The sequence below is a fragment of the Scyliorhinus torazame genome, chromosome 10 (genome assembly GCF_047496885.1).
Source record: "Scyliorhinus torazame isolate Kashiwa2021f chromosome 10, sScyTor2.1, whole genome shotgun sequence".
In the NCBI taxonomy this organism is placed as follows: domain Eukaryota; kingdom Metazoa; phylum Chordata; class Chondrichthyes; order Carcharhiniformes; family Scyliorhinidae; genus Scyliorhinus; species Scyliorhinus torazame.
The window spans coordinates 193,557,167-193,701,345 of NC_092716.1; the positions used below are offsets into that span (position 1 = coordinate 193,557,167).

At 48.7% G+C, this 144,179-nt stretch overlaps 1 protein-coding gene across 1 annotated transcript; it reads right to left on the reverse strand.

The window, feature by feature from the left end:
- Positions 1-26,475: 26,475 nt before the first annotated feature.
- On the reverse strand, positions 26,476-90,185 carry olfml1 (olfactomedin-like 1). Its single transcript, XM_072466220.1, has 5 exons — positions 90,032-90,185; positions 71,463-71,518; positions 70,317-70,541; positions 66,273-66,558; positions 26,476-29,820 (listed from the first exon to the last, which is right to left on the reverse strand). The coding sequence occupies exons 3-5, from the start codon at positions 70,446-70,448 to the stop codon at positions 29,018-29,020; spliced, it is 1,221 nt and encodes a 406-aa protein (XP_072322321.1). The 5' UTR covers positions 70,449-70,541; positions 71,463-71,518; positions 90,032-90,185; the 3' UTR covers positions 26,476-29,017.
- Positions 90,186-144,179: the final 53,994 nt, after the last annotated feature.

A 144,179-nucleotide genomic window follows, 5' to 3' on the forward strand; every position in this document is an offset into this window, starting at 1 on the left:
TGTGCAAGGACTGCTTCAGTATCTGAGAATTTGCAAATGTTTCTGTATATTGTGCAATCATCTGCAAACACCCCCACTTCTGACATTATGATGGAAGGATGGTCATTGATGAAGCAGCTGAAAATGGTTGGGCCTAGGACATACTCCGAGGAACTCTGTAGCAATGCCCTGGACTGAGAGGATTGAGCTCCAACAACCACAACCATTTTCCTTTGTGCTCGGTATGACTCCAACCAGCAGAGAGTTTCCCCCCTGATTCCCATTGACTCCAGTTTAGCTAGGGCTCTTTGATGCCACACTCGGTCAAATGGTGCCTTCATATCAAGGGCAGTCACTCTCATCTCACCTCTGGCATTCAGCTCTTTTGTCCATGTTTGGACCAAGGTTGCAATGAGGTCAGAGGCTGAGTGGCCCTGTCTAAAAGTGCAGAAATTTCCAATGTAAAATCAGATCATTCTGACTGTCCAGGTGAGCATTTTTGCTCCACACAAGCCTCCTCCCAACCTACTTCATCTCAGTATTCCTTTCTTCCTCACCTTACCTTTCTTCCCCATCAATGCATTTTTGAGGCTATTTGCCTGAACTACTCCCTGTGGTAATAAATTGCATATTCTCATCACTCCCAGGCAAAGGGGTTTCTCCTGATGTAATGTAGGAAATTTGTTATGGGAGAGGCATTTTCAGAACCCCAAAATGTATCATGGAGTTCAACCAACCTCTCCCTTTAATGCTATTGTTGCTTTTCTGAGCACACGGCTTGTTCCCGAGGTGTGGGATTACAATTATGGACACGTGGGTTTTTAAACACAAAACAATGTTTATTCCATGAACTCAACTTAACCTCTTAAATAAACATTGGATCGCTTAACACCCCTTACTTCAAATATAACCCCAAAAATATTGCAACACTAAATAATCCTTCAGTTATTCCTTTCAACATCCATGAGACTTAACACATTCAAACAGAAACACATCAGGTTAAAGGCTTTACTATTATAAGTTTAAATCACCCAAATGATCCAGAGATAGTCTTTCAAGGTAGAGATCACAGCAGATCCAGCTCACTGCAAACACAGACACACCCCAAGCTCTTTTCAAACTGAAACTAAACTGCAAAATGGCGGATCTATAGCCCAGCTCCACCCACACTCTGACATCACTGCATTTCTTAAAGGTACACTGCTTAAACATCCATTTCTTAAAGGCACTCTCACCTGACACCTCCCCCCAAGAAAAAAAATAAACCATCAGCTTCAAGATGGTTTAATTTTTCACTTTTGCACCATCCACTAAGAAATATACACAGTAAATATACCTTTTTGTTTTAACAAAAAAAACAACACACGCAAACAGGTATAATAATATAGTCCATTTTTCTTTGTTCTTCTTCCTCCAACCGAAATCCTTCTCGATTGACAGTCTCTTTGAACAAAGTCTCTGCACGATCCATCCATTCCTCTACTCCTCGGCATTTCTCTTTAGAATCAGATACTTTAGTTCAATCTGACCACAGAGCCCCTTGCAATTCTCCAATACAGGAGCATTGGTGATCACAGCTTTCAGGCAGTCAAACTCCTATTGAAAGTCCGCTGTCCATTGCATTTTTTAACGTTTCTTCAGCAATTCCATCAGTGGAGTAATCATGCCACAAAACATTTGCACAACTGTTCGATCAAATCCACTCATGCTAAGAAATCACATTATTGCCCTTTGTCTTGAAGGTATCGGAAACTCCGCAAGGAAAATTAATCGGACTTCTCCAAATTCACTTTCGGCTAGGTTCAGCACCAAACCCGCCATCTGAAGTCGATCGAAGAACTCCATATGATGTATTAAATGTTCTTTCCATGTCTGGAAGTTGGAAATGCTGATTGTCCCAATTTCTCAATGCAATCCTTCAAACGTGGGATAGGGTAAGAGTCCGTTCTTGTAACTGCGTTCACCTTTCAATAGTCTACACACAACCGTTGGGTACCATCTTGTTTAGGTACCATCACTATGGGTGAGCTCCATTGGCTGCAACCCACTTCAATTATGCCATTTTCAAGCATACTCTCAATCTCTTTGTTCACCTGTGCCAATTTTAAAGGGTTAAGTCTGTATGGATGTTGTTTGATCGGAACAGCATTTCCCACATCTACATCATGTATAGCCATTTTAGTACTTCCCAATTTATCTCTACAAACCTGCCAATGTGATATCAATAACTCTTTAAGGTCAGTTAGTTTTTCCTCTGGGAGTTAACTTAACAATTCATCCCAATTTTTAAGAACATCCTCATTTTCCAATTTAATTTGAGGTATATCAAATTCACAGTCATCTGGATTTGGTTCGTCACTTTGAGTTAGAATCATTAAAACCTCCTTTTTCTCTCCTTCCCTTTCAAAGTACCTTTTAAGCATATTCACATGGCACATTTGGTGAGTCTTCCTTCTATCTGGTGTTTTTACCACATAATTCACCTCACTTAATTTCCTTTCAATCTTATACTGTCCACAAAACCTAGCTTTTAAAGGCTCCCCTACCACTGGTAACAACACTAAAACTTTATCCCCACTGGCAAAACTATGAACTTTGGATTTCTTGTCCGCTACCCGTTTCATCATATTTTGTGCAACTTTCAAATGTTGTCTAGCCAATACACCTGCTCTATTTAATCGTGCCCTAAAATTTGACACGTAATCCAATCGTGTAATTTCCGATTTCTCACCCACCAATTTTCCTTAATCAATTTAAGTTGTCCTCTTACCTCATGACCAAAGATTAGTTCAAAAGGACTAAATTTGGTAGATTCATTAGGTGCATCCCTAATTGCAAACAATATGAATAGGATTCCTTTATCCCAATCCTCTGGATAATCTTGACAATACGCCCTCAACGTTGTCTTTAATGTCTGACGCCACCTGACACTCCCTGCGATTTTGGATGGTACGCAGTTGATTTAAATTGTTTTATTCCTAAGCTATGAATAACTTCTTTGAATAACTTTGAAGTAAAATTTGATCCTTGATCCGATTGAATTTCTGTGGGTAGTCCATATTTAGTAAAGAATTTAAGTAACTCGTCCACAATCCTTTTAGCTGTAATATTACGTACTGGAATGGCCTCTGTAAACCTAGTAGACACACCCATTATAGTCAAAAGATATTGATTCCCACTTTTTGTTTTAGGAAGCAGTCCTACACAATCAATTAGGACCCTCGTAAAAGGTTCCTGAAATGGAATGGGTATTAAGGGTGCTGGTTTTATCACTGCTTGAGGTTTCCCTATCACTTGACATGTGTGACATGATTGACAAAATTTAATTACATCTTTATGTCGTCCAGGCCAATAAAAATGTTTCTGGATTTTAGCTTGAGTTTTCCTTATTCCCAAATGACCTTCCACTGGTACCTCATGTGCAACTCGCAACACCTCCTTTCTATACCTTACCAGCAATACTACTTGATGAACTTCTGCCCACTTTTCATCCGCCTGCATATGTACAGGTGTCCATTTTCTCATCAAGACATCACTTTTACGGTACTCTGGTATACTCTCAGATTTCTCTTCCGTATATGCTTTCTGATATATCCGTTTTATTTCTACATCTTTCTGTTGTAACTCCGCCAATTTTCCTGAACTAAAAGTATCCGCCTCATCCTCCACCTGTTCTTGTTCTTTTTCAACCATCTGATCAAAAATCGTTTCTGATAATTGCACTTCAACTTCATCTTCACTCTTTGATTTCTCCTTTTGTCTTAACCTGTGACTTTGTGACCTTGTTACTACACAATCCGGAAAAATCCCAGGATATTCGTCCTTCAACACTTCAGTTGTCTGATTTTCCACTGGCTTATCAACGACGTAGGCATCATTCCCACCTGCGATCCAACTATATCATTCCCCAAGATAAACTGTATTCCTGGACAAGATAGTTTATTTATTACTCCTACTACCACTTCACCACTCTTCACTGGACTTTCCAACCTTACCTTATATAATGGAACACTACTCTCACCCTGAATTCCACATATCAACACATCTTCTGGCAACATTCTTCCCAAACTACATAATTCCTCATCTCTTATCACTAAAGATTGACTAGCCCCTGTATCTCATAAAATTGTGAATTTTTTCCTGCTCCTCCTGATACACATGAGTAAATTTTACCCACACAAGTAAATTCTTTAAAGACATCTGGCACCTTCTTAACAATTACTTCTTGAACAGGCTGTACAATCGTTTGCACCTCTTTCGCTTCCTTTGGGCTTTCCTTTACCACTCTAACAAATCCCGCTGTCTTATCCTGTTTTCACATCAGCCTTCCCAGTGCTTTTCTTCAACCACCAACACTGTGACTTTACATGGCCTAGTTTATTACAGAGAAAACATTTGAAACGTTTCATCTCTTTTCCACCCTCCTGGATTTCTTTTTTAATCTGAGGTACACTCTCTTTATTGTCTCCCATCAGATTACCTTTACCTTTACCACTTGAGTATTTCTCATGTCCCCAGTTTCTATCCCTCACTGGCTGAAACTGATGTCGGAAACCAATCTCTGATTTATGAACTAATTCATAATCATCTGCCATTTCTGCTGCTAATCTCACAGTTTTAACCCTCTGTTCTTCCACATGAGTTCTCACTACATCAGGAATTGAATTTTTAAACTCCTCCAAAAGTGTAATTTCTCTGAGAGCTTCATACGTTTGGTCTATTTTCAAAGCCCTTATCCACCCATCAAAATTACTCTGTTTGGGCCTTTCAAACTCCATGTATGTTTGACCAAATTCTTTCCTTAAATTTCTAAACCTTTGTCTGTAAGCTTCAGGCACTAGTTCATATGCACTTAAGATGGATTTCTTCACCTCCTCATACGTTCCAGATACCTCCTCCGGTAGTGATGCAATCACTTCACTAGCTCTACCACCAGCTTTGTTTGAGTCAGTAATACCCACATGTCCTGTGGCCATTTCATTTGTTTAGCTACCTTCTCAAATGAAATGAAAAATGCTTCCACTTCCTTCTCGTCAAACCTTGGCAATGCTTGGACATATTTAAATAGATTCCCACCAAGCCTTTGACTATGATGCTCTTTCTCACTATCATCATCATTATCCTCCAACTGTACGTTTCCCTTTACGTCTGCCAATTTTAATTGACTGTCATGTTTCACGGCCATTTTCTGAAGTTCAAACTCCCTCTCTTTCTCTTTATCCGCGATCTGTATCTCCCTTTCTTTTTCTTTTTGTTCTGCTAGGGCTATTCTTTCTTTTCTCCTTTCTTCTCTCGCCTTTTCTTTTTCCTCTCTCTCTCATTTTCCTCTCTCTCTCTCTCGTATTCAAGCCACTTTAATTCTTTCTTATGTTCCATTTGTTTAATTTGCAACTGAATTTTTGCCATTTCCAATGAGTCAAAAGGTATCTAAGGCAACTTTAAATGCTTAACCACTGCCATAATTACCTCATCTTTTCGCATTTTGTCAGGTAATGTTAACTGCAATGTTTTTGCCAGACCCAACAGTCTGCTTTTAGTCTCTGTCCATAACGTACTGCGTGTGACAGTCTCCACCCCCAAAAACTTCTGAGCCTCTGAACGAGCCATTGTCCACAACACACTTAAACTGAAGTACCACACCGGAAAAGCAACAATCCTTCACTGTCTTTAAGTTCACAAAAGACAATCCAATGGATAGACTTGTATCCCCCTCGAGCCCCCAATTGTTATGGGAGGGGTGTTTTCAGAACCCCAAAATGTATCATGGAGTTCAACCAACCTCCCCCTTTAATGCTATTGTTGCTTTTCCGAGCACACGACTTGTTCCCTAAGTGTCTGATTACAATTATTGACACGTGGGTTTCTAAACACAAAACAATGTATATTCCATGAACTCAACTTAACCTCTTAAATAAATATTGAATCTCTTAACACCTCTTACTTCAAAGGTAACCGCAAAAATATTACAACACTAAATAATCCTTCAGTTATTCCTTTCAACATCCATGAGACTTAACACATTTAAACAGAAACACATCAGGTTAAAGGCTTTACTATTATGAGTTTAAATCATCCAAATGATCCAGAGATAGTCTTTCATGACAGAGATCACAGCAGATCCAGCTCACTGCAAACACTGACACCCCCAAACTCTTTTCAAACTGAAATTAAACTGCAAAATGGCTGATCTAAAGCCCAGCTCCATCCACACTCTGACATCACTGCATTTCTTAAAGGTACATTGCTTAAACATCCATTTTTTAAAGGCACTCTCACCTGACAAATGCGATGGTCAATCTCCACACAGCAAGGTCCCTCAAACATAAATGTGGTAAAGATCAGATAATCTGATTGTGGGGTAAATGTTAATCAGGTCACCAGGGTGAACAAACTCCCCAACTCTTCTTTAAATAGCACGATGGAGAGTGTGATCTTATGCCCGCGATGGCCCAATGTGTACAGGCATTGCTGGTCCCTTGAAGAGATATCAGACAGCTTGTGCCACAGGCGGCTCCATCTCAACAAGGGGACAATGCAGCACCATGTCCTTGTGGACCTAGGATCATGTGGAGGAGGAAGATATGTGCTCCCGTCAAGGTCACTGCAGCCCTGAACTTTTAGGCTTTGGGTTCAGTCCAGGGCTCGAGCGGGGACTTGTGCGACATTTCCCAGGCAACAGCTCACAAGTGCATCCGTGATGGCACGGATGTCGTATTTGCTAGGGCAGCCAACTACATAATCTTTGACCAGGACCAAGCCCAACAGAATGCCTGAGCAGGAGGATTCTCCGCCATCGCCGATGCCCCAGGTCCTGGGGATAATAGATGGCACGCATGTCACCTTGCGCTCACTGGGCGGTCTGGGAGTGCCCTTCATTAACAGGAAGGGGTTCCACTCCCTGAACATCCAATTCATATGCGACCACCACGTCAAGATCATATGCGTGTGTGCACATTTCCCAGGGAGCGTGTATGACAGCTACATCCTGGGGCAGTCGGAGATCCCTGGCATTTTTGAGGGATAACCTAGGATGACAGGTTGGCTCCTGGGGGATAAGGGGTACCTGCTGATGACCTGGCTAATGGCGTCAGTATAGAGGCCGAAGACCGAGGCGGAGACCCGGTATAACGAGGCCCATGTGGCCACCTGGTCTGTCATTGAGCGGTGGATCAGACTGCTGAAAACGCGCTTCCAATGTCTTGACCGCTCTGTTGGTGCACTGCAGTACACCCCCCGGAGGGCCGCCCACTGTGTGATGGTCTGCTCTGCCCCCCCACAACCTGGCACAGCAGTGAGGCGAAATACTGGGGGTGGAGGAGGAGGGATATGCGGCCTCGGCTGAGGAGGAGGACGAAGAGGAGCTGGACCAGGAGGAGCTGGAGGACAAGCCCGGGGAGGACCCACGGAAGCAGCCAGAGGATGGAGGACAGGCTCACTTCTGGTTGCGGCCATGAGCTGAGCTGTCGCACAAAAGGCGGCTCCGATCGAGGAACTTTGGTGGAAGGCCCTTTAACCCCAATAAACGAGCACCAAAAGGACAGAAAATCCCCCAAACCAACCTTCCATCAACCGCAGTATCATTAACAATGCTGAGGAACCTGCAACCTAGCCGTAAGAGCGGCAAAGGTGAGGAGTGGCAACCCTAGCCTCGGAGCAGGGAAGCCTGCGTAGTGGCACGGAACCAGCGACAGCCTCCCCCATAGAATTTCCAGCGCAGACCCAGGCGCTGATGGAAAAAATGATGTGTTTCATTACCTCTGAGCTCCAAAAACACAGGGAGGCAATGAAGGAGGATTCATGGGGGCCCTGGGGGTGACAGTCGACACCACGACGGCCCCCATGGAGGAGGCTGTGGGCAAAATGGAATGGAGGCTTAAGGCCCAAGAGGCAATGATGCGAGACCTCGAAAAAGCCACCACAGACCAGGGTGACTGGATCGTGGCACTCAGAGCCAAGGTGAGGAGGCTGGCCAGGACTCAGAAAAGGCCACAAGAAATGGTCAGTAACCAAGAGAACAGATCGCGCTGGCAAAACCTGCAGATTGTGGTGCTGCTGGAGGGCAGGGAGGAGAGTGTAGGAGCGTTTCCAAGGCCTGAGTATTGAGCCAGCTTTTATGTGGGGTTCCTCCATCATAGTTATGGCTCAGTTTAATACACAGCTCAGCAGACACACATCGACCTGGTTACGACGGCTTTATTATTCCAAACTTGGTTTCATGTACATGGAGAGAGATCTGGATAAATGCCACGATCAATCTGGCTAACACTGATAAAAATACACCAATTATAAGATTTTCCAAAAATCAATAGCCCACCCCAGTTGGACTTGATTCAATCCTTGGAGCTGTCACTTCTATATTATCCAGGAAAATTTACTTTAAGCAAAATGGTGACTTGTGATCAGCTCATGATTTAACCCCATCCTGTCACCTGTTGTTTACGAGATTTTGTGTCCATTCTAAAGCTGTTTTACTGACATTCCCATCCCATGTATCGCAGTCAGTTCCTGCCCACCTTATTGTTCATCCAGGGGCAGGATGCCTAAGCTGGTTTCCTCTTTACACCATGGATTGTTTGAAACAGGATATTGGGGGCACCGATAAGAACTGTTTACTGAGTTGACTGTGTAATTTGCTGACCAAACAATCCTGATGTCTCAAAAACATGGGCAAGTTAGCTAGCTTAAATCCCATCATGCATTGTGGCCACTGCTTGTAGCAAGAGTTTAAATGCTTATCATTGCTATGCCCTAAAAATACAGATATAATGATTAATAATTCCTTCAGGGAGGAACTCCATGGAGTATGTAGCAGCGATGCTCAGGAAGCTGGTCAGTGAGGAGGGATTCACCAAGCCCCCAGCGGTGGATCTCGCACACAGGTCGCTCTGGCAGCCTATCCGGTTGCGGCAATTGTGTTCCGTGACCCCCTCTCCCCCGACCCTTCACCCACCTCCTAGCCACCCCCCCCCCCCCCCCACCCCCAGCCCTGGCAGAAGCTCGGCCTGCGACACAACTGTCAGCAAACTATGGGATGTTGGAAACTCTCTGTACCCCCTCTCTCTCTCAGCAGCCACGATGCCGGTTTCACGATTTTGAAAAGCATTAATGAACCTCTGTGAAAAGTACAGTGAGATTGTCCCCACTGGTAGAAAGCTCGAGAACCAGAGGGCACAGGTTTTAGGTACTTGGCAAAAGGTGCGATGGCGACATGAAGCAAAGCTCTTTCACGCAGCGAGTGGTTAGGATCTGCAACGTGTTGCCTGAGGGGGTGGTTGAGGCCGATTCAAATGCGACATTCGAGAGGGAATTGGATTGTTATCTGAATTGGAAGAATGTGCAGCGTTACAGGTGGGGGGAATGGTATGAGGAGTATTGTCCCTTCAGAGAGCGAGTGCAGACATGATGGACTGAAAGGCCTCCTCCTGTAGGGAAATCACTCTATGATTCTCTAAGAGCAGGCCCACCTAGTGTCCTGGCCAATGTTTAACCCTCAACCAACCTCACTGAAAAAAAAGATGATGTGGTTATTAGTACGTTGCTGTGCGTGGGAACTTGCTGTGTACAACTTGTTTCCCGTATTGTAACAGTGACTGCACTTTCAAAAAATACTTCATTGGCTGTAAAGTGCTTTGAAAGCATCATATAAAGTCTTCTTTGACTATATCCCAGCAACACACAGGTGTAAGCTCTTCGGCCCCTGGCTCTGGGATTCTAAGATATTCTTGAGGAGTGAATTGGTGAACATTTCAGACGAACTGGCTTTCATGATCATGCATTACCACTACATATCCTCTTGGGGGCAGTGTTTGCTTTGTTAGAGTTTTCCAAACGGGGCATGCAGCAGACAAGCTGCAAACTATTGTCCCCAGCAGCTGCTCCTTATCCAATGTCTGCTTTGGATTTGATGGGAAAGCTAAGGAGTGGGTGCAATAGTTTCACTCACCTCCACCAGGGGGGAAACGGACAGTACTGGATACTGTTCCAGGTTTTGTAAAAATCAAGCAGGGTATAAAACTCAGAAAAACCACTGGCATTGAAGTTCTTTGAGACGTCCTGAGGTTATGAAAGATGCTATAGAAATGTAAGTATAGGGGCAGCACGGTGGCAAAGTGAGTAGCACCGCTGCCTCACGGCGCCGAGGTCCCAGGTTCGATCCCGGCTCCACCCCAGCCCGACCAGTAAATGATGGTGATTGTGAAATGTTTTGTCAGCTTCTGATGAGGGTGGACAAACTCTTAAAAGATTCCCATGGCATTCATCTGCCATCCATTGCAATGGAGGTGGAACACAACAGTTCATTTGTGCGTAGCAAGGCTCCACAAAGAACATTGTCGACAGCTGTGGCTCAGTGGGAAGCACTCTCAGACCCAAGTCAGAACGTTGTGGGTTCAAAGCTTTCAGGTTCCACCTGAGAGGCCAGGCGAGAACCTCGGTTTAACATCTCACCTGAAGGACGGTACATCTGACAGTGCAGCACTCCTTCAGTACTTTTCGGTGGCATTTCGATCACTGGACTGGAAGCCTGATGTTGTAGTCACTTCCGAATGATGACTGATCCCACACTGCGGGGGCAATGCACGTGCATCGCAATTTCAATAATGAAAAAAGGCCGCGAGTCACGTGCTGGGAATGTCCCAAAAAGGGGTTAGGATTATAATCCACCAGAGGGTCACTTGGTGAGTCTCCTGTAACTAATGTCACACTGCAAGTCAATGAAGGTCAACTGTGGACAGTTGTGGCTGCTGTCCCCAAGTCCAGGGCTGGAGACCCTGAACTCTGCTGGAAAAATATAATTAAAATTGCTTCCCTCTTTGCTTTATCTCTCCTTTCAAAGAGGAAATGCCAGTGTGGAAGACAAGCTAGAGACACAGGACAGATTAAGACCAAAACAGAAAAGGGGCACAAGGGATGGTGAAGAACCATCCATATCCACTAGGGTCAGGGAAGAGGTCACAACCAGAACCTTGCAAAACCACCTTTTCTCCAGTGCGGGTAAGGCTCTGAAAGGAGAGTTGGAGGTGACAGTGGATATGAACACCAATTTCCCCCTCATGCTGAAATGGGAAATGTTTAAAATCTCACACCCTGGGTTAGAGAATGATGACTATTAAACAGATCCACCTGGCTGTTTGTTCCCTCAAGTTAAAGCGAGAGATGGACTAGGACACAATGACCAAACGTTCACTCAAGGAGGCAGAGGCTGACCTTCAAAGGGCCCTCAGGGAAGGGAAGGTTGATTTTCATGAGGTTCTAGTTAGCGCTCCTTGAGATCCCGAACATATTTACAGAAAGGCTCCATGAGATTTAGCGGTGCACAGGATTGCGCGGCGGTTACCATTTTAACATCCTGAGCTTCAAGAGCCTCTTTCTGAGAGGGCTCCAGGCATTAGTCTGAGGCACAGTAAGAGTGGGGGAGATTCCAGGTCATCCATTCTTGATGTGGAATGGTACTCCCCAAGTTACACGCCTCTGGCGACAGACTCGTGACCTGTTCCAGGAATAATAAGTAAAGTAAAGCCGCCATAGTCCCAGATGACTATAGGCTGCTTTCCCCTTTGAGGGGGGAGCTGACTGGTGGTGATTTAACCTGAGAATCACCACATCTCAGACACGGTGCAAGGTTGAGAAGGTGGGGCCTTCATGAATAACCTCAGCCGGTACAGGAACTGAACCCGTGCTACTGGCCTCACTCAGTATTACGCACCAGCTGTCCAGCCAACTGAGCTAAATCAACCCAGGAATAATTAGCTATGGAGACAGATGAACATCTGCCTTCGAGCACCCCAAGGTGTAGGATGAGAAAGAAGGAATACTTCAGACTACCAGTGACTCCAGCATGGAGAAGTGATTTCTCCTCTCCAATGTGATGATGGTAGGAGACAGTAGGCTGCCCTGTTGATAGTAGAGGCCGCCACCAATCAATGTTAGTCCACTCTAACCCCTTCACCACCATCATCCAAGGTCTTTTCCCTGACCCCCATGAAGCAGTACTCTTACCCAGCTGAGAGAATACCATACATTCTGTTATGGGTCAGGGTTTAGAGAATCCCAAAGTGTATCATGGAGTTCACCTAACCCACAACTTTTAATAGATTGTGGTATGGGGAGCACACGACTCACTCTACAGGTGTGTTACAGCAGAAAATGAACCAGTGGTTTTTAAAAACAAAACAATGTTTCTTCTATGAACTCAAGTTAACCTTTCTAATACAAACAGTGACCATCTTAGCAACCAGTAAATCAAATACACCCCCCAAAGAATACAACACTCAGTAATCTATATGCTGTTCTTTTAACATCCAAAAGAATTAACAAACCTCCAAACAGGAGCACATCAGGGTTTACATTCAAGAGTGAAAACATTTATACTTCTTCTGAATTCACCAAATGATCCATAAATAGATTTTGGATAGCAGAGATCAACAGCCGTGCAGCTCACAGACACACCCAAGCTTTCTCAAACTGAAACTAAAAAGCAGAAGTGGAGCTCAGCTCCACCCACACCCGGACATCACTCCAGTAACATGAGCAGCTCAATTTCTTAAAGGTACATTTCTTAAACACTTATTTCTTAAAGGGTACTCTCACATGACACCTCCCCGCCAAGAAACCCCCCCCCCCATCAACTTCAAGATGGTTTCATTTTTCACCTTTGTACTACCCTTTAAGAAATGCACACAGTAAATATACTTGTTCGTTTAAAAAAACAACACACGCAAACAGGTATAATAATAAAGTCCATTTTTTCCGTTCTTCTTCCTTCAACTGAAATCCTTCATGATTGACAGTCTCGTTGAACAGGAAGGTCTCTGTACGATCCATCCAATTCTCTACGACTCAGCATTTCCCTTTAAAGTCAGATAATTTAGTTCAACCTGATCACAGAGTCCCTTGTAATTCTCCAACACAGGAGCATTGGTTATCACAGCTTTCAGGCTGTCAAATGCCTGTTGAAACTCCGCTGTCCATTGAAATTTTCGATGTTTCTTCAGCAAGTCCATCAGTGGAGCAATCACGCTACAAAACTTTTGCACAATTGTTCGATCAAATCCACTCATGCCAAGAAATCGCATTATTTCCCTTTGTCTTGAGGGTATCGGAAACTCCTCAAGGAAAGTGATTTGGGCTTTTCCAAATTCACTTTTGGTTAGGGTTATGACCAAACCCGCCTTCAGAAGTTGATCGAATAACTCCATCAGATGTTTCAAATGTTCTGTCCATGTCTGGCTGAAAATCACCAGACCGTCGATGTATATCGCACAATTGGGTAATCCTGAAACGACTTTGTTAGTTAACCGTTGAAATGTGGCTGGTGCGTTTTCCATGCCAAATGGCATAACTTTGAATTGGTATATACCATCTGGAGTCACAAAAGCTGAAAGCTCCTTTGCCCTTTCAGATAAAGGTACCTGCCAGTAACCGTTAAGTAAATCCAATTTGGAAATAAAAGCTGATTGTCCCACTTTCTCAATGCAATCCTCCAAACGTGGGATAGGATAAGAGTCCATTCTTGTAACTGCATTAACCTTTCTATAGTCTACACACAACCGTTGGGTACCGCCTGGTTTAGGTACCATCACTATGGGTGAGTTCCATTGGCTGTAACCCACTTCAATTATGCCATTTTTAAGCATACTCTCAATCTCTTTGTTAACCTGTGCCAATTTTAAAGCGTTAAATCTGTATGGATGTTGTTTGATTGGAACAGCACTTCCCACATCTACATCATGTATAGCCATTTTAGTATTTCCCAATTTATCTCCATAAACTTGCCAATGTGATATCAATAATGTGAGGGATGACGAGGGAAGGGAGGGTGTGAGATTGAGGAGGGGGGTGTGCTGACTGAGGATAGATGATGTGGGGTTGAGGAGAAAGGGTATGGAGGATCAGGAAGGGAAGGTGTGGATGATGAGGATACATGATGTGGGGAATGAGGAGTTTATGTAAGGTTTATTGAGTAACAGAACTTAACAACTGGGTGAATTCTTACTTTAAGAACTATACTAGTAGAAAGGTTACAACTTTTACATACAACAACTGGGCCTGACCACACTAGCAGTCCTGAGCAAAATCTCTGCTTCTGCTCTCCTCACAGTCTAATCAGCCCAAAGAGACCGGAGGGCTGCTTGCCCCCCCAGTGCTGCCCCCTTGTGATCTTTCCATTTCGCATCAATCCCTTCTGTACATACCCATGTAAAGATCACTACATCCCCCTTTTTCCCTCTTTTTTTTACATAGTTGCAGTGTTGTAACTAAATGGAACAAACACAGTTGATGTCATGCACAAACACATTACAGAAATCAATGACTGCATCAGTTCAATGTTCACAAGTTCAGACGGTTGGGCACTCGTCTGATTCGGGTCGATCTCCTAAGTGGGCTCGGAGGCCCTGAGGTTTTAATTTTCATCTGGTCACTGGCTGATGGTGTCATGGGATGTCGAATGTCGAATGATAGAGTCCTGCAGATCTAACGTTGGAAAGACAGATGATGAGGTGGGACTTTCAGCAGGTCTCGTCAATTGCGTCTGAACGGCACACCCTCGTCGGACTTTACAATGTACGATCGTGGCGAGACTCGTCATAGCACCATTGCCGTGTTGGACCATCCTCCACCAGGGTGTCGCAGGCGAACCATGTCATTGATCGCTAACGGATGCAGAAATTTTGCATGTCGGTCATAGTGCTGCATTTGTGTGTGACGTTGGTGCCGCATGTTGCCTAGCACTTACGAGTGATCCGGATTGCTGAAGCATAATGCTGCTAGCATTGTCCTCGCATCTCGATTGAAGAGGATTTGAGCCGGTGATAGCCTTAAGCACAACGGTGATGACCGAAATGATAATAGAGCCAGGTGTATGTCGGAATTCGAGTCAGTGGCCTTGCTTATGAATTGCATCATAATGTGTACACCTTTCTCTATCCTGCCATTGGATTGGGGAAGGTGTGAACTCGATGTCACGTGCTTAAAGTTGTATTTCTTGGAGAAATCCGTGCACTCCCAGCTTGCAAAGCAAGGACCATTGTCGGACATGGCTGTTTGTGGGATGCCATGCCTCGAGAAGGTTTCCTTGCAGGCTTTGATAACTGTTGCAGATGTGAGATCCGGGAGTTTCATTACTTCCGGAAAGTTGGAGTAATAATCAATGGTAAGATTGAAACAAGTCTATGCCAACTTTGTCCCATGGTGACGTAGCCATCTCATGCTGCTGGAGTGGCTCCCTGCCTTGTACCGGTTGATGTTTTTGACACGTGTCACATGTGAGGACCATGTTTGTTATGTCCTCATTTATCCCAGGCCAGTACACGGATTGCCGTGCTCTTCTTTTATACTTCTCGATTCCAAGATGTCCCTCATGAATCCTGCGGAGCATGTCTGATCGGAGTACCAGTGGAATGACGATTCTGTCATTTCGCAGTATTACGCCATCCACCACGGACAGTTCAGTTTTGACGTTTTGGAATTGTGGGCACCGCCCTCTTGGCCAGCCATGCTGAAGGTTGTGCATGGCCTGGAGCAAGGTCGCATCTTCTCGTGTAGCCAGACAAATTTGCTGCAGCCTCTCGTCTGATGCCAAGAGTGTCTCTGCACAACTGTGCGTGAGCTTCTACATCGGTAATGGATGCCAGAGGGGAACTGTCAGCGTCAATGGCTTGGGACAGGGTGTCAGCTATGATTAGGTCCTTCCCAGGAGTGTGGACCAGTGTGAAGGCATACCTCCTCAACTTCATCATCATGCGCTGTAGGCGCGGCGTCATGTCATTGAGATTCTTGTCAATTATATTGATCAATCTCCACTAGGAACGTGGGAAGGCCGTACACATGGTGGTGGAATTTTGTTATGCCTGTGATCAGTCCCAGGCACTCCTTCTCTATCTGTGCATACCTGCACTCTGTGGCGGTCATCGCTCTAGATCCGTATGCCACTGCGACCCAGTCCTATTGGTCATTCTGCTGAAGGAGTACTGCACCAATTCCATGTTGACTGGCATTGGTGGAGATCTTTGTGGGTTTTGTTGGGTCGAAGAATGCCAGCGTTGGAGCTGCCATCAATTTAGACCCACCCACTCGTCTTGGTGGCGTGGAGTCTAGCCAAACTCCGTGTCCTTCCTTATCACATTTCGTAATGCTGCCGTCCGTGCTGAAAAGTTTGGTATGAACTTGCCTGGGAAGTTGATGAATCCAAGAAACCTGAGCACCGTTTTCTTGTCACGTGGCCGCTGCATGTTCTGGATTGCCGCAATCTTTTCAGTATCCAGCTTCAACCCGTGCTCTGATATCATGTCACCCAGGAAGGTCAGAGATGAGCATGCGAAGGTGCACTTGGATCGGTTGAGTTTCAACCCAAATTGGTGAATTCTTTTGAAGACTTGTCTTAATCGAGCAAAGTGGTCTTCTTCTGCCGTTGACCATATGATGATGTCATCGACATATACTCTGACACCTTCAATGCCCTCTGTCATCTGCTCCATAATTCTGTGAAATATTTTGGATGCGGAGATGATCCCAAAAGGCATGCGATTATAGCAGTATCGTCCAAATGGTGTGCTAAACATACACAACAGTCGGCTGGAAGCATCGAGCTGCATCTGCCAGAAGCCTTGTGAGGCATCAAGTTTGGTGACGATGCGAGCGTTTGCCATTTCACTTGTTATCTCCTCTCGCTTGGGGATGGGGTAGTGTTCCCTGCGAATGTTTTTGTTCAGATCTTTGGGATCTAAACAGATTTTGAGGTCACCTGATGGCTTCTCGCCACACACCAACGAGCTGACCCAGTCAGTCGGCTGTGTGACCTTTGATATGATACCTTGAGATTGTAGGTGTCGGAGTTCTGATTTTAGCCTGTCCCGCAAGGGAGCTGGTACCCTCCTTGGTGGATGAATGAGAGGTTTTGCATCTTCTTTGAGCAGTATTTTGTATGTGTAGGGCAACGTACCCATGTCACGAAAGATGTCAGGATACTCGCTGAGCAGCAGCTGGATGGCATCATCCAGTCAGGATGAGTCATTCGTGTGCATGAAAATTCTCTGTACCAGCCGCAAATCCTTGCAGGCTTGAGCACCTAACAGCGACGTTTTTTCGTCGTCCACGATCTCAAAGCGTAGTCTTTTCGTGACCTTCTTATTGACTACTTGTAGGTGGCATGAGCCCCATTGAGGTGATCTGGTTGCCATTGTAGTCTTTTAACTTGCATGCAGCAGGTATCATCCCGTGTGTCCCTGGGATGGATGCGAGATCTTTACTTGTCATCAAGTTCGCGGACATCCCGTGTCGAACTTGAACGTAATTGGGGAGCTGTTCACTTGCACCATGGCACTCCATTTCCTTGCGGAGCCAATGGCATTCACGTATTGAGGAGTCGTGTTCGGCTCATGCGGTTCCTCCTCCGAATGTATTATTCCGACGCAGTATGTGTCCTCCCAGGAGTGGAAATCTTTGTGATCGGAATTTTTTTTTTCCAGTTGTTTGGTTGCCCATTGCATCCACTGTGCGAACCTTGAAGTTTCCATGTCTTTTTGTTGGAGAGTGATATTTTGCTGTTGACTGACACTGGGAGGCGAAAGGATTCATTTTGGAGCAATTTAAACATCTTTTCCCTTGTGCAGGACATTTCCCTTTTAAGTGGGCATTGCCACAGTGGTAAGACGTCATGACGTTCGTGACATCATGGGTAGGCAGCGACCACGTATGAGCGAATCGTTCCTCTGGCTGGCTTCGGTACTTTGCATACTGCGCATGCGCAGCTTCTTACACAGCTTCTTAATGGGCAGCACGGTAGCATTGTGGATAGCACAATTGCATCACAGCTCCAGGGTCCTAGGTTCGATTCCGGCTTGGGTCACTGTCTGTGCGGAGTCTGCACATCCTCCCCGTGTGTGCGTGGGTTTCCTCCGGGTGCTCCGGTTTCCTCCCACAGTCCAAAGATGTGCAGGTTAGGTGGATTGGCCATGATAAATTGCCCTTAGTATTAGGTGGGGTTACTGGGTTATGGGGATAGGGTGGAGTTGTTGACCTTGGGTGGGGTGCTCTTTCCAAGAGCCGGTGCAGACTCGATGGGCCGAATGGCCTCTTCCTGCACTGTAAATTTTATGATAAAATTCTATGACATGCGCATACCGGGATCTCGCCGGGTCGTGTCTCGCTTGACTGTGCGCATGCGCGTACATGTTTCAATGGGAGCCGGTGACCGGAAGAGAATGCCTGTGAGGAGAAGCCACCATTTTAACGTCTTCCACCTTGTGGAGGATTTTCTCCACGTTTCTTTTCTCTAGAAACTCTAGGTACTGCTATTTATTTTGTTCTTGCTGTGTGCACTTTGCAATGGTGGTTTTTAGAGTTAGATCATTTTGCTGCATTAGTGATTCCCTTAACTTTTCATCAGAGAGGCCATAGATTAATTGGTCTCTGATGATGGAATCTGTTACATCAGCATAGTTACAGCCTTGTGCTAGTAATTGGAGATCTGTGATAAAATTAGAGATTATCTCCCTGTTTTGTTGGAACCTGTTATGTAGGTTAAATCTTTCCATGATTTCATTGGACTGTGTTTTACAGTGTTCGTCAAATTTTGCAATTATCATTTGAAAGGTAGTTTTGTCTTCATTGTCACCGTAATTGAAAGAGTTATAATGAAATGTCTACAGCTTGCTGGCCTGCCGTTGCTAGTAACAACCCAATCTTTCTCCCATCGGAGGCTGTGTTTAAGTCATTAGCTGCCATGTATATTTGAAGCTGCTGTTTAAATATTTTCCTGTTACTATTTAAATTACCTGTAGTTTTCAGTGGCCGTGGAAGTGGCGTGTGTTCCATCGCGTTGGTTGGTTGTCTGGGATCCAAATGCTGCAAAGTCTTCCACAGTCGAGCGGTCGGCCCTGTACTTTTGGTTTCCTTTCTTGTCTCTAACCTGATCTATCTAGTACTGTTCGATTAAAGCCAACCTGGTACCATGTTTTGTTACCTGTGTGGTAGGTAACATGTGCTACTCAAACCAGTTACAGCAGAGGCTTCCAGAAGAAGGCTCGAAGTCGTCCAGAAGTTTATGTAAGGTTTATTGAGTAATAGAACTTAACAACTGCGTGAGTTCTTACTTTAAGAACTATACCAGTAGAAAGGTTACAACTTTTACATACAATAACTAGGCCTGACCACACTAGCAGCCCTGAGCTAAATCTCTGCTTCTGCTCTCCTCACAGTCTAATCAGCCCAAAGACACCGGAGGGCTGCTTGCTTCTCCTTTTATACCACCCAGTGCTGCCCCCTAGTGATCTTTCCATTTACCATCAACCACTTCTGTACATATCCATGTAAAGATCACGACACATTCTTTCTTAAGTAAGGAGACCAAAGACCAAAACTGTACACAGTACTGGAGGATGTGGGGAATGAGGAGGGGAGGATGCGGGGGGAATGAAGAACGGAGGGTGTGGGGGATGAGGCAGGGAGAGTATGTGGAATGAGGTGCAGAGGGTATGGGGGTTGAGGAGGGGATGTTTTGCTGGTTGAGGTAGGGAGAGTGTGGGGATGAGGAGGGGAGGTTGTGGGGGATGAGGAGTGGAGAGTGTGGGGATGTGGAGGAAAGCTTGTGGGGGTGAGGAGGGGAGGGTATAGGGGGTGAGTAGGGGAGGTTGTGGGGGATGAGGAGGGGAGTGTGGGGATGAGGAGAAAAGCTTGTGGGGGTGAGGAGGGGAGGGTATGGGGGTGAGTAGGGAAGGTTGTGGGGGATGAGGAGGGGAGGGTATGGGGGTGAGTAGGGGAGCTTGTGGGGGGTGAGGAGGGGAGGGTATGGGGGGTGAGTAGGGGAGGTTGTGGGGGATGAGGAGGGGAGTGTGGAGATGAGGAGGCAAGCTTATGGGAGGTGAGGAGGGAGGGTATGGTGGTGTGTGTAGGTGAGGTTGTGGGGGAGGAGGGGAGAGTGTGGGGATGAGGAGGCAAGCTTGTGGGGGGTGAGGAGGGGAGGGTATGGAGGGTGAGTAGGGGAGCTTGTGGGGAATGAGGAGGGGAAGGTGTGGAGATGTAGAGGGAATGAAGAGGGGTGGGTATGGGTGATGAGGGAGGCTGTGGGGGATGAGGAGCGGAGTGTGAGGAGGATGAGGAAGGGATAGTGTGGGGGATGAGGGAGGCTGTGGGGGATGAGGAGCGGAGTGTGAGGAGGATGAGGAAGGGAGAGTGTGGGGGATGAGGGAAGCTGTAGGGGATGAGGAGCGGAGTGTGAGGAGGATGAGGAAGGGAGAGTGTGGGGGATGAGGGAAGCTGTAGGGGATGAGGAGCGGAGTGTGAGGAGGATGAGGAAGGGAGAGTGTGGGGAATGAGGGAAGCTGTGGAGGATGAGGAGTGGAGTGTGAGGAGGATGAGGAAGGGAGAGTGTGGGGGATGAGGAGCGGAGTGTGAGGAGGATGAGGAAGGGAGAGTGTGGGGGATGAGGAGCGGAGTGTGAGGAGGATGAGGAAGGGAGAGTGTGGGGGATGAGGAGCGGAGTGTGAGGAGGATGAGGAAGGGAGAGTGTGGGGGATGAGGGAGGCTGTGGGGGATGAGGAGCGGAGTGTGAGGAGGATGAGGAAGGGAGAGTGTGGGGGATGTGGAGAGGAGGGTGTCGGGGATGAGGATGGAGGATGTGAAGAATAAATATTGTCAGGGAGGAGGAAAATGGTTGCAGAAACATATCTGGATGAAATGAGAGCAAAATTTTCTTTCATCCCTTTTGTTTTTGAGTTTAGTCCAGTTTAATTAAACTAGTCAATTCAATCCTGCAACTAGGAAGATGCGACAATTGAGGATTTTATATTCAGTGACTGAGGAGATAGACACATTCATAGTATCCAGTGATTAAAATATGGTCGACCTGATCAGCTCCAGACGAAAAGGTTCTCGTGACGCTCAAACTTCCTGATCAGGCGTCTACCATCCCTCCTTGCTGAACTTCCATTACAGCGTTATGCTCGCTGGAGCTATGAAGTAGTTAGGAGACACCTGGGCCATAATAGATGCAGATCATGCCATAAGAATTCAAAGTGAAATTTTATTTTAAGAACTAATTAAAATTTACAAGGGTTTCTTAATTTTCCACATGTAGACAGACTGATATAGTGAGTGGAAAAATCTACAAAAGAATTTTTCTATATTTAATTGACAATAAAATGTCTACTGTGTTTTTGTCACCTGGAGTGAGAACTGATGAAATCCATATTTGAGACTCTCACTCTAGGTATCGTTATATATATATATATCTAATTAAGCGACTAAATAAAACAAAGAGCTTGAAGTGATGATGTCAGGAGTTACATTCAGTTAAATGAGCTAGTCAGAGCTCCAGTTTCATCCATATGGGTGCCACACCTCAAGAAGGATATTTATTGTTCTTGGAACTGATGAAACACAGAATCACCAGAATGAATCAGGGGCTACATTAATTAGAATCCCTACAGTGCAGAATGAGGCCTTTCAGCCCATCGAGTCTGCAACAACCCTCTGAAAGAACACCCTATGTAATTGATAGATTTTTATCAATAAATCCGGGAAGCAGGCGCCATGGCTGCTGAGGGAGAGGGAGGAGGAAGGACATGTTCCCAAAGATGCAGCCATGGGCCGAGTATTCAACTAGAAGTGTGTCGCATCTGCCTAGCCACAGCCCTGGCGGATGCCATGAGGCTCTACGAGCTGCTAGTGCGGGCCCTGCAGCAGCTGAACGTACCCCAGAGGAACAGGGGCCACTCGGTGAGGATTGAGAGCCGTCTGCACAACAGCTGAGGAGGAGATGGGGAGGTGGAGCAGTATCAGACCCCGTGTGTACCTTCGAGAACCTGACGGACTGAGCATATCGCTGAAGATTCTGGCTAACCAGGGAGACCGTATGGCATAACTGCCACATCATGGACCTGGAACCGCAGGGGTATGGGGCCACCTTCTCCTGTTGGCCATCAAGGTGATGGTCTTCCTGAACTGTTATACCATCAGTCCTTTCAGGTGCCGAGTTGGGGATCTCCCAGACCTCGGTGCACAGGTGCATCCGTGCTGTCAGGAAGACCCTGTATGCCCGGGTGGCGCAATATAGCAGCCTGAATATGGACCAAGCCCACCAGGTTTCTGGGGCAATGGGGTTTGCTGCCGTCGCTGGGATGTCCCAGCTCCAGGGGATGATTGATGGGACGCATGTCCCAAAACGGGCACTGTTGCATGAAGGGGTGCACTTCACAAATCACAAGGGTTACCACTCCTTGAATGTGCATTGAGTGGAATCCCTTTTGGTTGGTGTAGAGCGGCCTGTCATCTGCAGGTGCTCATAGGGAGACATGCATCCTGTCAATCACACCCAGGACCCGGGGCATGTCGGCGATGGTGGCGAACCCCGCTGCCTGGGCATCTTGGTGGGCTCGGTCCATATTGAAATGGTTGTATTGAGCCCACTGGACATATAGGTCCTCAGTGACGGCGCAGATGCACTTGAGATCATGGACAGGTCCCCACTCGGCGCCTGGAAGGATCCTGTCGTGTAAACGTTCAGGGCAACCATCACCTTGACGGCCACCGGAAGCGAGTCCCTTCCCATACCCATCGCGTTGCCAGGTGTGCCATCATCTGGCAGATATGTCGCACTGTATCTCTGCTCAGCCGGAGTCGTTAACGGCATGCCTGATCTGGCAGGTCCTCGAATGACAGGGGCAGCACGGTGGCACAGTGATTAGCACTGCCGCCTCGCAGCTCCAGGGTCCCAGGTTCAATTCCGGCCTCGGGTGACTTTCTGTGTGGAGTTTGCACTTTCTACCCCTGTGTGCATGGGTTGCCTCCGGGTGCTCCGGTTTCCTCCCACAGTCCAAAGATGCGCACGTTAGGTGGTTTGGCCATGCTAAATTTTGGCTGGTAGTGCAAAGCAAAATGAGACTCTTTTCATAGGAAAGAAAAAATTGATCACATATCCACTGAACCTGTTAGATCTGGCAACACTAGCTTTAGAATCCATTCTGCTTTCCATATTCAGTTTTTAGGAGTTGGCAGCAGATCTAAAGTGTCAAAAATAGTGTATTGTAAAGTATTGTAAAGTAGGATTCAATAAATTTATGATTTGTTGTTTGATAGCAGGAAAGAAAAGTGAGCATAAAAGTCCCTGGATTTTTAAAGCCACAAATGGCTCACATATATCCCTCAGGGAGGGGAATCTGCGACTCCTACTGAATCAGCCTTACATGTCACTCCAATCCCAGGCTACACAAGGTTGCCTTTTAGTGCTCGCAGGGCAATGAGGAATGGGCAATAAAATATTGGCTTGCCAATGTTTGGCGTGCCACATTCTCAGAGAAAATCAATAAAATACATAATGATGTTGATATTTGACTCTTGTGGAATTTATTTGTCCTTGTTCACTAATTCTAGTGGGAAAGCAAAGTGTAAAACAGTACAATGGGAGGAACATAGTAAAGTGGGTCAGAGGTGGATATTAGAGGAAAAATGTTAACATCGTTTCACATAGTTAATGGATGAGGTGTTGTACAGAGGGGAGATGGGTATCGGGCACTTGTCTGAGAGTTTGGAGCTGTGGCAGGGGACAGGTCAAAGAGATGTCAGCTTTTAATGGCACATGAGAAAGGCAGAAAGGACCTTGGAAGAGTGGGGCCAAGGTATGGGCAGCACGGTAGCACACGTGATTAGCACTGTGGCTTCACAGTGCCAGGGCCCGAGGTCCGATTCCCTGCTGGGTCACTGACTGTACGGAGTCTGCACGTTCTCCCCGTGTGTGCGTGGGTTTCCTCCGGGTGCTTCGGTTTCCTCCCACAGTCCAAAGACGTGCAGGTTAGGTGAATTGACCGTGATAAATTGCCCTTAGTGGCCAAAAAAGGTTAGGAGGAGTTATTGGGTTACGGGGATAGGGTGGAAGGAAGGGCTTAAGTGGGTCGGTGCAGACTTGATGGGCCGAATGGCCTCCTTCTGCACTGTATGTTCTATGTAAGGTGCAGCAGTGTTCGCCATTGATGGCGGAAAACAGAATTTGGAAAGGGAAATATATACAGGAGATTGGAAATGGAAGAGTCTCAACTGGGCTTAACTCACTTCCATGCAGAAAAGATTCTGCCTGAATAAAATTCAGATCGTTGTGTGTGGGCAGTGTGCTTTGTGGTTCAATGTGTGGTACAGCTGTCATCATTACTAGTGTTGGTGCCAACTCAATTGACACACACAGCATCAAATAAAGGCGGGCTGTGGGGTGGTGAAGTGGGGTAATTGAACTCATTCAACATTAAGATTGGTGCCAAGATTAATAGCTTTGAAGTAGGCAAATGTAATTTTGAACATTCACAGCATTAACAGAATAGTTATTAGAGCCCTTCCTCAGCACGATGGTGGAGAAAAGTAACAATCACAAATTTAATACCTTCACAGGATGGGTAAGCAAAAGTGAGAAGCACATCGGTGAGATAAAAGGGACAACTGCAGCCTCTATAATCCTGCTTATTAGGACTTTATCGTGTAAGTGTGGTAACCAAAAGATATGTGACACAGCCTTTGTATAGGGGATTCACCCTGTAGGAACAGGTTGTGTCCCCCAAGCATGCTTGTGAATAAAACTGCAACTTCCAGACTTGAGTGATTTCAATCTTTTACCACAAGAGGGGTGAGATTGGAATTGGGTGGAGGCACTAACCGAATGAGCTTTGCATTGGTGAACCGCTATGCCAATGTATACCCTATTACGGGTGACCAATGCTGTACTTCAGTTTGGCACCCTTTACCGGTGTCCAATTTCAGCCCATCCCATCCACTCCCCCCCTGAAGTGTCAGGAGCCAATTTAGCTTCCAGCTTTACCTTGGTCATGTCGGAAGAAATGACACCCTAAGGTGGAGAAAGACATAAAACGTTCCCAGAAAGATGGGGAAGACGACGGCAAGAGATATGATCCTGACACTCACCTATATTTCATATTGCGATACTGTGCACTGAGGCACTTGACTCCTGAGGTGAATACTTGACAGTTCAAACTGAAAGATACTTAATACTAGGATCCTCTGCTGACTCCTGGGGCTCCAAGAAAAGGTTTCAAGGAGTTGGCCAAAAACAGAAAAGACTGGTGTGATAATAGACCAATCAAAATTGAAATCAGGACAAACGTCAGCCAAGACGCCATGTCAATAAATGAATTCTGTCCAATGAGAGTGAATCAGAGCTGGTGTCTCACTGTGTTCGCACAGACTTTGGTTGACGTGTGAAAAGAGAGAGAAAATATCAAGCTGGCCCATAAGTGAGGCAGGGGATGGTGATTGGTGTTTGTACACAACACGTGGAGGGAAAGCATTATTGTTTATTGTAAAATTCCTTATTGTAAAATTTTTATTTTTACACTATTTGTAAATCAACATCTGCTCAGTATCGCAGCATTGCTTCAATTTCAACCATGTAGAACCATAGAATTCCTATTTGGCCGGCAGCAGCTGGTAAGGGCTGGGCCTACAGTGGATGGTTACAGCCATGAAGTGGAGAGATTACACTTATCCAGCACCTTAAATGACCACAGGGTGTGTCAAAGCACTTCATTGTGAAGTGTAGTTACTGTAGTAATGTAGAAAACATAGCACGCAATTTACACATTGCACGCTCGCACAAATAGCATTGAGTTAGTGACAAGGTGATCTGTCAGGGTGATTTTGATTGAAAAAGTGCCACAAAATTGTTTAGGTCCACCTCAGAGGGCAATGAGGGCCTTGGTTTAACATACAAAAGACTGCGGGCAAGATTTTCCGTAGCGCAAATCAAGAAGTGATTCCCAATGCTTAGCCATGCAAATTTATGCATAGCGATGACTAGGAGGGATTTCCCGAGGGAATCCCACTATTGGCCGCCATTTCGAGCAGGTGGCCCAATACCGAGTTCCCAAAGCTGGCTACCCTCCGCGTCTCAATTAACCCCCGCCCCAAATTTTCTGCCCCCCCCGCTGCCCAAGTACGGGTGTGACCTGACCACCCCCCCCCCCCCCCCCAACAGAGGCTTCCTAAATAACGAGACCCCCTAAATAGACCCAGAGAATCATACGGGCTTGAGTCTTAATGATCCATTTGCATCCTCCTGCTGGTGCGGGGCGTGAACCTCGATCCCGATGCCAGCGGGGCGGGGCGGGGAGGGGGGGGGGGGGGGGGAGAGAGCGGAGTATCGGAAATGGATTGGCGCTGCTTCCTCCCCGCCGCTGGATTTCCTGCCTCATTAGTAACTCTGCTATCGGTGGCGTGAGGCAAAGAATTCAGCCCAGCATCTCCAACAACGCAGCACTCCCTCAGAATTGCACTTGATTTTTGTGCTTAAGTCCTGAAGCCGGGCTTGAACCCATAACATTCAGACTGACATGGCAAGAGTATTACTCACTGAACCACAGCTACGTGGCTGGTGCTGCACAAAAAAACAAGATTTGGAAAGTATTTACACATCTCTGGAGTCAGTGAATGCATGTGCCATTCTCTGGTCATGGCAGGACTTGTTACAATGACTGCACAATAAATTGTATCAAACAAAATCAGTAATGCAGATATTGTCACTGTATATTTTGAATTTGTAATTCCATAAGTAAATTTACAAGAGTTAGAAAGTTGCAGATGTGTTACAGTCTGCTGAACCATTGGAAATTGGAATTCAGTTTGTCCCTTTATTTATACAATATAAGCATGATATAAAAATACTTGATTAAGCCACAAACCAACTCGCAAATTGGGAGAAAGATTATTGTGAGATGACTGACTGCAAGCATCTGGAGTGTGGAGGAAAAAGAGAATGTCAACTCAAGAAAGGGAAATACTGGCATCAAGATGTAAGTCTAACACAATTAACAATAAATATATTTGTTTAATTGCATTACTAATTTTTATACAGAAAAAATACTTGTGTTGCAGTGTGTCCCTGAAATTGTATAACACGGGAGGAGGCCTTCAAAGCAAAATTGTTGAGAATCCCAGACATAATGAATGCTTCAATTGGATGAGCTTTTAAAATGGGGAGCGGTGAAGATTAAGCAATGGAATTAGTCACACTTTAATGAGATACAAAAAGTTTATTGAACTGCCGAAAAAGCCAACGTGCTCAATTTGTTTAAAGCAGCATCTTTGTCATTTAATCCTTTGGCAACGGAAAATAGTTATGGTTAATCACCTGGAATAGGTAGTTACCTATTTTAAACATGGTGGAGGTTTCATCATCTTTATAAATGAGAAACAACTTCACAAGTTTTTTAAGGAGGGAATTGTAAGGACTGAAAGAAAAACTAGCCTCTGGAAAATGGAATTGCAAAAATAGAGGAAAAGAGGGATTAATTATTTAGGGTGTTGTGCTATCCTCAGGACCAGGAACCAGAAGATCAGCAAGTCCCTTAATAGGACATGATTGAGTTTGGGAGGAGGTGATGTGGTGTGCAGAGGGAAGAGTCAAAACAAGAATCTATTCTTTTAGTTCCCTTTCATTGCCTCATTGACATGACCTTGTACAATACCCAATCCTTATCACCACTTTCCAGCCTTTCAAGCAAAAAAATCCAAACCGGCTCGCTGACCATTTAACCCAATAGCTGCCCTCTTCAACAGAAGGCAGCTGTCCTGCTCTTGACTGTGGAGCAGAAAATGTGCAACAGACCAACAAAACATGCTCCAGGATGACCTTTGCTGTATCTCCTGATGACAGTTCCTCCCTGGAGTGGTGAGGACAATGTAGTTCGAAGTTACAACAGGAGATTAGGACAATCTGCTGTAGAAATGTAAGTGATATACAACAGTAATATACAACAAGGACACTGTTCTCTTTACCTGAACAGTATCCTAATTGCACCTGGCAATAACATCCTTTTTTTCTCTACAGATATGGTCAGTCGTGCTCTGTATTCTTAGCATTTTCAGTTTTTTTACCTGTCCCTTTTTTCATTCATTCATGGGATGTGGGTGTCACTGGCTAGGCCAACATTTATTGCCCACCCCTAATTTCCCATGTGAAGGTGGAGGTGAGCTCCCTTCTTAAAACATTGCAGTCCATGTGTGTAGGTACATCCACAGGGAGGCAGTTCCAGAACAGTGAAGGAACACCAATACAATTTCAAATGGCTTGGAGGGAACTTCTGGGTGATGGTGTTCCTATGTATCTGCTTTGTCGTTCTAGATGGCAGTGGTCATGGGTTTGGAAGGTGCTGTTTCATCAGAACTAATTAGCAACATACTGGAGAAGTGAACATCTCTGGCAAGGCCCAGCATTAATTGCTATTCCTCAGTTGCCCTTTAGGCGTTGGTGCAGAGATGCAGTCCCTGTGGTGTAGGTACACCCACAGTGTTGTTAGGGAAATATAGAATTCCTACAGTGCAGAAGGAGACCTTTTGGCCCAACGAGTTGACAACCCTCCGAAAGAGCACCCCACCCAGGCCCACTCCCCGTCCTATCCCTGTAACCCCACCTAACACGAAGGAGCAATTTAGCATGTTCAGTCCACCTAACCTACATATCTTTGGACTGAGTGAGGAAACCAGAGAACCCAGAGGAAACCCTCGGAGACATGGGGAGAAAGTGACAGTCACCGAAGGCTGGAATTGAACTCAGGACTCTGGTGTTGTGAGGCAGCAGTGCTAACCACTGTGCCACCGTGCCGCCCCTAAGGATAGCAAAGGGACAGCAATGTAGTTACAAGTCAGGATGGTAGATAGTTCTGGGTGGGATTGGAAAGTGCGCATATGATGCCTTGGTGAGTTGCTGCAGTGCACCCAGTAGATGGTATACATTGCTGCTACTGTGCATCGGTGAATGTCTAAGGTGGTGGATGGGATGCCAAACAAGAGGGCTACTTTGTCCTGGATGGTGTTGAGCTTTTTGTTGTCGGAGTTGCACTCATCAAGGCAAATGGAGAACACCCCACCACACTCCTGATTTGTGCTGTGTCAGTGAGGGAGACGCTTTGTATGATTTGAAATAAAAAGACAGTCATTCAGTTTGGGGGTTAGAGGAACTATATTAGTCGAGCTGCTGATACCATGACCATTGGTTGGCAATTTAAGCCACTTTATAATAATGTGCATAATGATAAAAAGGTGGAAATTATTGGAAAGCAGGTTGACTTTCCAGTTTCTTTTTTGTGATGAGTTTGTAGATTGTCTGATAGCCGTCATCCCAGGCGTAGAGTTGATGTTCCCGGGGGTTATAGTGGATCATGGAGTGTTTACCATAGCGCTTGGGGAAGTACAGGACTGGAAAATCGGTGCTGGTGACTATGTCAGTGACATCGTAGAGGCATTGGACATGAGAGCGACTGCCGTGATGGGTGTTGTAGACAACGTAAAGGGTGCCGCAGATCATGAAAGCCGCCTCAGCCCCCTTGCTGGAGCAGGAGGTGTCCCAGGTGTGCTCCACCGCTAGACTGCCATGGTCAATCTTGGTGACCACAATGGTGCCGCCACCATCATCCGGCTCGGCATGGATGGCCCAGAGGCCTTGTTCATCCACGGCCATGTCGATGAAAGTGTACGGTGAGAGTTGGTAGACGGGCACATGGCCTGCCCCCTGCAGGAGCATGCGGTCTTTGACTGTTCCATTCCGGATGTCAAACTTGATGATCTGGTTGAGGGTGCCGTTACGGTGGAAGTACAGGAATCCATTGTATGCCACATGGCCCGTCCCCTGCCAAGCGAAAGGGAGGACCACTTTTTTAGCCACTTGTCCACCTGCTCTCTCTGTGAAAGACTTGATGCCTCCGAATTCGGTGAGAACATTGCCGCTGGTTCCACTCAAGAAATAAATCTTCTGAAAATCTCGGGCTGGGTCCTTTATCCAAGAACCTTGGGCGTCACCCGCTTTCTTCACAATTTTCAGTGATTTGATGCCAGCAAGCAAGAGGTCACAATCTGCAAGAGAGACGGGTGGGGGAAAAGGAAATAAAAAAACGTAGAGATAACTCTTTTATTAGAACAAGATTAAAAATCTTAAGAATTTATTTTGCGGAGATCACTGATGCAAACATTTTTTAATTAGAACATATAGGAACAGAGGAACAGGAGGAGGCCATTTAACCTCATTAAGCATGTTTTGCCATTCAATAAGATCATGCCTGAGATGTGACCTTTCACCATATGCCCACCATTGCCCCGTTTTCCTCAATATCATTTGTTTCCTTAGTAAATGACGTGGAATTGGATATTTCAAATGTTGCTGATGATACTAAACTAGTATGTGTGGCTGACGGAGAAGATGGTGCTATTTGCTGCAGCAGGACATAAATAGGTGAGCAGACTGTGGCAGATGGAATTTAATGCAGGGAACTGTGAGGAGATGCATTTAGGCAGAAGACAGAGAGAGATGCGTTATATACTAATGGTACAGCTCTAAAGAATATTCAGGGACAGAGAGACCTGTCATGATATACACCAGTATATCATGGTGCAGATACACACACACTGATGGACACACAGCAAGACCACAACACACACAACACCGCAGCCAATCACCAGTTAGAGCACACACACTATAAAGACAGGGAGAATCAGAGTTCCCGTTCATTCGGGATACAGCCTCCTACAAGGACAGAGCTTACAGCTTACAGCACAGGTCCTCACCATGTGCTGAGTGCATAGACTGGTTCGGACAGGCATAGGTCTTTAGTTTAATCTAACATCGTGTTAATCCACAGTGAAAGTATGTTCAACAGTTTCTAACTTAATAAAATAGTGTTGCACTATTTTAACTGTTGGTGGCCTGCATGTGTTTCACGGATCCAGAACACCCAACACACCATGATACCAGGCGTTGAGGGATATTAGAACTTCTTAGACCTACCTGCAAGTGATCTGCCTTCCACCAGCATACAGTCATCCTGCAAAATGGACAGCGTCCGCCTGCCGCCGCCGCTCCGCATCACCGGTAACCTGGGGGCCAACTGGAAGATATTCAAACAACGCTTCCAGCTCTACCTGGAAGCCACAGACCGGGAAGATGCCTCGGACACCAGGAAGATCGCTCTCTTCCTATCCACGGCTGAGGAACATGCCATCCACATTTTGAATTCTCTCACCTTTGCTGATGATGAAGATAAATCAAAATTCAAGACGGTCCTCCTCAAGTTTGACACTCACGGCAACATAGAGGTGAATGAAAGTTTCGAGTGCTATGTATTCCAACAGCGTTTACTGGGTAAGGATGAACCTTTCCAGTCCTTTATCACCCACCTCCGCCATCTTGCGCAGTCCTGTAATTACGGGCCCACCTCCGACTCCATGATACGCGACCAGATCATTTTTTGTGTTCAGTCGGACCCCCTACGCCAGCAGCTCCTCAAGGTACAGCAGCTCACCCTAGCGACCGCCATCGAGACCTGCATGCTACACTAACATGCCACTAGTCGGTATTCCCACATCCAAGCGGCTGAAACGGCGCGGCAACGTCCCCACGAGGCAGAAGGGTCCAAGCAATCGAGCAACTCCAGGGCCTCGGCCTGGATGAAGGCGGCCATTTTGCACCCTTTTCGCGGACTCCCGTGCTTGTGCGCACCGAACGAGGGGACGTCGACGAACGTACTGCGCAGGCACGCACCACGTACAGCCACACCGCGCATGCGCAGGGGGCAGCAATGTACTGACGCTACAACGTGCGGCAACTGTGGCTCTCCCCCTGTGGCAATGCCCTGCCAAATCCCGACAATGCTTGAGATGTGGCAAACTTGGACACTATGCTGCTTTATGCAGATCAGCTCGGCCTGCCAATTCGTAATGCTCCGGCCAGACTCGCAGGAATGCCTGGGCCATTCAACCCACGGTCACTGAATCGGATTCGGACCTGCTACCCGATATTGACACCGAGGACCCGAAGGCGCCTTTTCGAATTGGTATCGTTACAAAAAACAGGGTGTCCCCGAAGCAAAGAATCCAGCCTCTATCGGTATACAGCATCGATCCAGACGATGAGTGGTGTGCCACCCTTACGGTCAATCGGTCCCAAATACGATTCCGCCTGGCCACTGGTGCCTCCGCCAATCTCATTGCGCGGTCTGACCTCCAAAGCCTTTGTGTCAAAACAGCCATCCTCCCATCAGCCTGCCAGCTATTAGATTATAATGGCAATGCCATTGCTGCCAGCGGCTCGTGTCAGCTCGAAGTGACGCACAAGTCACGCAAAGCCACCCTTCCCTTTGAAATCGTGGGCTCCTCGAAAGCCTCCCTGCTTGGCACGCAGGCATGCAAGCTGTTGAACCTAGTTCAGAGAGTTCACTCTCTCTCCTGCTGACGCGTCTGCCTTTCAGGACACCGACTTCAGGGCACAGCTCGACGCCATTATCAACCAGTACCACAACGTCTTCGAGGGCATGGGCACGCTCCCGTACACCTACAAGATTTTATTAAAACCGAATGCCACGCCTGTGGTGCACGCACCTCGCAGGGTCCCAGCACCCCTTAAGGACCGCCTCAAGCAGCAGCTGCAGGACCTCCAGAACCAAGGAGTGATTTCCAAAGTCACGGAATCGACCGACTGGGTCAGCTTCACAGTATGTGTAAAAAAGCCTTCTGGCGAATTGAGAATTTGCATTGATCACAAGGATCTAAATCGCAATATCATGAGGGAGCATTATCCAATTCCCAAGCGCGAAGAGCTCACATGTGAGATGGCTCGCGCCAAGCTCGTCACCAAACCCGACGCCTCAAAAGGATTCTGGCAAATCCAGCTCGATAACTCCAGCAGGAAACTTTGCACATTTAATACCCCCTTTGGCAGATATTGTTACAACAGGATGCCGTTCGGGATCATATCTACATCAGAAGTGTTCCATAGGATTATGGAACAAATGATGGAAGGCATTGAAGGTGTTCGTGTCTATGTTGATGACATAATCATTTGGTCCACCACCCCGCAGGAGCATGTTAGTCGCCTCCAGCGCGTATTCAGATGTATACATGAGCATGGCCTCCGCCTCAACAGGGCCAAATGCTCTTTTGGTCAGATGGAACTCAAGTTCCTCGGGGACCACATCTCCCAATTGGATGTGCAGCCGGATGCAGACAAGGTAGCTGCCATCACAGCTATGAAAACACCAGAGGACAAGAAGGCGGTCCTCCGATTTCTGGGCATGGTCAATTTTTTAGGGAACTTTATCTCTAACCTCGCCTCTCATACCACGGCTCTCAGGAACCTGGTCAGGAAGACGACAGACTTCCAATGGCTCCATGCCCACGAGCGCGAATGGAGAGAACTCAAAGCAAAACTGACCACGGCCCCGGTCTTAGCTTTCTTTGATCCAGCAAAGGAGACCAACATTTTGACCAATGTCAGTCAATCCGGCATTGGGGCAGTGCTCCTTCTACGTGATGAGGCCTCATCATTGGCCCCCATTGCATATGCGTCACGTGCGATGACCCCCACGGAGCAGCGCTACGTGCAGATAGAAAAGGAGTGCCTGGGCCTTCTGACCGGTGTGGTTAAGTTTCACGATTATGTCTACGGACTTCCTCAATTCACCATCGAGACCGACAATCACCCGCTGGTCAATATAATACAGAAAGACTTGAACGATATGACGCCTTGCCTCCAGCAAGGTATGACTTCCAGCTGGTATACACCCCAGGCAAAGACCTCATCATTGCTGACGCTCTCTCCAGGGCAGTCAACACTCCATGTGACCCAGCGGGATTTGTCTGCCAGGTTGACGCCCATGTGGCATTTGCAGCCTCCAATCTACCTGCCACGGATGAACGTCTCGTCCAAATTTGCCGCGAGACGGCGGCTGACCCCTTGCTACAGCGTGTCATGCGGCACCTAACGGACGGGTGACTCAAAGGCCAATGCCCTCAGTTATATAATGTCAGAGATGATCTGGCGGTAGTAGACGGAGTTCTTCTAAAACTGGACTGCATTGTCATCCCGCATAGCATGCGCCAACTTGTCCTGGAACAACTCCACGAGGGCCACCTTGGCGTGGAAAAGTGCCGCAAACGGACCCGAGAGGCAGTGTACTGGCCTGGCATTAATGAGGACATAGCCAACACAGTGCTCAACTGCCCCACTTGTCAGCGCTTCCAGCCGGCCCAACCACGTGAGACCCTGCAGCCCCATAAGTTGGTCACGTCACCATGGACCAAGGTGGGCATCGACCTGTTTCACGCGCTGGGTAGAGACTATCTCCTGATCGTGGACTACTTTTCGAATTACCCGGAGGTGATACGGTTGCACGACATCACCTCGTCAGCCGCCATTCGTGCATATAAAGAAACCTTTGCTCGACACGGCATCCCGCTCATGGTTATGTCGGACAATGGCCCCTGCTTTGCCAGCCAGGAATGGTCCAACTTTGCCAGGCAGTACAATTTTGCCCATGTGACATCCAGTCCCCTGTACCCCCAATCCAACGGCAAAGCGGAGAAGGGCGTCCACATAGTCAAACAGCTCCTATGCAAGGCTGCCGATGCTGGGTCCGATTTCCACTTTGCCTTGCTGACCAATCGCTCCGCCCCGCTATCCACTGGCCTGTCGCCAGCCCAGTTACTCATGGGTCGTACCCTGACGATGACGGCGCCGTCCATCCATGTCCCAGACCTCGACCACGTTCCGGTCCTTCGCCGGATGCAGTTGTCTCATGCACAGCACAAGGCGGCTAATGACTCCCGTGCAGCTGATCTCCCTGCTCTGGCTCCAGATGACAACATCCGCGTCCATCTTTCGGATGGGGGCTGGTCTGCGACCGCTGTTGTCCTTCGGCAGGTGGCCCCCCCGCTCGTTCCTGGTTCATCTATCGGATGGCTCTATTCTGCCCCGCAATCGACGCGCCCTTCGTCTCGTTCCACGCTCGCCACGTGATCCTCCACTGTTGCCTCGCCCTCCTGCTGACCCTGCCACGGACTATGCAGAGCTCCCTGTCACTCTGCCTCCCCCTGACTCTGACGCAGTCCAGCCCGCTCCTGAACCGGCGGCTCTCGACCCACCCTTGAGGCGGTCAACCAGAATTCGTCGCCCACCTCAGAGACTTAATTTATGAACTTTGCAGACTTATAGACTCTCTGAATTGTTTTGTTGTTTTGTTTGATCGTTTCCCTGGTTTGTATGTAGTGTTGATCTCGTTATTCTTGTTGCATACTGCTTCTCTGCACCAGGCACCTTCCCATGTAAATAGCTTAGTTCTCATGTACGTAGTTCTCTAAATATGTCTTCGCACCCCACACGTAGTTAGGAACATTCTCACCATACATTATTTATTGCCACACACATACATTCTTTTATAAAAGGGGGGATGTCATAATATACACCAGTATATCATGGTGCAGACACACATACTGATGGACACACAGCAAGACCAATCAACACACAACACCGCAGTCAATCACCAGTTAGAGCACACTCACTATAAAGACAGGGAGAATCAGAGTTCCCGTTCATTTGGGATACAGCCTCCTACAAGGACAGAGCTTACAGCTTACAGCACAGGTCCTCACCATGTGCTGAGTGCATAGACTGGTTAGGACAGGCATAGGTCTTTAGTTTAATCTAACATCGTGTTAACCCACAGTGAAAGTATGTTCAACAGTTTCTAACTTAATAAAATAGTGGCCTGTATGTGTTCCACGGATCCAGAACACCCAACACATCAAGACCTGGGCGTTCATGTACATAAATCTTGGAAAATGACAGGGAACATGTGAGAATGGTTGGCAAAGTATATGAAATCCTGAGCTTCATTACGAGTACAAAATCAGGGATGTTATTTTGAACTGTTATAAAGCCCAGGTTAAGGAGCAACTAGAGAACTGTGCCCGGTTCTGGTCACTGCACTTCAGGAAGGCTTCCTTGGGAGGCTGTGAAAGAGACTCTCTAGAATTACTCTAATAATGAGGGAATTTAGCTCAAAGGTTAGGTTCGAGTCCTGGGACTGTTCTCCTTGGGCCAAATGAGATTAAGGGGAGGTCTCACAGAATCATAGAGTTTTACAGCACAAAAAGAGGCCCTTCAGCCCATTGTGTCTGCACCAGCCATCAATCACCTATTTATTCTAATCCCATTTTCCAGCACTTGGTCCGAAGCCTTGTATTCTATGACATTTCGAATACTCATCTAAATGCTTCTGAAATGTTGAGGGTTCCCGCCTCCACCACCCTTTCAGGCAGTGAGTTTTAGATTCCCACCACCCTATGGATTAAAAATGCTGGAAACACTCAACAGGCGTGGCAGTATCTGTGGAAGGAAAAACAGAGTTAATGGGCTGGATTCTCCATCGGTGGGATCTTCCGTTTCGCCAGCAGTGCACTCACGCTCGTGGATATCCCGACGGTGTGGGGGTGCTCACAATGGGAATCCCAATTGGCCGGCTGCCAGGACGGAGAATCCCGCTGACAGCGGGGGCACGCTGCACCAGAAAATGGGTGCGGCGGGACGGAGAATCCCACTCGTTATTTCACATCAAGGATTTTTATTCAATTCTGAAACGACCTTAACCTGAAATATTAACTCTGTTCCTCTCTCCACAGCTCATGCCCAATCTAGCTGAATATTTCCAGAATGTTCTATTTTTATTTCACTACTGAAAGGCCTATGTTCTAATATTTAGACCATGCCCCACAAGCCCTAGACTTGTCAACTAGAGGAACTAGTTTCTCTCTCTCTCTACCCTATCAATTCCCCTTAAAAGCTTAAAGACTTTGACTCATTTGTCACCAGTATGGATCACTGAAAAAAGAGACACACTGTTTAAGTATTTGTCTTGTACTCATAGGATGACAGATTCAAGAATGTCAAGTTTCAAATGGAACAACAATTTATACTGCATATGGAAAGGGGTGCTGATCCATAGAATCCATAAAACCCCTACAGTGCAGAAGGAGATAATTTGCCCCATCAAATTTGCCCTGCCCCTCCGAAAGAGCACTCCACCTAGGCCCTCTCCGCTGCCCTATCACTGTAAGCCCGCACATTGATCATGGCCAATCCACATAACTGGCACATCTTTGGATTGGTTGGCAAGTCAACTCTGATTAGTTGAGATATTGCACTATAGAGCTAATGGCCCCCATGCATTTGTTTATTCAAAAGAGGTGCAATGTCTGCACATATCTCTTTTGCCTGCAAAGGACTGGTCCCTGCATATGAATATATGTAGCTTCAAGCAAACATCGTGAGCCTGACTGATAATCTTAAATTGGTTATTAGTTTAATTCTTAGCACACTCAAGACTGTTTAGCAAATGCTGCTCAATCTCGGAATCGCACCTGACATTTGACACAATGTTCTAATTTTTGGCATTCTTGCGTCTGCCCTGATGAGTTCAAGGCAAAAAGCTTTGACAACATGTCTCCATTTTCAGCAATATTCAAGTTGTGACAGCAGTATATCTTCCTTGCAGTCCCCTATCCAGTTTAAAAATATTAGAGCATAATGATGTAAGAGGAGGCATAGACATTTCTATCATTTGATCCTGGTCCACCATTCAAAACGTTTATGGTGGATCTTCTATCTCAACTGCACTATCCACACATCCCTTAATCCACTAAGTGCACAACAATCTATCAATCTCTGCCTTGAATCTATTCAATGCCTGAGGAACCACGACTCTCTGAGATTCAGAATTCCAAACATTCTCAGCTCTCTTTCTGAGAAATTTCTCTTTATTGTCTTAAATGACCGACCCCTTATCCTGAGACTATGGCTGCGAACTCCCAAAAGGGAACAAAGTCCCCGAGCGAGTGTGTTTAGTTGTGTGTTTCCCGGCACTCGCAGTGCCAAGAAACACATGACTATTCAATGCAACTCACTTTGAATAAGGGGCCTGAACGGGGAACGCATGGCGTCTCGATCTCCAAGGCCCACAAAAGAATCCCAGACCTCCCCCTCCCCCCCCGAGTCCGAATGCAATAAGGGAGGGTCTTCCCCGGCCCCTAGCGCACCAGGAAATCGCAGCCCGATTGCGAGTGCACAAAAAATGCCACCATGGCGCCTCCTTGGCACTGCCAACCTGGCACCTTGGAAGTGCCCTTGCCAACTGGCAATGTCATCTGGGCTGTGCCAGGTGGCACCAGCAGTACCAGGGAACCACCCTGCCCAAAGGGCATGCAGCTGGGGGCCTCCAATGCCCTTGGAGATCCCCACAAGTGCCATTCCATCTGGTCCCGGTTGTAGGGGCCAGTAGCAGACAGCACTTGCCCGAGGTCCCCGAGGTGAACGGATTGAATCCCAAAGCCTCAGGTACCTCAGGAATCTGCACATTAGAGTAACGCTTACTGCCTCGCTCTAATATGCAGATTTGCTAAAACATGATCCCGCCCATTGTGGGCTTTCAACGGCCATGCTGCACTGCGGTGAGCTGCTTTTCCCCGCCCAATGCCCCACAGTGGTTAGCACTGTTGCTTCATAGCGCCAGGATCCCAGATTCGATTCCCGGTTTGGGTCACTGTGTGCAGAGTCTGCATGTTCTCCCCGTGTCTGCGTGGGTTTCCTCCGGGTGCTCCGGTTTCCTCCCACAAGTCCCGAAAGATGTGCTGTTAGATGAGTTGGACATTCTGAATTCTCTCTCCGTGGTCCTGAACAGGCGCCGAAATGTGGCGACTAAGAGTAATGTAAGCCTACTTGTGACAATAAAGACTATTATTATTATTATTATTAATCCTAAATTCTCCAGCCAGGCAAAGCAGCTGTTCAGCATCTGCTCTGCCAATTCTACATTTCAATAGAATCATCTCTCATTCTTCAGGTGTATTGATCTGGACTCCCCATCACCTTCCAATATGCAATTTTTTCATCCCAGGAATCAATCTCGTGAACCTTCATTGCACATCCTCTAAGACAAGTAAATCAAGTGGAAGACAAGTTTACAACCTTTAGGATGGCTAGTAATGACTGAAGAAGTTGTGAATACACTGCCTCCCACTGGGAGTAAAGGCACTGAGCAAATTATCTCTACGAACAGCGGGAGGCTTTTATTGTAGTGAAGTTTGAAAATAAAACAATACTTATATTTCAAGGTTTTACTGCAGAACTGATACAAGTAAAATAGTCGAGTTTTTGTCAATTAGTTGTATGTTAACTGGGAGAAAAGAAATACTTTTATTTATATGGAAAAGAAAAGGTTCAAGGGTGACTTGATGGATGTATTGAAGATTATGAAAAATTATCAAAAGGCTTTTGAAACTGTGGGGTCGAATTCCTCTCGGAATCCAGAGAGAATCGGGGAAATATGCTTCTCTCAGGATACATCGCGTTTCCTTAAATTCCATGCCACTGAACATTCAAACCTCGGCGAAGGGACGTCATGTCGGTGAGGTTCACAACAGCTTTTTAAAAATGAGCTTCAGACGAGGGGATCCCTTCGGAGCCACAAAGGTAAGTATAGCCCCCGGTGAAGAGAGACGTGTCTGGCAGTGCCATGGCACTACACCCTGGCACTGCCCCCTGGCACAGCATGACACTGTCAGGCTGGCAGTGTGCGGCCCCGGCAGTGTAGACCTGTACCGGGGGCAGTGCTAGGTGTTGGTCCCCTGGGGAAACACATTGCAGGGGAGGGTGGGGATGGGGGGCCATGGTGTTCCTGTTATGTGTGGAGGACGAGAGAGCAACAAGCACATTGTGTGGGGGGGGGGGGGGGGGGGGGGGGCGTGCAGGCACAGGGGGAGGGGCATTGTGTGAGTGATTGTGATGCCGCCGGGAAAGTAATTGAGGTGAATAGCAAAGGTCCATTTAAGAGGAAGTTGGATAAAGCACTAGAAAGAATTAGAAAGGTAAATGGTGATAAAATGAGATGAGGAGCGATGGACATGGGTTCCTGTGGAGCAGAAACATTGGTGCATCAGTTGGGCTGAATGATGTGTCTCTTGTGCTGTAACTTCTACGCACACAGCACATTTTCTGACCTCAGGACATCCCAAAGTGCTTTCCAGCAAATGGAATATCATTGAGGTATAATCACTGTTGTAATGTAGGAAACAAAGCAGATAACTTGTGCACAGCAAACTCCTATAAATAACAATGAAGTCATAAATTATCTGTTTAAATTTTGCTTGTTGGGGGATGGTTACTTTGTTCAAGGCACTGTTCAGAATTCCCCAGCTCTTCTTTGAAGTAGTGTGCATGGGGTTTTACACATCTACCTGAGAGCCTTTATTTTAACATCTTATTCGAAAGATGGCATTACAGCATTGCACCAAGGCTGTCATTGTGTGTTCAATTCTCGGGATTGAATCCTGTACCCAGGACGTACTGATTCATAAGTGAGAGATCTACCCACCGAGCTACAGCTGATGCATCAGCAAGACATTAAATGCTGCCTCCCTAACAAAGTCGCTGAAATAAATAGGCCATGAAATGATTCGAAATAGGTTAATCTGTCTGCTAAAATAAGGCAGAGAGAGAATTTGGCTGAATGCATTTAATGGCCCTACATCAGTGTTACACAATATACCTGTAGAGAATGGTGCCTCATACCTGTTACAGGCTGGAGGAAGTTGCAAACATAGGGAGGGAACGACGCCATGAGGAATTTGAAAACAAGGATGGGAATTTTAAAATCAAGGCATTCGCTGAGACTCTCCGGCCCTCACGTTGTGGGTTTCACTGCAGCAGATGCAGCGATCCATTTAAATCCCCATTTCCTCCTCGGTGGGACTGGAAGATCCCGCCAACGTGAGGGGTTGGAAAGTCTCACCCATAGTTTAACTGGAAGCCAAGTCAGGCAGACCAAGGGCATCAACGGACTAGCTGAGGTGAGCCCCCTGCTAACCTTCTCCAGCGACTGGCTTTCAGTTACTCAGGTGCAAAGCTTTCCCTATAGCTCCTCGATCTATTATGTTTTTCCTATGGAGATATAGTTTCCTTCTGGATACCATGGATCTGAAGCTACGACATATTTTAAGTAGCCTCTGCCCAATTCACACTTGGCAGACTGGGTAACAATTCTGCTATCTGTATTGAGATTATTCCAGCTATTGATTACAACCTATGTCATAATATGAGTTCTTTGTCTTTGTAAAGCAGCAGAATAACACCACTCATTGTCTCCAACTTTAACAGCCAAACACAGTTAGTAAAAAACAACAGAACACAAGTGAATAATATTATGACCACATGTATTTTTATAGTCATCATTAAAACTTCCTCATGTGATAAAAATAAATAATGGCTTGCAAGTGCTGTGATAAACTATAAATAAAATCCTTACATAATAGTTCTTTCCCTCTTTTCACCCTCTAGGAGGCCATCTGGTCTGATTACCTCTTTGAAGGTTCCAGACAGATTACTGAATTGTAGAAGACAGGCTGGTTAAAAATGACCAAGATGTCACGGGGCTCTGATGAATTTAAAGGCAGAGATTCTGGCTTAAAGTCTTACTCCAGAAATCAGAGCGCATAATTCAGACTGACACGGCCCGTATTGGAATGCAGCACTGTCAGAGTGGCCGTCTTTTGGATGAGACATTAAGCACAAGTACCTGTCTGTCCCCTCAGGAGGACATAAGAGATCCCTGATCCATTACTGCACTGCAATGGCAAGCATAGTAGTCCTGCCAGGGATGTTGCGGCGGCACAGTAGCACAATGGTTAGCACTGTTGCTCCACAGTGCCAAGAACCCAAGTTTGATTCCCACTTGGGTCACTGTTAGTGCGGAGTCTACACGTTCTCCACGTGTCTGCGTGGGTTTCCTCCGGATGATCCCATTTCCTCCTGCAAGCCCTGAAAGACATGGGCCGGGATTCTCCCCTACCCGGCGGGGCGGGGGGGTCCCGGCGGGATGGAGTGGAGAGAACCACTCCGGCGTCGGGCCGCCCCAAAGGTGCGGAGAAATCCGCACCTTTAGGGGCCAAGCCTTCACCGCGAGGGTCTAGGCGCGCGCCAGAGTGGTTGGCGCGCTGTCGACCAGCAGGAAAGGCCTTTGGCGCCATGCCAGCCGGGGCCGATAGGACTTCGCCATGCGGCGGAAGTCCGTGCATGCGTGGGAGCGTCAGCGGCTGCTGATACGATCCCCGCGCATGCGCAAGGGGGGTGTCTCTTCCGCGTCGGCCATGGTGAAGACTGTGGCCGGGGCGGAGGGAAAAGAGTGCCCCCATGGCACAGGCCCGCCCATGGATCGGTGGGCCCCGATCACGGGCCAGGCCACCGCGGGGGCTCCCCCCGGGGCTAGATCCCCCCCCCCAGGACCCCGGAGCCTGCCCGTGTAGTCGCGCCGGGAAGAGAGGTGGTTTGATCCTCACCGGTGGGACAGGCATTCCAGCAGCGGGACTTCGGCCCATCGCGGGCTGGAGAATAGCCGGGGGGGGGCTCGCCGACTGGCGCGATTCCCGCACCCGCCGAATATCCGTTGCCAGAGAATTCGGCAACAGGCGGGGGCAGGATTCACGCCAGCCCCCGGCGATTTTCCGACCCGGCGGGGGGTCGGAGAATCCCGCCCCTGAATTGGATATTCTGAATTATCCCTCTGTGTACCCGAATAGGCGCCGGAATGTGATGACTAGGGGATTTTCACAGTATCTTCATTGCAGTATTAATGTAAGCCTCCTCTGTGTACCCGAATAGGCGCCGGAGTGTGGTGACGAGGGGATTTTCACAGTATCTTCATTGCAGTATTAATGTAAGCCTACTTGTGACAATAATAAAGATTATTATTATTATTATGGCTAGGGTCAATACTTAACAATCACAAAAAAAGTTATGTTATCTAGTACCTGTAACATAATAAGGTTGGCAAGATGTTAAAGCAAAATTTGACACTGAGTCACATAAGGTGATGTTCGGGAAGGTGGTGAAAAGTTTGGCCAAAAAAGTATTTTTAAGGAATGTCTGAAAGGAAAAACACGATGGAGAGAGGCGGAGAGATATAGGGAAGGAATTACAGAGCTTAGGGCATAGCTGTCAATGACGCAACAATATAAACACGTTACCTGGTCATTATCATCTTGCTGTATGTGGGAGCTTGCTGTGCTCAAATTTGCTGCTGTGTTTCTGACATTACAACACTATCAGTACTTCATCAGTTGTAAAATGCTTTAGGACATCCTGAGGTTGTGAAGGGTGCTATATAAATGCAAGCCTTTCCTTTCTCAGATTCAAAAAGGAGCTGGAATCAGAAATAGAAGGAGTTTGTATATAAGCAGAAGGGCTTGTCTCCCCGGGAACCAAATTCAACAACAAGGATTGAGTTTGGCTACAAAACACTCAATAGAAATTGGATCAATTTTCAAAGAATAAGGTTTATATAATGGGATTAAATTTAAGAGGTCCCTTGATGAATAAAGAGACATGCTTGCAAAGCTTTTTGTCTTGCACTCATCAGGACAGATGCAAGAATGTCACATTTCAAAGGGAACACCAATTTTTACTCCCTGAGAAAAGGGCTGCTGGATGGTTGGCAAGTCAGCTTTGACTTGACTGGGCCACCCATATTAAATTCTATGGCTACAATAAGGGGCGGGATTATTCGACCCCCCGCTGGGTCGAAGAATCGCCGGGGGCTGGCGTGAATCCCGCCCCCACCGGTTGCCGAATTCTTCGGCACCGGATATTCGGTGGGGGTGGGAATCACGCCGCGCGGGTTGGCGGGCCCCCCCGGCGATTCTCCGGCCGTGATGGGCCGAAGTCCCACTGCTGGAATGCCTGTCCCGCCGGCGAGAATCAAACCACCTCTTTTACCGGCAGAACAAGGTGGCGCGGGCGGGCTCCGGGGTCCTGGGGGGTGGGGGGGCGTGGGGCGATCTGGCCCCGGGGGGTGCCCCCACGCTGGCCTGGCCCGCGATCGGGGCCCACCGATCCGCGGGCGGGCCTGTGCCGTGGCGGCACTCTTTTCCTTCCGTCTTCGCCATGGTCTCCACTATGGCGGAGGCGGAAGAGACCCCCTCCACTGCGCATGCGCGGGGTTGCCGTGAGCGGCCGCTGACGCTCCCGCGCATGCGCTGCCCGGCAAAGTCATTTCTGCGCCAGCTGGCGGGGCACCAAAGGCCTTTTCCGCCAGCTGGCGGGGCGGAAATCAGTCCAGTGCGGGCCTAGTCCCTCAAGGTGAGGGCTCGGCCCCTCAAGATGCGGAGAATTCCGCACCTTAGGGGCGGCGCAATGCCGGACTGTTTTTGCCGCCGGTCGGCGGACATCGCGTCGATTGCGGATAATCCCGCCCCAGATATCTTCTATAATTAATCAGATCCACTGCAGCAATTCACCAAGGGACTTCCATCACCACTTTCCAAACCCACGACCTCTATCATCGAGGAACAAGGGCAACAGACTCATAGAAACATCACCACCTGCAAGTTCCTCGCCAAGTCACACACTGCCCTGATTTGGAAATATATCATTGTTCCTTCATTGTCATTGCGTCAAAATCCTGGAACTCCCTCCTTAATAGAACTGAGAACTGTAGGAGTACTTACACCAGAAGGTGGCTCACTACCACCTAAGAGCAATTAGAGATGGGCAATAAATGGTGGCCTTGTCTCCAATGCCAAAATCCCAAGAAGGATTTAAAAAAAGGTTGGAAATGCGCAAAACCTTTGATTAAAGCCTCATTCTTTTAATGGCATCCATTAAGACAGTTGACCGATTGTCAATTGAACACAATAGGGCATGATTTAATGGAAACATTTCTAAGGGCAGGATTTACTGGCTGTTCATGCTGATGGGAAATTCTGGCCCCACGCCAGCGCATTTGTGCTCTGGTGACGAGGGGTGCAGTCAACGGGATTCCCTGTTGACAACGGTGGGACCAGTAGATCCCGCTGGTGGCTGGTTAGTAAATCCCGCCCCGAGTATCTTTTTGGGCGGGTTTGGCTGGGTGTTTCCACCAGCTTTGTCGGTGAGAGCCACATCGCTATTTAACCACACAAAGGACGCGATTTAATGGAAAAGTTTCCAAGTGAGATAGTGAGCGGGAACTACAGTGAGCTTCCCTACTGGCCAGACTATTGGACGCGGTCAAAATCAGATGGGATTCCCTGTTCCCCCTGGGGGTCTCGGAGAGTCAGCCACAGGGCAGACAGTGCCGCCTGTGAAGAACTTGCAGCGGCCATCAACTTGGGGAACGTCACCAGGAGGACTGGAACCCAGTGCTGCAAGGAGGTCAATGACCTCCACTGGCCCCTGGTGCCGCGCCTGCTGCCTCTCCCACCCGCACCTCTGACTTCGCCACCCCCTCCCTCCCTCCTCCCCCCCTAACGAGCATGCACCTGCCACAGCCCCCCTCTAGGCCCATCCATGTCAAGAAGTGCTGCCCACTCCGGCCTCCCCCAATACTCACCATGCACCACAGCCAATCACAGGCAAGAGCATACACACTATAAAACGGGGAACACGACACTTCCCATCCTTTCCAGCAGGAGACAGCTCAGGGCACAGAGCTCACAGCAAGCCACTCAGACATCCACCATGTGCTGAGTGCTTCTCTAAGATAGTGTTAGGGATAGGTCCACAGATTCAAGGGTAATGAATGAACCACAGTAACCAGTTTATCATTGTAAATATTGTTGGTAATAAAACTGAGTTGTACCATCCGCAACCGTGTTGGTTCGTCTATGGAGCAGAGAACACAACACGACATAGTACCACGAGTGGAACCCAGTACCTGTGAGACCTACCTACACGTCCTCGGGAGTCCGCCATCCTGCGCCATGGACACCGTCAGCACGCCCCGGCCGCTGCAGATTGCTGGAAACCTCGGCGTCCACTGGAAGCTGTTTAAACGTCTGCAAGGTAGGGTTGAGCCTTTTCGGTCTTTCCTTACACACCTCCGTGTCCTCGCGCAGTCCTGCGGTTGCGACGCCACCTCCGATTCAATGATTCGGGACCAGATTGTTTTTGGGGTCACCTCGGACACCCTACGCCACCAGCTCCTCAAGATGGAAGGCCTCACCCTGACCTCCGCAATCGAGGCCTGTGTCCTTAATGAGAACTCGACCGGCCGCTACTCCCAATTTCAAGCGGCCGAATCGGCGCGGCAGGGTTCCTACACGGCCGGATCGGCGAGGCAGGTGTCCTACGAGGCCGAACGGGTCCAGGTGATCGAGTTCCTCCCAGCCCGCGGCCCGGACGAGGGCGGCCATTTCGCGCGCTTTCCGCGGCCTCCCGTGTTTGTGCGCGCCAAAAAAAGACGTCGACGCAGAGGGACGTGATGCGCAGGCGCGCTCGATGCAAGACCAAACTGCGCATGCGCGGTGGCGCAACGAACGCCATGACATCACGACGTGCGGCAACTGCGGAGCCGCACATTTAAAGCGGCAATGTCCGGCAAAAAAAACGACAATGCCTCCGCTGTGGCAAGATGGGCCACTACGCTGCCTGCTGTCGAGCAGCTCAACCTGCCAATGCTCCCCAATTCCGACAACCTCGCAGGGACGTGCGGACCATTCAGCCTCCTTACTACGAGTCGTGCCCAGATGATATCCAGACCAGTGACACAGACGACCGGGACGCCTTCCGTGTTGCGGTCATTGATAGGAACCGGATGTCTCCAGGCAGGACCCACCAGCCGATGCCAGTGAACAGTGTCAATCCGGGTGATGAATGGTGTGCCACCCTAACGGTCAACCGATCACCGATAACATTCCGTCTGGACACTGGTGCCTCCGCCAACCTTATAGTATGGTCAGCCTTCTACGCCTTGAAGGTCAGACCACCAATTCAGCCATCCCGTTGCAAGATGGTCGACTACAATGGAAACTTTATCCCGGCCATGGGATCCTGCCAGCTGCAGGTGACACACAACACATACACGGCCACACTGTCCTTCGAAATAGTCAGATCATCAAAGGACTCCCTGCTAGGCACACAGGCATGCAAGGTTCTCCACCTCATGCAGCGGGCCCACGCTCTGTCTCCAGAAGGCACATCAGACTTCCGAATGCAGAATTTAGGGCACAGCTTCAATCGCTCCTTGCCCACAACCAGGAGGCATTCGAGGGCATGGGCACACTGCCCTATTCCTACAGAATACGACTCAAACCGGACGCCACCCTGGTCATTCACGCACCTTGCAGGGTCCCAGCGCCACTCAAAGACCGCCTCAAGCAGCAGCTGCAGGATCTCTAGGACCAAGGGGTGCTTTCCCGGGTCACGGAACCCAAACCATGGGTCAGCTCCATGGTGTGCGTTAAAAAGCCCTCTGGCGAGCTCCGGATCTGCATTGATCCGAAAGACCTCAACAACAACATAATGAGGGAACACTACCCCATACCCAAACGGGAAGAGATCACGAGCGAAATGGCCCGGGCTAAAATCTTTACAAAGCTGGATGCCTCGAAGGGTTTTTGGCAGATCCAACTGGACCAATCCAGCAGAAAGCTGTGCACCTTCAACACCCCTTTCGGCAGGTTCTGCTATAACAGAATGCCGTTTGGCATCATCTCGGCATCCGAGGTCTTTGAGAGGATCATGGAACAGATGATGGAGGGCATCGAAGGTGTGCGCGTCTACGTTGGCGATGTCATCATCTGGTCCACCACACCACAGGAGCACATCAATTGTCTCCAGCGCGTCTTGCGTGGATACGGGAAAACGGCCCACGCCTCAATCGAGCCAAGTGTTCTTTCGGCCAAACCGAGCTGAAGTTTCTGGGGGACCACATATCCCGGTCAGGGGTCCGCCCAGATGCAGACAAGGTGGCCGCCATTACAGCCATGCCGCAGCCGGCAGACAAGAAAGCAGTGCTACGCTTCCGAGGCATGGTCAACTTCCTGGGGAAGTTCATTCCCAACCTTGCCTCCCACACGATGGCTCTTCGCCACCTAGTCAAGAAGTTCACGGAGTTCCAGTGGCTGCCCGCACACCAGAAGGAATGGGAGGAGCTCAAAATTAAGCTCACTTTAGCCCCGGTATTGGCGTTTTTCGACACCTCTCGTGACACTAAAATTTCGACTGATGCCAGCCAGTCCGGCATTGGGGCGGTACTCCTACAGCGGGATGACACTGCGTCATGGGCCCCGGTCGCCTATGCCTCGCGGGCCATGACCCCCACAGAACAGCGCTACGTGCAGATTGAAAAGGAGTGCCTGGGTTTGCTAACCGGAATACACAAGTTCCATGACTACGTGTATTGTCTCCCCCAGTTTACCGTTGAGACTGATGCCCGGCCCCCTGGTTAGCATCATACATAAGGTCCTGAATGAGATGACCCCTCGCCTCCAGCACATCCTAGTCAAACTCAGGAGGTCCGACTTCCAACTGGTCTACACCCCGGGAAAGGACCTTATCATTGCGGATGCCCTATCTAGAGCAGTGAGCACACCGCCCGACTCGGAGGGGTTCGTCTGTCAGGTCGAAGCACAGGTGGCCTTCACATCCGCAAATCTGCCAGCCGATGACTCCAGTCTGGCCCGTATTCGCCAGGAAACTGCGGCTGACCCCCTTCTACAATGTGTGATGCGCCACATGACGGGAGGGTGGCTCAAAGGACAGTGCCTGCAGTTCTACAATGTCCGGGATGACTTGGCCGTCATTGATGGTGTCCTCCTAAAGCTGGACCAGATTGTAATTCCACACAGCATGCACAAGCTGGTCCTCGACCAACTACACGAAGGCCAGCTGGGGTCGAGAAGTGCAGACGGAGGGCCCGAGAGGTGGTATACTGGCCGGGCATCAGTGATGACATTGCCAATATGGTGCTCAACTGCTCCACCTCCCAAAGGTTTCAGCTGACGCAACCTCCTGAGATGCTTCAGCCCCATGAGCTGGTGACGACCCCCAGGGTGAAGGTGGGTGTGGACCTTTTTCACGCGCTTGGCAGGGACTATGTAATCGTCATTGACTACTTTTCAAACTATCCAGAGGTCATACGCCTGCACGATTTGACATCGTCCGCTGTCATAAGGGCCTGCAAAGACATCTTCGCTCGCCACGGCATTCCGATTACTGTCATGTCGGACAATGGGCCCTGTTTTGCCAGCCAGGAATGGTCATCCTTTGCTGCTTCGTATGGCTTCACACACGTGACGGCCAGCCCTCTGCATCCCCAGTCCGATGGAAAGGCGTAGAAGGGCGTTCACATCGTCAAGCGGCTCCTCTGCAAGGCTGCTGCTGCGGTTTGATCGGATTTCTGCCTAGCCCTGCTAGCCTATCGCTCGGCCCCACTAGCCACTGGCCTCTCACCAGCCCAGCTGTTGATGGGTCGTGCCCTCAGGACCACTGTGCCATCCATTCTGGTCCCCACAACCAACTATGCTCCGGTACTGCACAGGATGCAACAGCAGCGCGTTCGCCAGAAGATGGCATATGACACACGGGCAACTGATCTTCCCGCCCTGGCGCCTGGAGACGATGTCTGCATCCACCTACCAGAAGGTGGCTGGTCAGCACCTGCCGAAGTTCTCCGACGTGTGGCTCCCCGCTCGTTCCTGGTTCGCATGCCTGATGGCTCCATTCGCAGGCGCAACCGCTGGGCTCTTTGCCTGCTTCCACGCTTGCTACGGGAACTTACACCGTTACCGCGCCCTCCTGTTGTTCCTGATGTCGACTTTGTGGAGCTTCCTGCCACCATGCCCATTCCGTCGTCGCCTGTGGCCAGGCCCATTCCTCAGCCGGTGGATCCTGACCCACCCTTGAGGCGGTCAACCCGAATTCATCGCCCACTTACTAGACTGGACTTATGAGCCTGTTTGAACAATGAACTCACTGCTGTATCATACCACTGTGTTAATATGTTTCTATTTTTCCATGTCGTTACAGGAGTTCGTTTTGATGTTCAACATTTCCACGTCTTTTGTTTATGGTACAACCTCGTTGCTATGTCGCACCTGACATCGCCCCTTGTATATAGTTTAGCCTCATGTACATGTTGTAGATATTGCACACACACACATTCAGCTGCACTCAGTACACATCTCTATTTATAACCACATAGGCACATGTTCTTGTATAAAAGGGGGGATGTCATGATATTCAGGTAAACATCATGGTGCAAACAGACATACATACTGATGGACAGATCAACGGACCAATCAATACACACACAACACCACAGCCAATCACAGGCAAGAGCATACACACTATAAAACGGGGAACACGGCACTTCCCGACCTTTCCAGCAGGAGACAGCTCAGGGCACAGAGCTCACAGCAAGCGACTCAGACATTCACCATGTGCTGAGTGCTTCTCCAAGATAGTGTTAGGGCTAGGTCCACAGATTCAAGGGTAATGAACGAGCCACAGTAACCAGTTTACAGATGTTAATATTGTTAGTAATAAAACTGAGTTGTACCATCCGCAACCGTGTTGGTTCGTCTATGGAGCAGAGAACACAACACAACAGTGTTGAGCTTGAGAAATTGTTGGTGACTGAAGAACTGGGCACCACATCCCCATGACCCCTGCACCTCAGAGGCAGGCAAATCACAGAGCCAGTCCCTCTGATCGTATCTAGTGAGTCACTGAGCAAAATAAAAGTGTGTATGGCTGCAGCTATGCAATGCTCTGGTTAGACCACATCTGAAGGACTGTGTGCACTTCCAGGCACGGCACATTAGAAAGAATATATTGATTTTGGAAGGGATGCAGTGCAATGTCACTGGAATGTCACCAGGCCTTAAGAGTTAGACTATTTGCAGAAATTACATAAACGAGGGTTCTTTCCCCTCAAAGGTAGAAGATTCATGGATGATGTGATTAAGGTTTGTAGGATCTTGGAAGGAAATGATGGGGTAGGTCGAAACTTCATCCATTGGTGAGGGAGTCTCGGACAAGGGATATAACCTTAACTCAGAGTCAGTTCATTCAGAAGGGAAGGAAAGAACACTTCTTCATGCAAAGTATGGAATACGCTCCCACAAAATGCAGTGTGTTCCCTATCAATTAATAGTTTTAAATCTGAGATTGATAGATTTTTGCTCATCAAGGCTATAAATGAATATGCAATCAAGGCGTTAAGATACAGATCAGCCACGATCTCATTGAAAGGCAGAACAGACTTGAGTGGCTGAATGGCCTCCTTCTGTTTTTATGCATGAATAGGTAGGGAGTGGAAGAAATGGAGCACGATCAAAGAGCAAGAGAGTCAAAAAAACATCATTTGAAAATGGTGAGATGGCATTACACAGATTTTAATTTTAAACGAAGAGAGAAATTGCATTTATATAGAGTCTTTCATGACCTTAAAGTGTCCTAATAAGCATTAAGTAATTTTGAACTGTAGTCGCTCTTGCAATTTAAGACATGTGGTAGCCAATTTGTGCACAGTAGGATTCCACAGGCAGTAATCTGAGAACAAGCAGATCAATCAATGTAGGTGCTCTTGAGTTCTAAATGTTGGCGCAGGAGAGTACCGCCTGCTGTTCTTCCCAATTGCACCATGGTTTTTTATTAATGTTAGTCTGAGTGGGAAGACGGAATATTGGTTTAATGTCTCATCTGAATGACAGCACTTCCAACTGTGCAAAACTCCCTCAGTAATGCATTGAGAGTGTCAGATTAGATTATGTTCAAAAATCCTTGGAATGGAGCTCGAACTCACAAGTTACTAATTGAGAGGCATGGGTATTACCCACTATACCAAGGTTTTGCCCAAGGATAACACCTTAGACTATAATTTGTTCAAAAAATAGTAATGTAGCTGGCTTTAATGAGTAGATAGCCCAGTAACCTGTGGCAAGGAAACAATTTCCCATGAATTGTCACAAGATTTGCGTTACTCTACTGTTAGCTACAAATAAATTGCATCTATTAGAGGAAATGAATAGATTTAGTGAAGGTGGGCTTAGCTGAAATCCCTGCATTAGAGAAAATTTCATGCCAGTTAAATGCTTACACCCCAAGTGAACTTTACACACCCCAATGATCTGAGATCAGAAGGAGTCCTCCAGCAAGGCCTTGGTTATTTACATCAGTCCTGGCGGAATAACAGTCCTACTTTTGGGTGAAAAGTTTAATAGTACAAGATTGGAAATTAAACAATGCTCTGTGTACTGATTAAACAGAGAGCCGTATTAGAGTTCTCTTCCTGTGAGTGCTGTATTAGTGATATGGGTGCTGTATGAGGAGGGGGCTGCTTTGGAGGATTCTCTAGGGTAGTGGTCCCCATGCTTGAACCATGAATAAATGATTGCAACCTGTCCCTTAGTCTCCTGTGTTTAGTTGGAATAAGTCCACCACAACACATCTTAACACCTCCGTGGGTTTCATAAAATTGTTGGATTTTTGCATTAGTTTCCCATTAAACTGGCCATGGAGGGATAAATCTAGTAATTAAGCACAAATATCCTGTTAATTACGTGATTATTGTTAATGAATGCTGGAAGTGAACAGCTAAAAATATGCCGTCTCATTCCATCATGTTATGAATTGTTGTTGAAGATTTTGAAAATGGCAATTTTAAACTAAAAAATAAAACAAATTCACCCAATTTCCTTCTTTGTCGTTGCTCTGTTTTTCCCCCAATCCTAAAACCTCCTTTGTTGAGGAGATGGACTGTTGGTCCCACCACTCACTGGAATTCTAGATGCCCTGTTGCCTTCGCCGCACTACAATCAGCTCGCACTCCCTACAATTTGGTGGGCAAAATCTTTCCAGCTGATGGGTTTGGGGAAGAATTTTAACTAATGGGGCAATGTGTACGATGCCCCACTGTATCAGAGACCATCTCATTAAAACCCAACAAATAATATCAATGTTTTAAAATTAGTAAAACACAAGGATGGGATTCTTAGCGATTGATGGCAATATTTTACAAAATGGATTTTTTTTGTCTTGCAATATGTTGGATGAGCTTGTACTTCACTTCCAGGAACTGCCATGGACTCCAGCTGTTCGTAATAGCTGGAACCATGTCATGAATGTTTGACAGGGACTGCAAATTGAAAACAGATTGCAACTAGCAATACAATTGGGTAAGTAACCTTGAACCATATGAGTTGAAACTGTTCCCAGTTCTCCACATGTCTAATGATGAACTTTAGAGATGTTTATTTGCACAGAAACAGGAGGAGGCCATTCAGTCCATCAAGCCTGTTTTAACATTATAATGTCTCAGGCAAGTGACCACTCGGAAATTTGGTTTTATTCAGGTTACTATACACTCCTACTATTCCCTGAAGTGTCTCCCACACCCGGCCCACATCTGGGCTGGGGTATTTATATCCCAGCAGTCCTTGGAGCCGTGGGGTTAGCCCCGCCCCCTCACCTGGGTAGATTGTATTCAGGCAAGGCCACAGGGACTGTGATGTTGCAGAACCCTGGGCCTCCTGTAGGGTTATAACACCCCCCACCCCTTCCCCCAAGTCGAATATGTCATCCATATTGACGGAAGAGGGCAATCCTTTGCCCTCTTCACCAAAGGCTGATTATCCGGCACCCACAGCTCCGGGCCTGGAGGGGTATGACGGACAGGGGGGGGCATCGCTTCCTGATCGAACGTCTGGGAGGTTGTGCTGCCTGTCGCTCGGTGGTCTCCCCTGTCCGTTGGCAAGAACTCCATGTCTGAGTCCTGATCGGACTGCTTGACACCATCCAGGATAAAGCACATACCTTGATTGGCATCCTTTCAACAACCATTCACTACCCCACCACCAATACACAGCAACAGCAGTGTGTAACATCATTAAGATGCGCTGCAGAAACTCACCAAGGATCCTTTGACAGCATCTTCCAAACCCACAAACTCTATTGAAATTCTCTCCTTAACAGCACTGTGGATGTACTTACATACTTACATCATTTGGACTGCAACAGTTCAAAAAGACAGTTTACCACTATCTTCTGAAGGGCAATTAGGGATGGGCAAAAAATTCTGACCTAGGCAATGGTGCCTACACCCTGAAATGAACAAATAATAAACACAAGAATACAATCCAAGTTTATGCCAGCTAATCTCATATTTAACTCTTTTGGACCCAGTATCATTTAGGTGAATCAGTGCTGCACACTTTTCAAGAACAAGTTAATTTTTTGAGGTGTGTACTTAGAACTGAGCAAGGTAGGTCAGGCGTGGTCTAACCAAAGCCTTACATAACTGTGGCATGACTAACAACCTTTTTAACGCAGTCCCTTTATGATAAAGGTATGATAAAGTCAATCTCTAATGATTAACAATTGGAGATTAAAGGTCAACTCTTTCTTTATGGTGAGATCGGATTGAGGTCCTCATCAGTTTCCTTAATGAAAATCAGGAGAGGTGTACAGCAGGCAGCTGATCACCATTTTACAGCACGGACTAAATTTTGCCGTCAGATTTTCAGGCGGGTTGAAGGAGATGGAAATTGTAGGAAAGGGATTCCCTCCGGTTCATGCTCGTCTTGACTACTCAGGGATTTTACACTGGGGCAGGCAAGGTCTCAGACAGGAAGCCCGCCCATGTCCCAAATGAGGCCAATAAGTGGTCAATTATTGGCCACTTAAGGGCCGTTTCCCATCCAGCCTCAATTTTTAGACTGGAGGGAGGATTGAAACTCAATGGTGGAAGCTCAAAAAACAACAGGTTCATGTCTTGGTGGAAAAGGGAAGGTAGGGGGTGGGGAGTCGCCTCGATCCGAAGCCTCCTTCTGAAGTTAGGTTCTCCCCTTCAAGGTCCAGTGGCCTCCGGACCTCCCTCTCTCCACCGGCCTCGCCCGTAAGACCCGTCTGCCCTCCCCCAGGCCTTCCCTACCCTCTCCATCCTGGGACACTTGAACTTAACTTGGCCGCCGGTTCCCAGACTTTGGCTCTGACAACTTCTTGAACTACCTCTTCTGTCCACTGCAGCGCTGTCACTCCAGGTCCGGGAGAACCGCCAGCCAATCAGATTGGCTGACGTCTCTCTAAAGTGGGACTTGGGTGGAAGTCCTGCCTACGGCCACTTAACTCTCACTTGAGTGTGAAATGGCTGCAGAAAACTCGGAGTCGGTGGGACTCTTCAGATAGCTGAATGTGAGATCCCGCCATTCGAAAACTTCAGGCCTATGTTTAAAGTCAAGAGGAGCCCCCAAAGAGTGAGAACCAAATGAAGGAGATTAGGAGGAAAGCACGCTGCCATCATTCAGTCCCAATTCAAATATACATAAACTGTCTCATTTGTTCTTAAATTTATAATTCTATGGGAAATATTTATATTGCAGAAAAGAGACAGGTTGCCAAAGATTGTCATCTTGCACTCATTAGGACAAAAGTAAGAATGCCAAATGGCAAATGATTACTTTACTACCCCAGATAAAACAAAGCAGTGTAGCGGTTAACACCTTAACATGGATAAAGGATTGCTTAGCCAACAGGAAGCAGAGAGTAGGGATAAATGGTTCTTTACAGGTTGGCACGATGTAACAAATGGAATGGCACAGGAATCCCTAGTGCTGGGGCCTCAACTATTTACCAGAATTAGAGGAGACAGATATCTCGTAGGCTGGATGAGATCACAGTGTTAGGGAGTGGTGAGGCTGTGGAGGGATTTGAAAACAAGGAAGAGAATGTTAAAATCAAGGCTTTGCTTGACTGGGAGCCAGTGGAGGTCAGTGAGCACAGGATTGATGGATGAACAGGGCTTGTTGTGAACTTAGACATAAGCAACTTATTTTCGGATGACCCCATGTAGGATGCAAGAGAACAGACGGGAGTGCTTTGGAGTAGCCAAGTCTAGAGGTAGCAACGACCATGGTTGAGGATTTCAGCAGCAAATGAGCTGAGCCAGAAGCAATGGTATCGAGGTAGAAATAGTGACCTTGAGGAAATGAGGTCGGAAGCTCATCTCGGCCACTTACATTTCTATATCACCTTTCATGACCTCGGGATGTCCCAAAGTGCTTTCCAACCAATGAAGTGTAATCATTGTTGTTGAATTGTAGGAAACGCGGTAGGTAAATTTCCACACAGCAAGCTCCCACAAACAGTAGTGAGATAATGACCAGATAATCTATTTTATTGATATTATTTCTGTGGTAAATATTGGCCCAGTTCACCAGGGAGAAATTCCTGCTGAAACATCTACCTGAGAGAGCAGGCAGAGCCTCAGTTTAACATGTCATCCAAAATATGTGATCTAAAACAGTGCAGTTCTGCTCCAGCAGCACAACACTTCCTCAGTCCCGTACCAGGAGTGTCAGCTTGGATTGTGCGCTCACATGTCCAGAGTGAGACTTGAACCCATAACCCCCTGACTCAGCGGTGAGAGTGCTACCCACAGAGCCACAGCTGACACCTAAACGCATGTGTTATTTTACTGTGAATAGGATGAGAAAGCCAAAAGAACCAGTTCAGCTCTTCTGACGATAATGTTGATTAATTGTTTAACAGGAGGTCACACATCTAAATGGGGAAAGTGCGTCTTTGATTTTAGTCTTCACTTGTCTCCTCGCCAGTTTGACTTAGTCGAAGATTTCTTGCATCAGAATATCGTGATGTGTGCTTGGAAAGTGTTGCTGCAGTTAAACCTGGAAGCCAGACAGGGGGTCCAGTTTCAAATCTGGCATTGGTGAGGTAAATGTCGGCATGTCTCAATAATGCTGCTGCAATTAGACAATCTGGCCTTGTTCGCTCTGTGTGGGCATAATTCCTGCTGACTAAAGACTTAAAAAAAGAGACTGTGGGTTGACAATGTGCCTGAGATCACAGAGGTGTGCGGAATGTGGTCCTGGTGATTCAATTACATCAGTCATGTCACCAGTTAAATTTACCTTGACAAATCTTTAAAGTTTGATACAAAACCAGACAAAAATAAAAGCCAGCTACTAAGAAAGAAAATCGAACTTATAAGGAGGAATTCTCAATTTGAGAGACTAAGGGCTGGATTCTCCGATTTTGCGGCTAAGTGCCGACGCCGGCATGGGAACTGTGGCATTTTACAATCTCGTCCTTAGCGCTGACGCCGGGACTGATACAATAGTGTTCTCTGGCTCCGAAAGCGGCGCTGCTCCCAGAGCAATTCAGGAAATGTTACTGGGCTAGCACCGGCGCCACATGGAACCCGTGCAATTCTACTGCATGCCGGCGTGTGACACGACGGGGTCAGGATTGGCACAGGAGAGCCTGACAAGCAGGAGCTGCATGTAAGCACTCCACTCCCCATACACCCTCATCCCAGCCAAGAAGGTGGCACTGGTTGATGGGTCGGATGGGGTCAGAGGTTACCTAGGACCTGAGGAGGCACCCATACAACCCGTGGCTCTAAGTTCACAGTGGGCAGTCAGCAGCGTGTGCAGCCGCATGGCTGCCTTGCATGTTGGTCCGTGCCCATCCACCCTGACCTCACGGCCCACCTCCTGGCCACCCCCTGCTTGTCCACCCCCCGGTCCAGTCAGAAGCCTCCACCCCGGTCAGCGGCCCAACTGTCAGCACACAGCACACTATAGCGATGTTGAAACTGGTTCATACCGCCTCTCTCCCTCAGTAACCATGATGCCCGGTTCCCGATTTTCAATACCACAAATGAACCTCGCCGTCAGCAATTCCGCCTGGCAGAGGCAGAGCACCGTGGGAGGACCAGAAATTGCCCGGCTGGGCCCGTTAATGATATGCCAATGGCCTTTACAATTTGTATGCCCACACCGGCATGCAGCGTGGAACGCATTAACGCCACTGTAGAGGCACCGAAGTACGACATTCTGTCGGGCGCCTGGCGCTGGCCGCAATTTTCAGCCGACTCGCGATTCTGCACCCGATAGCGTTTCGCGATTCTGGCATTGCTGGACGAAGAATCCCGCCCATAGTGTCTGTCAGGACCTTAGGAAATTCCATGGTACATTACAGCCAATGAAGCACTTTTGAAGTGTGAACATTATTGTATGCAGGAAACACGGCAGGTAATTTGTGCACAGCAAGATCTCACACACAGCAATGCGCTAATAAAACCAGAAAATGCTGGAAAACACAGCAGTCTGGCAGCATCAGTGGAGAAAAAAACAGAGATAAAGGACTTGAAACGTTAACTCTGCTTCTCTCTGCACAGATTCTGCCAACCCTGCTCAATTGTTTATCCAGCATTTTCTGCTTTTATTTCAAGTTTTTAGTATTCGCAGTATTTTGTTTTTATAGCAATGAGCTAATGGTCATTAACAAAAGTGATGTTGGTTGAGGCATAAATATTGCCCAGGACACCGGGGTGAACCCTTACCTTGCACCCTTTTTCATTAAATCGCTCTGCCTTCCATCTTATCACAGACCTTGCCTTGTGTTCGTTCCTTTTCTCCCTCCTTGTGGTAAACCACTGTGTTCTTATATTAAGGGTTGTACGGTAGAACCTGCACTACAGGTTCACCTGGGCCCCTGCATGCTAGCTCCGCCCAGGAGCCGGGTTATAAATATGCGTTGCCTTCAGCTCGCAGCCATTTTGTCAGCTGCTGTTGGAGGCCACACTTCAGATACTAATAAAGCCTCACTTTGAATTCAACTTTGTCTCCAGCCAAATTGATCGTGCCTCAATTTATTAGTATCTGATTCAGAAGATGGACCTCCGGATTAAACCAGATCGACTGCAGCTGGATCCACACGCAAGCGACGCCAGAAAGGACTTTCAACACTGGCTAGCTTGTTTTGAAGCGTATATCAACGCGGCGCCGACCCCTGTTCCAGAGGCTCAGAAGATTCAAATCTTGTACTCCAGACTGAACTCTAAAATCTTCCCGCTAATACAGGATGCGCCCAATTACGCTGACGCTATGACTCGACTCAAAGAGAGTTATGAGCAGAAGACGAACACGCTCGCAACGCGTACTCAACATACCTGGTGAGTCAACCGAGGACTTCTGGAGGGCCCTGATCCCACTAGTTCGGGACTGTGACTGCCAGGACATTACAGCTAAGGCGCACTCAGATCTCCTTATGAGGGACGCTTTTGTAACTGGGATTGGGTCCGATGTTATCAGGCAGCGGCTCCTAGAAGGGGCCACGCGCGACTTCACAGAGACTAAAACACTAGCGTTTTCCATGACGGTCGCCCTGTGCAATGTACAGTCCTTTGCCCCCAACCGCGTGGCCCACTCCTCCTACGCTTCATGGGCCCCACAGGCAGCCGCCCCAGCGAGAGTGCTACCCATCCAGTACGCCTGCGCTACGCGCCAGCCGGTGATCTCCGGGGGGCCCCGATGCTATTTTTGCGGCCAATAAAGACAACCCCGCCAACGCTGCCCAGCCCGCGCTGCCCTTTGTAAGGCCTGCGGGAAGAAGGGCCACTACGCAGCGATGTGCCAGGCCCGCTCAGCGGCAGCAGTCGCCCCCCCCTCCCAGTCACGGACAATGGGCGCCGCTATCCTCCCCTCCTCCCCAGGCCATGTGCGAGCAATGGGCGCCGCCGTCTTCTCCCCCGCACCAGGCCCACTCAGCGGCAGCGGTCACCCCCAGCACCCCCCCGGTCACGGACAATGGGCGCCGCTATCCTCCCCTCCTCCCCAGGCCATGTGCGAGCAATGGGCGCTGCCATCTTCTCCTCCGCACCACGCCCGCTCAGCGGCAGCAGTCGCCCCCACCCCCCCGGTCACGGACAATGGGCGCCGCTATCCTCCCCTCCTCCCCAGGCCATGTGCAAGCAATGGGCGCCGCCATCTTCTCCCCCACACAACACGTGCGTTTCATGGGCGCCTCCATCTTGCTCCACCCCCGCAACGTGCGTTCCATGGGCGCCGCCATTCTGTGACCCCCAGGACCTCTGGGCGCCGCCATCTTGTCCACCCCGCAGCACACGGAGACCAACGGTGTTTCAGGACCCCGACGCAGCGGCCGCCTCACTACCCGACGATCAACCACGACCCGCATCCATGGCAATCGACCAGTCCAGACCACACACTCTGACCAACGCATCCACCAGCGTGAAAGTCAGCGGCCACGTGACCTCCTGCCTACTGGACTCCAGGAGCACCGAGAGCTTTGTACATCCAAATACGGTAAGGCGCTGCTCCCTTAAGGTACACCCTACCAATCAAAGTATCTCCCTGGCCTCCGGATCACATCGCGCAGTGATCCGGGGGTACTGCACGGCCACGCTCACAGTCCAAGGCGTAGAGTTCCACGGTTTTCGCCTCTACGTCCTCCCTAACCTCTGCGCTGCACTTATCCTTGGCCTGGATTTTCAGTGCAACCTCCAGAGCCTGACCCTTAAATTCGGCGGACCCTTACCACCCCTCACTGTGTGCAGCCTCGCGACCCAAAAGGTCAATCCTCCTTCCCTCTTTGCCAATCTAACTCCCGATTGCAAACGCGTCGCCACCAGGAGCAGACGGTACAGCACCCAGGATGAGGCCTTCATCAGGTCAGAGGTCCAGCTTCAGGAGGGAGTCATCGAGGCCAGCAACAGCCCCTGGAGAGCTTAAGTGGTAGTGGTTAAGTCTGGGGAGAAAGATCGAATGGTCGTGGACTACAGCCAGACCATCAACAGGTACACGCAGCTCGACGCGTACCCCCTCCCACGCATATCTGACATGGTTAACCAGATTGCACAGTACCGGGTCTTCTCAACGGTGGACCTGAAATCCGCTTACCACCAGCTCCCCATCCGTAAATCGGACCAGCCATACACCGCCTTCGAGGCAGACGGCCGGCTATATCACTTCCTTAGGGTCCCCTTCGGCGTCACCAGTGGGGTTTCGGTCTTCCAAAGGGAGATGGACCGAATGGTCGACCGGTACGGCTTGCGGGCCACATTTCCGTACCTAGACAATGTGACCGTCTGCGGCCATGATCAGCAGGACCACGACGCCAACCTCGCTAAATTTCTCCGCACCGCCACTCTCCTCAACCTCACGTCCAACAAGGAGAAGTGTGTGTTCCGTACAAACCGCTTAGCCATCCTTGGCTACGTGGTCCAGAACGGAGTTCTGGGGCTCGATCCCGACCCCATGCGCCCCCTCATGGAGCTTCCCCTCCCCCACTGCCCCAAGGCCCTCAAACGCTGCCTGGGGTTCTTCTCATATTACGCGCAGTGGGTCCCAAACTATGTGGACAAGGCCCACCCACTCATACAGCCCACGCATTTCCCCCTGACGGCAGAGGCCCAACAGGCCTTCGCACGGATCAGAGCTGATATTGCCAAGGCCACAATGCACGCTGTTTGGAGATGAGTTTTGTAGGAATAATGGCGTTGATGGCTGAGCTGTAGTCGATAAATAGGAGTCTGACATAGGTGTCTTTGTTATCTAGGTGTTCCAGGGTAGAGTGCAGGGCCATGGAGATGGCGTCTGCTGTGGACCTGTTGCAGCGGTGGGCGAACTGTAGTGGATCAAGGCAATCCGGGGAGGCTGGAGTTGATTCGTGCCATGACTAACCTTTCGAAGCACTTTATGATGATGGATGTCAGAGCCACTGGACGATAGTCATTAAGGCACGCTACTTGACTTTTGTTTGGTACAGGGATGATGGTCGTCTTCTTGAAGCAAATCGGGACCTCAGATGGTTGTAACGAGAGGTTGAAGATGTCTACAAATACCCCCGCAAGCTGATCCGCGCAAGACCTGAGTGCTCGTCCAGGTACCCCATCCGGGCCAGTGGCTTTCCGTGGGTTGACCTACGAGAAGGCTGCTCTGACATCTGCAGTGATGATCTCAGAAAAAAGTTCACCAACGGCTTCTGGGGTGGAGGGCTTGCTCTCGCTGACCTCTTGCTCAAAGCATGCATAGAATGCGTTGAGCTCATCAGGGAGGGGTGCGTTGGAGCCGACGATTTTACATGTCTTCGCCTTGTAGCCCGTTATGTCTTGCAGACCTTGCCATAGACGGCGGGGATCCGTGTGGCTAGCCTGGGACTCGAGCTTTGTCTGGTCCGTAATACAGAAAGGATGGGAAAAGGACCAGAGTCACAGTCAGATGATAAACTATCTTTGAACTTACTGGCCATTGCGGGCACATCAAACCGTTACTGGCTCTCACTCCTTTATTGGGTGGACAACCTGTGAAAATGGAAGTGGGCACTGGAGCAACATACCACCTTAAATTCCTCAAATATAACACTGAGCACTTGTACTGGGGAAGTGGTTCCATTGAGGGGCCGTATCGATGTAAATTTGCAGCTAAACAGGCAAACCGCACACTTGTCTCTGCACATCATTAAAGGTAACTATCCAACCCTAATGGGCAGAACCTGGCTGGAGAGAATTAAGCTAAACTGAGCCAAGGTGAATCTCATGTCAGAGTCCGAAGCAGGTCCACAGACGATTTTAAAGAAACATGCCTTTATCTTTAATGGAGAGCTGGGAAGCATGAAATAGATCTCAGTCAAGCTGAGCATTAATGATGAAAGCCAAGCAAGATGCTTGTACACTATCAGGCCAAAGGCTGAGGCAGAATTAGAGAGGCTCGTCAAGATGGGGGTCCTCAAACCCATTAAGGTGAGTGATTGGGCCATGCCGATTGCACCCATGATGAAGAAAGATGGTTCGGTATGCATATGTGATGATTTAAAAGTCATTTTCAATCCACTACTGTGTGCCTTTAATTTATTTGCTGGAGGCCAGCATTTCAGTAAAGTTGACCTTAGTCAAGCTTATCTCCAGATAAATATGAATGCAGATTCACGATAGTATTTGACAATCGTGACACACAAAGGTGTATTCAGATATAAAAACATTTCCATTTGCCATCATGTCCTTACTCTGCGTTGTTCCAACGTGCCATGAATCAAATTCTGAGCAGACTGAAAGGAGTCCAGTGCTAATTAGAAAATGGGCGCAATTCAGCAGACTGTAGTTAAAGTCCGCTGAACGGCATTTTTAGTAAGATGGTTCCCGGTGGCTGCAGCATCGGGAAACCTCCCGCTATCCGAAGGCACCTTGCCATTTTTTTGCCTTGGGGAGTTTCTTCTCACCAAGGCCGTATTTCGAGTTATTTCCTGCTGCTGAGCTTATCGGACCCCTCGCAGATTGGGGTGCAATTTTGTCCGGCAGTCTGGATCTTTTCCCCCTCTCTTTCAGCAACCCCCCCCCCCTGCATTCATGACCCTCCCTCAAACCCCCTTGGGTAGGCCTCCGGGGACCCCCCCCCCCCCCCCCCCCTTGACCTGGCAAGTCCTCTCCTAAGGCCTGACCCCTGGCAGTGCCAACCTGGCACATGAGCACCCGGGCCCTTTGGGCTTATTAAACTATTATGGAAGATTTGTCTCTAATTTAGAAACTACTCTCAACCCTTTACACAACTTATTGTGTCAAAACAGGAAATGGTATTAGAATTCATAGAATTTACTGTGCAGAATGAGGCCACTCAGCCCATCGGGTCTGGACCAGCCCTTAGAAAGAGCACCCACTTAAGCCCATGCTTCCACCCTATCCCCGTAACCCAGTAACCTCACCTAACCTTTTGAACACTAAGGGGCAATTTAGCATGGCCAATCCACCTAACCTGCACATCTTTGGACTGTGGGAAGAAACCGGAGCACCCTGAGGAAACCCACGCAGACATGGGGAGAAAGTGCAAACTCCACACATACAGTCACCTGAGGCTGCAATTGAACCTGGGTCCCTGGAGCTGCGAGGCAGCAGTGTCAACCACTGTGCCGTAATTGGCAAGGTTCCTTCAACAATATTTATCAAACACGCAACCTCAACCAGGATGGATCAGTACAAGAAGGCCTTCATACAAGCTGAAGGGGCACTACTAAAGTCAGAAGTCCTGTCCTTGCAACTACTTGCGACACATCACCTTATGGGATGGGAGCAGTGGTTTCTCACGTAATGCCCAATAGTGAAGAGATGCCAATAGAGTTTGCATCCATTTTTTCCAATTAAGGGGCAATTTAGCGTGGCCAATCTATCTACCCTGCACATCTTTGGGTTGTGAGGGCGAAACCCACGCAAACACGGGGAGGATGTACAAACTCGACACAGACAGTGGCCCAGAGCCAGGATCGAACCTGGGACCTCAGCGCCGTGAGGCAGCAATGCTAACCACTGCGCCGCCGTGCTGCCTAGGTATTCCTTCTCTATCAGTGAGCTGGATGGAGATTTGGGCATTGCTGTTGTCAGCACATATATACACGATAAAATAACGTCAATCAAAACTCCATGGGAACATTGATGAATTCTCTAGATTACATTTACCTCATGAGTAATCAATGAATGGTTTGGGTGGTAATATTTTCCATTTCAAAAAAGTCGCCAGCACTCATGTAACCACAGGACAAGTTAACAAGTAGACCAGAAATAATTCACTACTGTCAGAAGTCATGGACATGGTACTTTGTGGGCAGACCGTGGGAGCAAACCAAAAGTTACCCGAAGACCCGAACAATTCGTACAACTGGTCGGCTCCTCTGGGGAATAAGGGTCATCATTCCTTCATTGTTAAGGAAATGTGACGTAATCCAACTTCATGAAGGTCATTTTGGGATAGTAGGGATGAAGGAGATACCAGAAGCTATTTTTAGAGGTCGTGGAGGAGGCGGGCATGTGTTCGGCTTTTGCAAAGGTTTGAAACCTGCCGCCACTAGCACGATCACACCCATGAGAATGACCAGAAGGGCCATGGCAAAGAGTTCATATAGATTATGCTGGGCTATTTGAAGGACAAATGATTTTCATTGAGGTAGACACGCATTTGAAATGACCTGAAGCCCCCATTGTGAAGGCTACATCCTCGGAGAGAACATTAGAAAGATTGGGTGAGATTTTTGCAAGATTCAGTTAACCTGAACAACCTGTTAGCGACAATAGGCACAGTTCATTTTGCAAAAATTCAAAAATTATCTAAAGAAGAACAGAATCTAACACATCCGGTCCACTCCTTATCATCCTGCCACAAATGGGCTGGCTGAAAGGTTTGTTCAGACAATGAATCATTCATTAAAGGTAACACATAACAATTGACAAAGCCAATTCCTGATGACATAGAGGGATACAACACATTCGATAACCCAAAGTTCTCCGGCATTACTCATGGTAAAACGTCAGTTACACTCAGTGATTTGCTGAAGTCTCTTAAACAAGAGAAGTTGTTGAGGGGAAACAGCAAAATCAGGTTTTGCGAAATAAGAACAGGGATAAATGCCAAATTTCTCAGAAATGCCAGTAAAGTATTGGCAAGGAACTATACCACTAGTGAGAAGTGGATACCTGATTTGTCTTAACACAGACAGGACTGGTCTCCTACACTGTTCAAATTCGGGATGATGTATTGTGGAGAAGACATGCTGATCAACTTTTAGCAACTAGAACAAGTTTGCCGGAGACAGAGTCAACCGAGAGTCTGCTCAAACTGTGTCAAGGAAAACCTAAACATTCCTGAGAACCTGACAATACCAGAAAGAACTGTGGCAGACAGTGCCCCAGTTGAGGACACTGAGCCAACCTCTGAAGCTATGGCGATTCTGGTTGAGTGAACTGCAGTCAGCACGAATAATCAAACGCCTGAGGTCCCCCAACAACCACAAAGAAATTGATGTCCTTCATATGTCTACCTTATTGACTGTTGTGTTTATTATCATAGAATCACCACAGGCAGAAGGAGGCCATTCAGCCCATTGAGCTTGCACCGACCTTCTGAAAGAGTACCCTACCTCGGCCACACTCCCACCCCATAGCAGTAAACCTACCTACCCTTTGGACATTGAGGGGCAATTTTAGCATGTCCAATTCACCGAACCTGCACACCTTTGGACTGTGGGAGGAAACCAGAGCACCGGGAGGAAACTCACGCAGACAGGGAGAGAACATGTAAACTCGACACAGACAGTCACCCAAGGTTGGAATTGAACCTGGGATCCTGGCGCTGTGAAGCTGCATTGCTAACCACTGTGCCGCCCCCTTAATTGTTCATATTGTAAAATTTGATTGCTAAACTTATATTGTGTTTCATTGCAGGAATCTCTAAAGTAAAGTGGGAGGAAAGTATTCATATTTGTTTCTAGTTGGAACAAGGTCATTTTAAGAGTCCGATCACATGCCTTATTGATGATGTCATCGGCCGTTTGTGCAGGCTATAAAAAAACACTTTGGGATGTCCTTAGGTGGTGAAAAGCATTGGATGAATGCAAGCCTTTCTTTCAGTCCATATTGAAAGGGTGCCAACACCCTGGAAGCGCGACCCAGAAATAATGTTGTCCTGGATATGGCAGTGTGTGAGAGACACTAATAATGGACTAGCAACCCAATGATCACAAACCTAACTGCCTCAAAGACAAGTTGTGAAACTTTGATTAATAAACCCGAGGGCTGAGAACAAAATAGCAACCAGGAAAGTTGCAAGACTCAACCGTGCCCTTCAAGGAAGTGAACCTCGTACTTCAACCTCTTCTGAGCATCTAATGTCTTGAATAATCCTTAACACCCCTCAGAAGTGGATATTTATTTCATTGTACAAAATAATTTACTGCAAAGCACAATAATAAGAGTAGTGGTGCATGAACGTGATCCACCAGTACATTTTGAGACAAGGAACGATGGGCGATACATGGGATCTTGCCGGAATCACCCACACCCTGGCCAGTTGAAAGGAAAGGGGCTGTTCCTTTCGAGGAAAAATGGGGAAAAATTTTGCCTTGAAAGAAGTAAATTAAGTGTTTTCACCTGAAGCCATGCGGAGCTTGGCTTTTCGCTTCTCTTCTGCTTGCTGGATCTGTTCTTCAATCAACTTGTCATCGACCTCCACGCATGTCTGAGTTGGCTGCTGTGCCTCCAGATAATCAATGTCTTTTTCAATCCTCTCAATTCTGGATCCGAGAATATCCACCTCATTCTTGAACTCAGTTTTGTAAATGTTTAACCCGCCCAAGCGGACTGTGATTTCTTTCCGGAAGTCTCTAAACTCCCTGACATACTTGTTCATGTCTTGGTTACATTTCTCCAGCCGGTCCTGTTAATAAGGTGAATTAGTGAAGAGAGAACCTCAGCGTTAAGTGTTTAAGACTTCTTATCAAAAGGATTGGATGAGGTTGCAAATGTACAAGTGACATTTTTGTGCAAGAATTAAGCATTGTTATTCACGAAAACATGCCACTAATTACACATTACCCTAACTAAAAGCAGTAAGAATGATTTGAAGACAATTCCAGTGGATGAAGGGTCAGTAACCAGAGGATGCAGATTTAAGAGAATGGGCAAAAGAACCAGATGAGGAGAAATTTTTTACACAGCGAGTTGTTGTCATCTGGAATACACCGATGAAAGCTTTGATGGAAGCAGATTCGATAACAACTTCAATAGCAACTCATTTAAGTAGTTAGCTAATTGTTTAAACAAGAGAAAATTACGGGGCTATGGGGAAGGAGCTGGCACAGACACAAAGGCAGAATGGCCTCTTTTTCTGCTGTACGATTTTATAATTCTCTATTATGAAGAGGCTCTGATAACTTGCTTCAAATTATAAACCTGGGAGTTATATAACTGCATGGCTCGTACATTGACATTTCTTATTTGCATTCCATACAGCCTATTTTTAGCAGATGTTTCCACATCTGGAACTTTCATAAGAACATAGGAAGAGGAATAGGTCATTCATCCCCTTGAGCCTGTTCTACCATTCAATTAGACCACGGCTGATCTGTATCTTAACTCCATCCACCTACCTTAGTTCTGTAACCCTTAAGAACCTTTTGTAACTAAAAATGATCGATCTCAGTTTTGAAATTTTCAATTGACCTGCCCTTCCCCCCAGCCTCAACAGCTGTTTGTGGGTGGGGGTGAAGTGAGTTCCAGATTTCCACGATCCTGTGTACAAAGAAATGCTTCCTGATATCGCCCCTGGAGAGCTTGGCTCTAATATTTCCCCTTTGTCCCTTTGTTCTGGACTAACCCATCGGAGGAAATAGTTGCTCTCTTTCCTATCAAATCCTTTAATCATTACAAAGACCTCAATTATATCACTCCTGAATCTTTTATACACAAGGGAACTAAGGCCCAGTCTGTGCAACCTGTCCTTGCAATTTAACCCTTTCTCAGCAAGAAATTAAGAAGTAAATCAGTGAGCAATGTTGCTGAGACCCAGCTTCAAAACACTGCTCCAACAAATAGTTTGGTTAGTTATTTTATAAGTGTTCTGCTGCTTCGAACATGACATAATAATAAAAAAGTTAATAAAAACATAGCCCTCTGGTGAGAGCATTCTGGTGCTTCAATATTACTTGAATAAATAACAGGAAGCGTTTCGCTTCTTGTAGCATTCGCATGGGATTACAAACTTCATAACCATTGTGACCATTTGTTAATGGCATCCCCACAGTTTTGGCTCACTTCTTTAGTTATGGTTCAAAGTTTTTCAGTGTGGGTGTATTCACGACCGTCACGGATGGTAGACCTGGATTTGCAGATGGAGATGGGATTTGCAGACTATTTTGTAGGACAGAAATGGTCAGGCTGTTGTTTGTTGTTGGTCTGTAACCATAAAGTTGGAAATTATTTTTCCAACCCCCGTCCAGCCAAAAGTTGCTTACAGAGGTGAAATGAGCAAAGGCTCTGGCCAGAAACTCTGTCCACAAAGAAGCAATGTCACCTTTGTCTAGGCTAGTCTCTAGGGCCCCACACGCACATTCTATATCATAGAATCATAGACTTTACAGTACAGAAGGAGGCCATTTGGCCCATCGAGTGCGCACCGGTCCTTGGAACGAGCACCCCACTTAAGTCCACACCTCTACCCTATCCCCATAACCCAGTAACCCCACCTAAACTTTTTTTTTTTGACATTAAGGACATTTTATCATGGCCAATCCACCTAACCTGCACATCTTTGGACTGTGCGAGGAAACCGGAGCATCCGGAGGAAACCCACGCAGACACGGAAAGAATGTGCATACTCCGCACGGACAGTGGCCTAAGAAGGGAATCGAACCCGAGACCCTGGAGCTGTGAAGCAACCGTGCTAACGACTGTGCTACCGTGCTGCCCTAATATGTTTATATGAGGCTGCAATGTACATGTAGTTCGTTCCATCTATCATACAAGGGGCATGGTGGCTCATATAGAGCAGAAACTCCAGCATGGATCTGTTGGGCCAAATGGCCTGTTGTATGCTGTAAATACTTAGTACTCAGTGCCACAGATGCAATCTTCTCTATATCGAGGAAAGTTTTCCTACAATCATTAGTCGTTCTAAGAGCAGCATGGTGGCAGAATGGTTCGCATTGCTGCCTCACAGCGCCAGGGACGGGGGTTCGATTCGGGCCTTGGGTGACTGTCTGCATGAAGTTTTCACGTTCTCCTCCTGACAACATAAGTTTCCTCCTGGTGCTCCGTTTTCCCCCCACAGTCCAAAGATGTGCAAGTTAGGTGGATTGGCCATGATCAATGAGTGGGGTTACGGGGAAAGGGTGGGGGAGTGGCCTAGGTGGAGTGCTATTTCGGAAAGTGGGTGCAGACCCGATGGGCCCAATGACCTCCTTCTGCATGATAAGGATTCTATGAATGCATCATTTATTGTTAATCCCTTGTTGCCCTGAGGAGGAGGTGGTGAGCTGTCTTCCTTGAACATTTTGCTTTCACTCAGAAGGTGGTAGTGGTCTGGAACTCACTACCTGAAAGGATACCGTCATCACATGAAAAAAAGTAGTTCTTGGATATACACTTGCAGTGCCATAACCCACAGGGCTATGAACCAGGACCTGGAAAGTGGGTTTAGGTTGGATAACTCTATTGGCCTGCATGACATGATGGGTCAAATGGCCTCCTCTGTGCTGTAAATCTTTATATGCTTCTAACTGTTTCAATTTGTATTATTCCTAGCTGTGACAGAAAGCAAAGGGTAATAGTCAACGAGTGTTTGTGCGACTGGTAGGCTGTTTCCAGTGAGGTTCTGCGGGGCTCAGCATTGGGTCCCTGGCTTTTCATGGTATACATCAATGATTTGAATGAAATGAAAACTTAATTGTAGGGGGCATGATGACGACGTGTGCAGATGATATAAAAATTAGCAATGTGGTTGATAGTGAGTAAGAAAGCTGCAGGCTGCAGGAAGATAGCGTTGACTGGTCAGGTGGGCAGAAAGGTGGCAAACGGAGTTGAATCCGGAGAGGTATGGGGTATGCATTTGGGGAGAACAAACAACTAAAGCAAGGGAATCGAAAATAAATGGGAGAATACTGAGAAATGTAAAGGAAAAGAGAGAAGTTGGAGTGCATTTCCACCCCAGGAGGCCATTCGACCCATTATGCTTGTGCAAGCTCTTTCCCACTTGCTCTTTACTTATAGTCCTGTAATTTTTTTAAGTGTTCATTTAATTTGCTTTGAAAATTACTATGCAATCGGCTTCCACCACACTTTTAGAGATTTAGAACATAAAACTCACAGAGGAAAATTGTGTCTTTTTATCTTACCTCTGCTTCTTTTTCCAATAAGTGTACCCTGGTTGCTGATTCTCTGACCAGTGGAAACCATTTCCCCATATTTGTTCTATCAAATCCACTTACAGTTTTAAAAAAAGGCTAGTTTTCTGCTTGCTAGATTTAATAAACACCATTGCTGAAATATTTTATCAGCATTGACTATCACAATTAAATAACCGATTAAGGAATGCCTGGGCACAAATTAACAGTGCAATATTGATGCAAGTCATTGATATTAGCAACTGGATAGTTTTGTCTAAGTTCAAAGGTACATGAGGCTAACTGTATCACTTACCTCGAGTAGCATAATGCGTCTCTCAATGTATTGCATGAGTAAAGCATCTTGATTCATCCGCTGGGCTTGTCCAAAGGTTTTGGTTAAAAGGAGAAACACCAACAGCCTTGGTAACAGGACCCAACCTACCATGATTGGGATTCTTATCCCAGAGATTCAGTGGGACGGAGTTAAACACCAAGATCTACTGTCTTTTTTTTGTTCGAATCTTCAGTCTCGCTTGTCCTGAAAAAAGGTAACAACATACAACCGTTTGAAATTTCAATGGAGAAATTAAGAATACGAATGCATTTAAAACGCTTGTGCCAAGAACTGGTAGGTCAGCACTTGATAGCTTAAACAGACAGAAGTCTCCGGCTGTGTCTGAAGGGTGCAGTTGTGTGTGGAGTCAGGATTTTTTTTCCCCAGATCCTAATTGTTTCCATGTGCTTTGGAATGACTCATGCAGACTCAGAACCAGCCAAATAAAACAGCAAAAGGCAATGAAAAGAAATAAAAGCTATTTTAATTACACCACTGATCCTACACTATGCTTACATCGAGGAAACCTTGAGCAAAATAATTAAGCATGGGACAAATTAAGTCTCAGAATATAGTAAGCGATCAACATCAGGTAATTGCTTTGAAAATCTAAGCTGATGTCTGTTATCACATTTTCTGGGATGGCAAAATAGGGTACATTGAACAATGCTTTGTTCTTAATGCTTGTATTCCCTTGAGTGTCAAAGATTAAGAGGTAAACTAATTGAAAGATTTGAAAGGGTAAATAGAGAAAACCTATTTCCTCTGCTGGGAGAGTCCAGATCCAGGAGGTGTAACGTTAAAATTAGATATGTGCTCTTCAGTGTGATGAAGGATTTCTTTGCACAAATGGTGGTGGAAATCTAGAACATTTTCCCCTCAAAATATAAAAAAATGCTAACTGACTGTGATAGATTTTTGTTAGGCAAGGCTATTCAGGGTTGCAGAAGCAAATGGAGTTAAGTTTTCAATGAATGGCAGGACAGGCTTGAGGGCCGAGTGGCCTCTTCTGTTCCTATCAGTGGTGTAGCGTCAGGAGGCCCGCCTGCGACTCCTCAATTCCCGATGAGTAAGGTTCCAGCCCAAGAGCCTCTCTGAATATACCGTGACGTCTCAATTCTTTACCTTATGCTGCAGGGCTTTTGTTTTCTGTTATTTCTCTTGGTGTTTACCTGGATTTCCTGGGAAAGGAAGGATGGACAAATGAGCTGCGTGCAATGTTGGCGAGCTGGCTGCTTATGCAAGAACAAGCTTCTATTTACAGAATGCTCCCTCGGATTACATGGGATAGGCAGCACAGAGTCAGACCCATCCGGTGCAACCAGTCCATGCTGGTATTTATGAACCACTCAAACCTCCTCATGTCTTTCCTTATCTAATTTTCTCAGCATAATGTTTATGGGCAGCATGGTAGCACAGTGGTTAGCACGGTTGCTTCACAACACAATGGACTCAGGTTCGATTCCTGGCTTGGGTCGCTGTTGTGTGGAGTCTGCACCTTCTCCCTGTGTCTGCGTGGGTTTCTTCCGAGTGAATCATAGAATAATAGAATTTACAGTGCAGAAGGAGGCCATTCGGCCCATCGAGTCTGCACCGGCCCTTGGAAAGAGCACCCTACCCAAGCCCACACCTCCGCCCTATCCCCATAACCTAGTAACCCCACCCCACCTTTTTGGACATTAAAGGCAATTTAGCATGGCCATTCCACCTAACCTGCACATCTTTGGACTATGGGAGGAAACCGGAGCACCCGGAGAAAACCCATGCAGACACGGGGAGAAAGTTCAGATTTCACAGAGACTGCCCCAAGCTGGGAATTGAACCCGGGACCCTGGAGCTGTGAAGCAACGGTGCTGCGGTTTCTTCCCACAAGTCTCGAAAGTTAGTTGAATTGGACATTATGAATTCTCCCTCAGTGTACCCGAACAGGCGCCAGAGTGTGGCGACTAGGGGATTTTCACAGTAACTTCATTGCATTGTTAATTTAAGCCTACGTGCGACACTAATAAAGATTATTATTATTCAATTCCCTTCTTCCTCATGTATTGAGCTTCTGAATAAATACAACTAAACTATTCACCTCAACTACTCCTTGGGCTACCTGATTCCAAAGCCTAATCATTGTCTGAGACGACCCCCAAACGTCAAGACTATGGACCAAGTGCGGGCAAATAGGATGAGGCAGGTGGTCAGGTGTTTTTCATGTGTCGGTGCAGACTCAATGGGCCCAAAGGCCTCTTCTGTGCTGTATTTTCTGTGATTCTGACATACAGGGTGGGATTTACCGACCAACCTGCCGCAGCGTGTTTTTTGGTGGGGGAGGCGGCCCGCCAGCCGAATCTACCGGTCCCGCCATGTCAACTGGAAACCCATGAATCGGCGTGGGGCTGAAATTTCCCGCCTGTGTGAACAGTCGCTAAATCCCGGCCAAAGTGTTTTCCACCCCATGAAGCACTTTTTGAAGTCCAGACACCGTTGCAATGTGGGAAATGCAGCAGCCAATAAGAACTTATCTCACGGCCCATAAACAGCAATGTGATCATGACCAGATCATCCATTTTTTGATGTTGATTGAGGGATAAATATTGGCCGGGACACCGGGGACAACTAAAAACAAAAGGCTGCAGATGTTTGAAATCTGAAATGAAAACAATGTGAAAATACTCAGCAGGACATTCAGTATCTGTGGTGAAAGGAAAACAGAGTTCATGGGCACGATTTAACAGTAAAAAAACAACATCCCGTTTTGGGTGCGTTTAGCGGGTGTTTTTCAGCGCTTGCAGCGCCGAAAATGATCCCGTTATCAAACGGGACTTTATTTCTTTTGGCCTCGGTGAGGAACACCTCGCTGCGGCTGCACTTACGCTCAGTTTTAAATGCCGCACTGATCTCTGAACCCTCCCCCCACCGCAACCTTACCTGCTAGGAGGACCTCGAGCTCACTCACCCAACCTGATAAGGGCAGGGTACCCCAGGCCCAATCCTTGGCAGTGCCCTGCCAGCCTGGCAGTGCCAAGGTGCCAGCAGGAGTGTCAGGGTACCTCCCTGCCCAGAGCCCGACCACCTGGGGACCTGGGACGCAGGTGCCGGGACGTCAGGTCCACGTTTGTGTGGACCAATGCTAAACGGTGCAATGGCGACGTCTCCCATGCACGGGCGTCCGATCCCAGGCTTTGAAAGAATCCGGCCAGACATATTTAAGTGATCCTAACTGCTCACTTATATACGCAAATCTGGATCCCGCCCAGTGAAGATGTGATCTAGATCACGACATCTCACGAGATCTCATTTGATTAGTGATTCTCGGGATGCCTCGGGAGAGATCTCGCAAGGCACTCCAAGTGTTGCAAATCTCACAAGAGGCCTATCGCAAGTTTTAACAGCCTCATCGTGTCCCGAGTCAAGTGCGACGAAGCCATTCAATCGGGCCCAATGTTTCGAGTCCAAGATGACTCTTCTTTGGAACTTTGACAACTGATCCAACTAATCCAAAGCTGCACTGCGTCCACTGCAGCAGTTAGTGGGCAGCACGGTAGCATAGTGGTTAGCACAATTGCTTCACAGCTCCAGGGTTCCAGGTTCGATTCCAGCTTGGGTCACTGTCTGTGAGGAGTCTGCACATCCTCCCCGTGTGTGCGTGTGTTTCCTCCGGGTGCTCCAGTTTCCTCCCACGGTCCAAAGATGTGCAGGTTAGGTGGATTGGCCATGATAAATTGCCCTTAGTGTCCAAAATTGCCCTTAGTTTTGGGTGGGGTTATTGGGTTATGGGGATAGGGTGGAGGTGTGGACCTTGGGTAGGGTGCTCTTTCCAAGAGCCGGTGCAGACTCGATGGGCCGAATGGCCTCCTTCTGCACTGTAAATTCTATGGTAACAAGTTAGGAATATAAAGTTTATTTTGGTTATGAACCATCATCGATTATCGTAAAAACCCATCCGGTTCACTCTATCCTTTAGGGAAGGAAATCTCCCATCCTGACCTGGTCTGATGTACACTGTGACTCCAGATCCACAGTAATGTGGTCGACTCTTAAATGCCCTCTGAATTCTAGGTTCTGCCACCTGGATCTCCTCCACCTTCACCCTCAGCGACTTGCATAAGTCCTCCAGGACCCCCACCTTTACCTCCAAGGACACGATCCAGTCGCTCTGGTTGGACACCTCTCGTATCTTCACCCCTTGTGCCTTAAGGCACTTCTCTACTTGGTCCATAGACCCTTGCACAGGTGATTCCTCTCCCTCAATGGCCTTCGACCAGTATCCATGATCTCTTCCTTTGCTGTCAAAATTGATCTTTGATGAAGGCCATCAACCGTTCCACCCGGGCCTTTCCCACTGGCATCAACCCTTCCCCTTCCGCCATTTTCACAATTGTTACTGCACCACAACAAAGGTCCCCCCCAATTCCTTAGATAGGTTTTTTGCTGGGTCTGGTAGCCAATAGACATGCCAATCCTGGGGAGAACCTCTCCCTCTACACCTTCTGCACCACTTTCCTGGCGGAGCTACCCGATTAACGGGTATAAAATGCCCAAACCAACACCTTCGAACCAGAGCTGGCCTGTGTGCAACCACTCGCTCCATGGCCGCCACAGGAAGTCAGCTCCAGATTTTTGAGGACGATGCTACCAAGGGACTTTCTGCAAATTTCTCGAGGGTAAATGGGAGTGGGGCAGCAGCTAAAAACTTCCAGCTGGCTCCTTCACATCGTGCTTCCTCCACCTGTACCCATTCCGCTTCTTCCTCTTTCCACCATTGCCGAATTTTCTCTATATTAGCCGCCCAATAATAATACAAAAGATTGGGCAGCACCAATATTCCCATCCATCGATTCCTTTGAAAAAACACCCATTGTGGAATTTTCATAGAATCGTAGAATTTACTGTGCAAAAGGAAGCCTTTCGGCCCATCGAGGCTGCACCGGCCCTTGGAAAGATTACCCTACTTAATCCCACGTCTCCACCTTATCCCCGTAACCCAGTAACCCCACCTCACCTTTTGGACATTAAGAGTAATTTAGCATTGCCAATCCATCTAACCTGCACATCTTTGGACTGCGGAAAGAAACCGGAGCAGCCAAAAGAAACACACGTAGACACGGGGAGAACAGACAAACTCCACACAGACAGTCACCCGAAGCCGGAATTGAACCCATGTCACTGGAGCTGTGAGGCAGCAGTGCTAACCACTGTGCCACCGTGCCCCATTTTTTCTATAAAAATAAAAAATAATTTTATTAGCTTGTATAAAATCTGAAATTATTACATCCATTTTATAGAAAAATGTCTTTGGTAGAATTATCGGGAGGGATTGAAACATGAATAAAAATATTGGTGAGATGTTCGTTTTGATTGTTCGCACCTGCCCAGTTCATGAAAGTGGAATGGTAGTCCACCTTTTTAAAACTTGTTCACCCCCTCCACCAGGCCTGTCAGATTTCATTTATATATTGTGGCCCAGGCATGAGCCACCTAAATACCGAAGTGCCTGAATTTATTTGTGGTTCTTTTGAATGGAAGGGAACTTAAATCAATTTCAGTCCCCAGGATATTTATTGGAAATATTTCACTTACTGTTATATTCAATTTGTAGCCCGAGAAGATTCAAAATGTTTTCAATATATTCATAATCTTCTCCGTACATTTCAATAGATTAGATAGAAATAATAAATCATCCGAATATAGCAAAACTCTATTCCCTCGAACAATACCTAACCATGCCTGAGAAGCTCGGAGAACAATAGCCAGAGGTTCTATTGCTAAGGCTTAGAAGGTAGGTTTGCAAACTTCGAAGAATTAAGGGAGGAAAAACAAAATGCAGAAGGAGGAGAAGTTTAAATATCTTCAATTACAAAATTTGGTAATCCCTCGATTACCAGATAACAACATCCTTGATAAATTGCTAGATGTGTTAGGAGATGGGAAAATTAATAAGATTTATAGATGGCTGATGGACGCAAAGAAAACACCAATTGAAGAAATAAAACAAAAGTGGGAGGAAGAGTTGGGTATGGAATTGGAATGGGTACTGTGGAGTGAAATTACGCACAGGATCAATACTACATCTCCATAGAACATAGAACATTACAGCGCAGTACAGGCCCTTCGGCCCTCGATGTTGCGCCGACCTGTGAAACCACTCTAAAGCCCATCTACACTATTCTCTTATCGTCCATATGTCTATCCAATGACCATTTGAATGCCCTTAGTGTTGACAAGTCCATGACTTTTGCAGGCAGGGCATTCCACGCCCTTACTACTCTCTGAGTAAAGAACCTACCTCTGACATCTGTCCGATATCTATCTCCCCTCAATTTAAAACTATGTCCCCTCGTGCTAGACATCACCATCCGAGGAAAAAGGCTCTAACTGTCCAGCCTATCTAATCCTCTGATCATCTTGTGTGCCTCAATTAAGTCACCTCATATCCTTCTTCTCTCTAACGAAAACAGCCTCAAGTCCCTCAGCCTTCCCTCAAAAGATCTTCCCTCCATACCAGGTAACATTCTGTTAAGTCTCCTCTGCACCTTTTCCAATGCTTCCACATCCTTCCTATAATGCGGCGACCAGAAATGAAATGAAAATTGCTTATCGTCACAAGTAGGCTTCAAATGAAGTTACTGTGAAAAGCCCTTAGTCGCTACATTCCGATGCCTGTTTGGGGAGGCTGGTACGGGAATTGCACGCAATACTCCAAATGCGGCCGCACCAGAGTTTTGTACAGCTGCAACATGACCTCATGGCTCCGAAACTCAATCCCTCTACCAATAAAAGCTAACACACCATACGCCTCCTTAACAGCCCTCTCAACCTGGGTGGCAACTTTCGGGGATCTATGTAAATGGACACCGAGATCTCTCTGCTCATCCACACTACCAAGAATCTTACCATTAGCCCAGTACTCTGTCTTCCTGCTATTCCTTCCAAAATTAATCACCTCACACTTTTCTGCATTAAACTCCATTTGCCACTTCTCAGCCTAGCTCTGCAGCTTATCTATGTCCCTCTGTAACTTGTAACATCCTTCCGCATTGTCCACAACTCCACCGACTTTAGTGTCATCTGCAAATTTACTCACCCATCCTTCTATGCCTTCCTCCAGGCCATTTATAAAAATGACAAAAAGCAGCGGCCCCAAAACAGATCCTTGTGGTACACCACTAGTAACTGGACTCCAGGCTGAACATTTCCCATCAACCACCACCCTTTGTCTTCTTCCAGCTAGCCAATTTCTGATCCAAAATGCTAAACCACCCTGAATCCCATGCCTCCGTATTTTCTGCCATAGCCTGCCGTGGGGAACCTTATCAAACGCTTGACTGAAATCCATATACACCACATCAGCTGCTTTACCCTCATCCACCTGCTTGGTCACCTTCTCAAAGAACTCAATCAGGTTTGTGAGGCACTACCTACCCTTCACAAAACCGTGTTGACTATCTCTAATCAAGTCATTCCTTTCCAGATGATTATACATCCTATCTCTTATAAACCTTTCCAAGACTTGCCCACAACAGAAGTAAGGCTCACTGGTCTATAGTTACCGGAGTTGTCTCTACTCCCCTTCTTGAACAAGGGGACAACATTTGCTATCCTCCAGTCTTCTGGCACTATTCCTGTAGACAAAGATGACTTAAAGATCAAAGCCAAAGGCTCAGCAATCTCCTCCCTAGCTTCCCAGAGAATCCTAGGATAAATCCCATCCGGCCCAGGGGAATTATCTATTTTCACACTTTCCAGAATTGCTAACACCCCTCCTTATGAACCTCAAGCCCTTCTAGTCTAGTAGCCTGTATCTCAGTATTCTCCTCGACAACATTGTCTTTTTCCTGTGTGAATACTGACGAAAAATATTCATTTAGCACCTCTCCTATCTCCTCTGACTCCACGCACAACTTTCCACTACTGTCCTTGACTGACCCTACCCTTACCCTAGTCATTCTTTTATTCCTGACATATCTATAGAAAGCTTTAGGGTTATCCTTGATTCTACCTGCCAAAGACTTCTCATGTCCCCTCCTGGCTCTTCTTAGCTCTTTCATTTGGTCCTTCCTAGCTAACTTGTAACTCTCGAGCGCCCTAACTGAACCTTCACGTCTCATCTTTACATAAACCTCCTTCTTCCTTTCTTCCTCTTGACAAGGTGGGGTTATGGTTGTGTGGGACGGGGGTTGGTGCTATGGCAGAGTGCTGCCTACTCACCCTGGACCCTGAGTAAGTGGTGCAGTTTCTCTTGGTTGGTCCTTGCGATGTTGCCATCGGCGCTCATGATCTCTGCCACCTGCATCCAGAAACGTCGATCGGTGGTGGCTGACAGCCTCCTTCCCACCCCGGGCTACAGGGTCACCCACCTCTCCTCCATGGCGTCCAGCAGGGTTTCGTGTACGGCATCCATGAAACGGGGGCCGCTCTTCTTGCTGCCCTCTTGTTGGCTGGGATGAGTGTGTGTGGGGAGTAGTGTGTATATGCAGCTGCAGCTTGTCAGCCTCCTGAGTGTCAATCCCGAACTCGGCGAATCCCGCATCATTGCTCCTTGGAATTGATCATGTTCCACGGGGCCCCAGTGCTATCCCCCTAATGGTTGGTGAATTGGTCCAGTTGCGACGCCAATTTTGCCGTTGTAGAAGTCCACCAAACCTGCCCTGGAGTCAACACTGAATTTGGCCCAAAATGTTTGGCTTCAACTGTTTTCTGAGGTAGAGAATTCCACAGGCTCACCACTCACTGGGTGAAGAAATTTCTCCTCATCTCAGTCCTAAATGATTTACCCCATACCCTTAGACTGTGACCGCCTGGTTCTGGACTCCCTCTGCCATCGGAACATTCTTCGCGCATTTACCCTGTCTAGTCCTGTTAGAATTTTAGAATACTCATTATTCTAAGCTCCAGCGAATATAATCCTAACCAACTCAATCGCTCCTCATACGTCTGTCCCCCCATCCCAGGAATCAGTAAACCTTCATTGCCCTCCCTCTACAGCAAGAGCATCATTCCTCAGGCAAGGAGACCAAAACTGCACACAATATTCCAGGTGTGGTTTCATCAAGGCCCAGTACAATTGAAGCAAGACACCCCTGCTCCTGTACTCAAATCCTCTCTCTAACATATAATTTGCCTTCTTTACCGCCTGCTGCACCTGCATTCTTACTTTCAGTGACTGGTATACAAGGACACGCAGGTCTCAATGCACATTCCCCTCTGTCAATCTTTGGTGTCACAAACACGCTGATGTTATCTGCGAGGGTATCCGAACTTGGAACACCGGTTTGTCGAATGCAGAGTTTTGTTTTTGGAGTGGTGTGAGGAATCAAGTAAAACCCTAATAAGAATAAATGACTCAGTCATCATGTGACAATTATTTCTTGAATGAAAGAAAAGACAAGTACACATGGACATGACTATAATAAGATAAGCCAATTAAGTACATGAGTTACTAAACACACAGTTTATGTAGAATTGTGGTATAGAACTGTGGAACCCTTGTTTCAAAATATATCTATGATTCTTGAAATCCTTAAGCCTTTCCCTTTCCCAATCAACATCCAAAGTAAATAAATCTGTAAGTCAAATCTAGTTTATAATTACCACACAATACAGGGTTGATAATAAAGTCTGTGAAACGTTTTTTCCTGACCCAACAAATATATTTACACTCCCTTCATGAAGGTTCTGCACTGCCTTGACTCTAAGACTCAGAGGCTGTTAAATGTACAACTGGCCCTGTCGGCTGTTAGACACAAAATTAGCTCCCAGGCTGCCAGATGTAAATTGGCCTAGCTGCTTCTGAGGGTGCTGGCAATTAAACCATTATTGATTTTGTATTCTGTGTATTTGGCTGTCTGGTCCTTTCACATCCCTTTACTCGACAAATTAACATGTGTATACCTCACTGATCTCCCAATCATCTAGGTAAGCTGCTTCTCCAAATAGGCGATTCACAATTCTATCTCGATGTCTGCTAATTTCATTACTGGGAAAGACACATCTCATCCAGCCTTTTGAATACTGACTACTGCTGTTGCTAGGCAGATTTCTACCTGTTGCTGGGCTGATTATGTCCTGTTAGATTCATGTTACTGCTGTTACTAGGCAAATCCATGACAATAGCCATTCAGATAACAATGCTGCTGCTCAAACAGAACCCCAAAACGTTTCACAGCCAATCAATGGACTTTGTTTTACAGTCAATTTTGTCTTGTGAGCAGGGTCCATGAGAGGGATAACCATTTTTTGTGGCGGTTTCCGTGGAAACCTAGAGCACAGAAAGAGGCCATTGACCGATCAAGCCATTGCTGGCTCTTTGAAAGAACAAAGGTGCTTAGCTCCACAACCCCACTTTTTGTCTTTAACCCCTGGAGGCTATCTTTCATCAAATACATGTTCAACTCTTTTCTAAAATTATTTATGGAATCAGCTTCCACCACCATTTTAGGTAGAACATTTTAACCCCTGATAAATCTTTGAATGAAAACAATTCTCCTCATCTCCATTTTAGATTGGTTGTCAATACTTTTGAATCAGAGACCTTTGATTATTGACTCACATGCCAGAGGTAATAATTATTTTCAATCAAAACCTCTTATCATCTTGAAAACCTCTTAACCTTCTCTCTTCCAAGGGGAACAGTCCTAACTTTTCTGACCTCTTCTCATAACTGAAGTCCCACATCCCTGATGACATCATGGTAAACCACAACTATGCCTTTTCGCAGAGATTTGGAGTTATTTACAGCACAAAAAGAGACCAGGGCGGGATTCTCCGACCCTCCCACCGGGTCAGAGAATCGCCGGGGCCTGGCGTGAATCCCGCCCCCGCCGGTTGCCAAATTCTCCGGCACCGGATATTCGGCGGGGGTGGGAATCGTGCCGCGCCGGTTGGCGGGCCTCCCCGGCGATTCTCCGGCCCGCGATGGGCCAAAGTCCCGCTGCTAGAATGCCTGTCCCGCCAGCGAGAATCAAACCACCTATCTTACCGGCGGGACAAGGAGGCGCAGGTGGGCTCTGGGGTCCTGGGGGGGGGGCGGGCGCGGGGCGATCTGGCCCCGGGGGGTGCCCCCACGGTGGCCTGGTCCGCGATCGGGGCCCACCGATCCGCGGGCGGGCCTGCGCCGTGGGTGCACTCTTTTCCTTCCGCCTTCGTCATGGTCTCCACTATGGCGGAGGCGGAAGAGACCCCCTCCACTGCGCATGCGCGGGGATGCCGTGAGCGGCCGCTTTCGCTCCCGCGCATGCGGCGCACGGCAAAGTCATTTCCGCGCCAGCTGGCGGGGCACCAAAGGCCTTTCCCGCCAGCTGGCAGGGCGGAAATCAGTCCGGCGTAGGCCTAGCCCCTCAAGGTGAGGGCTCGGCCCCGCAAGATGCGGAGAATTCCGCACCTTTGGGGCGGCGCGATGCCGGATTGATTTGCGCCGTTTTTGGCGCCTGTCGGCGGACATTGTGCCGTTTGCAGAGAATCCCACCCCATTTGACCCATCAAGTCCATGCTGGCTCTCTGCACAGCAATCCAGCCCATCCTACTCCCCTACTCTATCCTGTAGCCCTACAAATTTATTTCCTTCGTGCCCATTAAATATCCTTTATAAATCATTGATAACCTGTTTGGGCAGTGAGTTCCAAGTCATTACCACTCGCTGTGTAGAAAAGTCTTTGTTCACAACACTCCTGCATCTTTTGTCCAAAACCTTAAATCTATGTCCCCTACTCCTTCTACCATTTGCTAATGGCAACTGTTTTTCCTTGTCTACCTTATTTAAACGTGTCATAATCTTGTGCACCTCTAACAAATTTCCCTTCAACCTCCTTTGCTCCCAAGAGAAATGTGGAAAAAGTGCGGGGTCCAGATCTTCTGGTCAAAGTGATCCCGGGAGTCAGAGTGTGAAGACCTGTATAAAGACCCTGGGCGGGATTCTCCGCAATCGGTGCGATGTCCACCGACCGACGCCAAAAACGGCACGAATCAGTCCGGCATCGCGCCGCCCCAAACGTGCGGAATCCTCCGCATCTTGAGGGGCCGAGCCCTAACCTTGAGGGGCTAGGCCCGCGCCGGACTGATTTCCGCCCCGCCAGCTGGCGGGAAAGGCCTTTGGTGCCCCGCCAGCTGGCGCGAAACTGACTTTGCCGTGCGGCGCATGCGCGAGAGCGTCAGCGGCCGCTCACGGCATCCCCGCACCAGAGGAGGGGGTCTCTTCCGCCTCTGCCATAGTGGAGACCATGGCGAAGGCAGAAGGAAAAGAGTGCCCCCACGGCACAGGCCCGCCCGCGGATCGGTGGGCCCCGATCGCGGGCCAGGCCACCGTGGGGGCACCCCCCCCCCGGGGCCAGATCACCCTGCGCCCACCCCAGGACCCCGGAGCCCGCCCGCGCCGCCTTGTCCCGCCGGTAAGAGAGGTGGTTTGATTCTCGCTGGCAAAATTGTGCCTATTTGTAAGTTACCTTTGTTATTTGTTCTCGGCTCAATAGGAAGGGTCATATGCCATCAGAATGCATCAATTCAAACAAAAAAACAGCAAACCATAGCTCCAGTGAACAAAGTGGAGAGTAATTCAGATGGAGAACCTGAAACATACAGGTTAAACAGGTGAGAGTGAGAAAAACAGCTCCAATTGAGGTAGTCCTCACAGTAAATGGAAGCCAAATAAAGATGGAAGTCGACAGGGGGCGTCGGCCCCAGTTATGGGAGAACAAACATTCAACTATCTTTGAGGAGGTGTTCAGTCTTTGAACTTGAGTGACACAATAGGCAAGTTGGCGACTTGTATGGGGGAGACATTAAACATTTTAGGAAGAACCTTGCCGCCAGTGACATATCAGCAACAATATGCCCAGTTACCTATGATCATTGTCGCAAAGCCTTATCCAAGTCTTATGGAGCTGGATTGGTTTCACCAAATCAAGTTGAATTGGTTGGAAATTTTCAAACTCTCGGACAGTGGGCGAGATTTTCCGATCCGCCAGCACCATTTTCTGGCATCAGCCGGCCAATGGCATTTCTCCTTCTGGCCACCCCATGCCCCCGGGAAACCTGCGGGCGTGGGGGTGCTGCTGGTAAAGCGGAGGATCCCGCTCACAGAGAATCCCGCAAAGTGTCTTTCAGAACGTCTTATGCAAATACAATGATGTGTTCCAGGACGAGTTGGGTAGAATAAAAGGAGTAAAGGTCAAGATTTATGTCACCCCAGGCTCAGCACCAAAGTGTTTCAGAGTGAGACTGGGCCCTTATGTAAAAAAGTGGAAGCCGGACTTAAACGCCAGGAAGAATTGGGAATTATCAGACGCGTGCAGCTTTCCGAATGTGTTTGTGCTCTCTTTATTCAATGTTCATGTTGATATCTGGTGTTGTACTCGCCATTCTGTGGGACATGGCTGAACTTTAAGGCTCAGCTGGCTCTCTCCTTCTATGCATTGTAAGGGTGCTGGTCTGAGATCACTCTCAATGGGGATAATTAAAATGTAAGTGAAGCCCTGTAAGGACTCTGCCAGCCAACACCCTGGGATGGACAGACCTTTGGACAGTACTGATACCGCCTTTAAGGTCACTCATTTTCTTACCCTAATTAACTGTTCCCACCACCATCCCCATGACACTAAGCCCTTCAACTTCACTCCTGCACGCCCCCGTCCCACCTTTTGTCCTCACCTGGATTCCGCTTCCACTTCTCCATGTCCCCAACTCACTCCATGCCTCACCACAGTCTCATTCTTGCTGACCTCAAGTCTCCATGCAAGCTGCCATTCTCTTGCTCCCATCCCTTCTGCAATAGAGTTAAGAAAGGACAACTACTGACCGATGAGCTTTCACACAGCTACATAAAGCTGCCTGCTGTATGACACCTTTAAAAGACAGAGATCCTTGTGCACCGCTGAAGGCTATATGAAAACTGTTTACATACAAACATACAAATTAGGAGCAGGAGTGGACCATTTGGTCCTTCAAGTCTGCTCTGCCATTCAATAAGATCATGGCTGATCTGATTTGAACCTCAAATTCACATTTCCACCTACCTCCGATAACATTTCACTGCCCTTGCTTATCAAGAACCTAAGGGCGCGATTCTCCAAAACAATTTCTCAGTTAATTTGTGGCGGGTTTTACAGGGAGTTTCCCGCTGGCTCTGCTGGTGAATTCCCCACCGCTTTTCAATGATACTTAGTAACTTCATTGGGCATGCTATAGGTTCCCTGGGGTTCTCCCCTCTTCAAGCCCCACCAAGCCCCCTTACAGCACTCCCATCCCTTCTAGGACCCACATCCATCACTCCCCCCCCCCACCTCCCGGAGGCCCCTACTTACCTGCTCTGCATTCATCACCCTTCAACGCCCTGCTCCACCCTCATTTCATGGGCATTGCCGCCTCGCTCCCTGACCCTTGGCAGTGCCACCCTGGCACTTGGGCACCCTTGCACTGGCAACTTGTCACCCAGGCAGTGCTCCTGCTGACTTGACAATGCCACCTAGGCACCTTGGAAGTGCCAGGGTGGCAGTGCCAAGGTGTCCGTGTTCCAGGTGAAGTCCAGGGGGCCACCCTGCACTTACCCTCCCCGTTCAGGGGTCTCCGATAGCCTGGGAGACCTCCTGGGTGCCTTTATTGCTGGCCCACATTTTTGTGGACCAGCACTGTCAGCGGCCAGCTGCAGTCTTCCTGGGGAGGCTGGAGAATTGAGGGAGGCTGGTGGATCCCCGCATGAGTAGGTCGTAAGTAGGTTTACGACTTACTTCCATGAGCATCGTTTGATCCTGCCCATTTGGGGCGGGATCTGACTCCGACGTCTCGCGGGACTCCGGAAAATCTCGTGAGGCACAGAGCCTGTCAGGAGGCTCGCTGGAAGCCTCTCCTGGCATTCTGCGGCCACGTTGTGCTCTCCCTTGCGAATCGCTCCCTATGTAGCTCTGCCTTAAAAATATTCAAGAATTCTGTTCCCATTGCCCTTTGAGGAAGAGAGTTCCAAAGACTTATGACACTGAGAGAGAAAAAAGATTCTCCTCATCCATCACTGACCGAAATGGCCGGCTCCTTATTTTTAAGTTGTGATCCCAGGGGCGTCATTCTCCGACCCCACAGCGGGTCGGAGAATGGCCGTTGGCCGCCGTGAATCCCGCCCCTGCCGGTTGCCGAAGTCTCCGGTACCGGAGATTGGGCGGGGGCGGGAATCGGGCTGCGCCGGTTGGCGGGCCCCCCCGCTCAATTCTCCGGCCTGGATGGGCCAAAGTCCCGCTGAGAAATTGCCTGTCCCGCCGGCGTAAATTAAAGTAGGTATTTAACGGTGGACAAGGCGGCATGGGCGGGCTCCGGGGTCCTGGGTGGGGCGTGGGGCGATCTGACCCCGGGGGGTGCCCCCACGGTGGCCTGGCCCGCGATCAGGGCCCACCAATCCGCGGGCGGGCCTGTGCCGTGGGGGCACTCTTTCCCTTCCGCCTCCGCAACGGCCTCCACCATGGCAGAGGCGGAAGAGACTCTCCCCACTGCGCATGCGCGGGAAACTGTCAGTGGCCGCTGACACTCCCGCGCATGCGCCGCCCGGGGATGTCATTTCCGCGCCAGCTGGCGGGGCAACAAAGCCCGTTTCCGCCAGTTGGCGGGGCGGAAATCCCTCCGGCGCCGGCCTAGCCCCTCAATGTCGGGGCTTGGCCCCCAAAGATGCGGAGCATTCTGCACCGGCGCGATGCCCATCTGATTGGCGCCGTTTTGGGCGCCAGTCGGCGGACATCGCGCCGTTGGGGGAGAATTTCGCCCCTAGTTCTAGATTTTCCCATAAGAGGAATCATCCTTTCCCTATCGATCCTGTGAAAACCTCTCAGGATCATAGATGTTTCAATCAGCTACTTAAACCCCAGTGATACAAGCCTAGCTTGTCCAATGTTTCCTCATAAGACCACCCACCCATTCCATTCACAGGCTGGCGTAAGACTCAACACACTGAAAACAGCCCGCTGACTTTATCTCTTCATATTCACCCGCTGCTGGGAAATTGAGATTTTGTTTCCCATCTAAGTCATGACATGTTTCCTGCTCTTATGGGCTCCATAAAATCCGCTCCTATATGTAGAGATTTTGGGGGGTATTTTCCTGCCCCGCCTGCTGCTGGGTCTCATCCGATCCTGTCGACTGTCAATGGCCAAATCTCCCGCGGTAAAAATTAAATATTTGCTCGGTATATCGGATCATTGGACCAATCTACAGCACAGAACAGGCCCTTTGGCCCAAATGGGCTGTGCTGGTGCATTGCTCTCCATGAGCCTCCACACCTTCTATTTGATCTAATTCTATCAACATACTCCACTATTCCCTTCTCCCTCATGCATTTATCAAGCTTCGCCTTAAATGCATGCATACTGTTTACCACAACCACTCCTTGTGGCAGTGAGCTCCACTTTCAAATACGATTAAAGAATCATTCTTTTTGAAAATGATAATTCTTAGGTTATTGGATGTGGCTGTTTAGAATCATAGAATCTACAGTGCAGAAGTAGGCCATTCGGCCCATCAAGTCTGCACTGGCCCTTGGAAAGAGCACCCTAATTAAGCCCACGCCTCCACCCTTTCCCATAACCCAGTAACCCCACTTACCCTTTTTCGGACACGAAGGGCAATTTAGCATGGCCAATCCACCTAACCTGCACATCTTTGGACTGTGGGAGGAATCCGGAGCACCCGGAGGAAACCCACACAGACACGGGGAGAACGTGCAGATTCCGCACAGACAGTGATCCAAGCTGGGAATCGAACCTGGGACCCTGGAGCTGTGAAGCAACTGTGCTAACCACTGTGCTACCGTGCTGCCCGTGGCATTTGCTTTAGACAGTAAGTGTACATTGCGTGCACTCTCCCTGTGCCGTCATGCGCTAACACCCCACTCTGCTGAATTGTGCCCTGTTTGCTGCTGCTGCCGTTTCGATTAGATCCCAAAATGTTAATTAGGGTAAGCACTGAGACAAAATAAGCTCCTGTTGATAAGTTCGCAATTAACAACATGTGCGCTTTTATTTCACCATACCTTAAAAATTCCAAGCGGTGATAATGTGAAACAGAAGCTGATGTTGTTCAATTTGAATTGTGTAAGAGTTTGCATCAGGCTAATGAGCCATCAAGTTCTGAATCTGTCTGTGCTCACGATCTACAATTATTCCGAACAGTTAGGAACTTGAGGGCAAGAACTCAGCCATCCTGTACTTACCTTCCTCCCAAAGGCTTTTATGGATATCCAAACAGCAGTGTGTAGAAGCAGAGCGGATTAACAGGAGTATGTACCAATGGGGGTTATTACATAAGGAGCACAATTCTCATATCTCACAACCAAACATATCTATGCCATTGACATTCAACAATTTTTTTAAATTAAGAAACTAAGCCGAGACATAGCGTTGGCTCCTTGTGGGACTGCGTGCTGATGTTGGTGTGTGCACGATGTGAAACTAGTACTCCCCTTGTTTTGGCAAAACTCTGAAGCAAAGGAGTCCTGGTTTGTTCAGTGTCAGCCGCAACTCGGTGGGTTACATTACTTACCTATTGAGCCAAATTTTACCGTGGATTTTGGGACCTTCCAATTAAGGACGGCGGGCAGGTTCCTGATGCTGCAGGCCCGATCAGAGGCTCAGCAACCCTGAAATCTCCACAGTGCCACAATAAGGAGTGGTAGCTATTGGGATAGAACGGTGATCTCAGAGCACCCTAAAATGGAGGAGCCTGTGGTTAAGTGTTTGAGAATTAAAATTCAGATGGCGGAGGCAGATGGGGCTTATGGGACGGAGGGGTAACGGGCTATTAGTGAGGCCAGGGGGGCTGATTTTCTTCCCCTTCTTTAGGTCGTGAAGCTGCTGGCCCAATTGAAAGGCCAACTTTAGGTAGCTGGCCAAGCCACTGCACCATTGGCAAAATGTGGATTGCAAAATGGCCTGTAAGTAGGCCTTTAATTATTCAACTTATCAAAATGGCCTGTAGTTGAACTCTTAATTAGTAACATTGTCTGTTTGTCTCTACAGTGCGGGTGGCCGATCTGCCTCACATCCCGCCTCCACTCACTCCTGCCCCTCCCTTCTCTCCAGCAGTGGGGCAACAATGAGTAGCCAACTTGGTGAAGGTCCCCGCTATTATGACGTCACCTGCCTCCAATCCCAGGGGCCAATAAAATGCAAGTCATTGAGTCAGAAGGTTGCGACCTCAAACTTTACTCCATGGACTGGATTATTCACTCCTCCACCGGCAGGTTTAAAGGTGCTGTGGGAATGTAACATCTAATAGCCCATGCCCTTAACCCTGCTGTAGTTATGCAGGGGAGGGCATTGGGTGGCTTGTTTGTCACTGGGCCAATTAAGGCCTTAACTGGCTAATTAATGGCCACTTAAGTGTCTCATCCTGCCACCGTGGAAGGCCCGCACGATACATTAAATCTCTGGCTTTAGCTGTGCTGGCTGGTGTTGGGCAAAGGGAGATCTCCTTTGTGGGTTCTCTGGGCTTATCAAATCGTCACACCCCCAACCCTCCTCCCTGCCTTCTCGAATCCGGTCCCCTCAATCTGTTCATTCACCCCTCACCGAGCCTGACAACCTCTCCCTGGTGAGATCTCAGACCCCAGACTTACTTGGTCTCCTTTTCATTGGGCCTGCCTGTAGTCCCAGCAGTGGCCACTGCTCCCAGTGGCGCTGCAGGGCCTACACAGTTCTGACTAATCAATTGGACAGCATTTCTCTAAGGCATGCGTTTCGAGAGAGAGAGAGAGGGGGTGCAAATACTGCCTCCAATCCCTTAACCCAGTTCCCAGCATCCAGAGGCTGCAGGACAGCAGTTAGGATCGTGGATAGGATCCCACCCTACTCCCTGACATTTAGCCGGAGTGTGTGTGGGGGGGGCGGGGGAGAGGGACGACACAGCGATTAGAGCCCCCAGCCTCTCACCACCCCATTAAGCTGCAGGTTGTTTTGCTGCCTCATCCAAGTGACCACTTTTCGAACAATTGGCAACTCAGTAGGTAGCTCTCTCATCTTCAGCTAGAATCATAGAATCTTACAACTTACAGTACAGAAGGAGGCCATTTGGCCCATCGAGTCTACACCGGCCCTTGAAAGAGCACCTTACTTAAGCCCAAGTCTCCACCCTACCCCCGTGACCCAGTAACCCCTCTTAACCTGTTTGGACACTAAGGGGCAATTTAGCATGGCCAATCCACGTAACCTGCACACCTTTGGACGGAAACCAGAGGACCCGGAGTAAACCCACACAGACACGGGGAGAACGTACAAACTACACACTGACAGTCACCCAAGGCTAGAATTGAACCTCGATCCCTGGAACTGTGAGGCAGCAGTGCTAACCACTGTGCCGCCATGCCACAAGAAGTGAGAAGAACACAGAACACTGAACGCTGTAATGTCAGAAGTGCCGTCTTTCAGATGAGATTTTAAACTGAGGCCCTGCCTGCCCTTTCAGCTCAATGTACAAGATGCCAAAAATTGGGTAGATTGACTGTACAGCCAGCCCTCAATAGGCTACACTAAACTTAGGTGTCAAAGCCATAAGCTCATGTCAGCTATGGCAGGTTTAGTGGTCAGGTCAATCCAGAGAATGTGAGTAAAAATTGCATCATGGCAGTTCATGAATCCAAATTTATTATTATTTTTCAAAGCCTGGGGTCATAATTGACAATAAAGCTGTCAGATTGCCTATAAGATCTATTTCTGTTCGTGAGAAAAACATGCCATTCCTACCTGGTCTAGCCTTTGTGTTACTCCAGTCCAGTGACAGCTCTCAATGGACCAGCAAGCCTCTCCGTTGGATCAAACCATTACAACTGCAGCAGTTCAAGAAAAAGGCCCAGCAGCACCATCTCAGGGCAACCAGGGACAGACAATAAATTGGTAGTGATGCCCGGAGCCTGAGAATGAGTTAAAAAGAAGTCAGCTAGGCTCTGGTGATTCTTTCTCTCTCTCTCTCTCTGCAGGGGAATGTGGCAATCTGTAAAACATCATTACAGCACAGTCAAGTCTGCCAAGTTCGAGGAAATGAGCCCAGTAGGATCAGAAAGATGATTCCAGAAATTGGACCTCCAGCGTCACAGCACTCCCTCCAGCAATTGGAACACATACATTTGATAGGATATAGTTACAGAGAAAAGACAGCACAGAAAAAAACATTTGGTCCCACTGGTCTGTTCTGGTGTCTATACTCCACACCAGTCTGCTCCCATTCCATCTACCCTGTCCCAGCCTTTCAAGTGTATTTTTCCGTTCCATTTTGCTTCATGCAAACTGACCTACCACATCAGTTAAACAAATTATGAGTCGTGTATCTTATTTGGCCCTGAAAATTGAATTTGAATCATAATTAAGATCACCCATCATTGCTGACTGCACATGTTTGTAAGTCACCGTGTCAATTTCTAGCTCTGTAACCTCCTTCAGACCCACAACAGTGTGAGATCTCTGCACTCCTCCAATTCTGGCCTCCTGCCCCATCCCAGTTTTAATTGATCCACCATTGGTGGATCCTTGAACCCTATGGGTGTGATCCAATTGCCACGGCACGTCTGAAAAGCAGCGTGCCACGGCGCAGCGTGACCATAAATGCCGGGAGACCCCGCTCCTGGGATCTACCCGGCTCACAATGCCTCGCGAGATCTAACGCAATCTCATGAGGTGCTGCAATGTAAATCCCGCCCATTGTGAGCGGGATTACGTTTTGGTAAATCTGCATATTAAAATGAGACAGCTGGGGATCGGAGGCCCCAGCTACATGTCCTTTGGGCAGGGTGATGCCCTGGAAGTGCCAGCCTGGTAAACTGTCAGTACCACCTGGATGCCAGCCTGGAACTGCCTAGGTGCCGAGGTGGGACTTCCAGCTGACATGGGCATTGCCAGGTTGACATTGCCAATTGCCAAGTTGGTATTTTTTCATGCGTGTGATTGGACCAGGGGTGCCCTGCATTGGTGTTGGGGAGGTGCAGAGGGGGGGGCCATCATGGGGGGAGGGGGAGGCATGGGGTTGCTTTTGTTGCCTTTTTTACCTGCAATAAATATGGCAATCAATAAGGTTGCCCTTCTTTCTTTGGATATCGATATTATATTGCTCAGAGTCGGCAGGTATCAAATGATACCAACACAAGGTTCAACCGGGTATCGATCAAAGAGCCAAACACCAGTTAGTTAGTTCAAGATCAAGGGTAATTTATTTACACACACAATTAATCATGCAACATAAACACTACTAGTTAAACTACACCTATCAACTATGACAACCTGTACTTAACTTCAGGTACCCGGCTTAGGTCAGAGGAACAGTGGCCTTTGTTCGGATCTGTATCTATCGGGTCTGGAGAAGTAACTGCTGCTCAGCTGGGCTCATCCGTCTGGTAGCGAGCGTTGAACTTGAACTTGCTTCTGGTGGTTCTGCAATTGGAAGTAGACGTTGCCGGAGCGCCAGGTCCAAGAGAGATCGAACACATGGTGGTCTCTCTTTTTATTCTTGGGGGTTTTGCACTCTTTTGGGCGGTCCTTCAGTTTGGACCCCACTAATTGGGTAATTCTTGATCACTGTGTTCGATTTGAACCAATAAAGGGGCGGGTGTCTTGATGGCTCGGCATGTCCTAAGCGGTCATTGACCCTGTTGTTTACGCTTCCCGAGTACAGGGATTGGCGCCGAAATGTCTGGGATTGTATCGGTTGCTCAAGTATCAGTCCTTTGTCTGACGGAGATGGGCCATCAAAATGCTAATCGGTTGGGGGTTTCGATACCGTCTGGATCCTTCGCTCACAAATATACATTCAGGTTCTGAGTCTGCCTGAACCTTACATTGGCCATTTTCCCGTAATGCTTTGCGACCGTCCATGTTCCTTATTTTAAAAATGGCACCCTGATCTCGCTACACTAGGAGGTTCTGGCGCGCAGAGTTCCCCAGTGTACAAAACAGGGCTATTTGCAGCCTCAGCCGCGCATTCCCTGTTGAGGCTCCTTATACAATGCAAGTTGCGTTGTATAGCCATGTGTTTCTTGCCACTCCGCGTGCCAGGAAACATGTGGCTAAATGCACCCTATGTTTCTGACCAAGTTTTAAAATTCCCAGCCCTAATAAGAACACAAGGTGTCGGCCTATCTGGTTTGCTCTGCCATTCATTGATTATCCGATTGTGGACCCAGCTCCACTTTCCTGCCTGCTCCCTCCTCCCTCCTCCCCTCTGATTTACCCCCCACCCCCCGCATCCCCCCCCAACCCACCCCGCATAAGAGCAGCACGGTAGCATAGTGGTTAGCCCAGTTGCTTCACAGCTCCAGGGTCCCAGGTTCGATTCCCGGCTTGGGTCACTGTCTGTGTGGAGTCTGCGTGTTCTCCCCGTGTCTGCGTGGGTTTCCTCCGGGAGCTCCAGTTTCCTCCCACAGTCCAAAGATGTGCAGGTTCGGTGGATTGGCCAGGCTAAATTGTCCTTAGTGTGTCCAAAAAAGGTTAGGTGGGATTACTGGGTTATGGGGATAGGGTGAAGGCGTGGGCTTAAGTAGGGTGCTCTTTCCAAGGGCTGGTGCAGACTCGATGGGCTGAATGGCCGAGTTCTGCACTGTAAATTCTTTGAAATTCTATGAATTATTAACTCCCTTGTAGATGGAAAATGTATCTAACTCAACCTTGAATATATTCAATGATCCAACCTCCACCACTTGCTGGAAAAAGAATTCCACAGACCGACACCCCTCGGAGAGAGAAAAATTCTCCTCCTCTCATTCTTAAATGGAAGGCCCCGAATATCCACTAGTTCTAGACTCACTGGCAAGGAAAACATCCTCTCAGCATCCACCCTGTTAAGTCCCCTCAGAATCTTATGTGTTTCAATAAGATCACCTCTCATTCTTCGAAATTGCAAGCCAACCTGTTCAATCTATCCTCCGAAGACAATCACTTCATCCCAGGAATCAATCGTGTGCTCTGAACTACTTCTAACCCATCGGTTAGACACTGTGTTTTAGGAGAGTTGAATCACGGTTAATCCCCGGTTAGCGGGCGGATGCTTCTGGTTGATTGAAAACCGGCTGATCCTTGGCTATCAGGCGGTCTTCCTCAGCTGGTTGGAACCGGGTTGATTCCAGTTGGCGGGCACTCATCCTCCACGGAGTTCAAAGGCTGTTGTCGCTGATTGCCGGCTCATCCGCTGCTCGTGGTTGGAGGCAGTAATCTCAGGCCGTCTCCCGGGCTGAGTATTATGTGCCGTGATTTTATTATTAGTGACTCGGTCAGGGTGAAATGATTGCTTTGCTACATCATTGCAATGTGTGATTGTGAAAATCCAGGAAGACATTGGCTGAGCTAGGTTTCAACCTTATTGGGGAAAAATCGTATTAAGACAACATAACTGCTATATAGGTGTATGAATTCCTAGGGCGGGATTCTCCCGCAATCGGCAGGATGGCCCGACGGTGGCGCCAAGAACGGCGCGAACCAGTCGGTGTCGGGCCACCCGGAAGTTGCGGAATCCTCCGCACTTCCACGGGCTAGGCCGGCGCGGGAGGGGTTGGCGCCGTGCCAACCGGCGCCGAAGGGCCGGCGTGTTCTGGCGCATGCGCAGACCGGCCGGCATGTTCTGGCGCATGCGCAGGGGGTTTCTTCTCCGCGCCGGCCATGGCGGAGCCCTACAGAGGCTGGCACGGAAGGAAGGTGTGCCCCCACGGCACAGGCCCGCCCGCAGATTGGTGGGCCTCGATCGCGGGACAGGCAACCGTGGGGACCCTGTTGATCAAGAAACTGAAACAGTAAGGTGACTTCAAACTTTTATTGCAAACAAAGAAATTAAACAATGCAAGATTCAGCTAAAAGAAAATTTACAAAATCAAACATCCTTTTATTAATTTATGTGATGTGTGTGTCGCTAGCAAGGTCAGAATTTATTGCCCTTGAGAAGGAGATGGTGAGCTGCCTTCTTGAACTGCTGTAATCCATGTGATGTAGGTACACTAACAGTGCTGTTAGAGAGGAGGTTCCAGGATTTTGACTGAAATAAACACTTTAGATAATACCCATGAAAACTGCTTCTTGGTCAGACTCAGATTTTTTCTGAAATGTGATTATTCATTTCCCCCCATTTTATTCATTATATCCCCCGCACTTTGGCCCTGCGTGTGAAGGTGGGGGTATGAAGCACGCTGGCAGGCAGAGAAGACAAGGGCTGGAATATTCTCTGACATGGCTTTTCCCCAGAGTGGAGGTGACGAGTGATTGGCTGCTGACAGGATTTTCCGGTTCCGTCGCTGGGTGTGAATTTTGGCAGGGCCGGAGATCCCAGCTGAAAAATTCCCAGTGCTGGAAAATGCAATGGATGGATGTGCTGGAAAATTCCCACCGAAGATTATAACCAAGGAAGGTGTTGGATTTTCTGTACCTGCAATGCTCACGATTCGAAGGCATACCTTGCCGGAGCACTCCCAAGTGCCAACGGCCAAGGACTTTGCAATTTTGTCTTCTGGCCATGGAATAAATCTGTCAGCTGTTCCAGGATCTTGACCCACGCTGCAATTAAACCTATCGGTGAAATTGTGCAGAGAGTTATTATACACCTAAAATAAAGATAATATTTGCATATTCCATTAAAGTTCACATTGCGGTTGGTGCTGTCGTATTATACATGACGTTAAGCCCCAGATGATGAGAATTGATTACATTGCCAAAAGTTGCATTTAGAGATCTGCAGCTGTGCCTCCAGATTACAAAATCATTTTTGGAGGAGTAGGGAAGAGGGATTGAGGGGATAAGGGGGGTGGGGTAGGGGGAGGGGCGGGGTTGTTGTAGTATGGGCTGTAAGTGTGTAGTGGAGCAGCAGGGACAAAGGGATGGGGTGGGGGTGGGATAAATGGTTGGGGAAGGGTTGTGGGGACGGAGGTGGGGAAGTGAGGGGATGGAAGAAGGAGGGGAGGTGAGATGGTGGGGAGGTGGGCAGGGAAGGGTGATGAGATGAGGGGGGCTGAGAGGGTGGAGATGTAGGTGGGTCGGAAGAGGGTAGGAAGGGGTGGAGAGGTGAGAGGACCGGAAGGTGAAAGTGTTGGGAGGGGTTGAGTAGCTCGGTGGGGAGATGAGGGGCTGTGAAGGTGATAGGAGTGGGGAGGTGGTAGGGTAGAGGAGGTTGGGTGGAATTGCTCTGAGGGTGGGCGGGGAAAGCTGTGGGGTAGGATTGCACTACAATGGTTAGGGGGAACAAATTCCTCCAAGGGGGCATTTGGGAATTCTTCCAAGGGATGGGGGCGGTGAGTGAAGATATTTCTCCCCAGGTGAAGAGGAGCCTGTATTACTCCAAGGGGGAGTATCTTACTTAGTCATGACTTAAAAATTGCTTTGTAATGCAGTTTTTCACAATGAGTACAAGTTAACACTGTAATGTGCTGAATACTGGAAAAGCTTTTGGGTAAGGTTTGCTCTGCCCAACTTGGCCTCCCGCATTACACCCTGGAGCCCCTTGGCTCTCCCCATCTTGACACCACTCTCTGCTGCTCCCCTACGTATGCAAAGATCTCTCACACTCATTGGCAACACACCAGCTAGGCCTCAGCCTTCACTCAGGAGCATCATGAGGGAGTGATTGTGACCGCTTGAGGGTGGGCAAGTGTGGATGAGTGAGAATTAGTGAGTGAGTGAGGTTGGGTAAGGGTGAGTGAATGAGTGGGTGTTAGTGAGTCACTGAGGGCGAGAGACTGGGTAAAGCTCCCAAGGGCAGAACGCTCATCAAAGTGAGCCCTGCCAATTTCCCCTTCAAGTATTTATTCAATTTTCTTTAGAAAATTACTATGGAATCTGCTTCCACTGCTCTTTCAGTCAGCGCATTCCAGATCACACCGTCTCACAATATAAAATAAATAATCCTTATCTCACCCCCCCCCCTCCTCCACGCAGTTCATATGCCAATTTCTTAAATCTGTGTCGTTCATTTATTAACCCTCCTGCCAGTGAAAACTGTTTCTCCATCTCTACTCTATCCAAACCTTTCATCATTTTCAACACAATTGTTAAATCTCCCCTTAGCCCTTTCTGCTCTAAGGAGAACATCCAGCACCTCTGGTCTCCCAGCATGAAGAACACCCCCGCCACCCCCCACCCACCCCACTTCCCTTATACCATTCCAGTAAATCTCCTCTGCACCATCTCCTAGACCTTGATACCCTTCCTAAAGTGTGTTGCCTGGAATTCAACACAATATTGCAGCTGAGAACGAACCAATGTCTGTCTTATCTCCATATTTCTTAACAACCTCACTTACCATGTAAGGATTGAGTTTTATTTAGCTGTCGGAATTGGCTCAGAGAGTAGCCTTCTCATCCCTGTGTCAGAAGATCATGGTGTTAAGTCCAACGCCAGCGACTTGAGCACACAGCAGGTTGACACTCCAGTGCAGTACCGAGGGAGTGCTGCACAATCAGAGGTACTGTCTCTTGGATGAGATGTTAAACCAAGGCCATGTCCACTCACTCTAGCGTATGTAAAATAGATCTATTTCAGAGCACAGTGTGGGGAGTTCTTCCCAGTAACCTGCACAATTTTTATTCCTCGACCAACATCACTGGCACAGTATTGAGCATTGTTGCCTCACACCATCAGGGACCTGGGTTCAATTCCGGCCTTGTATGACTGTAGAGTTTGCATGTTCTCCCCGTGTCTGTGTGGGTTTCCTCTGGGTGCTCTGGTTTCCTCCCACAGTCCAAAGATGTACAGATTAGGTTGGTTGACCATGTTAAAATTGCTCCCTGGTGTCCAACAATGTACAAATTAGGTGAGGAGTTATGGGGAGTGGCCCTAGGTAGCGTGTTTTTTTGCTGGGTCGGGGCAAACCCTCCTGCATTGTGGGAATTCTATGATTAGAGCAATTTAATAGATCATTTATCTCATTGCCATTTGTGAGAACTTGCTGTGTGCAAATTAGCTACTCCGTGTCCCTGCATTGCTGTGAAGGGACATTCTGAGGTCTTGAAAAACGCAATGTCTATCTTTCTACAAGATTGCAGTTGTGGTGATGTGCATCAATGTAAATGTATATAGGCTAGCTAGACACAAGAGGGAGCACCAGAAACATCACACACACACACACTCAACCAATAGATCAAGTAGATAGGACACAACCAATAGACATTCACAATACACAAGGAGGTGACATGACCACAGGGGGGCATTACACCAACCCATATACAAAGGACACCACACACATGATCTGCCTCTTTCCAGTGGAGACAGTCAGTGAGTACAGAGACAGGGTTGATTCAATATCACACCCACCACGTGGATGCAGCAACTGGTTAGTCAGTCAGAGTAGCTATAGTAGGATTAGCAGTAGTGCCGAACCCGAGTAATAGAAGTGTAAATAGTTTAATAAACGTGTTGAAGTTATCTCCACGTCTGAATCCTCCTTTGTCAAGTGCACCACAAGGAAGCCGCTTATGTTACACCTACAACATAACAAATCATGGTACCAGGACTGAACTGTTTCAATCCATATAGCCATACCTCAGCGTACAGTGACAACCAGCAACGATATCCAGGCAAGATGTTCGAGATCCGGATTCCGCAGCGGCTCCAGTGCCACGGCGATCTCCGCGAAAACTGGCGGGCATTCCGGCAAAGGTTTGAAATCTTCCTGGTGGCAGCCAAACTAGGCTGATCCTGAAAAAACAGAGCTTCTCCTCACCATCGCCGGTGCCAGAGCAGAAGAAATCTTTTAAAAATTCAAGTTCTCCAAGGGGCAAAACAGGAGCGACTTCCAGGCAGACCTGGACAAATTCGGCAAATACTGTGAGGAAAACACACTCCAACCAGCAAGAAAAGGTAAGAGAAGTGCCAGTACTCACCACGATGCCGGGATCCCGGAACAGAGAACGATTTTGATTGGTGGCCATCTTTCTAAAGGGACTGCACTTGCGCAGTTGCGTGAGAAGCGCACAGAACGGGAAGATCAGTATGCGCATGCGCGAGAAGCAGCACATGCGTAATTGGGAAAAAGGCCCCAAGTAAAGGAACCGCGATCTGCGCATGCGCAATCGCTTCATACGCAGTACGTCACATGCGTCATGACGTCTGAGGCTCCGGACCAAGCCCATTTAAAGGGGAAACATCTCAAATCAAAGAAAAAATCTTTTAAAGGCGTAAAACAACCTTCCTTCACCTGGAATGACAGCACAATGCCTCAATTTGAACCAGGAAATGAAATTAACCTCGGAAGAACCCTGTAACAAGCAGTTACCTACGCCCAAACCGATGATTCCGACCTTTACATTTTCTCTGGACCTCGCGAGCCCAATGCCAGCTCCAACGTAAACAGTGATGATATGGTCCGCGAAGACTACGACTCGGACGAACCTTTCACCTTGGGCGGCTACCCCAGTACCAAATCCGAACTGCAACTAGACGTGTTGCACATTGGCGACCCTCATATTGAATCCAACGCAGACGCGGATTCGTTCTTCGGATTTGAGGATCTTCAGCCCAGCAGATATGACATCCCAACTTGTGAGTGCAGGATGATGCTGCAGCCTGAAACCATGAAACAGAGAGCGGTACAAGCCCACAGAGAGCGGCCTGCTGCCACACAGAGTGTGGTCCACGCACCGCTCAGGGTTCCCGACTCTACGAAAGAAGACACGCAAGACTCCACGCCGCAGTCCTTGCATGAACAAGAAGTGACTCCAGTGTCACAAGCCTCCACAGCGAGCTCGTGGACAGACTCCACGATAGAAGAAACGCAAGACTCCAGAGCGCAGTCCTTGCACACACAAGACGCGACTCCAGTGTCACAAGCCTCTGCAGCGAGCTCGTGGAGAGCCTCCATGATAGAAGCAACGCAAGACTCCGACGCGCAGTCCTTGCAGGAACAAGACCATGAGGGTCCAGCAACCTCCTCTGACCAACTAGCGGCAGACGATGCAATTCTGCCATGCTCAAGTAAACAGCAAGAAGACTATGACAGTCTACCACGCTCCAGGGCACAGCAGGATGACCATGACGGTCTATCATGCTACAGTGAAGAACAAAGCGACAATGACAGTCCAAGCCCAAATGAAGGACAACAGCAAGACAATGACAGTCCACCCACAGTGTTTGCACCACCAGATGAAGACTCTGACAATTTACCCAACCCAAGTGAACAACAAGCAGCTACTGAGGATCTACCCACGGTATGTGAGATGAGTGACGACAGCATCCCACTTCCCATGCAAGATGTGCAAAGTGACAGACCTCAGCTAGTGTGTACAGAGGCACTCGACAATCACTGTGAGACCACTGGTGACTCCAGTGACACCATGATACTTCCACCCTCATTTGCTCGAACCGCTCCACAAGTCAATGCATTCCTGCATGTTCTGACTCCAGACGTGCAGCTTCAAGAAATCTCAGCTGACTCCAGTGAACCTGCTAAGACTCCGGACGGGGAGCATCAACAAACCAACACTGACTCAGTTAAAACTGACCAGACTCCAGATGGGGAGCAACCAAACCCCGACTCTGATTCACGTAAGCCGGACTTTACTCCAGACAGGGAGTGCCGCAACCCCAGTGATGGCACGCTCAGGGTGACAGCAGATGCCACAACGACAGGAGATGGATCACTTAACGATTACACTGGGTCAGTAATAACAAGCAGCGGCTACAGTCCAAGAGGAATACACCAATATTCACCACAGCTATATCCACACATTGTTTCCACATCAGCAGTCCAGCCAATGACAGCTCATGCTGGACAAACCCAGTTTTCAGGCATGCAGCAGACAGCAGTCTATGCAGCATATTCTCAAACAGGCCAGCACTATGGATTGCCCACTCATGGAATCAAGACTGAAGGAGGACTACCGCAAACGTAATCTGCACTACAGACTGGATGCCTTAGTTGCACCCCAGCCTGGCCAGGCGGCATATTCCTATCAGATGCAAGGTTCTAGTTTCACACCATCACCAGGTATTTATGTGGCAGCAATTCTGTTTCCAATTTGACAAGCTTCAACGGTTCTCAGCAGGTCCACCTTTCCAGCACAGCATGTGGCCAGAACCAGTATGTACAGTCTTATCCAACTTCAACATATGGCACATCCATGACCTCGAATGATACTGTTGATGGTACCTCTTCAACGTCAACACCTTATCAGCTACAAGATGCCATCCGACAGCACCATCACAAACATCAGAAAAAGAAAAAGAAAAAGACTCCAAATCAGACAGCAAAGTGATTTGACCACTTCTTGGTTCCTGTGGCACAGGGACGTTGATGGCGTTCATAACCAAGAGAGACATTTGACCATGATGATTGATGGTTTATGGACTCACACGAATGATTTGGACTTATTTTTTAATCACTGTTCCCATGACTTGCATATACCTTACCTTATCTACCTGTTCTTTGTTCAATTTTCTCAAAGTGTGTAGAAAATATGTAACATATAGAAAAGTGGGGATGTGGTGATGTGCATCAATGTAAATGCATGTAGGCTAGCTAGACACTAGAGGGAGCACCAGAAACATCACACACACGCACTCAACCAATAGATCAAGTAGATAGGACATGACCAATAGACATTCACGATACACAAGGAGGTGAGACGACCACAGGGGGGCATTACACCAACCCATATATAAAGGACACCACACACATGATCTGCCTCTTTCCAGTGGAGACAGTCAGTGAGTACAGAGACAGGGTTGATTCAACATCACACCCACCATGTGGATTGCAGCAACTGGTTAGTCAGTCGGGGGTAGCTATAGTAGGATTAGCAGTAGTGTCGAACCCGAGTAATAGAAGTGTAAATAGTTTAATAAACGTGTTGAAGTTACCTCCACGTCTGAACCTTCCTTTGTCAAGTGCCCCACAAGGAAGCCGCTTATGTTACACCTACAGCATAACAAATCAGCAGTTATCCTCGAAACTTCTGCAGAGGGACAAACTAAGTCCACCCCTTCAACGGCTGCCTTAGCAACATCGGATCAAGAATGCAAAAACAGAAAATACTGGACAATCTCAGCAGGTCTGACAGCATCTGTGGAGAGAAAAGGGATCTAATGCTTCGAGCCTGGATGACTCTTTGTCAAAACTTTGGAAATTACGGCTGGGATTCTCCCTTCTGGTGACTAAGTCCCCACTCCGGCGGGAAAATGGGAGCAACCACTCCGGCGTCAGCAGCTCCTGAAAGTGCGGAATTCTCCGCAGTTTAGGGGGCTAGGTGGATGCTGGAGTGGTTGTTGCCGCTCCAGCCGGAGCCGAAGGGACGGTGTGATTTTGTGCATGTGCCGAAGGGCCGGCGTGATCTCGCGCATGGGCGGAAAGGCCGGCATGGTTCCGCGCATGCGCAGACCTGCCGGCGTATTTTGGTGCATGCGCGGGGATCTCTCTTCTCCGTGCCGGCCATGGCGGAGCCCTACGGGGTTGGCACGGAAGAAAGAATTGCCCCGACGGAACAAGCCCGCCCGCAGATCAGTGGGCCAGGCCACCGTGAGGGCCCCCCCCCCCAGGGTTGGATCCCACGCGCCCCCCCCGAGGACCGCCCACACATACTCACCTACCAGGTCCCGCTGGTGCGTGAGGTGAGTGATTCACACCGACGGGACTAGCCAGAAATTGACGGCCGAGAATCGCCGGGGGGGGGGGGCGCTGCCAACGGCCCTCGACCGGCGTGGCGGGAATCCCACCCAAAAAACGGCGCCGGAGAATACGGCAGCCGGCATTGGGGCGGCGGGGCGGGATTCGCGCCGCCCCCCGGGGATTCTCCGACCGGGCGGGGGTTGGTGAATCCCACCCCATGTTCTTTGGATTTACCATTGATACCTAGTCTTCATCCACCTTAAACATAGTCACTGGAATTCCCTCCCTGAACCACTTCTTCTCGCTCCTTTTTCATGATGCTCCTTAAAATCTACTTCCCTGACCTGGCCTCCTTCTGCACCGTAACATTCTGTGATGCTGTGATTTCCAGGATCTTTAATATTTAGCTTTTCGTTTCATAATTACTGTTGCGAACCATTTTGGGACATTTTATTCTGTTAAAGGTGCTACATAAATGCAGGTTGTGCAGATTATTAATCCAGGTCTCTGTGTACTTTGATCAGTTTCAATGATCCAAAATAATATAAAATATATCCAGAATGTGTTTTTAGCAATGTTGGCTGAGCAATGTCAATCCAAGTAACTGGAATAACCCGACATCAGAACCACTCTTACTGGCTACAGTGCACCATGGAATCTTTGTGTGAACAGTTCACCGTACATTTTATTTTTGAGTTGAAATTACCTGTCAAGCTCGGCGATCGACAGATGTTAGACACTCCTGCAAAAGGAAAGAGCCAATTCAGTGTGTGTCTACCTGATCCATACTTTCTGCCTTTTAGTTAAAAATAGTAAATATTTCATGTATGCCAACATTGATACAAAAGAACAAAAGACCTCTTGAACAGATTTTTCCGAGCAATAGGCATCCTAAAGCCGGCCAAAAGGAAGCCTTTCAAATTGATGATATAAAGAGTGAAGGAATCACCCATGATGGCCTGAGCTTTCCCCTTAACTGCGTTGTTAAATAAATTAGGGAGCTGTGTTTGCTCTCTACCAATGATTTTATCTCCAGTGTTAACAATTCTGGTCAGCTTATGTTTTGCGTTTCACACTCAGGTTACCTTATTAGACTGTCATGTTGAATGTTAAAATACACTCGACCAGTCTTTTGTCTACCTTCGCTAAAACATGGTGACTCACAAACATGAGTGGTTTTCAACATCAACCCCATCTTCCTGTACAATCGCCCTATCCACTAAATTCTATCGACTTGTGCTTTGAGTATAAAAATGTGGAATGGTTCACAAAGTTGTGTCTCATTCTTTCTAACTTTCCCTACATCTGTCCAATCTTGGTATACGTATTGAGCTGTGTGGGATCAGCACACAATACAATGACTTAAAACAGCTTTCCGCTGATCGTGGAATGTACTGCTGATGGCAAGGATATCTCCTCAGATAAAGAAACTGATGGTATGTGTGAAATTCACTCATTCGTGCCTTTGATGATCTGGTAGATGTTCATCTGGTTGCTTGTGTTTACAGTAATAAAATGATCTGAAGAGTTTGTGAGGGCAATAGAACCAGAGCTTCATGGTCATTATGGTAACAGCGTGATTAGAAGAGACGGAAAGGAGTTCTATGCATTTTGCAGGCTCTGCATGTTGTCATTATGCATTTTTGGGCATATGCATGGCATTTAATGACTAAAGACAGCAATAGTATGAGTTGTGAATGAAGCACTGTACAGAATGTTTATAAAGTCCTTGGATGAGATTCTCCGTCGGCTGATGCCGGAATCGGGAAAGGTGATTGGCTGGAGAATTAGCTTTGATGTCGAAATCGTGGCGGTCGCCGGGCTCACGCCAAACCATGTGGTTGCCAAATCGACAGCATCGTCAATGCATTCCATTCCGCACATATAGTAAACGCCGTTGGCATATCATTAGCGGGCCTGCCCCAGTATTCTCTGGGGCCTCTGCAATTCACAAGCTGGTATTCCCGACAGCGAGGTTCACTTATGCTTTCAAAGATCGGGAAACAGGTGTCGTGGCTGCTGAGGGCGAGAGAGGGGGTACGGAAAGTGCCCAACATTGCCATAGTGTGCAGTCAGTTGTGCCGCTGGCTGGAGGGCTTCTGCCAGGGCCGGGGGGGAGTAGCAGGGGGTGGTCAGGAGGTGGCTGTGGAGCCGGGGTGGACGGGCACAAACACCATTGCTGCAGCTGGCAAGGCAGCCATGCAGCTGCGCATGCGCTGCAGCCATGCAGCTGTGCACGCCGCAGACAGCCCACTGTGAACTTAGTGCCACGGGTCATATGGGTTCCCCCCAGGTCACCACTCAAAGGTACCCTCTGGCCCCAGCCGACCCATCAATGGGGCTGGCGCGCTGCAGCCCAACCAGTGCCATCTTGTTGGCTGGGATGAGAATGTATGGGGAGTGGAATGCTCATATGCGGCTGCATCTTGTCAGCCTCTGAAGTGCCAATCCCGGCCCTGGTGAATCCAGTACCATTTTCTTTTTTTTAATATAAATTAAGAGCACCCAATTCATTTTTTCCAATTAAGGGGCAGTTTAGCGTGGCCAATCCACTTACCCTGCACAACATCTTTTGGGTTGTGGGGGCAAAACCCACGCAAGCACAGGGGGAATGTGCAAACGCCACACGGACAGTGACCCAGAGCCGGGATCAAAACTGGGGCCTCGGCGCCGTGAGGCTGCAGTGCTAACCCACTGTGCCACCGTGCTGCCGCCTTTTTAAAAAGTAAATTTAGAGTACCCAATTCATTTTTTCCAATTAAGGGGCAATTTAGCATGGCCAATCAGGGGCTGGTTTAGCACGGGGCTAAAGAGCTGGCTTTTAAAGCAGACCAAGGCAGGCCAGCAGCTCGGTTCAATTCCCGTACCAGCCTCCCCGAACAGGCGCCGGAATGTAGCGACTAGGGGCTTTTCACAGTAACTTCATTTGAAGCCTACTTGTGACAATAAGCGATTTTCATTTCATTTCATTTCATTTTCAGTACCATTTTCTATTGGAATCGATCGTGTTCCACGTGGCGCCGATACTGGCCCCCCCCAACGGTCGGTGAATTGGTCCAGGTGTGGCGCCAGTTTTGCTGTTGTAGAACTCCACAAATCCTGCCCCTACGTCAACACTTAGTCTGAGAAATGGAGAATCCGGCCGCTTGTCTTTTTAATATTCATTCATAGGATGTAGGCATCAATGGCAAAGTCAGTTGTTATTGCTCATCGCTAATTGTTCATGGGAAGGTGGGGGTGAGCCATTTTATAGAACTGCTGCAGTCCATGTAGCATCGATCTTTCCGCAGTGTTGTCCGCGAAGAGAGTCCAGGATTCTGACCCAGCAACACTGAAGGAGTGTTGATATATTAACAAGTTAAGGATGGTGGGTGACTTGGCGGTTGTGGTTCCCATGCACCTGCTGCTCATGTTTTTCCAGAGATAGCAGAAGCGGTAGGTTTGCAACTTTGAACTTTTATAGCTGTGGATGTCGACATTTTAGAAGCCAACTCTCTTCTCTCTTCAGTTACCATGCCCTGAATCTACCATGGACTTTTGTGATTGTTCCATGGTTAGACTTGGCAAAGTATTTCATTCTGCAGGTGGCTGACCAGGAAACAATCCTGCTCTCAACACCTGCCATAGGCTTATCGCAGGGATTTACAGGTTGACAATCAACCTGTTTGGTCACATTATGGACACACCTTCCATGGCCATCAATTCCTGAAATGTGGTTTTCCAAGTGGAAAAAGTGTTTGTGTCTCTGTTAAGACAGTGCTGTCATATCCCTTAATATCCTTCTTATGATGGTGTGCAGTACGTGATTAATATTCCGAGGTCAGCTTTAAGTTCTTTCCTTAAAAGTTTTTTTCTTTTCCTTTTCATCTGGGAGAGTAATATTTTGTTATAAATCCTGGTCTGCTCCGGTGGTATATGGGAGGTTCCCCTTATTGTACCGGGAGGTGGCAGATTCGGCACCCCCCTCCCAAGGTGTCCAATTATTGGGTGTCTCGATGATTCTTTTTCTCTTTGGTGATGGGGTCTCCCAGGCTGGGGCTGGCAGAATACTTAGTGTAAATGGGGGTGGTGCACTGCTCTGGCTGTGGTTGGTGAGGTGCAGAATCAGCTGGGGTGTAGGTTTTGGGGTTTGCTGGAGGTCCTGGGGGTTCTGATTCCTGTGTGTCAGAATGTGCTGGGCCAGACCCGATGCTGTGATTGGTATTCTGTTGCATCCTGAAGCTTGGGATGTCCCTTCTCGAAGGCACTTTTTAGGGATTTCGTGAGAGGCTGGGTTTTGCTACTTCTGTGCACAGGGGGTTGAGCCAAGCCCTGTACTTTGGTTGCTAACCTGTTGCCCCCCCCCCCCCCCCCCATCATGGCCATGCTTTCTTGCTTAAATGAGGAGCTTGTTCTCTTCTTCGTTAATGGATGATGTCCGTGGGCCAGGGCAATATGCACCCAGGGTGGGCTTTGTTATCCTGTGATCCACTTTTGGCGGTTCCAGTTATCCTTCCTTTTTGTGTTTTTTTGGAAGGTGTTGATGGTTCTGATCATAGAATCACAGAATCATAGAATTTACAATGCTGAAGAAGGCCATTCAGCCCTGGAAAGAACACCCTACCTAAGCCCACGCCTCCATCTCAAACCCGCAACCCAGTAACCCCACCTAACCTTTGATACTAAGGGGAAATTTAGCATGCCCAATCCACTTAACCTGCACATCTTTGGACTGTGGGAGGAAACTGGAATACCCGGAGGAAACCCATGCAGAGACGGGGAGAAAGTGCAAACTCCACACAGTCTCCCGAGTCACGAATTGAACCTGGGTCCCTGGAGCTGTGAGGCAGCAGTGCTAACCACTGTGCCACCGTGCCGCCCCTCTGTTCAAAGTGTTCATAACATGTTCATAACCCGAATGAATCCTTAAGGATGAGATGACTGAACTCTTGGAAGACACAACTAAATCCACCATTGTCAGCATGGTTTTATGAGGGGTAAGTCATGCTTGACAAACTTGCTTGAGTTCCTTGAGGACGTAACCAGCAAGATGGATAATGGGGAACCTGTGGATGTGGTATATCTACACTTCCAAAAGGTGTTTGATGAGGTGCCGCATAAAAGACTGATCCAGAAGGTGAGATCGCAGGATATTGGGGGTAGAGTACTGGAATGTTCTCTGTATCCCCGGATGGCGATGTCTTTGCAGTTGAAGTGATCAGAGAACACACAGCTTTGAAAATGAACAAAACTGTTTGTTCACTAACTGAAACACTAAAGGGTTTCTGTGATATCTACTATAATTACAGCTGGATACTATGGCAAAATACAAATAATTATGATTCACTAGTATTAATTACTATTGACTAAGGAGCTACTCGATATGTGACTGGACTCTACACCTGCAATCCACATTCTGCCTTACATGTGTCTGTGTTCTAGTAATGTTCTCCTGTTGCCACGCCACTTGCGGTTGAATGCTAGAATTGTAATCTATACATGCGGGCATTAATGTTTATATACAATTTGGTTATTATATTATACACAGATGATAGTTCACATATCATAACATCCTTCTCTTTTTCAAGATGATTGTTAAATCATTGACATGCAGAGATAAACTATTTACAGTTCTATGAATTTTAAATTGGTCAAATTGTATGCAAGCAATTTTAAATGTCTATCATTTTAAAAGGCCTGTATCAGGCTTGTACTGTTCACAGATTTAATCAATCAGGTTTCTGACTGATTCTACGCTGAACTGCCTTTGGTGCCTGAAGTGGTCTTTTTCCTGTGCTTGTTGTATTGAAATATGTGTTGACTTCACGTTTTCTTTGCTCTATTTTTGAAGGGCCATTGACTTTTGCTTCTTGAAAGATCTGTTGACTTTTGCTTCTAAAGTTATTCCAGTGAAATCACTGTCAGGCTTCTTTGGTTTGCTTTAAAAATTCTCACAGGTTTTCTTTTGAAACTGTTTGCTGGGTTTCCTTTGAAAATTCTCTTGTGCTTGTCGACTTCCGACATGAAAATTGTGTATTGTTTAACTCTCTCGAAGGCATCCATAACTTCTCGATCCATCATCCGCTCAGTGGAATCTTCTTTTCTGTTCCCTGTCTGTGGAAGATTAGCCAGTTGATCTGATTTATTGTTCGGAGCCTGTGCTACCTTTGCATCTGTGGTCGTCTTGCGTGCCAGTTGCATACAGCAGGTGTCTGTATCTTGAATTTCTGTGTCGGCGATTGCATAGTCGCTGAATTCAATTATTTTATCGTAGCTTTTCCTGTCATCCTCTGAGGCAAACTTGAACGTATTATATACATTAATGGCCTTGGGACTAGCTACAGTCATCAGTAGGGCTATTTTCCTCTGATCGGAGGGATCCTGCAGACCCTGGGCCTCCATGAAAAAATAAATTGCTGCTTCAAAGCATTCCAGTCCGTGCCTACGTTACCAGTTGTGAGGAGTGGGCCAGGAGTCCTGAGTGCCTCCATCTCGCTTCACTTGGTCGTCTCCAGTTTCGTAGCCAATCTCTTTCTTGTCGAGCCTCCGATAGTCCTTTTCGATTTTACTTGCCTTATCTAGTTTTTCCTAACTGCATTCGTTTGACACTCACTCCGTAATACCATGTAATGTTCTCTGTACGCATGTATGGCGATTACTTTGTAGTTGAAGTGATCAGAGAACATACGGCTTTGTAAATGAACAAAACTGTTCATTAACTAACTAAACACTAAAGTGTTTCTATGATGTCTACTATGATTACAGTTGGATACTATGGCTAAATATAAATAACTATGATTCACTAGTATTAATTACTATTGACTAAGGAGCTACTCGATATTCAGGTGGACTCTACACCTACAATCCACATTCTGCCTCACATGTGTCTGTGTTCCAGTAATGTTCTAGTGTCGCCATGCCACCTGTGGTCGGATGCTAGAATTGTAATCTATACACACAGGGATATGTGGCTGTGTTCCAATAACGTTCTCCTGTCGTAACGTCACCTGTGGTCGGATGCTAGAATTGTAATCTATACACACAGGGATATGTGGCTGTGTTCCAGTAACGTTCTCCTGTTGTAACGTCACCTGTGGTCGGATGCTAGAATTATAATCTATACATACAGGCACTAATGTTTATATGCGATTTGTTTATTACATTATATACACAGATAATAGTTCACATATCATCACAAGTACTAGATTGGAATGAGGATCAGCTGACTGACACAAGCAGAGGATTGAGATAATGGGCCCGTCTCTGGCTGGTGATCTGTAACTAGCGGGGCGGCACAGGGTTCAGTCCTCAGACCTCAACTGTTTACAATTTATACAAATGGTCTGCAAGAAGGGACAGAATGTAATATAGCAATTTTGTGGATGATACTAAAATAGGTGGGAAAGCAAACAGTGAAGAGGAGATAAAGATTTTACAGATGGATATAGATAGGCTAGGAGATTGGGCCACAATTTGGCAGATGGAGTTTAATGTAGATAAGTGTGAGGCTATCCATTTAGGCCAAAAAAATAGAAAGGCAAATTATTATCTAATGGAAAACAGATTCAAGACGCGTCTGGGCAGAGGGATCTGGCTGTCTTTGTTCATAAATCGCAGAAAGTCGGTATGCATGTAATTAAGAAGGCAAATGGAATGTTCGCGTTTATTGTAAAAGGACATGAGTATAAAAGTAGAGAAATGTTGTTGCAATTGTACAGGGTGTTTTTGAGACCACATCTGAAGTATTGTGACCAGTTTTGATCTCCTTATTTGAGGAAGGATGTGATGGCATTGGAGGCAGTTCAGAGGAGGTTCACCAGATTGATTCCGGAGATGAAGGGGTTGATATATGAAGAGAGATTGAACAGTTTGGGCTTATACTTGCTGAGTTTAGAATGAGGAGACGGGATCTAATCGAGGTATATAAACTACTATTTAGGATTGATAAACTAAACGTAGACCAAATGTTCCCCCTTGTGGGCAATCTAGAATGAGAGGTCATGGATATAGGTTGAGAGACGGTAGATTTAGAACTGAGATGAGGAGGAACTACTTCTTGCAGAGGGTGGTGATAAGTGCGGTGGAATCTGAGTCGTTAAATGATTTCAAGAACGAGAGATATTTTTGATTTAAAAAAAACTGGTTTAAGGGATATGGGCAACAGGTAGGGAGTTGGACTTGAGACCAGGAAGTGATCAGCCATGGTCTGAATAAATGGCGGAGCAGGCTCAAAGGGCTGAATTGCCTCCTTCTGTTCCTAACTCCTATGTTGGTGATATATATGTACTATCCTTTTAGAACTGGGGTTCTTGTGTTTTTTCATTGTATGTTTCTTTTTTAAAAAGTAATAATAATCTTTAGTATTGTCACAAGTAGGCTTACATTAACACTGCAATGAAGTTACTGTGAAAATCCCCGAGTGTCCACACTCCGGCGCCTGTTCGGGTACACTGAGGGAGAATTCAGAAATTCCAATTCACCTAACAAGCATGTCTTTCACGACTTGTGGGAGGAAACCGGAGCACCTGGAGGAAACCCACGCAGACATGGGGAGAGCGTGCAGACTCGGCACAGTGAAGCAACAGTGTTATTCATTGCGCTACTGTGCCATCCATATCAGTAAAGAATCCGTGATTGGTTCCTGCATGGGTGCAGATGGGTGTGGTATCCGAGGAGAGGCAGTTGCGGTGTGTTATCAGGGCCTCTGGCGCTGCTGGAATGAAGGGAGGTATATATATTGTTGTAGGGAAAAATCCCTTGTACCAGTGCAGTCAAGAGGCCGAGTCTCAAGGCAAGGTTCAAAGCGTTGTTCTTTATTGTACAATTACTGAAGCCTTCAGGGAGACCCACGCAGCCAGCTCAGAAGCAGTGGCTTGGTCCACGTTGATCTCAACAATTACACATTCACTCTGGATTTTTATAGGAATCCAAATTCGAGCGGGAACATTTGCTCATACATAATAGTTAAAGGGTAGTTTTGATTTAGATCTCTCAGACAGGTTTAAACTGAGAATATGCATCTTTGTCAATTTGCATCTGTATGGTGTGTGTCCGTGTTGATGAGATTATCTGTGCTATGCTTTTGTTTCTGTGTTTGCTAGATGAGGTGTTAATGTCATTTTTGTCCTGCTGTGTGTATAGGGGACGCTAATCTAATCTATACATTTCTTTTATTCCTTCTATTCTGGTTTCTTTGCCTGCCTTGGCCATTTTATTAATATATAATTTCATTCTTTCATAAGTCTTTGCAATACAGTTGTGCCATATATCCCACTGCCAGGGTCTTGACTCGCAGATATCCCGATCTCCTGGCCATGGGGCCGTTTTAAGATGCAGCTTCGTGCTGTTGCTGGGCAGATCAAGTGTTTTCCATCATTAAGACGCAGCTTCGTGTTGTTGCTGGGCAGAACAAGGGTCTTCCATCTGTGCAGAAGGGGATTTAAACGAATGTCCATCAGGGTGTCCCCGTCTGCATTGTGGGCACATTATAAACGGTGCCAATCAGTCCAATAAAACAGTCCAATAAATGAAGAATGTTTGATGAGTTGAGATAAAAATCAGGTCTTGGAAAATGGCCTACTTCAATATATAGGTGCGAAAAATTTATCCTGAGCTCTGGTGGCAATTGTGAGCATTTGCTGTATGGGAAAATGCGCACCATTTTACCATGTTTCTCCCTCATTCTCTAGTTGGGCTTATAGAGGCATCAAATTATGTCTCATGATTGTATCAAGCTTGTTACACTGCTGTTCTGTCCGTCCTGTACTTGTATATGCAAAGCCTTTTATTTTCTTGCTGTGCTGTACTGTTCTTGCGTTTTTATTGCGTTGCTTGTTAAAATGTAAAACCTCAATAAAATATACGTTTAAAAAAAACTATCAGATCTTTCTAAATTTGAGTTGTTACATTCTGCCCTTAGTAAGTATCTGTGGCTGTTCACCAAACATCTATTTATACCTGTTTATTTTTGTAAGGTACTCTTGTCAAGTATTCCTACCTCCAAAGACCATTAATATGTAACACATCAGTGTGCCACATAAGCAGATGGCTGTTTGGTGCATTAATACTTATCATGTCCGTGTGTTACAGTTCGTGTGGGACATTCTGGTTCCATTTAGCCAGCTGTGATTTGTTCATTATTAGCTGCTATCTGGCAATATCGGGTAAATGTTCCTTCCTCCTACGCTTTAACAAAACAACCACGCTCTTTATCAAGTATCAGCTCCACTCAGAAACGTTGTTTCTCGTCTTCTATATTGGACTTAACTTTTTTGGATGGCTCCCAAAGCTTTGTTGGCTGCTGACGGTGCGAGGAATGATTCTTACTGAAAGCTCAGCAGCCAGAGAATAATGCATCATACAGCGCAGATGGAGGCCAGGTCAGGAAGGGGCTGGATAGATACAGTGAGAGTCGGTCTTACTACTGATTGCTTTTCCAGTAACTTCCACTTTATCATATTTACTTATGAATTTTGAGTGAGAAAATGAATGCGGTTGATAGTTGTGCCCAGCGTAGCTGGATAGCCTGTTAAAGGGTAGCGCGGTGGCACAGTGGTTAGCACTGCTGCCTCACAGCGCCGAGGACCCGGGTTCGATCCTAGCTCTGGGTCCCTGTCTGTGTGGAGTTTGCACATTCTCCCCGTGTCTGCGTGGGTCTCACCCCCACAACCCAAAAAATGTGCTGCATAGATAAATTGGCCACGCTAAATTGCCCCTTAATTGGGAAAAAAAATGAATTGGGTACTCTAAATTTTTTTTAAAAAGGATAGCCTGCTAAAGTTAATTGCTTGGGTTTGCAGATAAAAAACGGCTGTTTAGGTGAGGTACCAAATAGAAAGACAAAAAAAACGTACATTTCTCAAGTGACTTTCATGACCTCGGGGCGCCCAAAACCCTTTACAGCCAACGGAGCACTTTTAAAATGTGGTTACTGTTGAAATGTAGGCCGGGATATTTATGCCCCTCATTGGCCATGGGCAGAAATGGCTTCAGGGGAGGCAGAATATCGAGAGACAAAAAACGAGATTTCCAACAGTGAGATTTCCTCAAACAATAATCCACAACCCCCACCAGTGATACAATGTGGTTCCTGCCTAGAAATCTCAGGAACTTCATTTTCATTCATTACCATCTCATGAGGAGAGAGCCCCACTGTAACCTCCTCCCCATATTGAATATTCCGCCTCCGACATCATGATGTCACGCTGACGTGTTTACAACAGCTTTTTAAAAATAGGAATCCGGCAACCTCACTCCCAAGGTGGATTTTGGTGGTGATGCGCAGGTTGCCACTGGCCACCAGAGAGCCCAAGGACAGAATGGGCACTGGACAGCTTGGGGTGGGGGGCAGCTACGTTGGTCTTCCTATAGGGGTTTGTGGGTCCGGTGGGGGGGGACTTTGGTTCTGTGCAGGGGAGGGGTCACAACAAAAGATTGAAAGATGAGCAGAGCTGGAGCTCGTGAAAGCGCAGCCACTCCCGCACTCACATTACATGATTCCGCCCATGATTGAGCACCTTGACTGTAATATGAAGCCGTGATATCAATTCGCTCATCCTTGCCTTCTCGATGACTGTTTTGACAAATGAGCCAATTAGGCCCTTTAACTCTGCACTGATATGTATTAGTGCCATTGATTACTGGTTACCAGTTAACCCTTTGTGCGCTGAACTTGCCATGAAGTGAATCCTGTGGGGTGCCTTCAGCATCTGATGAGAGGCCGAGCAGATGTACAGGATATCTGTAAGGAGCAAAAGTTACAAAGCTCAGCAGGGAACCCTGCACCACCAGGTGTTGTTTCAGTGGCAACCTCACAGTGCAAGCTCCCTCCACCAATTCTTTGACAAGGTTTCACATGGGGCCTTACAGCTCACCAATCAATTCCTGTACCTTTCATGAAACCTCAGGGCACAGGATGGTCTCTGAAGAGTCCAATCAGTCAGGCTGAGTGGGGTAAGGGTGGTCTTCTCCATTCTTGGAGATAGTAATGGATTGGACCTTGATGTAATGACCAACACAGCAGTCAGGGACCATCGGAAGCATGCTCCTGGGGGTGGATGGGCAATGGATCTGGGCATGGAGTCAATTCAATACTGTTTACTCTTTTTGTTTCTTTCCATGCTGCTAGTAGAACAAGAGAGAGATATGGGGTGGGGTTTCCCATCGTGGGCACCCTCACGCCGTCGGGAAATTCGCTGGTATGAGTGCGCTGTCGGTGAAACAGAGGATCCCTCCGATGGAGAATCCAGCCCATGGTGCCAGTAAAACTGGCTGTAATCTTTCTCGTTGTGGGGTAAGAAAGATGACAGATCCATTGACCCATGGCTCTCTGGAGGCAGGAGCAGAACCCTGAGGAGGAAGGGAAAGCAGGACCTGCTCAGCTACCAGAGGGGAGACCCCAGAGAGTGGCCGCTCGGCGGTGCCATCTTTAGCCCAGGGCTTACAGGCGGCACATAACTATCATGGAGATGAGTGAGAACTAGTGTCGGAGAAGACACCACATGTCCAGAGACACAGGGCAAGATTCTCTGAAAATGGGGCTATGTCCCCACGCCGACGGGCAAACCGGAGCCCACCACTCCGGCGTCAACAGCCCCCGAAAGTGAGGAATTCTCCAATTTCTCAGGGGCTAGGTTGATGCCGGAGTGGTTGGCACTGCTCCAGCCAGCGCCGAAGGGCCGGTGCGAGTTCGTGCATGTGTGGACCGGCCGGCATGATCTCGCGCATGCGCAGACCGGCCAGCATAATTCCACGCATGCGCAGACTGGCCAGCGTATTGCCGCACATGAGTGGGGGTTCCCTTCTCTGCGCCGGCCCCGGGCAATATGGTGGAGCCCTACAGGGGCCCGCGCGGAGGAAAGAAGGCACCCCATGGAACCAGTCTGCCCGCAGATCGGTATGCCCCGATTGCGGGCCAAGCCACCGTGGGGCCCCACCCGAGGGCGGATCCCACCACCACCCCCCCCAGGTCCACCCCCACACACTTACCTGCCAAGTCCCGCCGTGCGTGAGGTAAATAATTCACGCCGGCAGGACTGGCCAAAACATTACGGCCACTTGGCCCATTGAGGTCTGGAGAATCGCCGGAGGGGCCGCTGCCAACGGCCCCCGACTGGCGAGGCGGGTATCCCGCCCGCCCCCGGAAAATGGCGCTGGAGAATAGGGCAACCACCGTCGGGGCGGCGGGGCGGGATTCGCGCCTCCCCCTGGGGATTCTCCGACCCGGCGCAGGAGCTGACCTGACTCCTTTCAGGGCTGCACTGGTGACCTTTGATTGTATTTTAAAGGCCTCTGCACATGAATGCATCAGAGAGGTCACAGTGAACTGTTTGTGAGGGCTCATAATTTCATCACTATCGATCAGGACCAGGCTAACCAGGGCATGGGTGCCAAGGGATTTTGTCAGAGAGATTGATTTCCACATATGCAGGGAGCCTTTGATTGCACCTATCTGGCTGTCCAGTCCCCATGGCATCAAAGAGTTTCCTTTATTAACCGTGTTTGAATGCTTAATACAGGGTTAAAGGTAGGATTCTTGGAAGTGTGGAGGAACAGAGGGATCTTGGGGTCCAGAAACATAGATCCCTCAAAGTTGCCACCCAGAATGATAGGGTTGTTAACCATGATGGCACAGTGGTTAGCATTGCTGCCTACGGCGCTGAGGACCCGGGTTTGAATCTCAGCCCTGGGTCACTGTCCGTGTGGAGTTTGCACATTCTCCCCATGCCTGCGTTGGTTTCACCCCCACAACTCAAAGATGTGCAGGTTAGGTGGAGTGGCCACGCTAAATTGCCCCTTAATTGGAAAAAAAGCAATTGGGTACTCTAAATTTTTTTTTTTCAAAGCAGGCGTAAGGTGTGTTGGCTTTCATTAACAGGGGGATTGAGTTTAAGAGCCGTGGGGTTTTGCTGGAGCTTTATAAAATACTGGTAAGACCACCCTTGGAATATTGTGTCCAGCTCTGGTCACCTCATTATAAGAAGGATGTGGATGCTTTGGAGAGGGTGCAGAGGAGATTTACCAGGATGCTTCCTGGACTGGAGGGCACGTCTTATGAAGAAAGGATGAGGGAGCTAGGGCTTTTCTCACTGGAGTGAAGAAGGAAGAGAGGTGACTTGATAGAGGTGCACAAGGTGATGAGAGGCATGGATAGAGTGGATAGCCAGAGACTTTTCTCCAGGGTGGAAATGGCTGTCACGAGGGGTTATAATTTTAAGGTGATTGGAGGAAAGTATAGGGGAGATGTCAGAGGTAGGTTCTTTAAACAGAGAGTGGTGGGTATGTGGAATGCACTGTCAGCTGGGGTGGTGGAGTCATTAGGGACATAAAACAACCCTTGGACAGGCACATGGACAGCAGTAAATGGAAGGGGTGTAGATTAGGAGATCTTAGATTAGGATAAATGGCCGGCACAACATCGTGGGCCGAAGGGCCTGTACTGTGCTATACTGTTCTATGTAATACCATGCCCTGAATGTTCAGATTGACTGCAGCCATGCTAAAACGCACCCTCCAGTTGTGTGCTAGTTTCCAGGGAAGTGTCCACAACAGCTACATTATTGGCTGCTCACAGATACTTGAGGTATTTAAGGGAGTGTAGCGGCTACAAGGGTGACACCCTGAGGACATGGCTGATGATGCCTGTTTTGCTACCTGTCTGGTAGGTAACATGTGCGACTCAAACCTTGGTTAGTGATGAGGTATTCTGAATCCCGATGAAGAAGATTCAAACTCTTCCAGTAGTAACAAAAGGTTTATTGAGTAACTACAACAATATTTACATGAGTTCTTTACTTTAACTTTGATACTAATGATAAGGTTAACAAGATCTAACTATGGTAACTATACGTAACTCCACTGGCCATCTAAACTAGTCTGCTGTTGCTATGATCACAGTGCACCCAAGAGCGAGAGAGAGCCCCAATGTGGCTGCCTTTTATACCCCTGTTGGTCCGGCCCTCTAGTGATCATGTGGTGCTACTGATGACACATTAACCCCTTGTGTACATGCACACATAGAGATCACCACAATGCTATATGGAGGCCACAGAGTGCAGCAGAGAGCTGATATAATAAACTCATGCTGCTACCGGTACTTTGGTGGAGCCGACGATTGGGATGTTGAAGATGCAGTTCTGGTGCCTGGACCAGTGAGGTGGAGCCCTCCAATACAGTCCACAGAGGATCTCTCGCCTTGTGGTTGTGTGCACCCTCCACAGCCTGGCCCTTCAACAAGGTGAGGAGCTGGCTGAGGAGAGGATAGGTGAGCAGCACATCTGCTCTGATGAAGATGATGTGGAGTTGGGCAACAAGGAAGAACCCCTGAGGAGGAAGAGGAAGCTATCATGCGGTGGTGAGGCCCAGAAGGCGAGGAGAGCTCGCAACGCCCTCACTGCTCCCACTTCACTGATGACCAAGATTGGGGTGACACCAGAGCCCCATCATGGGAGATGGTCCTTCCTGACTGCCTGTTGGCGCTCACCCAAACCTGATGTGGCTAGTGTCCTGGGTAGAGGTTTCCTTTAGCCCCAGCAATGCAGGACAATGATGATGACTTGCAGTGAGGACTTGATGACTTGCATTCCACCTTAGAGAGCAACTGCAAATGTCTGACTTCTGTCCGGCTGAAGGCAGCTTGCGAACTCTCGGGGACCAGGATGTCATCACGGGGAGGTTGCGCACACAGACGCAAATCTCTTGCTGCAGGCTGCTCCATAGTTATGGGTGCCCCTGAGGATCACTGGTGCAGAGGCACGTTTCTCACCAGAGTCTAGGCACTGGAATCATAGAATCATATAATTCACAGTGCAGAAGGAGGCCATTCGGCCCATCGAGTCTGCACCGGCTCTTTGAAAGAGCACCCTACCCAAGCCCACATCTCCGCCCTATCCCCATAACCCAGTAACCCCACCCAGCACTAAGGGCAATTTTGAACACTAAGGGCAATTTAGCACGGCCAATCCATCTAACCTGCACATCTTTGGACTGTGGGAGGAAACCGGAGCACCCAGAGGAAACACACGGGGAGAACGTGCAGACTCCGCAAAGACAGTGAACCAAGCCGGGAATCGAACCTCGGACCCTGGAGCTGTGAAGCAATTGTGTTAACCACCATGCTACCGTGCTGCCCCTATGTGCTGAGATCAGATTTTCGCAATGATGGGGTTGAGCGGTGGACATGGCCATTGCAGGCGAGCTCCTCGTTACCAGGGAGACCCTGGCATGACTGATGTGTTCTGTCACTCAGAGGGGACACCAGTCAATGAGCTGGCTGCAATGCAGAGAAAAGATGGAGAAGAGCGTGTGTGAACTTCCAGCTTTTCAGTGTTACATGGATGCAGTTGTCTCGGTGGCACTTCAAAGAGAAATCTAATAAATGCAGGGAGCCACAAAGAGGGTGCACAAAAGTGAGGTTTAATACATTCACAGAGGTATCTGAAGGCTTACATAAGTGTTCACTATATACAAGTACCAAGGCCATCCGTGCCCACACTGTGCAACAATGCTTTCTTTACCTTTCGAACCCTGCCGTTACATGTTGGGGTCTGCCTGGAATCCCCAGCAGAGGTGGAGGCAGCCTGCTTTCTGCATGCCCTGTTGTCTGGGATAACTTTTGTGGGCATCCTCTTGAAAGCTGAGACCTAGAGGGCCCTGCATTTGGGGTATGATAGTGGTGCTGTGGTGTGATAGTGCCACCTACCTCGGTGTGTGGGCCTGGAGCTGTCTCGGTCACAGGAAGAGGGGAGTCAGGTGAAACTCCCGGGGTTTCCTGGGTGGAAGACCCAGCAACCGGGGGGGGGGGGGGAGGGGGGGGCCGACTGAGTCCAGATCTGACTGGGGTTCATCAGAGTCCTGGCCTCCAGCAGTCCTCCGAGCATCAGATCCCTGGGATGACCCTGCCCCCACCTGGTGTGGATCAGAAGTGAGGAGCTCACCAGTTTGTGACCCTGAAGCCTCTCTACTATTAAATCTCACCGAGGTGTGTGTCTCTGCGCTGATGGAGGGTGTGGGTGAAAGCTATGACACCTCTCCTATCTGGAGGTCGGAGCATTCATTGGAGCTGCCAACTTGGCTGCTATCTGGAGCCCGGCTGGTGGAGGCTCTGGGCAGTTCCCATGATGAGCCTGCAAGAGAATGGAGATGGCAGTAGTGTATGGCAGGAGCATAAGAATATAAGAGACATAACTCATGTGAGGCTGGTGAAATGGATGATGGTGTTGTGAGTCATCACTTTTTTTTTGCACCCACCTTGCCCTGAGCGCAGGAACTGTCCTCAGCTTCCCCGGACAGCTGGAGGACTTTCTCCTCGAACCGCGAGAGGAGTTTTACCTATGCCACCCCTCCATTCGTCTATGCTCTCTCTTTTTTATTGTGAGCCTGCTTGTCCTGCGAGGAGACAGATGGGGAAAGTATAGACAGGGCCATGTGCCAGGTCAGATTGTAAGGATGCCTGACATATGTCGTTGGTGGGTAGAATCAGGGATGTGATGAAGAAAGGAGCTGCAGAGAAGGAAGGGTGTGGGAGAGCGAGTGGTGCTGTCACTTGTGCTGGCAGTGAGTGAACTTCCTGTGGATGTGTGCTGGGTGTATGAGTGGTGACAGGTGAGAAGTGCGCCTTACCCTTGCTGCATGGAGGAGGTCATTCATCCTCTTCCTGCATGGGACACCCTGAGGCATGATCAATTTGACTGGAGACGAAGGTGAATCCAAACTGAGGCTTTATTGGTATCAGATGTGTGGCCTCCCACAGCAGCTGGCAAAATGGTTGCTGGCTGGAGGCCACGCATATTTATAACCCTCCTCCTGGGCGGAGCTAGCATGCAGGGGCCACAGGTGAACCTGTAGCACAGATTCTACCGTACAACCTCTAATATCAGAACACAGTGGTTTACCACATTCACCCCCTGTTAAAATTGAGTCCGGCGGGGGTGGTGGATGACTATATACAATTAGCAATGTTTAATATTTACAGAGCAGTAAAAAAATGTCTCTTGGCATCCGACGGGCAGGTCAGATGTTCAGCCAGTCCGGTGCCTTGATGGTCCTTTGAGATCGACGAAGTGGTGACGGCGATTTTGGTGCTGTTGTGGTTGAAGTTGCCTCCGGGAGTGTGCCAAAATCCTCTTCATCAACGAGGGTGGGCAGGGGGAGGACGGACGGTCCTAGGGGGGTGATGGGGGCGGCAGGGAGGGGAGGGTGGTGCCGGGGGCGATGGGGGTGGTGTGGGGGTGGAACCTACTGCTGCCAGGTCCCTGACGGAGACGGTATCCTGGCGGCCATCGGGGAATGCCACGTAGGCGTACTGTGGGTTTGTGTGGAGCAGGTGCACCCTTTCCACCGACGGATCCACCTTGTGGAGCCGCACATGTTTACGGAGAAGCACGGTTCCCGGAGCTGTGAGCCAAGTTGGGAGCGATATCCCGGATGTGGACTTCCTGGGGAAGGCAAAAAGACGTTCATGTGGTGTACTGTTAGTAGCAGTGCAGAGTAATGAGCGAATGGAATGTAGTGCATCAGGGAGGACCTCTTGCCAGTGGGAGGCCAGGAGATTTCTAGACCGCAGGGCCAGCTGGACGGCCCTCCATACCGTGCCATTCTCCCTTTCTACCTGTCCATTTCCCCGGGGGTTGTAGCTCGTCGTTCTGCTGGAGGCGATACCTCTGCTGAGCAGGGACTGATGTAGCTCATCACTCATGAATGAGGATCCCCTGTCACTGTGGGTGTAGGCGGGGAAGCCGAACAGGGTGAAGATAGAATTGAGGGCTTTAATGACCGTGGCAGACGTCATGTCGGGGCATGGGATGGCGAAGGGAAACCAGGAGTGTTCATCGATCACACTGAGGAAATATGTGTGCCGATCGGAGGAGGGGAGGGGGCTTTGAAATCCACGCTGAGGCGTTCAAAGGGGCGGAAGGCCTTCACCAGGTGCGCGCGGTCCAGCCGGGAGAATTGCTGCTTGCACTCCGCACAGACCTGGCAGTCCTTGGTGATTGTCCTTACTCCTTCGACGGAGTAGGGGAAATTTCGTGCCTTAATGAAATGGTACAACCGAGTGACCCCTCGGTGACAAAAGCTATCGTGCAGGGCCCGGAGTCATTCTACTTGTGCGCTGGCACATGTACCTCGGGGTAGGGCGTCTGGGGGCTCGTTGAGTTTGCCAGGGCGATACTTAATCTCGTAATTATAGGTGGAGAGCTCAATTCTCCACCGCAAGATTTTATCATTTTTGATCTTGTCCCGCTGTGCGTTGTTGAACATGAAAGCTACTGACCGTTGGTCAGTGAGGAGAGTGAATCTCCTGCCAGCCAGGTAATGCCTCCAATGTCGCACAGCCTCAACGATAGCCTGGGCCTCATTTTCGACGGCTGAGTGCCGAACTTCGGGGGCATGGAGGGTGCGGGAAAAGAATGCCACGGGCCTGCCTGCCTGGTTGAGGGTGGCGGCAATGGCGACGTCCGATGTGTCGCTTTCTACTTGGAAAGGAGTGTTTAGTCTACAGCGTGCATTCCAGCTTTGGCAATATCAGCTCTGATCCTGGCGAAAGCCTGTTGGGCCTCGGCCGTCAGGGGGAAATGAGTGGACTGTATGAGTGGGTGGGCCTTGTCCAGATAGTTTGGGACCCACTGCGCGTAATATGAGAAGAACCCCAGGCAGCGTTTGAGGGCCTTGGGGCAGTGGGGGAGGGGGAGCTCCATGAGGGGGCACATGCGGTGTGGATCGGGCCCCAGAACTCTGTTCTGGACCACGTAGCCAAGGATGGCTAAGCGGTTCGTGCGGAACACACCCTTCCTGTTATACGTGAAGTTGAGGAGAGTGGCGGTGCGGAGAAATTTAGCGAGGTTGGCGTCGTGGTCCTGCTGATCATGGCCGCACATGGTCACATTGTCTAGGTACGGAAACGTGGCCCGCAACCCGTACCGGTCGACCATTCGGTCCATCTCCCTTTGGAAGACCGAAACCCCATTGGTGACGCCGAAGGGGACCCTGAGGAAGTGATATAGCCGGCCGTCTGCCTCGAAGGCGGTGTATGGCCAGTCTGATTTAGGGATGGGGAGCTGGTGGTAAGCGGATTTCAGGTACACCGTTGAGAAGACCCGGTACTGTGCAATCTGGTTAACCATGTCAGATATCATAGATCATAGTATTTACAGTGCAGAAGGAGGCCATTTGGCCCATCGAGTCTGCCCCGGCTCTTGGAAAGAGCACCCTACCCAAGGTCAACACCTCCACCCTATCCCCATAACCCAGTAACCCCACCCAACACTAAGGGCAATTTTGGACACTAAGGGCAATTTATCATGGCCAATCCACCTAACCTTCATATCTTTGGACTGTCGGAGGAAACTGGAGCACCCGGAGGAAACCCACGCACACAAGGGGAGGATGTGCAGACTCCGCACAGACAGTGACCCAAGCTGGAATCGAACCTGGGACCCTGGAGCTGTGAAGCAATTGTGCTATCCACAATGCTACCGTGCTGCCCCAATGCGTGGGAGGGGGAACGCATCAAGCTGCGTGTACCTGTTGATGGTCTGGCTGTAGTCCACGACCATTCGGGTTTTCTCCCCAGACTTAACCACGACCACTTAAGCTCTCCAGGGGCTGTTGCTGGCCTCGATGACGCCCTCCCGAAGCAACCGCTGGACCTCGGACCTGATGAAGGCCTTATCCTGGTTGCTGTACCATCTGCTCCTGGTGGCGACGGGTTTGCAATCTGGAGTTAGACTGGCAAAGAGGGAAGGCGGATCGACCTTTAGGGTCGCGAGGCCGCACACAGTGAGGGGTGGTAAGGGCCCGCCGAATTTAAGGGTCAAGCTCTGGAGGTTGCACTGGAAGTCCAGGCTGAGGATAAGTGCAGCGCAGAGGTTAGGGAGGATGTAGAGGCGAAAGCCGTGGAACTCTACGCCTTGGACTGTGAGCGTGACCGTGCAGTACCCCCGGATCGCTACGCGATGGGATCCGAAGGCCAGGGGGATACTTTGGTTGGTAGGGTGTACCTTAAGGGAGCAGCGCCTTACCGTATTTGGGTGTACAAAGCTCTCGGTGCTCCCGGAGTGCAGTAGGCAGGAGGTCACATGGCCGTTGACTTTCATGCTGGTGGATGCGTTGGTCGGATTATGTGGTCGGGACTGGGGGTGGGGGCAACCGCGGCCGCTGAGCGGGCCTGGCACACCACAGCGAAGTGGCCCTTCTTCCTGCAGGCCTTACAAAGGGCAGCGCGGGCCAGGCAGCATTGGCGGGGGTGTTTTTTTCTGGCCGCAAAAATAGCATCGGGGCCCCCCGGAGATCACTGGCTGGCGCGTAGCGCAGGCGTATTGGGTGGGTAGCGCCCCCGCTGGGGCGGCTGCATGTGGGGCCCATGAAGCGTAGGAGGGGTGGGCCGCGCAGTTGGGGGCGTAGGACTGGACATTGCGCAGGACGACCATCATGGAGAGCGCTAGTCTTTTAGTCTCTGCGAGGTCGCGCATGGCCACTTCTAGGAGCTGCTGCCTGATAACATCAGAGTCAATCCCAGTTACAAAAGTGTCCCGCATAAGGAGATCCGAGTGCTCCTTAGCTGTAACGTCCTGGCAGTCAAAGCCCCGAACTAGTGGGATCAGGGCCCTCCAGAAGTCCTCGATTGACTTACCAGGTAGTTGAGTACGCGTTGTGAGCGCGTGTCTGGCGAAGAGCGTGTTCGTCTTCTGTTCATAATGTTATTTGAGTCGAGTCATGGCATCAGCGTAATTGGGCGCATCCTGGATCAGCGGGAAGACTTTGGAGCTGAGTCTGGAGTACAATATTTGGATCTTCTGAGCCTCTGGAATAGGGGTCGGCGCCGCGTTGATATACGCTTCAAAACAAGCTAGCCAGTGCTGGAAGTCCTTTCTGGCGTCACTTGCGTGTAGATCCAGCTGCAGGCGATCTGGTTTAATCCGGAGGTCCATCTTCTGAATCTGATACTAATAAATTGAGGCACGATCAATTTGGTTGGAGACGAAGTTGAATCCAAACTGAGGCTTTATTAGTATCAGATGTGTGGCCTCCCACAGCAGCTGCCGAAATGGCTGCGAGCTGGAGGCCACGCATATTTATAACCCGCCTCCTGGGCGGAGCTAGCATGCAGGGGCCACAGGTGAACCTGTAGTGCAGGTTCTACCTACAACCTCTAATATCAGAACACAGTGGTTTACCACACACCCATCCTCTTCTGCAGGGAGCTGGCGCTTGCCAGCACTGCCATCGTCTCCCAGGTAGGGCTGGTGACCTTGCTGAGGGGTCTTCTCCCCACCTGCGGGTACAGGATGTGACACCTCTGCTCCTCGGCATCAGGCATTTGAGTCAGGGCTCCCACCAAAAGCGTAGGGGCAGACCTCCTTGCAACCATTTTGCGCGTGGACTTGGAAGAAGTGCTGGGGAGTGCTGGATGGGCCACACCCCGCTTTTCCTATCCAAGTTGAAACAGCTAAAAATATGGAAAATTCCACCCGTAGAAACGGAGCTGCCAACTTGTGCTCCCACAAACAGCATTGAGATAAATGAATAGATAAGCTGATTTTTTGGGGATAAATTTGTTGAGGTGAATCATATTCGCCAAGTCACCAGGGAGAACTCCCCTGCTATTCTTTCAAGTAACATTATGGGCGCGATTCTCTGGAAACATTTCTAAATGTGGTAACGAGCGGGAACTGCCGCGAGCATCGCGGCCCTCGGCCTGGTGAGGTCGGCAACGCTATTCAATGTTAATTGGTCCACTTAATGAGGCCACACGAGCTTCGCGCCGCAAATCAAGGCTCGGCAGCCGATTCGCCGGCACCGAGCCCGCCAGCCCCACGCTGATCAGGTCGAGCAGCAATTAAGCTGCACTTGCTCCGCCAGCCCTAGCTAGCTCGCAACAATGGTGTCGATGAGACCCAATATTCAGGGGCGCTGACCTTGGGAGGCTGCTAGATGCTGTGGAGGCCAGGAAGGATGTCCTGTTCTCTCGAGGGACCAGGTGGGTCAGCCATAGGGCAGCCAGTCACCTGGGACGAGGTGGAGGGGGCAGTGATGTCGGGAAATATGACCAGGAGGACTGGCCTCCAATGCAGGAAGAAGGTCAATGACCTACACCGGGCAGCATGAGTGAGTAGGCACCAACGCCCTCCACCCCACTCCCTAGACCTTTCCGACCCCATGGGAGCATCCATCCCTCAACTCTCCACGTGACCCCCCAACCCTCCCTCAACCCCCTCCCCCTTCAACTCTCCCCAAGCCCTCCTCCACCCCCTCTCCCTCTTCAACCCTCCCTTTACACCTCTCCCCCACCACTGTGAACCACCCGTGTGGCTAATGACGCCCTCTCTGTGTCTCCGATGGGAACGCTCTCCCACAATAGCTGGGAGAAGGCCCAGACAGGCGAAGGGGTGTCAGACATCAGAATCCTCACCACCTTCGAGGAACATGATCTGGTGGTGACCAGTGTGGCCGAGGTCAGGGCAGTCACCAATGTGGGAGGCTGATGGAAAAAAACGTCTCCACCCAGAGGAGCTGTCAAACATGAGTTGTTATTGCCTTACTGACTGACCCATCCCTCCCACTGACCACATGTTCATTCTCCCACAGGTCCTCCAGCCGAAGGCGCTGGCCCATCTGAGGTGGCCCCCTGTCCAGTCTCCCAGGAGACCACCTCGGAGGAGAGCTCCGAGTATGCCACCGAAATAGTCGCGTTACAGCTGTCATCCCCACCTTCCACCAGCACAGATACACGCACCTCGGTGGGAAATGTTAGTGGTCAGGTCTCTGGGGCACAATCTGGTGAGCACCACACAGCTGCTGATGTACGTCAGGTGGAGGCAGGAACCCCCAGGAGAGACAGCAGTAAGGTCTGCTGGATCTCAGGACCCAGCTGGGCACCAGCCTGATGCTGAGCCAGTGGAAGAGGTTTCCCTGCAGCTGATGGAGACGTTAGGGTGCGGCCATGACATTAGAGGCAGATGTCAACATCACTCCAGCAGATCCATAGCTGCTGGCAGGAGTCCCAGAGAGTATGAGCCCGGGAGATGTCACCGAGGTTCACACTGCTAGGGTGGCGACCACAGTGGAGAGTCTGGTGCACGACGTGAAGGTGTCCATGGCGTCGCGCAGTTGGTGACAGCCATGGCTGAGGGTCTTGACAGAATGTCCGCCTCACTGGGGGATGTCACCCAGTAGTAGGCTGACCTTGATGAGCTTGTCCCAGTCACAGTTGGGCATTGCCGAGGCGCTGCAGAGCATGTCCCAGTCACTGAGGAGCATTGCCGAGAGCGTCAACACGATGGTGCAGACCATGGGGAACCACCAGGGCTGGCAGAGCTAGATGATGCAGGGGCAGCCAGGACTCAAACCTGCTGCCCCTCCATCCCAAGGTGAACCCCAGGGCCCTATAGGCACCATCGGGAGGAGCGGGTGCGAGGCGCCAACCCGGACCCATCCCATGGAGTGGGAATGGTGGCCATCAGCTCCCCTGAATTCCACTCCTCTGATGAAGCAGCGTCTCGCAGCCAGCACACGGGACAGGGCGGCATGGATGTGCATGTGTCGTCAACAAATGAGCCACGGCCTCCGGCCGCAGAACCCCCAGAGGATGCCCACTCGGGGCATCAAAGGCCACGAGACGAGGTAAGTAGCTGGCTGCCTCCACTTCAGATGTGCATTCTGGGGAGACACCTAGACATAGTGGTAGATCTAGGAAGGCAAAGCACATTGAGAATCACTGAGGAGGGGGAATGGGGGTGGGGGTGGGCGGGGGGGGGGGGGGGTGGCAGTACCTTCGGGAGACTGGGGAATTGTATAACACAATAAACACCCTTGAGCACAACCAGTATGACGCCTCTGTCGCTTTCTTCCACAAGCGGGCCGACCTCCGAACCCTTGGCCCATCTCTCCAGGCATCCGTCAACCCCTCCCCTTCTCCGGGCACACCGCCTGCAGGTGATGGGTGTGAGTGAGCACTCAGCAGACAGGCAGGGGTCAGACTATGGCATTGATTGAGGAGCACTGGTGTTCAGCTCTCTACGGGCTATCATCACTCCCTGTCCTCGACAATGACCCGCTGACAGTGCCGACAAAGTCCCAGCATCCTGGAGTGGTGACACATACCCTGGGAGAGTGGGAAATGGGAGTGGGGGTGATGGACCAGGACACGTCCTAAGTGAATCAGGGAGCATGAGAGCCTTCCTGGCCCTCCGGGATTGCCGGACCCTCACCTCTGCCGCCTGTCCTGCAGCCTCCATCCAGTCCTCAGGTTCCTCCCTGGCCTCGTCCTCCAGCCCCTGCTGCTCTGATGCCACCTCACCATCCTCGCCCTCATCCTACTCCTCCCGCCACATGTTCCTCATCACCAACCTCCAGCTTGTCGCCCTGCTGCTGTGCAAGGTTGTGGAGGGTGCAGCAGACCACCACAAAGGAGATTGATGCACCGCTCAATGGCAGCCCAGGTGGCTGCATGGGCCTCGTTGTACTGGGTCTCCGCTTCGGTCACCGGCTTCCGTGCCCGCGTCATTAGGCAGGTCCTCAGTGGGTATCCCTTATCCCCCAAGAGCCAGCCGCCCATCGTGGGGTGCTCTTCGAAGAGGATGGGGATGACCGCCTGCCCCAGGATGCAGCTGTCTTGGACACTCCGCGGGATGCGGGCACACATGTGCATTATCTTCAAAGAACAAAGAACAAAGAACAGAGAAATGTACAGCACAGGAACAGGCCCTTCAGCCCTCCAAGCCCGTGCCGACAATGCTGCCCGACTAAACTACAATCTTCGACACTTCCTGGGTCCATATCCCTCTATTCCCATCCTATTCATGTATTTGTCAAGGTGCCCCTTAAATGTCACTATCGTCCCTGCTTCCACCACCTCCTCCGGTAGTGAGTTCCAGGCACCCACTACCCTCTGTGTAAAAAACTTGCCTTGTACATCTACTCTAAACCTTGCCCCTCGCACCTTAAACCTATGCCCCCTAGTAATTGACCCCTCTACCCTGTGGAAAAGCCTCTGACTATCCACTCTGTCTATGCCCCTCATAATTTTGTAGACCTCTATCAGGTCGCCCCTCAACCTCCGTCGTTCCAGTGAGAACAAACCGAGTTTATTCAACCGCTCCTCATAGCTAATGCCCTCCATACCAGGCAACATTCTGGTAAATCTCTTCTGCACCCTCTCGAAAGCCTCCACATCCTTCTGGTAATGTGGCGACCAGAATTGAAAACTATACCCCAAGTGTGGCCTAACTAAGGTTCTATACAGCTGCAACATGACTTGCCAATTCTTATACTCAATGCCCCGTCCAATGAAGGCAAGCATGCCGTATGCCTTCTTGACTACCTTCTCCACCTGTGTTGCCCCTTTCAGTGACCTGTGGACCTGTACTCCTAGATCTCTCTGACTTTCAATACTCTTGAGGGCTCTACCATTCACTGTATATTCCCTACCTGCATTAGTCCTTCCAAAATGCATTACCTCACATTTGTCCGGATTAACCTCCATCTGCCATCTCTCCGCCCAAGTCTCCAAACAATCTAAATCCTGCTGTATCCTCTGACAGTCGCCATCGCTATCTGCAATTCCACCAACCCTTGTGTCGTCTGCAAACTTACTAATCAGACCAGTTACATTTTCCTCCAAATCATTTATATATACTACAAACAGCAAAGGTCCCAGCACTGATCCCTGCGGAACACCACTGGTCACAGCCCTCCAATTAGAAAAGCACCCTTCCATTGCTACTCTCTGCCTTCTATGACCTAGCCAGTTCTGTATCCATCTTGCCTGCTCACCCCTGATCCCGTGTGACTTCACCTTTTGTACTAGTCTACCATGAGGGACCTTGTCAAAGGCCTTACTGAAGTCCATATAGACAACATCCACTGCCCTACCTGCATCAATCATCTTTGTGACCTCCTCGAAAAACTCTATCAAGTTAGTGAGACATGACCTCCCCTTCACAAAACCATGCTGCCTCTCACTAATACGGCCATTTGCTTCCAAATGGGAGTAGATCCTGTCTCGAAGAATTCTCTCCAGTAATTTCCCTGCCACTGAAGTAAGGCTCACCGGCCTGTAGTTCCCTGGATTATCCTTGCTACCCTTCTTAAACAGAGGAACAACATTGGCTATTCTCCAGTCCTCCGGGACATCACCTGAAGACAGTGAGGATCCAAAGATTTCTGTCAAGGCCTCAGCAATTTCCTCTCCAGCCTCCTTCAGTATTCTGGGGTAGATCCCATCAGGCCCTAGGGACTTATGTACCTTAATATTTTTTAAGACGCCCAACACCTCGTCTTTTTGGATCTCATTGTGACCCAGGCTATCTACACCCCCTTCTCCAGACTCAACATCTACCAATTCCTTCTCTTTGGTGAATACTGATGCAAAGTATTCATTTAGTACCTCACCCATTTCCTCTGGCTCCACACATAGATTCCCTTGCTTATCCTTCAGTGGGCCAACCCTTTCCCTGGCTACCCTCTTGCTTTTTATGTACGTGTAAAAAGCCTTGGGATTTTCCTTAACCCTATTTGCCAATGACTTTTCGTGACCCCTTCTAGCCCTCCTGACTCCTTTCTTAAGTTCCTTCCTACTTTCCTTATATTCCACACAGGCTTCATCTGTTCCCAGCCTTTTAGCCCTGACAAATGACTCCTTTTTCTTTTTGACGAGGCCTACAATATCTCTCGTTATCCAAGGTTCCAGAAAATTGCCGTATTTATCCTTCTTCCTCACAGGAACATGCCGGTCCTGAATTCCTTTCAACTGACACTTGAAAGCCTCCCACATGTCAGATGCTGATTTGCCCTCAAACATCCGCCCCCAATCTAGGTTCTTCAGTTCCCGCCTAATATTGTTATAATTAGCCTTCCCCCAATTTAGCACATTCATCCTAGGACCACTCTTATCCTTGTCCACCAGCACTTTAAAACTTACTGAATTGTGGTCACTGTTCCCGAAATGCTCCCCTACTGAAAGATCTACCACCTGGCCGGGCTCATTCCCCAGTACCAGGTCCAGTACCGCCCCTTCCCTAGTTGGACTGTCTACATATTGTTTTAAGAAGCCCTCCTGGATGCTCCTTACAAACTCTGCCCCGTCTAAGCCCCTGGCACTAAGTGAGTCCCAGTCAATATTGGGGAAGTTGAAGTCTCCCATCACCACAACCCTGTTGTTTTTACTCTTTTCCAAAATCTGTCCACCTATCTGCTCCTCTATCTCCCACTGGCTGTTGTGAGGCCTGTAGTACACCCCCAACATTGTGACTGCACCCTTCTTATTCCTGATCTCTACCCACATCGCCCCACTGCCCTCTGAGGTGTCCTCCCGTAGTCCAGCTGTGATATCCTCCCTAACCAGTAGCGCAACTCTGCCACCCCTTTTACATCCCCCTCTATCCCACCTGAAACATCTAAATCCTGGAACATTTAGCTGCCAATCCTGCCCTTCCCTCAACCAGGTCTCTGTAATGGCAACAACATCATAGTTCCAAGTACTAATCCAAGCTCTAAGTTCATCTGCCTTACCCGTAATACTTCTTGCATTAAAACATATGCACTTCAGGCCACCAGTCCCGCTGTGTTCAGCAACTTCACCCTGTATGCTCTGCCTCAGAGCCACACTGTCCCTATTCCCTAGTTCTCCCTCAATGCTCTCACCTTCTGACCTATTGCTCCCGTGCCCACCTCCCTGCCATATTAGTTTAAACCCTCCCGTCTGACACGAGCAAACCTCGCGGCCAGGATATTTATGCCTCTCCAGTTTAGATGCAACCCGTCCTTCTTATATAGGTCATACCTGCCCCGGAAGAGTTCCCAGTGGTCCAGATAACGGAAACCCTCCCTCCTACACCAGCTGTTTAGCAACATGTTTAGCTGCTCTATCTTCCTATTTCTAGCCTCACTGGCACGTGGCACAGGGAGTAATCCCAAGATTACAACCCTAGAGGGCCTGTCTTTTAAATTTCTGCCTAGCTCCCTAAACTCCTGCTGCAGGACCTCATGCCCCTTCCTGCCTATGTCATTAGTACCAATATGTACAACGACCTCTGCCTGCTTGCCCTCCCCCTTCAGGATGCCCTCTACCCGTTCGGAGACATCCTGGACCCAGGCAACATACCATCCCGGAGTCTCTTTCACGTCCACAGAAGCGCCTATCTGTGCCCCTGACTATAGAGTCCCCTATTACTATTGTTCTTCTGCGCTTTGACCCTCCCTTCTGAACATCAGAGCCAGCCGTGGTGCCACTGCTCTGGCTGCTGCTGTTTTCCCCTGATAGGCTATCCCCCCCGACAGTATCCAAAGGGGTATACCTGTTCGAGAGGGGGACGACCACAGGGGATTCCTGCACTGACTGCCTGCCCTTTCTGCTGGTCACCTATTTCTCTGTCTGCACCTTGGGTGTGACCACATTTATATAACTGCGATCTATGACGCTTTCCGCCACCTGCATGCCCCTAAGTGCATCCAATTGCTTCTCCAACCGAACCATGCGGTCTGTGAGGATCTCCAGTTGGGTGCACTTTCTTCAGATGAAGCCATCCGGGACGCTGGAAGCATCCCGGCCTGCCACATCTCATAGACAGAGCACTGCACCCCTCTAACTGACATTGCGTCAATTAATTAGTAAATTAAAATTAAAAGTTAAAATTTTAAAAAAAGTGACTGTTAACTATCTGTTTCCTAGCACTCGATTTCTACTATAAATGTGAAAGCTAAATATCGTACTCTCCGGTCTCTGGCTTAGATACCCCTCTAAATTATAATTAAGTAATTATGTTAAATTAGTTACCAATGCTTAATTTTTTAAATTTAGTGTAGATTCCCAACCAGCCACTCAGGTCACAGCTTTTCTGTGATGTCACTTCAGATTCCCTCCCCCCCCACACACACAATTTGAAAAGGTAATAAAAGTAAAAATAAGTAAAAATCACTTACTTACCTTCTTAGGGTCTCAGATGTTCTCAGGTTCTCTCCCTGATAGAGACTGCTCCTCCTCCTCCGAACGGCTCCCGAAACTAGGCCGCAATCTTTTAAAATCTCCGCTCCGACTCGCAGCTCCCGCGCTTTTTCATTCTCCGCTCCGACTTGCAGCTCCCGCGCTTTTTAAATCTCCGCTCCGACTCTCAGCTCCCGCACTTTTTAAATCTCCGCTCCAACTCGCAGCTGCCGCGCTTTTTACATCTCCGCTCCGACTCGCAGCTCCCGCTCTTTTTAAATCTCCGCTCCGACTTGCAGCTCCCGCGCTTTTTAAATCTCCGCTCCGACTCTCAGCTCCCGCTCTTTTTAAATCTCCGCTCCGACTCGCAGCTGCCGCGCTTTTTAAATCTCCGCTCCGACTCGCAGCTCCCGCTCTTTTTAAATCTCCGCTCCGACTCGCAGCTCCCGCGCTTTTTAAATCTCCGCTCCGACTCTCAGCTCCTGCTCTTTTTAAATCTCCGCTCTGACTCGCAGCTCCCGCGCTTTTTAAATCTCCGCACGAGCTTTATGTTGAGGGAGTGGAACCACTTTCAGTTAACATTGGGCACCCCAGATGGCCTGGCGAGTGCAAGGCATCACGGTCGCATGATGGTTAGCACAATTGCTTCACAGCTCCAGGGTCCCAGGTTCGATTCCCGGCTTGGGTCACTGTCTGTGCGGAGTCTGCACGTTCTCCCCGTGTGTGCGTGGGTTTCCTCCGGGTGCTCCGGTTTCCTCCCACAGTCCAAAGATGTGCAGGTTAGGTGGATTGGCCATGATAAATTTCCCTTAGTGTCCAAAATTGCCCTTAGTGTTGGGTGGGGTTACTGGGTTATGGGATAGGGTGGAGGTGTGGGCTTCGGTAGGGTGCTCTTTCAAAGAGCCGGTGCAGACTCGATGGGCCGAATGGCCTCCTACTGCACTGTAAATTCTATGATTCTATGATTCTATTCCCCCACAATTTAGGCCATAATTGGAGGAGTCGAAAATCTTTGGATGGTTGTGGAGCACTCCCTCAGTACTGCACTGGGAATGTGTGGTGAATGTATTCACCGAAGTATGAACTGTCTGTCTAGTGCTGTGACCTAGGACCTGGAAATGATAATACGGTCTACTTCCAGGTACTGTACTGGAACCCCGGTGGGCTCCGTCTCTGGCTCCGCCCTCACCGGGGGATATATAGACCAGCCATCTGTGGGTGGCACTCATTTGTACAACAGATACTGGCAGGCGAGTTCCTGGATAATAAAGCCTAGTATTCACTCATTCTCACGGTCTCACAGTGAATTGACGGTATCACAGAATGTTAGCCGATGTTATACACGGGACTTTCAAGTCTTTGGTGTGGGGCTTGAACCCACAGCCTTCTGCCTCAAAGGCCAGAACAATGAATGCAATTCATTAGAAATAACTGGCAGTTTCACTTGAGTGAAAATTTGTCACAGCGACATATTGGAAATATTATCCAAGGTCAGGTAAGTACCTTGTTGACGCCGGCGTCAAAACCGGCGCGAGCGACGCCGGCGTCAACGGGCTTCCAGGCCCAATCATTCTCCACTTTCACGGGGGCTAGAACGGCGCCGGAGTGCTGTGCTCCGCTCTGCCGCTGAAAGCCGGCCCTACATGGCCGGCGTGGGTCTGCGCATGCGCGCCACAGCCGCCTTCGCGTCGGCCTCCGGGCAACATGGCAGAGCCCTACAGGGGCCCGGCGCGGAGGAATATAGGCCCCCGGCGGAATTAGCGATCCCGCTGATCGGTTGCCCCCGATCTCAGGCCTGGCCACCATGGAGGTCCCCCCTGGAGTAGGCTCCCCCCCGCCACGCCCCCCCCACCAGGATAGCCCGTGCAGCCAGAACGCGGAGGTCCCGCAGGGTAGGACTGTACGCGAACAACGGCGCCGGGACTCGGCGGAACTCGCCGGGCACTTGGTTCGTCGAGTTCGGAGAATCGCCGCAGGGGCCGCTTTCAACGGCCCCCGACCGGCGCCATGGCGACCGGTCGCTGGAGAATTGGCGGCCCGGCGTCTGAGCGGCGTGGCGGGATTCGCGCGCCCCCCCCGGCGATCCTCCGCTCCGCGCGAGCTTGGAGAATCCCGCCCCTTGTTTCATGCTTATCTTTCTCTGCCCACAGTGTGAGCCTACAGAAATCTTCTGAGTCTGACTGCAGCCTGGTTAAATAGGCCATTGCACTATCTATTTGGAGCTGCAATCATCCTATGGCCCATCAACCTGCAAATGTTAGGCCTTAGAAGCAGGCAAATGAATAATATTTAGCATAATTTAATACAAAGAAAATAGTTGGTCCCATAACAGATCAACTATTGAATATTAAAGCTTGAGAAATCATTTTGCCAGCACCGAGGATGTGAGAACGTTTGCCATTTAATGGTGTTGTCGAATTTTGTTACCCTGTAATTTATTTTCTCCACAAAACTTAAAAAGATGGACTTTCTGAAGTTGAATTCTTCCAATGTACGGTAAACTCAGCACTCTACGAAAAGGAAAATACTGCGGACGCTGGAAATCTGAAATAAAAACAGAAAATGCTGGATAACCTCAGCAGGTCTGGCAACATCTGTGGAGCATCTGCCTGTGGCTTGAGACAGGTACACTGGAGGCTTCCAGTGGTAACAAAGGGGTTTATTGAAGGCAGACGAAAGGCTGGTATATTACAATGGAATATATTTTAGTTCTCTGCCACTGGGGTGCACACTGCCTCTGCTCCAGGGCCCCCTGAGCTAATACGCTTTAGGCCAGGGTCCATGTGATTGCCCCCCAAATCAGTCACGTGGGCTGCTAGGCCCGGCCCCTTAAAGGAGTCGCCCTGCCACAATCTGTATTTTCTGTTTTTATTTCCATACTCTCACTCTTCAGACAAGAAGGTCGCTGGTTGACGAACCATTCCAGAAAATTGAGCTCAAAATCCAGGTTGACACTCCAAGCGCAGCCCTCTGTGCTGGCGAAATGATTTCTCAAGCTTTAAAAGTTACAATATTTTCAAAATATTCCATAAAATTGAGGTGTTAAGTGAATAGCACAGCACTACGCTGTAGGATGCTCCATCTTTCAGAAGAGACATTACACCGGGATCGTGTCTGCCCTTCTCAGGTGGACCCCAAAGTTTCCATGGCACTATTAGAAATAGAACATGCCACTTCACCCTGATGTTCTGGTTAATATTTATCCGTTAACCTACAACATGAAAACAGGTTACCTCATCATTTCTCACTTTATTCTTTGTGGAGTTTGCTGTATGCAAATGGAAAATTAGCTGCTTCAATTCTCTACATTACAATGTGGCTACATTTCAAAAGTATTTACTTGGCTGTAAAGCAATTGGAACTATATAATTGCAAGTTATATATTTTGTAAACTACTTTTTTGACACTTGGTAATGGTTATGAACAGATGTGATTGTAATCTGAGCGTGCAACCATATTAACTTCCCAATGGGACCACTTGAAGAGTCAATGTTCTCTTGATTCCAGGACGCATTGAAACAGCAAATGAGTTACACATAAACTTGCTGCAAATCAAGTTACTGGTGAGGACACTGGCGACAACGAGAATGGAGTGCTGGGGATTTCTCGGAGGTGAAAGATAATTAGCTGCTTCCTGGAAATTGTTAAACTGCATATACCCAGCAGTGAGGCAGACAAGATCATGGGTACTTGGAAAGAAATCAGAGTTTATTGAAAAGTGGAGCATTAAAGAGTATGGGGAGTTAGAGGAGAGTAACTCAGCAGAATGATTAAAAGATAAGGGAAGTAAGCAGTTGAGTGTGATTAGACTGAGTGGGATATTAAAGAATAGGGAAGTGAGCAGGAGAGTGGGCTCAGGTTCCTCCATCGTCAACCCTGGGTATGTCCTGTCCAACTGGCAGGACAGACCCACCAGATTTTGAGGTACAGGAGTATAGAATTGGTCTTAGATCATAACAGCACAGAAGGTCATTCAGCCCATCCAGCCTGTGATAGCTCTTTGAAGGAGCAATTCACTTACTGCCACTCCCCTACTTTCTCCCTGTAACCCTGTACATTCTTCCTTTTCAAATAATAATCCAATTTTCCCCTGAATGCACCAATTGATCCTGCCTCCCACATATTATCGGACAGTGCATTCCAGACCTTAACCACTTGCTGCATAAAACACTTTTTCCTCAATCCTTCTACCAATAGGAACAGTTTCTCCTATCTACTCTGCCCATACTTCTCATGGTTTTGAATACCTCTATCAAAGTTCCTCTCAACCTTAACCTCTTCTCCAAGGACAACAGTCCCAACTTCGCCAATCTACCCACAAACATGAAGTTCTTCATTCCTGGGAGATTCTCGTGAATCTTTTCTACACTCTCTCTAATGCCTTTGCATTCTTCCTAAAGTGTGGTGCCCAGAACTAGATTTAATATTCCAGACTGCATCAGTGTTAAGACAGATTTAATATCCTGTTTTAGGGGTTCCTTTGGGGTCTTGGTCCATTTTGTCTCATTTGCTTGTACCCACCCTGGCAGGGCCCAAGGCCCTGTGGCTGGCTCTGTTAGTCTGCCGGTTGGAATGGACTTTTCCGCCCGGTGAGAAGGGGGGGGGGGCTGGACTCCTCCTCGGACAGGCATTTCGGCCTTGGCTGGCAGCCATTTTGTCCTGAGGCCTTTTGTCCCTGCCAGAGAACCTTGTCTTTGTGGTCTTGTTCTTGGCCCCCCGTTGTCTATTCCAGCTGTTCCCAAAGCCCCCCCCCTCCTCTCTCCCTACTGATGCACTATCACTGACCACAAAGACGAGAGTAGTGGAATAATCGAAGCTGTATTGAGCAAAGATGTTGTGCCTCCTGTAGCTGCTACCAGAATGGCTGCATCACCGGCGAGCACACACATTTATAAACCGCCTACTGGGCGGAGCCAGCAGGCAGGGATTTACCCATGTACCTCTAGTATATGTGTCTTACCGTAATACATATAATACAGCTAGTGGTGACTACCACACCTACCCTCGCTCCCTACCTCCTTTCCTCCCTCTTCCTGTTCCCTGGTGTCTTGTTGGCCTCTGTGTGGCCCCTCCTTCCCTTCACTCTATTGGCTATTGGCGTCAAAGAGGTCCTGGAACAAGTTAGTGAATGGCATCCACGTCTTGTGGAAGCCCTCCTTTGATCCTCGGCTGGTGAATTTGATTTTCTTTAGGTGGAGAAATTCTGATAGGTCTGCCAGCCTGTCTGCAGCTTCGGGTGGTGCTGCTGATCGCCAGTTGAGCAGGATTCTTCGGTGGGCGATTAGGGAGGCAAAGGCAAGAGCGCGGCCCCCTTCCCCATAAATAGTTCTGGCTGGTCTGATACCCCTGAAGACTGCCACTTTTTAAAGCTTGGCTCCACCTCACCCCCACAACCTTGGACATTGCTTCAAAGAAGGCTGTCCAGAACCCGAGAAGTCTGGGCCATGCCCAGGGCATGTGGGTGTGGTTGCCCGGGCCTCGCTGACACCATTCACATTTGTCCTCCGCCTCTGTGAAGAACCTGTTCATTCGGGTTCTTGTTAGGTGTGCTCTGTGCACCACTTTCAGTTGCATGAGGATTAGCCTTGCGCAAGTGGTGGTGGAGTTGGCCCTCTTCAGTGCTTCGCTCCAGAGTCCCCCCCAATTTCTATTCCTAGTTCTTCCTCTCATTTTTCCCGTGTTTTGTCCACTGGGGAGCGTGCCCTTTCTAATAGTCATCCATACAGGTACCCGCAGTTCCCATTCCCAGATTGCCCATGTCCAGTAGTTCCTCTAACATTGTGTGTCTCGGGGTCCGTGGGTATGTTGTCTCTTTGTGCAGGAATTTCTTTACCTGTAAGTGTCACATTTCATTTCCATTGGGCAGTTTTAGTTTTTCTGTCAGTTCCTCTAGTCACCAGCCTGTCCTCTACATAGAAGTCTCTAACAGTCAACGTCCCTCAGTCCTGTGTCCACCACTTAAAGGTTGCGTCTAACATGGCTGGTGCAAACCTGTGGTTGCCACAGATGGGGGACCATTGTCGACATTTGGGTTTGGCTGAAGTGCTGTCTCATTTGATTCCAGGTTCGGAGTGTGGCTACCATCGCTGGGTTTGTTGAGTGTTTGGCTGGAGGGGATGGGAGTGCTGCTGTGGCAAGGGCTCGGAGGGTCGTCCCTGCACAGGAGCTCTCCTCCATCCTTACTTATTCCATTCCCAGTTCTTTCATCCATCCCCTCTCTCTTTCTGCTATGGCTGCCCAGTGACAGTATTGTAGGTTTGGGAGGGCAGGCCCCCCACGTTTTGTTTTTCTTTGTAGGACCTTTTTGGGGATCCTTGAGTTCTTCCCCTGCAACCCCCATCCCCCCACCTCCACAAAAAACACACAAAAATGCCATAATCATTTTGTCGACCGAGTTAAAGAAGCCCTTGGGGATGTAGATTGGTATGGATCTAAACAGGAAGGGGAACCTGGGCAGCATGTTCATCTTGATCGTCTGCACCCTCCCGGCTGGGGAGAGTGGGAGTGTGTTCCATCTCTATCGGTCCTTTTTAATTTCCTCTGCCAAACCGGTTTCCACTTGTGGATCCGTGTCCAATCGTGGGCTACCTGGATCCCCAGATAGCAGGATTTGAATTTGGTTTGCTTGAATGGTAGTCCGCCAGCTCTGCCCCTCCCCGTTTCAGGTTCACAGGGAAGACTTCACTCTTGCTCAGGTTGAGCTTGTAACCCGAGAAGCTCCAAATTCTCTCAGGAGCTTCACGATCCCTTCCATGCTGCTTTCCGGGTCCGAGATGCAGAGGAGCAGGTCATCCGCATAGAGTGAGACTCTGTGCTCTCTGTCTCCTCTTCCAGTCTTTCACGGCTCAGTGTTGTATACTTAATTAACTACTCTCCCAACTTGTCCTGCCACCTTCACTGATTTATGCACATATACACCCAGGTCCCTCAGCTTCAGTATCCTCCTTTAGAATTGTATCCTTTGTTTTATATTGTCTCTCTGCATTCTTTCTGCTCAAATGAATCACTTATCAATTATCTGCACTAAAATTCATCTGCTACTTGTCCACCCAATCCACCAACTAATGATGTTGTCTTGAGGTTCTACACTGTCCACCATCAAGTCCCACGTCAAGAGTCCATGATAGAAGGATACATCTCAGAACACACACTAAAGTCTATTCTGGGTTGTCCAACCTATGGCCCCCGGTGTCTCTTTACCTGAACCACGGACTCACAAGTGGAAGTCTCAGATCTGCAAGGAGCTGCTCCTCCAATCACAAGCCACTTTTCTTTTGCATTTTCTGCTGATAGGCTTAGAGCCTGTCAGCAGAAAATGTGGACGTGAGGCAATCTGTGATTGGGGGAGCAGTGTGGAGGTAAGTGGCTTCTCTTTTATTTTCACAGCCATGGTGTATTCTCTCTCTGTCTTTGGCCCACTCCCTCTTGCCCTCCCGCCCAGCTACTGGCCCCCTAAAGGAGCACAGGGGTCAAGAGGACAGACTAGGCCAGGGGGGCCTTGAGGAACAGCAATCATAGCAACAGTGCCCGCCCGGCCTGAGGCAGCTGAAGTCCCAGAGGTGGCGGAACGAGGAAGTGCATCTTGGCAACTTCACAACCATCCTGAATACCTCCTGTGGTAAAATGTCCAAACCCACTTGGCCCAGGAGGGGAGTGAATGAGTCTAAATGTGAGTGAGTAATGGATGGAGAGTGTGAGTGAGTGCATGAGAGTGAGTGCATGTGAGTGAGTGAATGAGTGTGACTCCAGACTCCATGAAGTCTCATGGTATTAGGAAGCCACCTGTTAATTGGCTCTTCCAGCCCTCGCTTAGCTGGTGAATCAGTAATCCTTCATCTTCAACACCACTTGGACAAAGCACTGAGAGTAGCAAGGGCACAGAATGTAGTCTGAGTAGGGTCATTTCAATGTCCATTGCCAGGAGTGATTAAATAACATCACATCTGTCTGAGCAGACCATGTCCTGAAGGACGTGCATGTCTGCCTGATTGAGCCAGTGGCAGGTAGGGAGAGAAGCAAGATGAAGGAAAAGCCTATTTTACCTCATCTTCACCAATCTACCTGTTGCAGATGCATCTGTTCATGACAGTATTGGTAGAAGTAACCACTAATCAGTACTGTGGTGTCTAAATCCCACCTTTGTGCTGTGTGGAATAGATTCAGAACAGATCTAGCAATTCAAAACTTGGCATCCATGAAGCACTGTGGACTGTCGGCAGCAGCACAATTATATTCACCCAAAATCTGTGACCTCGTGGTCCAGAATATCCCTTACGTTAACTATTTCCATCAAACCAGCAGACTAACGCTGGCTCAATAAGAAGTGTAGGATAGCCTGTAGGAGCAGCACAGGTGTGCTGAAGAAAATGACCTGTCAATGTTTTGAAGCTACAACCCAAAACTACACACGTGCGAAGTAGTGGAAGCCACATGTGAAAGAAAGACCTAAGCGATCCCACACAATTCGCTCCATTTGCCTTGGTAAGATTGCTCTGAGATCCTGCCACATTCAGTCATAATTGGTGGTTGACAATTAAACAGCAAATGAGAGGAGGAGGAGGCTCCACAAACATCCAGAATCTCAGTACAAAAGACAAGTTGCAAATTACAAACATCTTCAGCCGGAAGTGCTGAATAGATGTGCCATCTTTGCCTCCGTCTGAGGCCCTTGACATCACAAATGCCAATCTTCAGCTAAGTGGATTCACTCCACTTGATAGCAAGAAATGGTTGAAGGAAACAGCAATGATTGTGGGCCCTATCAAGATCCTGGCTGTAATGCTTTCAGACGGCATTTACACAGCAATAACCTGCTCACCGATGCTCAGTTTGGGTTCCAGGAAGACCAATGAGCTTCAGACCTTATGACAGCCTTGGTCCAAACATGGGCAAAAGAGCTGAATTCTTTTGAAAAGAGCTGAGGTGCGATGGACTGGCCTTGACATCAAGGCAGCATTTGACAGTCTGTGGCATCAAGGATCCCTAGCCAAGTGGAAGTCAATGGAAATCAGGGGAAAGGTCCACTGGTTGGAGTCATACCTAGCACAAAGGAAGATAGTTGTTATTCTCAGAGGTCAATCATCTCAGCCCCAGGACATCACTGCAGGAGTTCCTCAGGTTTGTGTCCTAGGCCCAACCACCTTAAGCTGCTTCATCAATATCATCCTGCCATCGTAAAGTCAGAAGTGGGGATGATTTCTAATGATTGCACAATGTTCAGCACCATTCATGACACCTCAGATACTGAAGCAGTCCATGCACGCACGCAGCAATACATGGATTAAAAAGTAGGCTTGAGCTGAGAAGTGGCAAGTAGCATTTGCAGCTCAGAAGTGCCTGTCAATGACCATCTCCAATAAGAGAGAGAATCCTCCTGTGCCCAGTCACAGGTCTTCCTCCACCACACATGACCCAGAGAATGCGGGTCCGATTGAATTCAGAGATATGGGATTGGAAAACACAACTTGCTGGATATCCATGGACACCAACCACCGGCCCCCTCCCACCACCACCCCTCTCACCCCAGCAGCCCACTGGCCATACAGGGGGGAATCCAGCCCTACCCAGTCCAACACGGTGACATTGGTAGGAAGAATAAGAAAAGGCAAGAAATATACAATGTCAATGCAGAAAGGGAGAGATAGAAGGTTTAAAGTACACAAGTATTTGAAGGTGGCTGGACAAGTTGAAAAGGCTGCTCAAGTAAAAGAACAAGAAATTAGGCTTTATTAACAAAGACATAAGATGGCCGCAATTCTCCAGAAAGATTTCTAATTTTGGTAGCGAGCGGGAACTGCCGTGAGTTTTTTGGTCATCGGTCCAGCGAGGCCGGCAACGGTATTCAATGTTAATTGGTCCACTTAACACGGCCCCACGGGCTTCTCGCGCAAATGAAGACTCGCCAGCCGATTCGCTGGCACTGCGCTCACCAGCCCCCTCCCGCTAACAAGGTCAAGCAGCACTTGCTCAGCCAACCCCAGTCAGCTTGCAACAATGGCACCTAAGGAGACCGGTCCCAAGATACGGGGTGCAAACCTGGGGAGGCACTAGACACAGTGGAGGCCAGGGGAGCTATTCTGTTACCCTGAGGATCCCGGAGAGTCAGCCACAGGGCAGCCAGTGCTGCCTGGGACAAGGTGGCGGCAGCTGTAAGGGCTGGGAGTGTGACCAGTAGGACTGGCATCCAATGCTGAAAAAAAGTCAACGACCTACTGTGGGCAGCACAAGTGAGTGGACACCAAGGCCACCCCAACCCCCAAACCGAGATCTTTCCGCCCCATTCAAGCATCCACCCCCCCAACTCTCCATGTGACCTCCAGCCCTCCCTTCACCCCCCCCCCTCTCCCCTCAACCCCCCCCCCCCCCCCAACCATTCCTTCATACCACTGTGGACCACACATGTGGCTAACAATCTACTTTCTGTATCTCCTCAGGAAAAGAGACTGGCGGCGGGGTGCTGGACTTAAGTATCCGCACCTCCTTTGAGGAGCGGGCCATGGAGGTGACTGGGGTGGCCGAGGACAGGGCAGTCACCCACGCGGAGGCTGGCAGATGCCGCAGAGGTGGGGAATCGCTGGGCTCCACCCATGGGACCTGTCAAATGTGAGTTATTATTGCCTTACTGACTGCCTATCCGTCCCACTGATGACATGTTCATTCTCCTGTAGGACTTCGAGCTGATGGCACTGACTCATCCCAGGTGGCTCCCTCTCCAGCCTCCCAGGAGACCACGTTGGAGGGGAGCTCCGAGGAAGACATGATTGAGGCATCACAGCTGTCATCCCCATCCTCCACCAGCGCAGATACACATACCTCGGTGGAAATGTTAGTGGTCAGACTTCTGGGGCACAATCTGCTGAACACCACATTGTTGCTGATGGATATCAGGTGGCGGCAGGAACCACCAGGCAAGACAGCAGTCGGAGGTCGGCTGGATCCTAGGACCCAGCTGGGTCCCAATCAGATGCTGAGCCTATGGAAGAGGTGTATCCGGAGCTGATGAAGACGTTAGAATGCGGCCGGGACATTCAGAGAGAGATGTCGGCATCGCTCCACCAGATCCATAGCCGATTGGAGGAGCCCTAGAGACTATGGGTGCAGGGGATATCACCAGAAATGTGAGGCACTCAGGCCAACACTGCTGGGGTGGTAGCCGCAGTGGAGAGCCTGGTGCATGACGTCGGCATCATTAGTGGAGGTGCCCAAAGCTGGTGTAGTTGGTGACGGCCATGGCTGAGGGCCTCGGCAAAATGTCTGACTTGCAGAGGGATGTCACCCTGTGCAGGCTGATCTTGATGAGGTTCTCCAGGACATGTCCCGCTCTCAGATGATGAATCGGCGAGGCGCTGCGGAGCCTGTCCCAGTTGCAGGTGGGCATTACCAAGGCTCTGCAGAGCATGGCCCAATCACTGAGCAGCATCGCCGAGGGTGTCACGACACGATGTTAGAGGCATCGGGGAGCCGCCAGGGCTGGCAGAGCCAGATGATGCAGGGGCAGCCAGAGCTTGAACCAGCTGCCCCTCCATTCCAAGGTGAACCCCAGGGCCCTATTGTCTCCTAGCAGGAGGAAGGGGCACTGAGTGCCAACCCCGACCCATCTCATGGAGTGGCGGCGGTGGCTACCAACGCCCCTGAGTTCCATCCTTCTGGTGAGGCCGTGTCTCACAGTCAACACACGGGACAAGGCAGCACGGCTGTGCATGTGCCACCGACAAGAGTATGCCCATCAGGGGCATCAAAGGCCACGGGATGAGGTAAGCAGCTGGCTGCCTCCACCTCTGATGTCCATCCTGGGACACACTTAGACGTAGTGGTAGAGATAGGAAAGCAAAGCACATCGATAATCACCAAGGGTACCGGGGGAGGGGACGGCACCATCGGGAGAGTGCGGAATGTAAAACACAATAAACACCCTTCACCTCAACCAGTATGAACCTCTGTCAATTTCTTCCACAATGTGGGCTGACCTCCGAATCCTCAGCTCACCTCTCCAGGCATCTCCCCCTCCCCATAGCACTTACACACCCTCCAGCTGTGCACATGTCCCCGGAACTGTGTCCCATCCCCTGGGTGTTCGGATGTTGGCTGCTGCGTAGTGTTCAAGCACAGTATCCATGCATCAAGGTGTGATTGGGATGCTAGACAATGGGCGGTCTTCTCCGTTTGCCGATGTTGAAATTGCGAAACGTGATTGGGCGCAGAATAGCTTGCGAAGACAAAATCACGATAGGTGCCAGTTTAACGCCAAATCGGGATGCTCCGACACCCCGGAAATGGTGTAAATGTGTCGCTCGTCGTGCGGGGTAAAATTGTAGTAGGCATATCATTAGCGGGACTGATTCACGGCACCGATAGGTCGAGTTCCCAATGGCGTGGTCCACTTGTGCTTTCAAAAGTTGTGAACCTGGCATCGTGGCTGCTGAGCGAGAGGGAGGAGG

Excerpts from the sequence above, each read along its gene's own strand:
- olfml1 (XM_072466220.1), bottom strand. The coding sequence starts at position 70,448 with ATGGTAGGTTGGGTCCTGTTACCAAGGCTGTTGGTGTTTCTCCTTTTA. Across the intron at positions 66,559-70,316 it reads GACGCATTATGCTACTCGAG|GACCGGCTGGAGAAATGTAA; the intron begins GTAAGTGATACA and ends CCTTATTAACAG. Across the intron at positions 29,821-66,272 it reads CAAGCTCCGCATGGCTTCAG|ATTGTGACCTCTTGCTTGCT; the intron begins GTGAAAACACTT and ends TCTCTCTTGCAG.